This window comes from Anabrus simplex, chromosome 11, assembly GCF_040414725.1.
Source record: "Anabrus simplex isolate iqAnaSimp1 chromosome 11, ASM4041472v1, whole genome shotgun sequence".
In the NCBI taxonomy this organism is placed as follows: domain Eukaryota; kingdom Metazoa; phylum Arthropoda; class Insecta; order Orthoptera; family Tettigoniidae; genus Anabrus; species Anabrus simplex.
In genome coordinates, this window is record NC_090275.1 from 122758067 (window position 1) to 122895813 (window position 137747).

Sequence of the window (137747 nt, forward strand, 5' to 3'; positions counted from 1 at the left end):
CCAATACAAACAAAAAAATGTGTCTATGGTATTTGTTACAGGCGAATGTCCTTTCTCGACAGTGCGTTGCCGTTGTGTTTTATGTTTTGAATTCTTAATTTTCAAACTCTTGTTACATTCCGTGCAAGCGTATGATTTTTTGCTCTGTGTGTATTCTGCGGACCATCGCATGCCCCCGGTGGGATCTTCGTTTAGTTGGGCGATCTGCAGATTGTCGTGCTTAACCTCACATTTGGTTTGGTCTCGCGTGTATCTAGTACACTGCCTGCTCGATCTGCATCCGATGGCTGCTTATACTGCCTGCTCATTAACACATTTTAAAATGGCACTAAATGAAACACTCAGTTTACAAATACCCACAGCAGGTGGCAGCACCAACCGGCTCCTGAACTGTCGGAATGAAATTAGCGGGAAATAGGGAAGTAGGTACTGTATTTGTTTACAGTGAAAATGGTGTACTACTGCGGGACTTTCTGCAAATCAAAGAAAGGGAAACCAGAATGCCGTGGTATTTCATTCCATGACACGGGCTTTTCCAGGAGATCCAGTTGAAGCCATGTTTAGTTCTATAAGAATGGGAGGAGGGTGCAATGACATGACTAACTCCCGGGCTACTCTGAATTCCATAAAGAGAATTCTGAAATCCGGTATTTGAATGTCCACCGATGGTGCTAACGTTATCCACAAGCAAAATTCAACATTTTCTGCCGCAGTACCCTCTCCCGGACTTGATGAAACAGAACCAGTGATGCCCGCTGAGTATGTACTTGATTTACTGGATGATGTTCGTGAGCCCCCTGCTCAGTGTGTGTCACTTTGGAAACTGCTTCCCATGTATTAGTATGTGGTTATTTAGTGCGTGTAATCGAAGAAAAAACAATGCAGCACGTGATTGAGTAACATTTCCACCTCAGTAAATGCATCTCCATTGATGAACTTAATCAGACAGTCGGATAGAGGAGACCTGCGCTATCCCTAGCAACAATTTATTGGCCTAATTATGGGGCTACAGAAATTTGTTGAGGCGGTTCTACCGTACTGCAAGAAATCTGCAAGTCTGCTCCAGACTATAAAAAACTATGTTCTACCCCCTTTATGCCACTGTAAGATTTTAAAGTGTTTTAGTAACAATAAGCACCAGGAACTTCTGTCAGAAGTGTGGTGGCCAAATTCGTGTAACCTCTACTGAGTAATGTAGGGAAGTACCATACAGCAGACAAAGTTTCCAGGTTTTCTAGTTCGTCGAAATCTCTTTCTCGAAAAGTCCTGAAGCTATCACTCTCTAGAGCACCACTTTATGCGTACAATTCTTTAATTTTTCTGTTACTTTCAGATTTTAAATTTTGCTTGTAGGCTTACCTAGCTGTATTCACGCGATAACTGGGTACGTCTGGTGCTGCGATCTAGCGGCAGATTGTTTGTAAGTCGTGTTACACGTTTGAATATGGAATGAGCAGGCAGTACAAGCAGCCATCGGATGCAGATCGAGCAGGCAGTGATCTAGTATCATGAATCTTACTATAGTTAAAACACTTGGTTTTATTTGCTAACATTTCTTCACACATCACACTATTGTATTGCGTGAGTCGTCCAAAACTTACTCTCACACTCGGATTCACTTATATATCACTCGTATACTAACATCTCGTCTCGTTACTCCGATACCTGACAATAACTCGTCACTATTATTATGCAGTTATGTTGTCCGGCTCTATGGCTAAATGGTTAGCGTGCTGGCCTTTGGCCACAGAGGTCCCGGGTTCGAATCCCGGCAGGGTCGGGAATTTTAACCATCATTGGTTAATTTCGCTGACACGGGGGCTGGGTGTATGTGTTGTCTTCATCATCATTTCATCCTCATCACGACGCGCAGGTCACCTACGGGAGTCAAATAGAAAGACCTGTACCTGGCGAGCCGAACATGTCCTCGGACACTCCCGGCACTAAAAGCCATACGCCATTTCATTTTGCAGTTATGTTTATATTAATTGTGGTTCCGAAGAATCTCCAAAAAATATTCACCATTTATGACGTTCTCAAAGACTATAACAACAAACTAAAAGAATCTTGTTTTAAAAAATTTGGAAATTTGTTTGGTACATCCTTGAATTTTCCCACTTCGTCTCGTGGAGTTTCATTAATTTCCGATAGGTGATAGCGCTATAACTAGCCTTCAAATTGGCGTCTGCAATGGAGGTGCATACAAAACAGAGAGCAGTTAGTGAGTTTCTTTTGGTGGAAAACTAGGGTAAGAAAGATAATATAGGCGCTTGTAGTATGTCTACAGGTACTTTTATATACTTACTACGGTGTATGCAACGAGTTAGAAAGAGGACTATAGAGTGGCTAACATGGCTGCTACAGTGCTCTGGGTGGTGCCAAGGGGAAATAGCGACTCCATAGTTTAAGCGCCATTCATATAATTTCTCCGCATACGGTGCGATACTTCTAATAGATTAGATCGAAGAAAATATGCTCTCTACGTGTGTGGCATGCAATTGCATAAATTGTAGAGAAAACACGAAGAATAAATATCATATTTTAGATAAGATTCTTTTTTTACTAAAGTACACAGTTTTGGGCGATTAGCAGAATTACGTTGCCTGTGTAGCACAATCCAGCACGTGTACATTAGGCCTACTTTTATTTTCTTGTATTTGGTATTTGAAGGTGCTCAGACAGGTTACCTTTGTGTCAGTAGATTTACCGGCCCGTAAGGGAACTCCGCCGGGGCAAATCTCCGGCACTTCAGCTTCTCCGAAAACCGTACTAAGTAGTCGGTAGGACGAAAAACCAATACCAGTATTTATTATTACATTGTATCCTACAGAGCACATTTCCCCAGCATTTTGAAAATAAATATAAAGTGAACAACGATGTTACAAGACGCCTGCTGTCCAACGCCACACCTACAATATTTAGAATTTCCTAGTCACCTCATCCCCTTTGCCAACGATACGGAGTAATATGAGGACTTTCAGTCCTACATCACCACTACTACTGAGCGAGTTGGCTACGTGGTTCGCGATATATAGCTCTTAGCTTGCATTCGGGATATAGTGAGTTCTAATCCCACTGCCGACAGCACTGATAGCTGGTTTTCCGTGGTTCCCATTTTCACATCAGGCAAATACGGGGGCTGCTGTGCCTTAATGCCACTGACACTTCCTTCGCAGTCCTAGCCTTTTCCTATCCCATCGTAGCTATAAGGCGTGTCTGAGTGGGTGCTACATAAGGCAAATAAAAAATCGGCGTTACCATAATCTTCTTCCAAAGATAATCGTAGTGAATTATTCAGGAAAGTTAACTTATGTGATTTAAGATCATTATCACAAGAAGAACTGTTCTCTTTTTTAGCAATTATTTCAAATTGTTTATCCTACAAATTCTTGTTCTTATTTTATTATTATTATTATTATTATTAAGGGATACTTTATTACACCATTGTTCACTTCAAACCTTGTACCCCACGGCTCTAGAATACTTATTTTTCGTAAATTATTATTAGTTTTTCGCCCTACTAACTACTTTTTCGGATAAGCCGAGGTGCCGGAATGTTGTCCTGCAGGAGTTCTGAGGGATTTGAGCACCTAAATACTATCGTATTGAGCCAGGATCTAACCTGCCAAGTTGTTTAGTGTCCGGCTTCTTGGCTGAATGATCAGCATGCTGGCCTTTGGTTCAGAGGGCACCAGATTCGACCGGGTTGAGCATTTTAACCGGGTAGTCGACAGTTAATTCCTCTGGATCCGGGACTGGATAACCTTCTACATCTACACACAACAGAACATTCTACAAACCACTACAGAAGCACGCAATAGTAAATACATCACTCCACCTAGGGTTGTCGTCGTCAGGAAGGGCATCCGGTCGTAAAATTAGGCTAAATCCATACAAAATGCCAATTCCAGGTAAATGGAAAAATATCAGGATTTATTATTATTATTACTATTATTATTATTATTATTATTATTAAAGTTATATGAATTATTTCTCGATGTTGTTATATTGCTTTGCTGAAGGTTTTCTGTTCTATATTTTCATTCCCTGTAAGTGGGTCTAAATTTTTGGCAATGTCTTGTGATTTGTTTTGTAATTCGGACTAGTGGAAATGCGCTAATTTTCTTTCTTTATACAATATGTAAGTACGTAGCCTGTATCTTGTATTTTTTAATGTCCTTTTAAACAGACATTGCGCATCTTTGAGTGCTTCCCTAATAAAGAAAACTGTGAAACGGTATTTATTCCCGCAGCCTCTGTACTTGCTTCATCACAAGCCCACTCGATTTGGTCGCTTACAATATGGCGGACGTGGCTTTCAAGTAGATTCAAATATGGCGGTCCAATAGCCACTCTATAGTCCTCTTTCTAGCTCGTTGGGTGTATGCCATAATTAAACTACATCAACGTATCAAGGATAAGCACATGTTGAGTGATGAATAAATGAATCATGAATTGCTAAAAGGGTGTAAGGTTCACATCTTGGCGGTTTTCACTTATATATATGAATCTGTTCATCTGGGTTATACCCATCGTTTAGTGATAAAAGGCATTAAGTCTGGGACAATCTCAAGTTTATTCAGGTTAGTCAGTTCTTTTGTGGAGTGTTAAAATGTAGTAAGTCCTGGATGTGTGGTTGTTTCTCCCTACATTGGAAGTTTTGTGAAACACACATTTAAGCTAATTCAGCAAGGTGTAGGAAACATTATGCTTTCACATAACTTGGCCTACCCTGAGGGTTGTTCCCATGCACACTAGAATGTTGAAGGATATTGAACAGCTTCTACCATACATACGGCAGGATACGGAGGATGATTTTCATAAAGATATCTTAAAATGAAACTATCTGGATGGTTTGGAGGATGAGGGTGATGAAGACTGATTATACTATCCAGAGTAAAGAGGGTAACACTGAAACAACATTGTATATTGATATTAAGGAGGATAGGCTACTGTAAATATTTCTTGATTTCCTTCTGTCTCTTCTGGTGATATTTCAGTATTAGTATGTGATAATGTAAACACTTGTTGGCTTAGATAATCTTCATACTTTCAAAAAATAATTTGTTTTCTTAGTTTTTATAGACTGACTGTGTTTCTATTACTGTAAATGCATTATATAGTACAATATACCAATAAATACTTTGTTTAATATCCCAAATAAAGACTAATTTTTAACCCGCTATATGAGATTTTCTCTCACATTATTTTTTGTTGTAATATTACTTCACAGTGATGAAAGGGAGGTAGCTGTTCCCTCTTCTAGCTGAGTTTATAACTGTCGTGAGTAGAGCGATTCACATTTGAAGGCTAGGCAACCCCTCCCCTAGTCAGAAGAAAGGTTCCTATATGTTCGTGTGCGCTGCGTGAGAGTTTCTCTCATCGCGCGACTAATGACGTTGGTGTTATTTTGAAGTGGAGTGGGAAACTTACTTCTGTTGTACGCATTAGTATTTGTACTATGAGCACTTCTTGTTTTTGAAAATGTTATTGTGTTCAGAAACCTTGCTTTGTATGTAAATATTACTAGATATAATGCATGTGTGAGATTTTATTTTTTACAACTTCAGGACGGAAGTCGTTTTTATGTACATTGCATATGTTATTTTAAGTAGTAATTTGTGTCTTTAATAAACAGCTAATGATGCCCAGCTCCATGGCTAAATGGTTAGCGTGCTGGCCTTTGGTCACAGAAGTCCCGGGTTCGATTCCTGGCGGGGTCGGGAATTTTAACCTTAATTGGTTAAATTCGCTGACACGGAGGTTGGGTGTATGTGTCGTCTTCATCATCATTTCATCCTCGTCATGACACGCAGGTCGCCTATGGGTGTCAAATAAAAAGACCTACATTTGGCGAGCCGAACTTTTCCTCGATCACTCCCGGCGCTGAAAGTCATACGCCATATCTCTCTCTCTCTCTCTCTCTCTCTCTCTCACACACACACAGAGCTAATCATTTCATTTTTATCTAAAATATATAACGTTTCATTTCAGTAGTAATTTCAACCTTACATCCCACAAAACGGTGAAAATGTCATATTTATTTGAATGTGAGAGAAAGTCTCACGCGCGACCACTCACGTTACATTTCGGCTAGCAACCACTCCCGGGTTGAAGAATGGTCCTTTTTAAATGCAAATGCAATAAGCAAAACTGAATGAATCGCTAAAAGGACGTAAGTCAATGCACTTTGAACATAACAAAAAATATAAAGAATGAACCTTATATTCAATTTTTGGAGTTATGTAGGTCGGTCAGAAGTAGCCAAACTTATAACAAGAGGTTTCTGCTTCCGTAATGCAATAACACAGGATCACTGCCTGCTCGATCTGCATCCGATGGCTGCTTATACTGCCTGCTCATTCCATATTCCAATGTGTAACACGACTTACAAACAATCTGCCGCTAGATCGCATCACCAGACGTACCCAGTTATCGCGTGAATACAGCTAGATAAGCATACAAGCAAAATTTAAAATCTGAAAGTAACAGAAAAATTAAAGAATTGTACGCATAAAGTGGTGCTCTAGAGAGTGATAGCTTCAGGACTTTTCGAGAAAGAGATTTCGACGAACAAGAAAACCTGGAAACTTTGTCTGCTGTATGGTACTTCCCTACATTACTAAGTAGAGGTTTCACGAATTTGGCCACCACAGTTTCTGACACAAGTTCCTGGTGCTTATTGTTACCACAACACTTTAAAATCTTACAGTGGCACAAAGAGGGTACGGTAGAACATAGTTTTTTAGTCTGGAGCAGACTTGCAGATTTCTTGCTGTACAACAAATTTCTGTAGCCCCATAATTAGGCCAATAAATCGTTGCTGGGGATAGCGCAGGCCTTCTCTATCGACTGTCTGATTAAGTTCATCAATGGGGGTGCATTAACTGAGGTGGAAACGTTACTCAAGCACGTGCTGCATTGTTTTTTCTTCGATTATGTGCACTAAATAACCACACACACTAATGCATGGGAAGAGGTTTCCAAAGTGACACACACTGACTCAGGGGGCTCACGAACATCTTCCAGTAAATCAAGTACATACTCAGCGGGCATCACTGGTTCTGTTTCATCACATCCGGGAGAGGATACTGAGGCAGAAAATTTTGAATTTTGCTTGTGGATAACGTTAGCACCATCGGTGGACATTCAAATCCTGGATTTCAGAATTCTCTTGATGGAATTCTGAGTTGTCCGGGAGTCAGTCATGTCATTGCACCCTCCTCCCATTCTTATAGAACTAAACATGGCTTCAACTGGATCTCCTGAAAAAGCCTGTGTCATGGAATGAAATACCACGGCATTCTGGTTTCCCTTTCTTTTATTTGCAGAAAGGCATGCAGCAGTACACCATTTTCACCGTAAACAAATACAGTACCTACTTCCCTATTTCCCGCTAATTTCATTCCGACAGTTCAGGAGCCGGTTGGTGCTGCCACCTGCTGTGGGTATTTATAAACGGAGAGTTTCATTTAGTGCCATGATACAAACACTTTTCCTCAGTTTTCTCAGAACTAGGTTCAATGGATGTACGCCATTTTAATCTCTTAACCGGGGAGTTTTCACCGAGAAATGAACATTCGTAGCGGGGAATATATTTTGACTGAAAACAAGTTAATTTGTCATGCCCATTGTAATGATGCAGGTGACGAGTTACCTCATCATGGCGATTATGCTTCCGCGAATGACGAAGGAAATCGTCCTGCCACTATGTGCTTCTGCGAATTACGAAGGAATTCTTCCAACCCATTATGCGAGCATGCCTTCTCGGAACAAGAGTTATCTAGCGTGCCCGTTTTGACATAAATATGTCTTATGGCTGGTGGTCATCTGAAAATTTGTGTTACGGAAGTTAATGTCACAAAAGTAGTGACGGAAGTGTAACCTTTGCAACCGTGCAGGCTGTGATGTATGGTATGGATCGATGGTCATACAGCGTTACCTAACAACTGTGCCGGCTATGTTTTATGGCTGGTGGTTATCTGAAATTATCAGTCGTTCATAGATGGCCATGACCAAGAGACATATTCTTGATAATTTTATTTTCGCAGAGGGAAACGTGGCTTCTTTTGATTTGCATTTGTAACTAAGTAAGAACCAATAAAACGATGTCACTGTTGTAATGAAGTACATTATTATTACACTATATGAATTTGTTTTATAACACTATAGGAATAAACACAGCCAAAAATAAAAGTGAAGGAGTGTACGTAGGCCTACATGATGTTACAAAAAAAGAATTGTAAGACAATAATCTTCAGAATCGTTTCTCTTCAATGAGTTTCCATTTGCAACGGTACGCCTTGAAGCATGGAGCTAAACAAACTCCACCCTTGCAATCTGGGCACCAATACAGACTTTTTTTTCCTAACACCTTAGTCATAACACACTTTGCACCTCCTAGACACACACTTATTTTGGTCACTGGAAGGGATGAAGTCTGGGAAGTGCCTCTCTATACATCGTGTTGGTGCAGGTTTCAATGATGGCCTTCCTACTTGGGTCCTTCTCATTCCGTTGGCTGCTTCTTCAAGATTCTCTTGAACTATCTGTTCACCTAGCTCAGTCATAAAGTGCAACCTGTCTTTGGTTCCTCCATTTTTCTTATACAGCTGGAAAGCATTGAAACAAACAATGTCTAGCAAATGCATGAAGAGTTTGAAGTAGTACTTCTTTAGTCTTTCTCGTGCAATAGGGTGTGTCTCCATTTATCCATCGCTCTTGTCTACTCCACCCATGTTCTTATTGTAGTCCACTGCTAGCTTGGATTTTTGTTCCACTTTGTTCCTTTTCTCTACATTTATGAAGGTCTCATCATGAATCGTACTAATCATAGTAACTTTCCTCTATTCTTTCCAGCTCAGGACCATAATCTTGTCCTTATATCTGGCAATGTGCTCACCTTACCTGAAGCGTTTATTCTTGAAACATCAGGTACCCCCAGGCGGATTATACACATCGTTCCCACCATATCAGTGTCCATGCTACATAAAGTTTCACTAAGTGAACACTGGAATACCAGTTATCTAGATACAATGTGTATTCTTTGTTCAGTAGTGCAGGTGACAGTTCCAGGACTACTCTACTTGATACAGGAGTATTGGGATACAAGTTCCCAAAATCTGTCTCCTTCCCAGTATATACAATAAAATTCCAAATGTACCCTGAACCACTCTCACAAAGAAATAACAGTTTGAAACCAAAGCGACTCCTTTTCGAAGGTATGAGTTGCTTCCACTGCAGCCTTCCTTTCCACAGCACTAGCGATTCATCCACACCAATGTTTTCCTGTGGTGTATACAATTCTTGGCACTTCTTGCAAATTAAATTCAAAACAGTCGTGATTTTGAACAACTTCCCACTCATGTTGGCATCGTAAGTCTTATTGTCAACAAAGTGATAAAATTTCAATAACAATGAAAAACCTTTTCTCACTCGTCACTTTGTTCAAGAATGGTGTCGAGATGGAATCCCTGTGAATAAGCTACAGTTCATAAGTGGGCTTCTTTATTGTGTCTGTTAGGTCATCAGCCCAGAGGCTGGCTGGATCCTCAAATAGCACCACCAAAGTTTATGCAGTTATAAGGAAACCCCAAAAACCAATGGCAGCACCAAAATGAGGTGTACTAGGTAAGATGAGGAGTGAGGTAGTTTGCCATTGCTTTCCTCACTGGGTCAGAAAGTACTATTGCAGCACGACTGACCCTATGAGCAGCACCTTTCATAACACTCAGATACACTAGTCATGCTCTGAATGTCATTACTCAGCACTACTCATACTCCAGCAACTTCCATATTGTCACAGCCATGGATGTAGACAGGGACTTTGGTGGAAGCTACACTTTACTCTGGCCTGTGCCAAGAGATGGATGCAAAAGTATTGTATCCATCAAAAAATGACAGCAGGCAGAGCTATTCCTTGAAAAATGAGAAGGGATAGGAATAACTTTATCTCTCATATGGTAGTTGGAGTCCAATTTCGAGCTCGCGACCGAGGCTTCAGTACTGTATGCACTTTGAAAAATTGTTCTGCCTATATGTCTGCTCACATTTAAGCTTGATTAGATCCTCCTCTGTAAACTGGTTAAAATAGAACAATGGGTTCGCTTTGTTGGAATCACTTACATCAATATTTATTTTACTGTCCGATACAAACGTAAAAGGTACACGAGGATTACCTTGGCTATGCCAGTGCGAAAATGGCTGCATCACTTGTTGTCAGCAAGCTAATATCTTATCCCTCTTGTTCACTTTCAGAAACTAGTTCACTGTCACTTTTACCACTTGTGCTATCGTTGCTATCCAAAGAATTGTCATCTGAATCAATGAGATGAAGAATAGTTTCATCATCCAAACGAGTGTGCTTAGCCATTATGTACGGAAGAAAATACAGTGAAATATTGGTGCGCATTCTATCGCAGCAAGTCTCAAACCTACTGACATCTATAATGCGATTACATAACTACACTATACAACAATAAGAGACGGGATAACATGTCCCGCTCAGCATATAACAATTTTTGAAGGCCCTATATGAGTTAACTCGTCAATACCCGATTGAGTAACAACTATTGGTAGACGAATTTATTCGTCCCGGCTGGCTAAGAGGTTAACAATTATTCATTCAAATATAAAACACTGAGAGCTTTCTCCATGACAACGCAAGACCTCACACAAGTCTGCGCACCTGACAGGAGCTCACAAAACTTCAGTGGACTGTTCTTCCTCATCCATCCTACAGCCTAGATCTCGCACTTTCTGACTTCCATCTCTTTGTCCCAATGAAGGATGCACTAAATGGATAATGGGGAAGTTATGATGCAACAACGTTGGCTCTGTCGTCGACCAGTCGAGTGGTACCATAGAGGAATACAGGCCCTCACATAATGGTGGCGTAAGGTCATAGCATTGTACGGAGATTATGTTGCAAAATAGGGCGTAGTAGCAAAGGGATTGGGGAATAACATGGTCAAGCTGCATTATATATTGAACTCCCTTTGCATTTTTGAGTGTTGGTGTTCAAATCATGGGATACTTTTATGGACGTGCTACGATGTATGTCATCACCATATCAAGAATAGGCACATGTTGAGTGGTAATAAATATTCTGTTCTGTTCGTCTTTACCACCATACACCCTTTCATTACAGTGGACTAGCACTTGTTTAGACGCAGTTGACAGGAACTTTCTGTGGGAGAGTTCTGAATTGCCACCAGTATCATATATATTTTCTCTGTAGAGGTATACGAGAAATTGCAGGCCTTATCTAACTTTAATATTGGAATTATAGCATACCTCAGCTTATCTGCACGTACGTTTAGTATTTAATTCTGACTCTCCACTCACTGTTGAATCTATACTGAGTTTATCACTGCATACCATCTTGCCAACTGTAATTGTCAATTTATCGAAGCAACATTCTCACATGTTACATTATCAGAGTTTATAGTACCCCTTCCAATTCCTCTTCATGATCTAGCAGCACTTCACTGATACTTCCGTAGGGTTAATACTCCACATTGTAAGTATTTCACGTACTGAAGTAGTTAATTTTCAACCTCCTGGAAATTTCCACTATTTAGCCTCATAAATCTTTTCTTGATTTGTTAGTGCTTTCAAGAGTAACTTTCTGTGTTCACCAGTAGTGTACATCAAACCATGATTACTGTGTTTCTCCACAAATTGAATCACTCAAATTTTAAAACTTAATTGCTTCTCCACATTTATTTATTTACTATACGGCTAAAACACACTTTTAACAACAAATGTATACAAATATATACAGTACGTAGTTACAACTAAGAAACTATTAACTCAGCAGGGTTTCTTATGCATCACAACTACATATCCAGTCCCTCAATTCACAGCACAGCCTCCAGAGTTGCCAGCAGGAATTCTTCACTTCCATGATAGGCACTGACAATGTGGAACTCCGCAGTCACAGTCTGGAGTAGACAGCCTGTACACTTGTGTAGTAAATATTTGCACTTGCCATGACCTGTCTGATACTGTTCAGGACAGTCCAGGCCTTGCGCGTAGCTGAGATCCACTTGCAAGTTTTTAGCATCTGAAAAGATGCTTCCTATCAACCTTTCCATTCTTCAAGAGGTTTAAAACAGTGTTCAGTACAAGATGACACCAAGATATTTTGGGTTCCAACTATGATAAAGAACTCTGCCACTGAAACTGACATTCAGTTTCATATCAGCAGCATCACACAGATTATAACCTCTTAAGACAGGCCCCTACATACAGGTAGATTAGGATTCGTGGAGACCTTATGGAATACTCTGATAAGGGCAGAAGATCAGCGCAAATCAGGTGGCATTTTACCCGTCATTATTGATCCGTATTGAAGATACTATATGTAGGATGCTAAATAATTTATTGACAGTGTCCAGCAGCAGAGGTCCATATGAAGTATTGACATTATATTATCAGAAATGCTGGTAACTGTTACTAAAATTTCATTAAGAAACAGTTTTCATTGAGAAAACAATGTTCATTAATAATTGGAGTTTAAAGGGGTTATATTTATAGACACGGTAGTCGGCACCAATGCGTAAAACCACAGGGTATTTTAGCAGTGTCCAGCAGTGGTGCTCTGAAGAATAATTGACGCTACTCTATTAGAAAATATTAGGAAATGATAAAGTTTATATATATATATTTACATGGAAGCAGTTTGGGGATACATTAGAAATTTTAAACATTTAGGAATTTATTATTATTTCCATATGAGACATGTTTCGTCCTTCTCTGAGGGCATCATCAGTCATAGTACTACTTCGATTCATAAATTAGGATAACAGCGTCAAAATGTCAGGGTATATCCTACAAAGGATGACTTAACATTAACATGGGGCAGTTTAAGGGAAAGATAAGTGACTTGCACTAATAGTGCGATAGTCATACTGGAAGCTGTCTGGTTGAAGTCCTGGGTTCGTGAACATGGCTCCATAAGCAACGGTGAATTTGGCTGGCATGGAAGGAAACTTTTGTTTTTTTTCTTTTCGCTAGTTGCTTTACGTCGCACCGACACAGATAGGTCCTGTGGCGATGATGGGACAGAGAAGGGCTAGGAGTGGGAAGGAAGCGGCCGTGGCCTCCATTAATGTACAGCTCCAGCATTTCCCTGGTGTGAAAATGGGAAACCACGGAAAAAGAAACTTGTTTGGGAGTCATAATGTTTAGGCATAAATTCAGTGTAGTCAAAACGAAAGGTCGTTGGGTACATGGTGCATTGTGAATGGCAATAATGACGGCAGTTATTTGTTGATAATTGTATTTTCAGGGAACATGTTGCGGGGTTAGAATCTTTCACTTTTGAGTTTTGTTAAGTTCTTGATAACTACGAATGCTATGTGAAAAGTACCAGTGTGAGAATGTGAAAACCGCTTGGGATGGAGACATCTTGTCAAGGTTGCAACAAGGAAATGATGGAGTTATGAGGTCACGACGCTCAGTAATGAGCACAACGACTAATGATGATGATTGCCTTAAATGAAAACGTGACGAACATCGGGACAAAGGTTTTGTTTTCTGATGCTGGCCTGGTGAAATAGAATGGAGTTGCTTTTGGTATAATCCACAGTGGAGGGATTAAATGAGAAAGTACACTACTACAGAGTCGGAGCGTCATGGCTAGGACGAGACATCTTCATTTCTGTTTGTGAAGTGGAGCTGTAGTGGCACGCCATGTTGGTGCCAGTGCGTGCTGGATTCTAGCGTGTTGTAGAAAGCTGTGGTGGATGGAGTGGAAGTTATTCGATGTGCTGCTGAGAAGCTACTTGTTTTTGAGTGTAGAGTGACGATGAAGGAAGCTCAGCCGGTATTCCTAAACATTACGACACCCAAACAAGTTTCCTTCCACGCCAGCCAAATTCACCACTGCTTATGGAGCCATATTCAAGAACCCGAACCACACAGCTTCCAGTACGACTATTGCCTAATAGAACCTCATTTGGCAATCTTGAAAATACGTTGGAATATTTTTCCTAGCTTTCCACTAATTATGAACTGAAGTCAAACCAAACTGCATATTACTGTGTAGTTGCCTTGTTAATGCTGCAATTGCCAACCAATGGCAGAAATAATGTGATGCACATTGGTGCCAGACATTTTGTATCCTTTCTCCCCAAACTGCTCCCTTTTAAATATGTATTATAAGCTTGTAATTTCCCAACTGTTCAATAGAATAACGTAAATATTACTGTGTAGTTATGCTGTCAAACTGAGATGGAAGTAATTGTTGTTATGAACATTGATGCCAGACACTTTGTACCCTTTCTCCCCAAACTGCTTCCATGTAAATATATATATATATATATGTATATATATATATACTTTATAATTTCCTAAGACTTTCTAATAGAGTAGCGTCAATTATTCTTTGGACCACCACTGCTAAAATACCCTGTGGTTTTACGCATTGGTGCCGACTACTGTATCTGTAAATAAGTTAATATAACCCCTTTAAACTCCAAATTATTAATGAACATTGTTTTCTCAATGAACACTGTTTCTTAATGAAATTTCAGTAACAGTTACCAGCATTTCTGACAATATAACATCAATACTTCATATGGACGACTGCTGCTGGACACTGTCAAATACCCTGTGGTTTTACCTATTAGTACAAGTCACTTATCTTTCCCTTAAACTGCCCCATGTTAATGTTAAGTCATCCTTTGCAGAACATACCCTAACATTTTGACGCTGTTATCCTTCACAACTGATAATTTACAGCCAACGGCTGATATGTTGTTATCTGTATCATCATTGAACATTTTTTCTCTTGACTTTCCCACTGTAATATGTCAATTTTATATCTTAGTATTTACAATTTAATTACAAATCAGGTACCTGATTTATGCCTTGAGGTAGTACTATGACTGATGATGCCCTCAAAGAAGGGCGAAACATGTCTCATATGGAAATAATAGTAAATTCCTAAATGTTTAAAATTTTTAATGTCCATTGTTAAGCATTCTCTCCTTGCTTATGTTCCTTCCAATGATTACCTGGAACTTCCGATCAATCAGCATGTTGTTAGCAAGCTCCGCCATGGTTCTGCAGGGTAAAATTTGTAGAAGTTTGTAGATTAAGCCTTACTTCCAAACAGTGTCGAAGGCAGCATTAACATCAACAAACATCACAGATGGTTTCAACTTCCTTTGGTACAATGCCTCTATGAAAAGTCACAGCAGGTATATCCTGGTCTGAAGCCTGTCTGATCAGTTAGAATATCGTCTAGGATAGTGCTACTTATTCTGTTATAGACCAGCCTTTCAAAAATATTGTAGCAGCAGCTGAGATGGGCTATTGGGTGATAACTTTCTAGTTTGCAGCTTGGTTTGCCAGGATTCCAAAATAGAAATTATCTTCACTTTCCTAAACTCCAATGGGAGGTCACCAGTCAATAGGACATTGGTGAGGAATTCTGCCAGCCATTTCTTAACATTTCCTCCTATATGAATCAGAAATTCAGGATCGATGCCATCAAATTCAGGAGCCTTAAAAGATATGAGATCGTTCGGTGCCGTGTCAAAATCTAAAGGACACGAATAGTCAGATCAGTGAGATGCCATTGTTTTCAGGTTGTGAAGCTGTCATCTAATATATCTAGCATGTTTCTTATCAGGAGGTACTCTTGATTTAGTAATGAAATGTCATATGGCTTTTAGTGCCGGGATATCCCAGGACGGGTTCGGCTCGCCGGGTGCAGGTCTTTCTATTTGACGCCTGTAGGCGACCTGCGCGTCGTGATGAGGATGAAATTATGATGAAGACAACACACACACCCAACCCCCGGGCCATTGGAATTAACCAATTAAGGTTAAAATCCCCGACCCGGCCGGGAATCGAACCCGGGACCCTCTGAACCGAAGGCCAGTACGCTGACCGTTCAGCCAACGAGTCGGGCTCTTGATTTAGTAATGATGTAAGAAGTAATATGGTTTGGTATGACTTCAGAATGTTTTCTGCATACTGGCGCACTTCCTCCAGATCTTCTATGAAGAATCCATACATTTCTGCTCAAGTGGGCTAAGTCCATCTTTTGACTGTTTCAGTCCATATTTGCTCCAGAGACAAGTCCAAACTGGAGAACAGTTCAGTTGCTATCTCAGGGTCTCCATCTTGCTGAAAGTGTTGGTACAATACACTTTCATCATTCCATCCCAGAATATATTCTTTAGCTGTTATTACAACTCGCCAATGAAGAATTGGTAGTTCTTATGTGACGCAGGGACCCAGCAAATGCACTTGTCTAGTTCCACAGAAAACTTAGTCCAGTCAGTATTAGAGTCTAGCTGTTACCAGATTCCATTATTTCAAAGATGATGTTCTGCATGACCAGTGAAAGTCTTTTAGCAATTTAATAAAGAGGAAAAAAAATAGTGCTTGTCAAGTGGTCAAGTGCATTCCATTAACATAGGAAGTTCAGCTAGGAGTTCACTGCAGGGAATAAGGTGAAATTTGGTGAAAATTGGCCGATTTATGGACACAAGACATTAAATGCATCTGATGGAAAAGTTTATTGTATTGAACTGCAGATAATCATGTCAGCAGGTTTATTGGAAGCGCTTTTAACAGCAGCACGAACTGTCTGAAGACTTAATTCGGATCAGGCTGTGATCACAGATTCAATGCATCAGTTTACGCTGCTGTTGCCTGGCTAGGCAGTGTCTCACCCTCACTACCAATTGCATCATTGACTATGCAGATAGCATCACAGCCATTTAGTTGTTGAGCAATAATGGAGCTACGGTAAAACTAAAAATGTGAAAATCCGTTGCTTTGTACACATAATAAAGATTTAATTTTATTTCATCCGAAACTCTACAAAACTGAAAACAGCAATAATGAATTCTAAAATAGTGTGATCTTTCAACCAATCAAGGATAAACATGAATTATTTCAGTTCTGTCTTCCTCTGCAACACGTAAAACAAATACATGTCAGAATCTTCACTTGTTGACATATATAGACTGACTGAAACAAACCTAGGCCATACTAGTTGCTGTCATGGCCACTGAAAGTCACGCTGGTTGTAATATTTGCCTGAAGGCTGCTTGAATCCCCAACAGCTGTCACAGATAGAGGTTTACCAAGGCAATGAGATCAACCAGATGGGATACACACCAACTGACTCTACAAACTCCTCAGTGAGTTTCATCTTATACTGTATACAACAATTAGCACTAACAGCTGCTGTCCTCGGAGGCGCCAGAAATTTAAAAGGTACGTGGAACTCTCCTGCACTATCTCGGTACAGGACGTGGAAGCCAAGAAGACGGAGCCTGTACTATGAGTGCAACAAACTTGTTGTAACAGAGGGGAGAGAAACTGAGGATAATGCGCAAATGAGGTGAAGTAAATACTGACAAAGCAATAGATCATTTGTAGATTCACCAATTAAATCAACAAGAACCAAGTACGGAGCTATGCAGATACCAAGAACCTCGAGATGCCATTGGATTAAACTGGCAGTTACCAGGTATTTCGGCCTCATATGGTAAATGAATTAAGCAAGGGGATAGGGTTGTCTCACACCTTACTTTTCACACCTAGACAGACAAGCCGCCATGGGCTACGTATAATGACAATGATACTAACAAGTTTATTAATATTGAATACATGTCACAAGAAGTCTTCTGGCCCACCCTACACAGCCAGATTACAGTACTTAGAGGCTGCAATGTTCAGTTAACTGTTCCATTATATTTATAAATTTAATAACTCTTCCTTAGCTTGAAGATGCACTCGTCTGACTTTTAGCTATTTCCGTCTTGAACCTGGCGATACCTTCCTTGGCCAGTTTCAGTTTTTCCCTCACATCGTTGATCTCTTGTTGAATTTTACTCTTTGCATTTAAGATGTTCTGGAGAGTCTTCTCTTTCTTCTCTTCAACTAGAACAAGAAATTAACATTTTCTTAGTCATGTTACAGGCTAAATTATGGTAGAAAAAATATGTGTAACTTTAACACATTGGAGATGCTGCCTGTAGAAACTATGGGTCCTTAATTATATAGCTTGTGATACAAATTCTTATAATTTTGTTGAATACCACCCATTCAATACAATAATAACGTAATAAGAACTTACATATTTATTAAATTGTTAATATGGTACATGCTTCACTCCTTTTTATTTTATTTTAAATAAGCATGATTACAATAAGAAAACTGAAGAATTTTTTCAAATGGAGCCTATTCGGTAATACAGAAAGATCCTACAATCAAAATTCAACGGAATCTAAAGAAATTGTTTAAAAACTTGTCTTTCCTTTTTAATGAACTAGAGTGCCAGAAGCTATGCCAAAAGTCCACAAAGTTAATATACCTATGCAACCTAAAATCAACTGCATGAATAGCCCAACGTATAAGACTTCTAAATTTATACATATTTTTAAAAAAAGCACTATAAATTTTACAATAATTCTACAATCAATAACTCAACAGAATTCTGTGATAAGCTTAATAAATTCGAACTACAACCGCATCATAAAATGTGTTCATATGATATAACTAACAAGTACCCTTGCATACCGATTAATGAAACCATTAATACAATCAAACTCAATTTATTCAGTCACAGCAAATTAAGTAGGAGTGAAATTGAAGAATTCATAAATGTATTGAGGTTCATTTTAATAATAATTAATTTACATTTAATCAAAAGATATATCATCAAATGTGCTTGGGAATGGGTGGCCCTGCATCAGGTATACTGGGTAACATTTATATGGATCATTTAGAATATGTTAAAATTTTGAATAACATAAAAGGACTAAATCTTTGGCTGAGATACATGGATGACACGTTTGTTATCATAGACAGTAAACTGAATAATAGTGATAAAATTTTGGATTTTTTAAAATAAATTAGTCAGTAACATAAAATTCACTAAAGAAGATGAAAGCAACAATTCGCTAAGTTTTCAAGATATAAATGTAAAGAGAGCAGGAAATAAATTTGATTTCCAGATTTATAGAAAACCAACGTTTACTCCAAAAACAATTAAGAACGAGTCACTCCACCCCAATTCTAACAAACAGGCGGCATTTTTAAGTTTGGTTTATAGAGCCCTCAAAATTCCACAAACAAATAAGAGTTTAAAGAAAGAAGTTAATTTTATAAAGGACCTGGCAATCAATAATGGTTATAAAATAGAGATGATTAACAAGATCATTAATAAGGTGAAAATAAAATTGGCCACAAATCTCATACCAGATAAAAATAAGAAATCCAAATTTGCAACTTTTACATTTATTAACCCAGCTGTATAGCAAGTCACTAATACCATCAAAAAATGAGATATTAACATTGCCTTCAAAACCCAAAACACAAACCGAAATATATTTTCCAATCACAATAAAGTTAATATAAATAGCAATCAATATCAAGCATCTGGAATATATAGGCTTGCGTGTGCAGAGTGCAATCATTCGTATGTTGGCCAAACTGGCCGTAGCTTTATGATAAGATATCTTGAGCATGTAAATGCAGCGAAACACAAGAAACATTCTGCAATGGGTGCACACATGCAAGAAACTGGACACAGTTTTACAACTATTGAAAGGGATATAAGAATTTTAAGGAGAGTAAAAAAGGGAAAAGAAATGACGGAATTGGAAAATATATACATTCAGTTAGATCAGCAATACAACAAGAATAAAAAGCTAAACGACGAAACTGATATAAAGAACCCCACCTTAGTACAATTCCAGAATTAATACAAATGCTTAAATCTGATATAAATATATTCTATAAACATTTTATTCTAACTAAAGTTAATGGCTTATTGACGCAAACAAACTCAACTCCTCCCCTTACTTCTCCTAGGCAGTCCCCTCCACAATCTACTACAACCATCAATGCACCGCCTAACTTCACTTCCCCTTCCCACTCACCACCAAAATGCAAACTCATCCACACTCACTCATATAATACAAGGAGTGCACACAGAACAACAAATAGTTCTCAAGAGGCTGTGAGTAGCACAAGACAATTATGCAGCAGCAGGAAAAGTAAGTGACAATTCTTTCGATAAGAAATTTATACACAATTATAATCAAAACCATAAACATATTTTTTATCTTTCATTACAGATATACCAACAAGCCCAATTTGGGAACGTATGAGATCCATTCAAATTCTACCTCACATTAGAAAGTTTTCATTTTTTTTTTTTTTGCTACGGGCTTTACGTCGCACCGACACAGATAGGTCTTATGGCGACGAAGTTTTCATTTCACCAACAAGTTTGTTGATAAACAATACTCCCGTATTGACAACATAGGGTCCATACCAATGCATTTTGTACAAAAGTTACTCCAGCAACATCGAGAACAAGTCAAATGTTCATAACGTAGACAATTATCAAATGTAGAAAATTGTTAATATAGTTAACGAAGTTTCAACGACAATCATACAAGTCAAACAACATTGTATCAATACAATTAGCCAGATCTCAAAAGGTTTTAAAATGATTTTAAAGGATGTTCACCGGATGAGTTTTGTTAATAAATTTTAGACAAATATGTTTTAACTTAAAGACATAATTTTATTGTTATGCGACTTGTAAAATATTATAAGATTTGTCAATCAGGTTTACAAAGCATATTTTAACCCAATAGAATAGATTCACGATCTTATATAACCTTAAGTAAATGATAATTGGCTGATGATGCTCACAAAAAGGAGTGAAACATGTACCATATTAACAATTTAATAAATATATAAGTTCTAATTACCTTATTATTGTACTGTATAGGTGGAACTCAACAAAATGATAAGAATTTGTATCACAAGTAGATCTTCAATACGGACAAAAAGTGAAATTTATAACCTGCAAAATAATTGCATAGCTGCCGACAGACCTCACAGAATCTATAGGCTCATGTTTTAACTGTGCCTAGAAATAGAAGCCACCATTTCAGTAAGCTGTGAGTTCACCAGAATACAGGGTTATTCAAAAAGAAGGAACAGATTTCAAACATTAATTTCTTCCAAACTACAAAAGACAGAAACACGATTCCAATGTTCCTGGAAAGTGAAAAAAATTCAATTTTCATTTTTGTAAGGTTTCAAAACGAGCACCGTGTGTTACACGACAAATATCAAAACGGTGGCTCATTTCTTGCCACATACGAATTAGGTGGTCTCTAGTTATCAAATTCACAGCCTTAACAATTCGATGTCACAAACTTTCAACAGTGTCAGGCATAGGGGGAATAACACCCACAGATAAAATTCACAAGGAGTGAGGTCTGGAGATCTGGGAGGCCACATGCGATGAAGGTTATCTTTTGCTCCTCCTCTTCCAATCTAATGTCCTGGAATGGTGTCATTTGGGTAACGTCGAATGTGCTGAGAAAAATGATGTGAAGCACCATCTTGTATGAAGGTGAAGTTATCGGAATCATCTTCCATTTGAAGGAATAGCCAGTTATGAAGCACGTGTAGATAGGTCAGTCCTGTCACAGTTTTTTCCATGAAGAAGAAAGGTCCATAAACTTTCTCTACAGATATGGCACAGAAGACGTTCACCTTCAGCGAATCTCTATGATGTTCAATAACTGCCATAGGATTTTCACCTGCCCAAATTCTAACGTTATGCTGATTAACATCACCGGAAAGATGAAAAGTGCATTCATCTGAAAAAATTAATCATTCAGAAAAATTGTCTTCTTCCATATCTTCTAGCATGCTAATGCAAAAGTCGTAACTTTTGCTGTAGTCGTCTGGGTGCAATTTCTGCAATAACTGCAGTTTGTATGCCTTCAGGTGCAGACGTATTTCAGAACTCGCCATACCATTGGTTGAGGAATGTTAAGTTCCTTGCTTTCTCGTGTTGTGGATTTCTTTGGCCTCCTGTTGTAAACTGCCCAAATACGCTCAACATTTTGATTCAATGTGCATGGATGCCCCATGCTTTTCCCTTTGCAGATGCAACCATTTTCAACAAACGTTCGATGCCACTGGTAAATCTGCTTATGCCGAGGTAGTTGGTTATTAAACTGGTGGTGAAAAGCACGTTGAATTCCAATAATGGACTCTAGTTTTGCTAACTGCAGCACACAAAATGCTTTTGCCCGTTGTGTCGCCATTTGCTTACACTCCAACTTTAACAAGCACCAGCGCACTGCGCACAATGCAGCCGGGATTGGAACTTGCAACAGCGGCGCTTCTACATGGAATGGTCAAATTTTAAACCTTTGTCTGTCCAGGAACGTTGGAGTTGTGGTTCTACTTTTCGTAGTTTGGAAGAAATAAATGTTTGAAATCTGTTCCTCCTTTTTGAATAACCCTGTACTGCTGGATATTTTTAGGAACCATTAAATGTACTAGTTATGAGCCTAAGTCGAGAGGTCTTCTTTCAAGGCACACAGTTGTACGTGGCTGTGTCATCGTTCACCCTTAGCTGTCAAGTGAGCAGGAAAGTATCTACATGCAGACAGGAAGAGAGTGTATTTGTTCAAGAGGCAGGCTTGTCTGCGGCATTCTTGAAAATACAGTGAAACCTCGGCATGCAAGTAACTTGGTCTACGAGTGTTTTGCAAGACGAGCAAACATTTTAAATAGATTGTAACTTGACAAGCAAGTGAGGTTACGCAATACAAGTATCACGTGTGCCTACATTTCCCCCTCCCCTGTGCCTTTGTTTTCCCCTCCCCCTGCCTCTCTCTTTCCTGGGTGAGTGTGTGTAATCATCTCCCGTGCTGGACATCAGTTGGCGAGCCTCGCTCGCATAGTCAACACCGTACAAGTGTACATGTTTTGTTTTATTGATCAGTGTTATAACTGCTCTGCAACGATGGACCTAGTGAATGAACAGAAGGCTAAAAAGGAATTCAGTCAGAAGGAGATGATTACGATGGGAGTTAAGAAGGAAATGATCGAAAAGCATGAACGAGGTATGCGAGTGGCTGATATCGCAAGATTTTATAACAAGTCTATGTCAACGATTTGCACACAATTAAAGAAGAAAGAGAAATAAAAGGGGTAGATGCAGCAAAAAAGGAATCACAAGAGTATCAAAGCAACCTCCACATGTTCTGGAAGATGTAGAAAAGTTGCTTCTTGTTTGGATAAATGATAAGCAGCTAGCAGGCAATACTGTGACCGAGAATTTAATCTACAAGAAGGCAAAGACCTTGTACGCCAACCTCGTAAGTAAATTACCATGTAGTTCACGTACGTCAACAGAAGTCAAAGAAACCTTCAAGGCCAGCAGAGGATGGTTTGATAACTTTAAGAGGAGAAGTAGCATCCATAGTGTTGTTAGGCACGGGGAGTCTTCCAATTTGGATGCTAAGGCAGCTGAGGTATTCACTGCCGAGTTCCAGAAGCTCATTGTTACAGAGGGTTACCTGCGACTGCAAGTTTTTAACTGCGATGAAACGGGACTTTTTTTGGAAAAATGATGCCTAAGATGATCTACATTACAGCAGATGAGAATTCAATGCCCGGTCACAGGCCCATGAAAGACTGTTTAACCCTGTTATTGTGTGGTAATGTGAGCGAGGATAAGTAAAGCTCCTGCTTGTGTATCATTCCGACAATCCATGAGCCTTCAAGAAATGCAAGGTGCAGAAGAGCCAGTTAAATGTTATGGTGGAGGTCCAACACTAAGGCTTGGGTCGCTCTTATTTTCTTCGTTGAATGGATGAACAAGGTCTTTGGTCCTGTAGTGAAGAAATATCTTTCAGAAAATAATCTGACGCTCAAAGTCTTGCTGGTTATGGAATATGCTCCTGCTCATCCTCCAGGCCTTGAGGAGGACCTGCTGGAGGAATTAAAATTCATTAAGGTTAAGTTCCTTCCTGCCAACACTATTCTACTTCTCCAGCCTATGGATCAGCAAGTCATTTCAAACTTCAAGAAGCTATACACCAAAGCACTATTTCAGCGATGCTTTGAAGTGATGCAAAGGAAAATGGCCGCTAGCTGCTAGTCGCGCGCAAACTTTCTCTCGCAAAAATTGTAAATTGCAGGTGATATAGTGCTTGAAGTGATAAAGAATTACATTCGTGCTGAAGTTCAACGTGCTTGAAGTGATAAAGACGTTATTACATTCGTGCTGAAGTTCAACGTGTGCAGCTAACTACAGTAAACTAGCAGTGTTCTACTACTAAGTTGTCATAATGGCTCCTAAGAAGCTTCCCCAAGCCAGCCCGCCGCATGGCGCCAGCATACAAGAACTCGTTAAGCAGGCCGTAGCCGTAGCCGAACAGTTACAGCCCCTAATGTTGCACCTCCAGGAACTAAGAGCGGAATACAAGGAAAGTGTCAAACTATTACAAGATCAGCTTCAGGCTAAGGACAAGGAACTTGTAAAAATCAAAAGCGACTTTAAAAACAAGCAAGATGAACTGGAGCAATACCAGCGCCGGCAAAGTATCCGTATTTTCGGCATTCCGGAAAAGGAAGGAGAAGATCCCGATGTCATCGCAATAAGCATCGCAAGAGATCTTGGTGTCGACCTTGACCTTCGGGACATTGACAGGAGCCATCGCATTGGAAGACGACTGGGTGCGAAGCCACGACCTCTGATAGTGAAATTCGTTTCCTACCGTAAGCGGAGTGAAATCTTCCACAAGAAAAGAGGCCTTAAGGGAACGGCGGTCACAATAAGAGAGGATCTGACTGCAACAAGACTCGCAGTCCTCAAGGAGGCAATTTCGAGGTTCGGTGTACGCCAGGTATGGAGCATTGATGGAGTAATCAATATAAAAATAGGATCAAATAAGTTTAAAGTGTGCACTATGGAACAGTTAAATGAACTAAAGTGATATGCGGGAGAAATGATCATAACATTTTGTTACTTTCTATTGTAGTTTAATTTTAGAGTTAACCTTGTAGTATACCGTAATTTTTAACTTTAACTCTCTATTAGAACGTAATTAGTAATATAGCTTACTTTTGCTTGCCGTAGTGGTAGATTGGTGTTAGTAGCGGTAGACTGGGTTCAGTGCCTTATTTTTGTCGTGTTTATTTCCACTTACATTATTGACACATTGCCATTATCGTATTGATCGCTGTAAATTGTTATTTCCATTTCATTCCCATTATTGTCATAATCATCTCCAATATAATGGAGAACAACGTAATTTACAGTCCCCCTGATAACGAACTTGAGACAAACGAACAGGCTCCCCTCTTCCTTGCAAACATTCCTCAAAACCTTTCACTTACTCCAACCTCCCCCAATGTCGCTGGAACCAGCTGTGCAGGCAACATACACCTATTGTCATCTGAGCTTTCTTGCCATTCCCAGTCGACAAGGGACGTCATTAACCACCAGCTTTCTCCGTACAGTAATGCTTTAAAGATTTGCCATATAAACGCTCAAAGTCTCCTTGCGGAGGCGCGAATGGACGAAATAAAAGCCCTATTTATGCCTCCCAGTTTCCACGCAATATTAATCTCTGAATCTTGGTTAAAACCACATCACGCAATAGAAAGACTGCAGATGGCGGGTTATATATTTCTTAGATCCGACAGATTAAATAAGCCCTCCGGGGGTACCGCTGCGTATATTATGACCAGCTTACGCCCTAAAATAATCTGTAGGTCTCCAGGTCCTTACGAGCGAAAACCTGAGTTCATGTTCCTGGAAATAACTGTGAGTGAAGTTAAATGTCTTCTGGGTGTAGTATATAAGCCACCGAAAGCGGGTTTTTTATGCGATCTAGAGACTCAAATACAAGATTTAGTCACTGATTACTCAAATATAATTATAATGGGCGACTTTAACATAAACCTTCTTGAACCTAACTCTCCTCAGACAACCCAACTTTTAACTTCATTTAAAGCTGGCAATTTAACGTTTCTCCCTCTCAACGCTACACATCACACAGACACATCACACACCTTAATTGATCTCATTGCCACTAACCAACCTGAATTAGTTCTTCATCACGGTCAAATTAGTGTCCCGGGTATATCGCGACATGATGCTATATTTATGGCCTATTCTATTAAAAGTCCCAAGTTCAAATCAAAAATAATTTCATATAGAGATCTACAAAGAATTGATAAGATTAAACTTTTACAAGACGCAGTTGCAGTGCCATGGCATGACATATTTAAACTTAAAGACATAAATGACAAAGTGACTCTCTTCAATCAACATATGACTGAACTGTATGATAGACACGCCCCTGAAAAGAAGGCTCGAGTTACGCGGAAGCCAGCTCCCTGGCTCTCAGATGAGATTAGAGCACTAATGGCTGAACGCGATGCTACTTATAGACAAGTTAAGAAACATTGCACTCCTGACAATCTACTGAACTATAAGAGACTGAGAAACGCTACGACCCAACAGATTAGAAATGCGAAACTACGACACGCTCACAGTTTAATTCAACCAAATGTTTCAACAGCTGTGTTGTGGAAATCCATAAAGAGCTTTGGAATTACCAAAGGACGAGACGATGACGAAATAAATATACCCTTGGAAAAACTGAACGATCATTTTTCATCTAACTGCACATTAAATGCAGCGCTGAAACAGGAAGTTCTAGACGGGAATTATGCAAAGACGCGAACAGATAGAGAAAACTTCTACTTCCGTCCAGCAACCCACTCACAAGTCAGGTTTGCTATAAATCGGATAACATCAACGGCAAAAGGAAATGACAGGATAGGAATAGAGATGATAAAAATTATTCTGGATGTGATATTACCTACACTAATTAACATATTTAACTCTTCCCTTGTAGACAGCACATTTCCTGAAATATGGAAAGCGGGCATTATACGTCCTCTAAAAAAAGTAGTTTCCCCTTCTGAACCATCTGACTACAGAGCCATCTGCATACTTTCTGCTTTATCCAAAGCGCTAGAGTTCATCGCTCATAGACAAATAACAGACTACATGACGACTTACAACTTATTTGACCCACTACAATCTGGTTTTCGTCAAGCATACAGTACTACAACGGCACTACTGAAGGTCACAGAAGACATCCGAGAAGCTATGGACAACAAGGAAGTGACAGTTTTAATACTCCTAGATTTGAGCAAAGCTTTGACTCTGTTGACATTGACATTTTGCTCTCGAAATTGTATTCCCTCCATTTCTCGGACAGCGCCCTCCTTTGGTTGCATTCCTACCTGCATGGCCGTCGGCAGTGTGTTACAGATAGAATAAACAAATCAACTTGGCGGTCTGTGCAGTGTGGTGTGCCCCAAGGGTCAGTGTTAGGACCTCTTCTTTTTTCTATTTACATTAATGATGTCTCCCAAAACCTAACGCATTGCAAATACCATATTTATGCTGATGATGTACAAATGTACCTCCATACATCTCCAAATCTAATACTTTTGGCCATAGACAAAATCAATCAGGATCTAACATCATTTTCTTCTTGGTCTTTGAGATGTGGGCTTAGGTTAAACCCAGCTAAAACGCAAGCCATCATCCTTGGATACCCAAAACTACTCACGAAGGTCAATCGACCAGAGATTCCATCTATAAGGTTGTGTAATACTAACATACCATTCACGTCATCAGTAAAAGTCCTAGGCATTACTTTCGATGATGACATGTCATGGAAAACGCATATCACGAACATCACCCAGAAAATATTCTCTGCATTGCACATGCTGCGCGGTTATAAATACTTATTTCCTGAAAAACTCAAAAAAATGTTGGTAGAAAGTCTGGTTTTCCCTCATTTCGACTATTGTGACGCGATTTATAGAGACGCTCGAGGCAAGTTATTGAGCAGATTACAACGTGGTCAAAATGCTTGTGTGAGATACGTCTGTAACCTACGGTACTATGACCACGTAACTCCTTCATATAACCATCTATCTTGGCCCCGATTAGAGATCCGTCGCACTGTGCATTCCCTATGCCATCTCCATAAAATCCTTCATTCTTCACAACCATTTTACCTTACTTCATATTTCAAATACTTATCCTCTTATCACAGTCTTAACACCAGATCCACTAATAATTCCATCCTTGCTTTACCTACCCACAGAACTGCCATCTATGATAAATCATTCACAGTAATTGCCTGCCATGAGTGGAACCTCCTTCCCGAAAATATCAGGGGGTTAAGCGCTATTCACACTTTCAAGGAAGCACTTTGGAGACATTTTATGCACCAGTAAGGATCATCTGTAAACTTGATGCTGCTACTTACAACCATTCTATTGTTATGGATGTCCTGGTAGAGAGTCTAAAATTTTTATCCGATTTGTCTTTAAAATCAAATGTTATGTACTGCCTTTTTTTTTTACATGTAGGATATTAGTTTTAAGAATTTATCCCTTTTATATCTGATTTATTTAATCTTAATTTATTAATTTAATCTTAATTCATTTCATCTTAATGTAATCTCACCATTCTTGTATTATTATTAATTTAATTTGTATTAGATTTAGTTATTGTATTACAATGCAATATATGTATATTTCAGTTCCTGGTTAGATGGAAGAGAAGGCCTGAAGGCCTTAATCTTGCCAGGTAAAATAAAACATTACTAAACTAAACTAAACTAAGTGACCGAAGGAACAAACCTTACCCTCCGTGAGTTTTGGAGAAATCATTTCCACATCGTGAACTGTCTGAAGATCATCTATGAAGTGTGGGATGGGATCACCAAGAGAACTCTCACTTCCGCCTGGGAAAAGCCGTGGCCTGACTGTGTTCTTGGACGTGACATTGAGGGGATTTCGTAATCTATAATTTTCATTTCCGTATTGACAATTGCACAATTAAAAATAGGAGAGGATTTCCACCAATCAATACTTATCTAAATAAGTATTGATTGGTGGAAATCCTCTCCTATTTTTAATTGAGGGGATTGTCGGTGACAAAGAGCTGCCAATTGTCAATGAAATTGTGTCCTTAGGGAAGACCAAGGGACTGGAAGTGAATGACGTGGACATTCAAGAGCTGGTGGAAGAACATAGCCAGGAATTCACCACCAACAAACTGATGGACCTGCATCGCGAACAATAAGAGGTTATGGAGATCTTGTCCAGGGAAGAAGAGGAGGAAAAGTCAATGGAAACTCGCACTTTAACTGAGATTTGGGAGAAGTGCAAAATGTGGGAAACGGTGCAAAATTTTGTAGATAAACACACCTGAATAAGGCTGTAGCAGTGCAAGCAATGAATCTGTTCGATGACAATGCAATGTCACATTTTCGTGAAATCCTCAAAAGGAGGCAAAAGCAACAGTCATTGGACAGGTTCCTTGTTAAAGTTACGCGAAAAGATAACCATTCCAGTGAGCCAACAGACAGCAGTGATTCCGTTAGTGAAATTCGTGCCACACAGTAACTCTTCTCATGTCACCTCCCTCACATCAACAATGATTCTATTGTAAGGTAAAGTGCAGTTAATTTGTTTTACGTTATATTTTGTTTTAGAAATGTTATGCGAATAAATATTTTTGTGCTGAGGATGAATTATCTGCGTTTCAATTGTTTCTTATGGGAAAATTTGCTTTGATATACAAGCGCTTTGGATTACAAGCACGTTGCCGGAACGAATTATGCTCGCAATCCAACGTTCCACTATATTTAGCATATCTAATTCAAGTGCTTGAAATATAGAGAAAACTAGGTTATGAAATTGAGGATGAGGATGATACTTACACATCAAGTGGATATGACCGTTCTGAAGCTTCATGCAAGTAGCTATTTGCAAACAGTGGGTTCTGTGGTATAGAGTAGTCTCTTGTTAATCCGAAGTAATTGGTAACGGAGTCTGCTCGGATTACAAAATTTTCTGATTAACTGCAATATATTTCCTAATAATAATGTTATTGTTTTTACGTCCCGCTAACTACTTTTATGGTTTCCGGAGACGCCTAGATGCCAGGATTTTCTCACACAGGAGTTCTTTTATGTGCCAGTAAATCTACTTACACAAGGTTGACGTATTTGAGCACCTTCAAATACCACCGGACTGAGCCAGGATCAAACCTGCCAAGTTGGGGTCAGAAGGCCAGCGCCTCAACCGTCTGAGGAAAATAGTTTCTACAATACAGTACAGTGCATACTGTTTTAGCGGTTACATTAACAAAATACCGTATAAAATTACAGTAGGGTAGTTAAGAACCTGTAGGTTAAAACTTGTCTCCTAAAACTGGTAAAATACAGTAACGGGTACACTTTTGCATTGTGCCCGGTATGCAAAGAGCTGCTTGTGATATTTATTTAATAGTTCTGCCGCTCTCTCAGTGGTAGCACTGCAGAACGTGAACACGTGACTCACCGCAGCATGCCACAGTACTGAAGGGCTATACTGTGATAAATTCGAAAAGTTAAGGCTTGAAAATGGCAAGCAAACAAAATCACAGGTCTTGTACTCTCAAAGAAAAACTTGAAGTGCTGAAACGGTTGGATAAGGGAGTTTGGTGTTGGAAAAGCTACGATTTCCGACTGGAAGAGAAACCGTTCTAAAATAGAACAGTTTTTTACAGCATCGTCAACAGGCATCCTTAAAATCTTCCAACCATCAAAAGTGTCCAAATTTGATAAACTTGATGAAGCGCTTTATTTATGGTTTTCACAGGAGAGGCAAAAAGATACTCCATCAAGTGGACCTCTTGTTCAAGAAAAGGTGCGTCATTTAAGTACGGTATTGAAAGGAGATGTTTCGTTCACTACCAATATTGGATGGTTCGATAGATGGAAGAAAAGGCATGGAATACGTCAGTTAACAATAACGGGAGAACAGTTATCAGATGATTATGCCACTGCAGAAGATTACATCAGGGAATTTAAGGACTTGGTAGCATTAGGAAATTATTCACCGCAACAAGTGTATAACGCCAATGAAACGGGTTTAAATTTCAAGGCCTTTCTCAGTAAAAACCTTGCATTTGCGGAGGAGTCTCGTGTACCTGGGTTTAAGATGAGTAAGGAACGTGTTACTGTATTAGCATGTAGTAATGCTGCAGGAACAAATAAATTGCTCCTAATGGTTATCAGCAAACCAAGGGCAGTTACAAACTGTAACATGAACACTCTTCCAGTTTACTACAGAAATCAAAGAAAGGCATGGATGGATGCACAACTTTTCAAGGAATTGTTTGAAAAACAGTTTGTTCCCTCAGTAAAAAGTTTTAGTGTAAAAAGTGGTTTGCCTTCTCGGGCATTGCTCTTAATTGACAATGATCCATCACACCCAGCAGTGACTGAATTAACTTGCGGTGAAATAAGAGCAATTTTTTTTGCCTCCTAATGTTACCAACCACCTAATCGATACTTAATTAATAATACTTTATTACTTTATACTTTATTAATAAATTAATCGATACTTTATTAATAAAGTATCGATTAGGTGGTTATTTTACTAACTTCTTGATCATATTCATTGATACGGTCATGAAATGGACAACTTGTAATCCTAATGTTACGTCGATATTGCAGTCAATGGACCAGGGCGTTCTGCAGAACGTAAAACTTGTGTAGAAATGAAAACTTCTCAGATAGGTGATTGAGAATGACAGTTCACTTATTATTCTTCAAAAACTGAAGAACCTGAATGTAAAGGACAGGGTTTACTGGGCAGCAGAGGCATGGGAGGGTGTTAGTGAGCAATTCATAAGGAAAACGTGGAATAAATTGTGGCCGAGTCTCGCATTCATCGAGAGTCCAGTGGAAGCGTTGCAAATGTCAAACATCTCTTCAACACGTACTGCATGTACGTAACACGACCTAATACGTTGAAAGTCTATTTCTATTACAATGCGGTCGTGAAAATTCAATACTCCTTGAAATCATTCAACAACTTCCTGGGTGTGAGGAAGCCAATGAAAATGACATTAGCGAGTGGATGGAAGCTGACTGTCATCAATTACAAACAGACCAAGAAATTGTAGCTATGGTGGAGAAAGAATCTGGAGTTGACGACGAAGAAGACCAAAATGAACAACTAGTATCACATTCAGATGCTGTGGCTGCCTTAGAACTTGCCAAACACTACGTTGAGCAACACTCTGCTGCTACGCCCACTGATGTGATGTTTATGGGACACTGGTTTAACACTGCATCTTCGAGTAGGTTCCAGTCACTACGGCAAAAGAAACTAACAGACTTTGTAAAGATAAACGACCAGTGATTGATGGTTTATGATGTGTAATTATGTTTACATTAAGTTATTCTAGTAGAATATGACTAATAAAATGCAAGTAAATCTTCATTCTATAATATGTTCTTTCATTTCAATAAGGAGAAGTTTTTTTTAAATTGAATATTTCAATTTGGATTAACCGGACTTTTGGATTAACGGGACTATAGTGTGGTTTCATATAACTCAGTGTTTCCTGCAGTAACTCAATGCAAGTCCATTGTCAAACAACAGCGGGAAAGCAATTTATGCTTATAAACAAGTGCCAACTGACCATTTACGTTAGACTGTGTATTTAATTAGTATGTGTCCTCAATATTTGTCAAATTTCAAAATACAAACCTGAGTGGCTTCCATACTGCATGAGAATTTCTTTGTTCGTTTGTACAAGTATATATATATATATATATATATATATATATATATATATATATATATATATAAAATAAATTGGTGTACTATCCTGATAATAAACTCATTTTTGTGTACAGGAAAGCATGATATTTTTAAATAATTCAAAACTTTTCACAATCATTACTTTCCCTAGCCAAGAAGAAAATTAAAAACCATTCAAATATGGCAATCTCCAATGTGTTAACAGTGAAGAAATAAATACATTTTCTTGTGAAATATATACATAGTCTGCTCAAAAACTAGCCAAACTTTGAAAATAATTCTTTAGAAAGCTTACAGAAGCCGAGCCTATAAACATATCACTGTTTTGACTCACTGAAGATTGATCTCTTCAACTGATGAAATCTCTGTCCTTCCAGTTTAGAGTTAGATCAGGTCACTTCAGTTGTCATGGTGGACGCTGGTCTCCCACAGATAATACCAGACATTCACGGAGCATAACAAAGAGACCATGCGTTGCAGAAATTGATTCCCATAGGAAATCTGAAATACTTGTCCCGAATGAGTGAATTTATTATACCAATATAATTGGTCCATTATTGGACATTATAAATTTTCCAGCTAACTCATTCATGTTGCCAACTGATGAGCTCAAATTAGCACAATGGGCAAAATGCTGACAACAGGAATGAGTTAGCTGGAAAATTTATAATGTCCAATAACGGACCAATTATGCCTTTGCTGGCGGGACCTAGTGTTTACAGTGCACTATGTCTTCTGGTATGGGCTAGAACAATCTTGTTACTTTCATTGATCTGTCTCAGCTTTATCCATGGCTTTGACAAAATGAAAGTGACTGAGGTATGAGTGATGCTAGTAATGCCATTCCTTCTGCAGCCAGTCCCTGCTATGAATGGTGTGAAAATATTGCTCATAGGGTTGGTTGGTGCATGCATTTCAGTGGGCTTGGCAGACTGATATGTAATAGCAACTGGCTCGGTGAGGAAAGCAACGGGAAACTACCTCACTCCTCATTTCCCTCGTACGCCTCTTCAGTGATGCCTAGGCCATCTATGACAGCTGATGGCGGAGCTGTTGAGGATCCAACCAGCCTTCGGGCTGAGGACTAAACATACACACAACGGACCAATTATAGAGGTATTATAAAGAAACCGTGTTCGACCTGACCCACCATGCACAACCTTCTGGCTCCAGTTTGAAATGAAGCTAATGTTGATATGACAATCATAACTCGTACTCTATACAATTTCAAACTAACAGAAGATGAGGGATAACTAACTGCTTTACAAAAGCAATAGTTTTTGAACAGGCCTTGTATTTTAACCTATCGCTACAATTATGAACTACTTACAGTCTGTTTCATGTTTCCATGGTCCAATGGTGAGAGGCCGAGTATTTGTTAATAAATTCTGCATCAGCGGTGAGGGATCTTGAAAGATGATCTCTTCATAATATTCGGTGACGAGAGGCTTTTTGCTAGGGACAGCGTCAATGCCAGTCTGGAAGAGCTTGAGGATGTGATACAACGTTACCTGCAAGAGAGGGTGCAGGATGCACAATACTTATAACACGGAGAAGACTATGGCACAACAGTAAAATGGTAGCTTTTACAGCTCGACATGATGGAGGGTTACAGGTTCCAATAACTTTTCACACAATAAGTCAACAGTCCAACAACACCAAAGAACCAACCACTAACAAGAATCGCAGCATGATTCAACAGCCCCAATTCAACCATCACATCAATATAATATTCTTCAACAATGTAAGTTTCACAATCAACGTTAAAATTTGTCATTTGGATGAAGAAAATAACAACAACTATTCAACAATCTGTTTTAAGATATCAACTCAATTACAAAACATCCAATTTGAGGCAACGAATATCATCACCCTCTTCGCGCCAAATCACACCAACGTAGCGAGTGACGGCCCATTATTATTGCGGCAAACTCACATGGTTGACTCACAACAAATTAGCCCAACTACAAGTATCTGTTGAACACAATCTCGCCGGGCTAAATTATAATCAAACTGTATGAACTGTTGACTAATCTCTTACAAAGGTTTCGAGGAATACACACCAACATCAAATAACGACATTGGCTCAGTAATTAGAATGCTTTTCCTTCCCATTTTATATTTAACACTGAACCTATTTTATACCTTTGCTACTATGTATTAACTTGTCAATTTACTTCTACATCATTGACTACGGCTTCAAGCTATCAATCACGTTACTTCTAATCAAATGACACCTCCTTCTTTAAGTGAAACTACTCAGGAATTTATCATTGTATTAGAGTTTTAATTATAAATGATGAAATATTTCCAAGGTCTGTAATAACATGGTCAGCTCCCAATGTGGATCGTAGTATTCCATGTCGCTTTACTCTGCCATCTAGTAGGCCTAGAGGAAAATGGAACATAAAAACTGATGAGCAGGCAACCAGATGGCGTCAAATTAAAACTGCTGATTGTGTGACTTCCCCTCTCGGAGAACAACCATCAAACGAGAAATGCAACCAAGCAAGCAAAGGGCGCCAATCTTTAAGTTGAGGACTTAAAGATAAAATTTATAATCAAGCTTGGACAGACTCTTATCACAGGGGTGGGGTGATAGTGCACTAATCATTAAGCAGGAGAATTAAAAATCAAAAGGCTAATTAAGGCAGATTGATTAAAATGAACTAGAAAAATACTATTTATTATATTTAATATAAATGACGACGGTTTAACGAGAACTGAATTAAAAATAGAAAATGAATTTAACAAAAAATTGAATGACTCTACTTCGCGAAAACTTGCAATATCTTGCAAAGTCTTGTTCTGCTGGTCCTGGGAAAGCTTCCATCCTTGTAGCGGGAACATCATCGGTCGTCTTTGAGATCTCTTCATCTGCAGCTAAGTACCATTCCTGCCTTGCCAATTGCACCTCCCACTAATTGGAAAATGACTTCAAAACTAACACTCCCTATTATGCTTTATCCCATATATTGGAGATAAGCCCTAAGTCATAGTTAGAAGAACCACCTTGGGTTATATGGAGAGGATACTCAATTAAGAATCCTTCCAACTTTACTGAAAATGTTCTCTGAAGTTTCATTTCTATCTAGATTAAAACTATCTATTGACTTAGACTGGTTCAAACCGGTCTTGTAGCCGTGCTGTACGTAATTCCTGATGAGAGTGGCTCTACACCCCTCATTCAGAATTTCTAAGTATCGAGACGAAGAATCAAGTAGAAGATCAATAAGAAAATCACGTAGAAGATGTAGAATAACTCGTAGAAGTCCAGTAGAAGATCATAAGATCATAAGATGAAGCCACGAGCTCCAACACGCCCTTTTATAACCTTCTCTCGCGCTAATTACAGGTCGCTACACGTGGTCCAATCAGATGACACGTCTCTCCCCACTCCAGATATTAGAGTTGACGGGCCATAACCAAGATATCAACTGTTCTTCTATTCGTCCTTTCACTCAGTATCCATGGCAACATGACGCTCCTTTGAAAATATAGGCGGTGAACAGTTTGAATAATTCTGGTCGAAATACGGTAGCTTACGTTACCACGCTTGAACACGTGCTCGCTTTTCTCAGAACTTGATGTCTAAATTTGTCATTCCTTCTTCCTTGGTGATGTGGCAAGATAGAGGAAATCTACTGCAAGTTAATTTTAACCGACTGTCGCAAGAATCTAAGTGAATATTAGGATATTCAGCCCTCGTTTATAAGTCGTAGTTACAAAGTAATGAAATGATAATGAGCAAATGATTAAACATGAATTATAATACAATTACATACCAAGATAAATATCATGACGTCAAATTCCTGAATTAATTACACATAATAAAATTAATATAATTACACTGTAACGTCTGGAACGTTACATACGCCCCCATGAGTTCTTAACAAATATCATATGAGTTGAGAACTCACACACTTACTCCCACATTGACTTGAAATACCTCTATTACCTGCCCATAACGAGCGACATTATTTTCATACAATTAATTATATCTCACTCTTTCCATATCTCTCTTAGACTGCTTACCATTGCGACTGTCTGTTATTTCAGTTCATCTTGAGGTTTAGATACAAAATTATGCCCAACATAAGCAACTTTCCATTTTGTAAAAAACAAGATTACCCTAGAGAATATAACATAATATATATACAATTCAGATTACAAACTCTGCCGAGTGTCTATTTGTCCTTTTTACTTTCCATCTTTCCGACATTCTTTGCTAGATAGCAGTAACACGTTCTCTTCCAATCTCTTACATTAAAACCATGGAAAACAAATGATACACACAATTTACACTTTTATCACTCTTTCGAATGTTTCAACCTTATCTTGAAGCAGGATGCAATACACTTCACACAAATACACACGTAATTTTAAGCTCACGGTAAAATTATTGCAAGTTAGAAATGCACATATGGGAAAATTAATTATTTGCCGTCGTCAGCTTTAATTAGCCTTCTGTAACATCTCAGAAAACAAATATATATACAATTTCATGGCCTCACATACGGAAAACAGATGATCTATCGTCAATGAACGAGCGTAACTCTACCGCCACACAAACACCTTCCTTGTTTACAAACACAACTAGGAAATACCACCACAATTGAGACGTAAACACATACCGCTCGTAGTCTGACATAACAGGTAGCAACTTCCCCGAGTTACTGACCTATATCTCACAATCCGGTTCAGCCACCTCACACGACAGGTATCTCCGTAAACTACTAATGTTATATGAACCATTCATTACGCTCTCGCCATCCGCTAACTTGTAAACACAGGGTCCTAGTTTTCTATGTACTTTATAAGGGCCTTGATATAAAAGAAAAAATTTCTTTGTTACCTTATCCTCACTATTTGACAACATGGGAACTCTCACCAAAACCATATCACCTACCTCAAAGTTATCAAGTACCTTACGTTTCTGCTGTCTTTTACGTTTATCTCCAGATTTAATCAGGTTCTCCCGTGCCAGTCGGACGTAAAATTCAGCATTACGAGGTGGTTCCTCAGGCAAACCTAACACTCTCACTAGTTCATTCTGAGGCTTACAACCAAAATGAACTTGTGACGGCGTCAATCTAGTGCTTTCATGTTGAACTGCATTGATCCATGTCTCTATGCGGGATAAATGAGCCACCCAGGCTGTATGCTTATCGAACACTAAGCATCTAAACATGCGAGATAACTCTTTCATAACGCGCTCACACATATTACCCTGAGGGTATCTAATGGATGAATGAACCTGTGTAATACCTAGCTCTCTAATTATGGACTTCCATTTTCTCGAAATAAATTGCGGTCCACTGTCTGATAATATTCTAAGAGGAGTACCTAATTCAGGGATATACTTCTCTTTGATTATACGACTACAAGATTTTCCAGTGGCTTTTCTCATACCGTATAATCTGACCAATTTCGAGAAAGCATCAATAATGACTAAAATATATTGGAAGCCAAACTGTCCCTTAACCACAGGTCCAAATAAATCAGTACACACCAAGTCACCAGGTCTTTCTGAGATTACTGCCTGACGAGGTCCTTCTAAATAGCGGTTAGGAACTTTGCTACGCTGACACAGATCGCAAGTGGAAAGAATTTTTCTTATATCTCTTCCCATCTTGTCCCATATAAAATTCTGTCGGATCTCATACAGAACTTTATTAGCTCCAAAATGTCCTAATTCCTTGTGGATAAACCAAATCAATTCCTCACGTAGCGCTTTGGGTACACAAATCCCCCAGAGATCCTCGCCACATTTCCTGGCTAGAAACCCGTTAACCAGTTTGTACGTGTGCCTACCATGCGACACAGTGAGCTGCTCTCCTCCCTGAAGTACAGACAAAGGTTCCCGACATTCTTCGTCTACCGACTGTTCAACCAATAGGTTACGTAGTCTATTTAGAGCAGTTTCATTTTCCTTAGACAGACATGTACATATAATAATGCCCTCACGTGGCTCTAGAAGGCTACCTTCTTCGCACAACTTCGGATCACGTGACAATAAATCAGCAAGGACATTATTCTTTCCCTTAATGTGAGTTACCTTAAAATCATACTCTTGTAGGGCGAGTATCCATCTACTAACTCTGTTAGATGATAATTTACACTTGGATACAAAAGAAAGAGCATGATGATCCGTCCTAATTTCAAATTCGGTACCTAAAACATACATCCTAAATTTACTCAGGGAGTATACGATAGCTAGGAATTCAAGTTCCGTGATAGTATAACGCTTTTCAGCAGCACTTAAACCTCTGGAAGCTAAAGACACAATCCCTAAATTACCATCATCATCTACTTGACATAGTGCACCAGCGATACCACAGTGAGATGCGTCCGTCAGCAACACATACTTCCTATCGGGCATGGGGTATCTCAAAACAACCGCCTGCCTGAATCCTTCTTTTAATTTTAGGAAAGCTCTATCATGATCTTGTGTCCATTCCCACTTACTGCCAGCTTTCAATAGTTCTCTAAATGGCTCTAGTAAGTTACCAAATCTCACTACAAATCGTCTGAAAAAATTACATACACCAATATACGATCTGAGCTCCTTAATATTTCTAGGTGTCGTAGTATTCAATATTTTTTCAATTCTTGTGCTCTCAGGCGTCACTCCCATTGCCGATACACGGTGCCCCAAAAAAGTCACCTCTCGTCTACTGAAAACACATTTGTCAAGTTTCAGAGTAAAACCAGCATACTCTAATTTAGAAAAAACCCTCTCCAAGTGGTCCAAGTGCTCTTCAAAGGTACTAGATCCTATAACCAAATCATCGATATAAATAGTAGCATAATCTCCAGTATCATCTCCCAAGGCAATACTAAGTGCGCGAATAAGAGCTGCCGAACTCATACGGGTCCCAAAAGGAACACGCCTAAATTGGTACAAACTATGCTTATAGCTGAAAGCAGTAAGAGGCCTGTCTTCTGATCTTAAAGGTATCTGCCAAAAACTACTCCTAAGATCTAACGTAGAAAACCAACTCTTACCCTGAAAATTCTGTATCAACTCTTCAATGGTTTGTGATCTCAACTGATCAGCACCAATACGTCTGTTCATCTCCCTGCCATCAATACACAAACGTATTGATCCATCAGACTTAGGCACGACAATTAAGGGATTAACATATTGACTGTTTGATAATTCAATCACATCGTCTGCTAACATAGCTTGAATTTGATCCTCTACGGCTTTTGCATATTTGTGTGGTATCGGATACCGCGGTCCGCTGAATGGAGTCTTATCCAGCACAGAAAAAGAATGTTCATACAGATGGGTAACACCAGGTTTCTCGGAGAAAATCTCCACGTGTTCACATAACACTTCAAATAACTTGTCCTTCTGGATTTCATTTAACTCATTTCTACTTACGGCTTCTTTCAAGCCACATCTTTTATCCTCATTAATCCACAACTGACACAACTTCAGGCCCTCACTAGCCTCTTCATTTACTTTAGAAACCTCTCTCATTCTCCACACTGTACTAACTTCCGTTTTCCTCTGAATTTCCTCCTCAAACTTGACCTTAATATCCTCATTATTCCACCTCAAATTTAGCACTAGATCATTGTAATTTAACTGAGCCAATTTTAACGTTAACCAGTCAGATCCCAAGATAAGATCAAATATCAAATGCGGAATTACCAAACATATCTGAACGCTAATAAAATTATTAATACAGATCGGGACAGCTACTTGTTTACAAATTTGCTTAGACCTCTTTCCAACAGCCGTAATGATGAAAGTAGACTTAACAGGCATTTCCTCCAACTGAATACCCTGTTTCACTAATGACTCATACCACTGAGAACTAATACATGATATTTGGCTACCAGAATCAATCAAAACTTTAACCCACGCCCCCCAAACTTTCAATTTAACAACGGGATTGACTACTTTATTACTTGAATCTCCATTATTCTGCTCGGTTTCATACAACAAATCGTCTCTAACATCTAGGTCATATGGTAACACTTTCATGGCAAGACACTTCGCTACCTTCGTACTAGGCTGGAATTCTGACCTAACATTACAGCCTCTAGTTAGTTTAAAGGTTCCCTTTGTGTATTGACGTTGGACTCATTAGTACATTGCTCTGGCCTCCGTTGGGGATTTCCTGTCCTATATTCAGGTGCTCCGCTCCTGCTGTTCTGCTGAGGTCTGAACTGATTGCGAGCTTCGTGATTCTGTGTTCTACCGTTATGTCTCATTCCGTTGTGATGACTAAAGTTCTGAATATTCTCCATTCTACTCCTAAGGTTACCTAACGCATCAAAACTGCCTAGTAGGTTCTCCATCTCCTGAATAGTACCAACTTTTTGCATGCAGGCCGCTTCTCTCACCCTGTCCGGAAAATGTCTCAAAAGTAGTCTTACTACATCAGACCCCTCGGTTATACCATCTAAGTTCTGACAAATCATGACATGTGCCAGGAAGTACTCGGTCATAGTAACTCCCTCGTGCTGTTTGTACCTCCCAAATACCACCCTTTCTCTCTCCCGAGCTTGTATCGCTTCATTCCAGAATTTCTCTCTAAACTTATTTCTGAATTCTTTCAGGTTCGTCATCGTCTGCCTATATACCATGAACCAAGACCGAGTTTCTCCTACAAAAGCATGGTCAATATTTTCCATAACGTCTTCCCAGTCCATAGACCCTTCCTCTAGACGCTTTTCAAATCGTTTTTCAATCATCTTAAGGAAATCTAGCGGGTTCGTTTGTTTCCCATTAAATTTAGGTAGTTCAATTTCCCTAATGTAGTTATTTCCTAGACATTGCCTTCCCGTGAAAACCTGTTTATCCTTTGCCACCTGTTTTAACTGATTTTCTGCTTTCTCCATCCGGCATTCTACATCTTTGTCTCTCCTATCAATTTCTCTCTCCAAATTAACCTGCTTCTCTTTCAATGTTCTAATTTCAATCTTATTCTCTTCAGCTATCGCAAACCTTTCTTCACTTGCCCGGGTCTCATCTTCTATTCTAAGCTTTACCGTATCAATCTCTTGTTGTACGTGGTCTTTAAATATCCGTATTTCCCCTCTTTGAGTCTCAACTCTCTTATCAATACTAGTGACCTGCCTCATTACTTCCTCCCTAGTAGAGTTGTTTTCCTTCCCTATTAATTCCAGGAATTCACTTCTCTGTTCCGCAAACTTTTCTTCTACCTCTTTCCCTTGTCGTACATATTCACTTTTCTGGTCCTCTAATCGCTTATTAAAATGTTCATTTTTTACCACCAGATCGCGTAACTGCCTACTGTGTTCGTCCATTCTCCGATTCGCTTCCTCCTCATTTTCCCTCATCTCCCTACTTAATTCAGCTTTAGTTTGCTCTAACTGTTCTTTAAGTTCATATTTAATATTCTCAATTTTAGTGTTAGTTTGTTCTAATTCACTTTTAAGCTCAGATTTAGTTTGTTCTAATTCACTTTTTATTTCAGTTTTACTGTCCTCTATCTTACTTAACATTAACTGCATCATTCCCATTAACTGATCATTATTATTACTTTCATTGTTAGTATTTACTTCCGCTTCGCCCCCCATCCTACTATCATCTGACTCCATACTGACTTCTTTCTGCTTGCCTTCACTCTCCATACTACTTACACTTCTATCTTCAATTTCCTCTCCTAGACTACACAACTCTTCCTCTGAACTCAATACATTATTGCCTTTTATCGCCCGTCCACTGCGCAACATCCTCTCCTCTTTCGTCTGATCAGCCATGACCCTTCCCACAATCAAACACTCCTAATGAAACGTGGATATCCAAATTTTGCCCATAATACTAATTCTGATATCGTTACCGTTATTAACTGCTCCGTACTTAATGATTTTCTCGCCACACGTTGGAGCGGCATTTATGTGACTTCCCCTCTCGGAGAACAACCATCAAACGAGAAATGCAACCAAGCAAGCAAAGGGCGCCAATCTTTAAGTTGAGGACTTAAAGATAAAATTTATAATCAAGCTTGGACAGACTCTTATCACAGGGGTGGGGTGATAGTGCACTAATCATTAAGCAGGAGAATTAAAAATCAAAAGGCTAATTAAGGCAGATTGATTAAAATGAACTAGAAAAATACTATTTATTATATTTAATATAAATGACGACGGTTTAACGAGAACTGAATTAAAAATAGAAAATGAATTTAACAAAAAATTGAATGACTCTACTTCGCGAAAACTTGCAATATCTTGCAAAGTCTTGTTCTGCTGGTCCTGGGAAAGCTTCCATCCTTGTAGCGGGAACATCATCGGTCGTCTTTGAGATCTCTTCATCTGCAGCTAAGTACCATTCCTGCCTTGCCAATTGCACCTCCCACTAATTGGAAAATGACTTCAAAACTAACACTCCCTATTATGCTTTATCCCATATATTGGAGATAAGCCCTAAGTCATAGTTAGAAGAACCACCTTGGGTTATATGGAGAGGATACTCAATTAAGAATCCTTCCAACTTTACTGAAAATGTTCTCTGAAGTTTCATTTCTATCTAGATTAAAACTATCTATTGACTTAGACTGGTTCAAACCGGTCTTGTAGCCGTGCTGTACGTAATTCCTGATGAGAGTGGCTCTACACCCCTCATTCAGAATTTCTAAGTATCGAGACGAAGAATCAAGTAGAAGATCAATAAGAAAATCACGTAGAAGATGTAGAATAACTCGTAGAAGTCCAGTAGAAGATCATAAGATCATAAGATGAAGCCACGAGCTCCAACACGCCCTTTTATAACCTTCTCTCGCGCTAATTACAGGTCGCTACACGTGGTCCAATCAGATGACACGTCTCTCCCCACTCCAGATATTAGAGTTGACGGGCCATAACCAAGATATCAACTGTTCTTCTATTCGTCCTTTCACTCAGTATCCATGGCAACATGACGCTCCTTTGAAAATATAGGCGGTGAACAGTTTGAATAATTCTGGTCGAAATACGGTAGCTTACGTTACCACGCTTGAACACGTGCTCGCTTTTCTCAGAACTTGATGTCTAAATTTGTCATTCCTTCTTCCTCGGTGATGTGGCAAGATAGAGGAAATCTACTGCAAGTTAATTTTAACCGACTGTCGCAAGAATCTAAGTGAATATTAGGATATTCAGCCCTCGTTTATAAGTCGTAGTTACAAAGTAATGAAATGATAATGAGCAAATGATTAAACATGAATTATAATACAATTACATACCAAGATAAATATCATGACGTCAAATTCCTGAATTAATTACACATAATAAAATTAATATAATTACACTGTAACGTCTGGAACGTTACAATTGTACGACATAATCCGTATTGATATAGATGTTGATTCCCATAGGGAATCTGAAATATTTGTCCTGAATGAGTAAATTTATAATACCAATATAAATGGTCCGTTATTGGACATTATAAATTTTCCAACTAACTCATTCTTGGTTGCCAGCGTTTCGCCCTCGTGTGCTAGGGTGGGCTCATCAGTTGGTACCTAGCACACCTACCAATACGCTGGATAGTGCATACCGTGGAGGCCACTGCGTAGGCTACTGAAGCCACCGGCAGTGCCAATGCACTAAGAGACTTTGTCTCATTATCAAAAATTGATGCCTGCTTGGCCATCAGATGATATAGATGTTGATTCCCATAGGGAAATATTTCAGATTCCCTATGGGAATCAACATCTATATCATCTGATGGCCAAGCAGGCATCAATTTTTGATAATGAGACAAAGTCTCTTAGTGCATTGGCACTGCCGGTGGCTTCAGTAGCCTACGCAGTGGCCTCCACGGTATGCACTATCCAGCGTATTGGTAGGTGTGCTAGGTACCAACTGATGAGCCCACCCTAGCACACGAGGGCGAAACGCTGGCAACCAAGAATGAGTTAGTTGGAAAATTTATAATGTCCAATAACGGACCATTTATATTACAAATATTTCAGATTCCCTATGGGAATCAACATCTATATCATCTGATGGCCAAGCAGGCATCAATTTTTGATAATGAGACAAAGTCTCTTAGTGCATTGGCACTGCCGGTGGCTTCAGTAGCCTACGCAGTGGCCTCCACGGTATGCACTATCCAGCGTATTGGTAGGTGTGCTAGGTACCAACTGATGAGCCCACCCTAGCACACGAGGGCGAAACGCTGGCAACCAAGAATGAGTTAGTTGGAAAATTTATAATGTCCAATAACGGACCATTTATATTGGTATTATAATCCGTATTGACAAACATTCACGTTAATAAGAAATTAAAATGAAGGTCCACCTTAATTAATCCTTTGAAAATACAGTAAGTTTCTCTCATCGGCTGGCCGGCAGGTGCGCCCGGCTTATCCGCCTCCTGTTGATTCATCACGTCCTGTTACACAGCACAGCGACAGCATGGGAATGCCACACTTCGCAGTTCTGGTCTGTCCTTAGAACGTGCATTAAGTGCTGATCTGTCGCTCCAACTGTTCACGAGTTGTGAAGTGTTACTTCGGGGAAATATTCTCATAATGCTTCCACATGTGAACATGACAGTGGAAAGGGTATTTTCGGTATGTACGATAATTATATGAATGCAGAGTCTTGCAGAGAAGTTGTTAGGCGATTTGTAACACTATTTTCAGTTGTATGTCCTCCACATAGAGAGCCTTCTTATAAATGATTATTTGCCCCAATTTGTCCTCTTGAATTCCAACTTTATCTTCATATTGTGATCTTTCCTACTTTTAAAGACACCACTCAAACTTATTCATCTACTGATAGTACACGAACTGCATCCACGTGATCATGATAACCGGGTACGTTTTTGTAACTGCATGTTGCGAAACGTTCATGATGAAATAACTGACCCACGCTTAATATTTTCTCTGATGGAAGTATGGGTATGTTTCAATGCAGAATAACAGATATTGGAGTACAGAAAACCCCCATCACATATACAAAATTCCTCTACATGACGAACGGATCGGAGTATGGTGCACAGTGAATGGATACAGAATTACAGGACCTATCTTTCTTCAGGGCACAATAATCCCAATATATGCCAAATATCCAATCTGTTTAAAAAACACAACTTCAAAATTTCTTTCTAAACACAAAATACCAATCAAGGCATGTTCCTAAATCACAACAGCATCAACTCCAACAACTATGGATCCAGGATTTATAAACTCACCTGTGTCCAATGCCTTGTTTCATACATCAGGCAAACAGGAAGAAGCTTTTCAACAAGATACTTACAACACTTTAATGCATACAAACACCATCAATTTTCGGTAATGAGCATCCATATGAAAGAAACAGGACATGCCTACACAACCACAGAACAAGATTTAACCATACTAAAGAGAACAAAAGAAAAGGCAGATTGATGAACGAATTTGAAAACATTTACATTTTCATAGACCCATTTTCAACCAAAACCATAATTTAAATGATATCACAGAGGCTGAAAATCCTCTCTATGACCAGATCCCATACTTATTCAAAATACTGACATTAAAGGAAACATGTTCCAAAATATCAACAAATCTACACACATAAAAGTTCCGCCCACAGACAGACCTCCGACAACAGCCAATGCCCCTTCCTCCCACCCCTCCCCGCAACATATACAAATAACACACGAGGCACACGGCATTTGCCACTACCAGTCGGACAGGAAGCATCACAGGAGCAAGCCACCTGCAACAGAAGTGAGGGGGTGAGTAAGTTTAGTTCCCCCATTTCATACTTTATTTCATAAATTTCACAACTAAGACACCTTGTCTCATTACTAGACTCTCCATCCACCACTCTAAACCCTTTAATGAGCAATAAGGTCCAACTACAACAGGAAAAAAAAACAATCTTGAGAAGTCCCCTCTTCCGACCCACATAACAGCAGGCAGACTGGTTTTACTGAATTTAAATCACCACGAGGCCGGGCTGAGTGGCTCAGACGGTATTTGAAGGTGCTCAAATACTTCAGCCTTGCGTCTGTAGATTTACTGGCACGTAGAAGAACTCCTGCGGAACTAAATTCCGGCACCTCTGAAAACCATAAAAGTAGTCAGTGGGACGTAAAGCAAATAACATTATTAATCACCACAAGGCAACAAAGAAGAAAAATAGTCACAGAATGGACCACATCAACTACATCCCATGAAACCACAACTGAATGTTTATCGCAAAACAAACATTAGAAAAAAGGTGACAAGGAATATAATGATTTTTTGATCCCACAACACGCTGGACATTATAGACCGAGCAATTCTTGCAAGCCCAACGTCCTTTAAAGTAACATTGGATTGAACCAGTATATAATTGAATTTTTTAAAGTGTAACAATCATACCAAGGATGTTTCTATTAGATGTGCAGTATGTGTAAGCATAACTTTTAAGACCAAGAGCAATTCATGTTAACCTAACTATTTTCAGTATTTCTATCATAAACAAAGCCTAGGATCCTAGCAAACAATTTTGATCTTAGATATTAGGAACAGCAGCTGAAGACGCCTAAAAAGAAGGTGAAACATGCCTGCTTAAGACAAAGTAATGATATAACAACATTTATGTAAAAAATAAAGTCATATAAGAAACATTCTTTCAGAAAAGCAGGTGGAGGCGGAATCTCTCACTTCCTGCTTCCGAACAGCTGTGGAGGTGGGAGAGGTCATGCCAGATTGACTGGCTGTAGAGGCGCAACTCAATTGTACAGTATACTCTCAGTCTGCGACAGTCCATTGCAGTTCTGGTGTTGGAAGCTGCATGTCTCATGCTAGGTGTGCGGCAGTGATTGCCTCTGTGATCATAGCCTGTGGGTCATTCCATGGCACCTTACACAACGTCATACCCACGGCTGTTCTTTTAAAAGTTGTCCAACACCGATGGGATGCAGGTTAGGGTAAAGTGGAAGCTTCTAGTCTCGACCTGTACATTGCCAACAGATGCCTTCCTGAGACCCAGACCTGCATCTGTGATTGGGCAGGCATATTTACGACTACCACAGCCAACTCTGAATGGGGAAGGCCCTAGAAAACGTGGCCTAAACAACAGTAGTCACTCTAAAACCTGTCTGGGAAACCAGACTCGGAGGGTTACCCCAACTTGCAGTCAAAATCATCAAAGAAATAAATCTATGATCATAACTATTGGTGCATAGAATGTCAGAACATTGCTAAACAATAACAGACCAGAAAAAAGGACAGCTCTCATCAGCCATCAGCTGAACACACTCAACATAGATATTGTCGCCCAGAGTGAAACTAGTTTTGCGGGAGAAGGAAAAGTCATGACGCTTCAACAGACTGCACCATCCTCTGGAAAAGGAAGGAGGAAGATGAATGTTGCATCCATGCTGTTGGTTTTGCAGCAAGGACAAAAGTGGTGAATGATCACCGACTCGCTCGCATCATGACTCGCGACTCTCTGCATACCTCTTGCAGGAGGCAGACACATGCTCCCACTCTTAAGGATGACAAGGATTCTACCAGCAACTGAACACAGTCCTTACCAAAGTGCCTGCTACTGACAAGTTTGTACCACTTCAATGCCTGAGTGGGGAGGGTCAACCTCTTATGGGAAAAATTCATGGGTAAAAATAGAGTTGGGAACTGCAATGCTCTTTATTATCAATACCCAATTACTTCAAGACCAAATGGCTTCACGCAAGCTCCAAACACTGACATAAAACGGATTATGTTAACACTCGACAGTACATAAAGAATGATGTCCTAATCAGGAAAAGAGCCTGGAAGACTGATGACTGCTTTACAGACAATAAACTTCTTATCAGTCGATTCAGGATTTCCATCCATAAAAAGCCACAAACCCATTTCTTGAATCCATCAAAGAACCCGTCTAAGCTTCAAATCTGTATACTGTATATAAATGGAAGCCAGTTTGGAGCGATCTATAATAGTCGTAAATTAAAGAGACACTTCGAGGCATCTTAGAAACTTGAAACAGACTACTAGAGTAGCTGATGACCTCAGGAATCCTAGAAGAATCAAAAATTCCCCAAAGTATCCAAGGGGGCCAGGCAAGGGGGTTTTGAAACTTTGAGCTCAACATAAGAACACAAGAATTTCTTTCACACAGTGAAAGCAATGACCTATAGTTTTCTTAATGTCCTAATTTTTTACCTCCTCACCAAATCAACCTGATGGACACAATCTGCCAGATGAGCTAGAAAACTGAAATTCTACTAGAGGCAATTAGTTTGTAACTGATGGAAGAATTCCAAGGTGTTCAAACATCTGACATTTTACCCCCAAAATATATTGAAATATGGAGGCAATTTTAATGATGGTGCAGACCTCCATTTTGAGGTAAAAGGTGGCTAAACGGTAAGTCATATCACAACGTGTATATAACACAATCGCACCTGGCATAAATTTGTTCCAATGTCTTTTAGTCAAATCTCAATCTCTTATTCATTAGATAGAGCTGCATTTCTTGATTTTAGGTAAATTTTGTACATTTTAAATGTATATTTTATAGTTTGACACATATTTAAGAAAGATAGAATAATCAAATTCGGCAAACATACTGTACTGCCACGACCAGTGGCCATACGCGAGCCACATAACTGTGCAAAAGCTAAAGCAATGTGTAAAAACTGTACCTACATTTCACCCTATTCAAAGTTTCCAACTTAAACAAAGGAGATACAAGAAAATTCCATAGGACCAACCATGCAGACTGCTAAAAAGGCATCTCATGGTGCAATCCGTTTGGCAATATCATGTAACATTTAGGAGCAATGAACTTCGAAATGAAGATCTGCAGTTACAAACATGCATATACTTTTGTATATCTATCTATATTTATTGAAGACAATTTGTAGTGATCTAGAAGGGGGTAGGGTGGGCGGTCTGGCATTATAATCAAAACTCCCCAAATCAATAGCGACTATCGGTAGGAGAGGGGTTTGCAATTCTAATCAAAACTCCTCTCATCGACTGTGACAGAGTAGGAAAGGAAGGCCTGTATATTAGCAGAAATTCCCCAATTCCACTGTAGCTGGCATTAGTTAAAGGGGCCTACTACTGTAATGAAAAATCCCCTTCCTATTTGACTGGCAGTGGGCAAAGTGGCCTGGTATTAAAATTGAAACTCCCCAGCTCAACTGTGATTGGCAATAGGAAAGATGACCTGCTGTTATGAGTACTCCAAACTCGACTGTGACTGGCAGTAAGAAAGTGTACCCCTAATTATAATGAAGACACCCCAACTCGATTGTGACTGGGAATATGCAAGGAATTCTGCCATTACAATCAAAATTCCCAATCTTGATTGTGATTGGCAGTAGGCACGTGTGCCAGCCATTATAATCAAAACTCCCCTACTCGATTGTGCCTGGCATTGGGAGGAGGCTGTCATTAATATGAAAACACCACAACTCTATTCTGACTGGCTGTTATAGTAGAAACTCCAGACTGTATTGCATTATCATCAAAATTCCCCAACTCGCACCTTACATGGGAAACAATGTATGGAGAGCTCCCAGTGGTGTTTCTCAGATAATGCTAAGAGCCATGCAATTTAATAAAATCATACTCACTGGGTGTACAGTAATTTGCATAGAAATCTGTATACATTGTAGAATACCGTATTGAAGCATATGTATATTCGCTAGGTTGTTGCCACAGAATACCAAAACACTGTTCTAAAAGAATTATCTCAAAACCAATCAACACAAAACATCTAGGATGTGAATGCACTATGCTTCAAAATATCATTACAGAATCTAGACAAAAAGTCATTGCCTTTGAGGAAAGGAAGAGTCAGGATGATAACGAACAACGCTAAATGAGATGCTTAACTCAAGACAACAGATGTCAGTCTGAAATCAGGGAAATAAAGAACAACTGGCGGCACCTTTCATGCAGGACTGAAGGAGCTGTCCGCTGCTGATTATACCACCATTCTTACAGATAGCCAGGACATCATGAAACAATGGAAAAAACAATCCTGAACCATAGGTCTGCTGCTGCTGAACACGTTCCCCAACAATGGATGGCCAATTTTCCAAACTTACCACGGCTCTCAGCAGTTTGAAAGCTCCAGGACCAGTGGAGGCTCACCTCTATCCAGTTCCACTAACTTGGGAAACTTAGCTTGTTCCTGCTAATATGAAAAACTCCAGCATTATTACAATCTTCAAGAAAGGCATTCACAGTATCTGTGGCAACTGCAGGCTATATCCCTGCTCTTAATAGCAGAATTTTTTTTTGCTAGGATCTTACTGAATCGACTTCCAAGTAGTTTCTGAGAGTATCTCGGTGTGACTCTTGTGGTACAGTTGACAAGACAACTGCAGGGAAAGTGCACAGACAGCTCTGTGTTCTAAGACCTTGAAACGGCCTCCGATTAGTGATGGGTCGTTCATGAACGAACTGACTCTTTTGAACGACTCTTGTAAGAGTCCCTCCTAGCTCCTCGAGAGCTAGTTATTCAATTACGAGTTGACTCTTGTATGAGCTAACTCCCTCCTTGCTCCTTCAGAGCTAGTATGAGCCGACTCTTATCAACTGCGAATCCAGAAAGAGCTAGCTCGTCACATCGACTCTCGTTCATTTCTGGCCAATACCATGCTTCAGATAATCACGTAACGTACAGAAACCGCTTTCGTCCAGCCTCTTCCCACACTCAGTCAGTCAGTCAGTCAGTCAGTCAGTCAGTCAGTCAGTCAGTCAGTCAGTCAGTCAGTCAGTCCGTCCCTCTTTGAGTCAGTCAGTGCACTGAGTGCAGTGGTTGTGGTGTCTGGTGTGTCTGTTAGGTACGTTATTTGTGCCATACTTCTGGCAACTTGCTGAAACAATAAAATGAAATAAACAATATGTTATAGAGCAATACTTACCAGTTCATTTCCTGTATGCACCCATAATTTATGAAGGATGTACTGTAGATCCAGTAGGTTTAAGAGCAAATAAACTACACCAAGTTCAGGTTAACCATCCTCAACTAAAACACGAACAACAGTCACTATCCAGAATACTGAATATACCACCCGGCAAGTAAAAATGGCGTAGTTTTATTCTGTCTGAAATAATTAAGAAATACTCTGACAAATCCTCACCTGTTTCGTACTTATGAATCAACATATTCCCAAAATTATTCGGTTTTACGGCACAGTGGATAAAATTTTATACCGTAGTTTTAAATCGAATGAAGGGAAATAGAAAATAATGCTAATTTTGGCTTTAAAATATAGGCTAAATAACTCATGACAAAGTGTATACCGCAGTATATTTTCAAATAATTATTTATTTACATGTAGTCGTGTAAGGAGCCCGACTCCTTAACTGGATGGTCAGCATCGAGGCCTTCGGTGCAGAGGGCCCCGGATTTGATTCTTGGCCAAGTTGGGGATCTTTATCTCTCCTGATTAATTCTTCTGGCTCGGGAACGGGTGTTTGTGTTTGTCCCAACAATCTCCTTTTCATATTCAGACAACACACCACACTACCAACCACCACAGAAACACGCAATATTGATTACATCCCTCCGCATAAGGTTAACGTCAGGAAGGGCATCCGGCCGTAAAACAGGGCCAGCCAGGCTGAGTGGCTCAGACGCTTGAGGCGCTGGTCTACTGACCCGAACTTGGCAGGTTCGATCCTGGCTTAGTCCGGTAGTATTTGAAGGTGCTGAAATACGTTAGCCTTGTGTCAGTAGATTTACTGTCACGTAAAAGAACTCCTGCGGGGCTAAATTCCGGCCCCTCAGCGTCCCCGAAAACCGTAAAAGTAGTTATTTGTTATAAAACAGGGCCAAATCCACATGTGCGAAACAGTTCGCAGCCATCACCCCACAAGTGTGGGAAAAGCGGTAGAAGAAATAGTGTAATCATGTAAGGAGTGCTAATATATCGAACATATACTGTGTAATTGTTCTTGAAAAAAAAAATAGAAGAGAGTGTAACATACTGTACACGAAAAAAGGAAAAAAGGTACTGTGCGTACCGTACTAAGAGATTTTATACAGGGTGATATGTACATTTGTGCTGATCGCATTTAATCAGTTATGTTTCCTACGCTGCATTATTGAAAGAAAGAATCTGTTGTTCCAACGCGAGCGAAAAACTTTCTGTAGCTCCAGTCGATAGAGGATCTTCTGATGACATCTGTTGAGTGAAATGTAAACTACGTGAACAGGAATAGAGACTCGTCTTAATAGATTGCCGGGATCGAACGTAAGTAATGCCAATATCTCAACCATACGTCCTATGCGGTGCATTCCATCTTGCAAGACATCATTTTAAGAAGAATGGAACTTAGGCAAAGTAATATTAGGTGTCATCCATTAACACTGTATATTTGTGATACGTTTCTTCGTTACTGTATATAAAGATTTAACATTGGATGAATTGCCAATGTTGCCAGCAGTGTATGTATCATTTGTTTTATTTCCAGAGGAGTAGCGTTCAAAACTGGACATTGTGTTGCCATCTGTTGTGCGAAAAGTGAACTATCTCGCGCTATCTCGTTCCTACAAATAAAAACGGAAGTCATGAGCAATCTAGAAAATGTAAAATAACACTTTTTTGGGTTATCATGAATAAATAACTCAGCCTTAGTATAAACTATAGCAACTTACATCGCATTACATTTTTAAATAATTATTTATTAACGTGTAAGTAGTGCCAATATCTCAAAAATATGTCTCGTTACGGTGCATTCAGTCTTGAAAGACATCATTTTAAGAAGAATGGAACTTAGGTAAAGTGATATTAATGTCATCCATTAACACTGTATATTTGTGATACATTTCTTCGTTACTGTATATAAAGCTTTATCGTTAAATTAATTGCCAATGTTGCCAGTAGTGCATATATTAGTTGTCATTTGTTTTATTTCAAGAGTAGCATTCTAAACTGGACATTGTGTTGCCGTCTGGTGTGGGAAGTGTAAACTATTTGCGCTATCTCGTTCGTTCCCGAAAGTTATACAGAGCGGCCGGAAGTCATGAAGAGCGACTGGAAGTCATAAAGAGCCATCTGCCCTATACCAGAAGAACGAATGAACGAATAAAACTGGAGGCGGAGAGCGCCAACTTCCTCAGCTCGCTCCAACCTACCCGCTCTCAAGAGTCGACTCTTTTGAACGACTCTCAGTTAGAAGTGGGAGCGAATGAGCTAGCTCCCACAAAAGAGCTAGTTCGACCCATCACTACCTCCAATACCGTACCTTGAAATGCTATGCAGGTGCCATAGCAGAATATCTCAGAAGAATTTCCAATCGCAAACAGGCTCAAGCAAGGATATGTACTTGCACCTACACTTTTTTCCCTGTGCCTGACAGCCATGCCGGTATGCAGGACAGGGGTTGAGTGGGTTGGGCATTTCAACCAGGTCAGACCTCACTCTAAAAGATTAACCTGTTCGTGAAATGCTGGCAACTAGGAATGAGTTAGCTGGAAAATTTATAATGTCCAATAATGGACCAACTATATTGGTATTACATACCAAATAGTGGAGCATATATCGGACTCATCTGACTCTATTACATGCCAACCAGGCTAATAAAAACAAGTATCAAAACCTTAAAACTAAAATTAGCAAGATCTCAGGGGATATTCAGTTCCTAAAAGAATGTGTAAGATCCAATTTAGTGCCCAAGTTTTTAAAATCAACTCAAAGGAAAAACAATCCGAAACATAAATCTCAAGACATTCAAAATAAAATCAACAACATTTGGCTCAAAAATGAAATAAAACTACTGTAGCGCGAACATTAGATTATCGCGCAATCGTTATCACCTCTAGAATGGAATTCTCTTCAACAACACATTTCATATCAAATACAGATTACAGAGAACAAGAAACAAGAAACTCTAAATCGCAAATTAACATATTTAAAAGAAGAAAAAGCAAAATCGCTAAATTGGAACAGTAGTATAAAAATATCCCCCTCGACTACAATCAATCTATCTGACATAACTTTTTCAGACAAAGAAACACAATTGTTCAACCAAGGCCCAACCCACACAAAGCAGAAGATACAATCACCACAATAGCTGAAGCTGAAGCAAACATAAATAAACAAATTCCAACAGACAAACAGAATGATGTAAAATATGAAATTAAAAAGAAATTGCCTGCTCTTGTAAAAGAAATTTCTAACAAAAATAACTCTACCTCACAAAAACAGATCCTAGAACTAAGAAAAAAAGTTGACACTAATAACATCATAGTAACTAAAGCCGATAAAGGCAATACTATAGTCTTAATGAAAAAACAGCATTACGTCCGTAAAACAGAGGAGTTCTTGTCTAATGAAACTTACACAATAATCCCAAAGGATCCCACTACAAAAACTCAACGTAACCTAAAAACACTTTTTAAAAACTCTCCATTGTTATTTAATGAACATGAATACCGAAGTCTCATTAATATGAACCCCAAACTACCCACCGTCAGATCATTACCGAAGGTGCAAATAAAGGATGTTCCCATTCGACCGATCATAAACAGCCAAAATAGCCCGACATATAAAACTTCACAACTCCTCCAAAAATTTCTCAAAAACATTTTAAATTCCATAACAAACACCCTAAAAATTCAATAGAATTATGTTAAACCCTTAAAAAATTTAACTTAAAACCTAATCACATAATGTGCTCTTTCGATGTCACTAACATGTATTCAAACATTCCCACTAAAAAAAACTATAGAAATAATAAAAAACAATTTTTCCAAACACAGCAGTTTAAGCAAAATAGAAATAGAAGAACTCTTAAAAGTACTAAACTTTGTCTTACAAAACAACTACTTCACTTTCAACGATAAAATATACAAACAAGAAGGCCCGGCCATGGGAGACCCTTTATTCCGGAATCCTTGCTGAAATTTATATGGATAACCTCGAAAACAACAAAATAATACAAAACATCAGTGGACTAAATCTATGGCTACGCTATGTCAACAACACGCTAGTAATAATTGACAAATATCTCAACAACAGTGAAAACATATTAACTTATTTAAATAAGCTGGACAACATGAAATTCACTAAAGAGGATGAGAACCACAACTCTATTAATTTTCTTGACATCACAATAACAAGAACTTTCAATAAGTTTGATTTTCAAATTTACAGAAAGCCCTCATTCACAACTACAACTATTGAACAAAGTTCCCTACATCCACAATCACACAAACAGTCCTCTTTTTACAGTATGGTGTACAGAGCTCTAAAAATTCCCCTTTCAACCATCAATTTAAAAAAAGAAATAAATACAATAAAAGAAATAGCTTCTTTCAATGGATATAACCCCTCCATCATAGACAAACTCTATCTGGACATTATCCTTGTAACCAAAAACTAAAAATACTTGTTTCTATATTTTGAAGGGAATCCCAAACACCAATATTTAGGTCTGTAATATCTTCAGTTTCTGAGATATAAGTATTCACTCTAAAAGGCATTCAATCCATTTTTCACCCCTTTTCACGCCTGCTATTGGGATTTTCCAAAAACAAAAAAAAAATAAGTGTTTCTTTATTTTTAATGAAGATTCTAAATACCAATTTTTACATCAGTAAACTTTAAAAGTTTTGAGATATAGATGCACTCGTTTTAAAAATTCACCCCCGATTTTACCCTCCAATTAATTGGATTATCTAAAAACAAAAAATACGTGTTTCTTTATTTTTAAAAGCGCTCAATAGTACCAATTTTCAGGTCTGTAATATCTTCAGTTTCTGAGATACAAGTACCGGTATCCTGATAAAAGGCATTCAACCCCTTTTTCGCCCTTTTTCACCCCTCCTATTGGGATTTTCTGAAAACAAAAAAATACGTGTTTCCTTATTTTTAAAGAAGATTCTAAATACCAATTTTCACATCTATAAACGTTTAAAGTTTTGAGATATAGATACACTTAATTTAAAATTTCACCCCCCTTTTCACCCCCTTACCGAAGGAATATCCAAAAATCCTCTCTTAGCGAGCACCTACATCATAATATGAATATATTCCCAAAATTTCATTTCTTTATGTCCAGTAGTTTTGGCTCGGCGATGATGAATCAGTCAGTCAGTCAGTCAGTCAGTCAGTCAGTCAGTCAGTCAGTCAGTCAGGACAAGCTATTTTATATATATATAGATTATAATAAGTTGGGTCCTTACCATTCCTTACCACCCTTAAAGGCACAATCCTTTTTTCGCATTCCTCAACAACTTCTTTAAACCCATACCAGAGTCTGTTTACATTTTTATTTACCGTTTTCCACCGATCATAGTTACTTTTTAGAAACTGCCTCATGCCTGCTTTATCAGCCATATGGTACTGCCTAATAGTCCTACTTTTAAGACCTTCCTTTCTATCACATTTATTTTTAACTACGACAAAAATAGCTTCATGATCACTAATACCATCTATTACTTCAGTTTCCCTATAGAGCTCATCTGGTTTTATCAGCACCACATCCAGGATATTTTTCCCTCTGGTTGGTTCCATCACTTTCTGAATCAGCTATCCTTCCTATATTAACTTATTTGCCATTTGTTGGTCATGCTTCCTGCCGTTCGCATTTCCTTCCCAATTGACATCTGGCAAATTCAGATCTCCCGCTGCAATCACATTTCTTTCCATGTCGTTTCCCACATAGCCGACTATCCTATCAAATAATTCGGAATCTGCGTCAGTGCTACCCTTTCCCGGTCTGTACACTCCAAATATATCAAGTTGCCTATTATCTTTAGAAATGAGCCTTACACCTAGAATTTCATGTGTCTCATCTTTAACTTTTTCGTAGCTTACAAATTCTTCTTTCACCAGAATGAATACTCCCCTTCCCACCATTCCTATCCTATCTCTACGATACACATTCCAGTGATGGTTATGAATTTCATGTTTTTGGTCCGTATTGAACAATATATAAGTAATAATAATAACTTAAATGTTTCCACCTTTTCAATACAATATATTCACAAGATTACAAAATTATACGGTACTAGTTTCGACCCATCTAGGGGTCATCATCAGCCAATGCTCCAATACGGCTGATGATGACCCCTAGATGGGTCGAAACTAGTACCGTATAATTTTGTAATCTTGTGAATATATTGTATTGAAAAGGTGGAAACATTTAAGTTATTATTATTACACATTCCAGTGCCGTGAGAAAATTTCTGCAACCATTATATCATTTCTCAGCCATGATTCAACTCCTATTACAGTATCTGGTAAATATATATCTATTAAATTACTTAATTCTTTTCCTTTCTTTACAATACTTCTACAGTTCAACACTAACAATTTTATGTCATCCCTACTTGATTTCCAGTTCCCTGTTCCCTTATCACCGCTCCCTAGGCCACCCCGTTTCCCTGAATATACCTCCCTATTACCCTTCCAAACAAATTTCCTAACTTATACGTACCACTGCGGTTTAAGTGAAGACCATCTGAGCACAGATCCCTATCTCCTACCCACCCATTAGGATCTAGAAATTTCACTCCCAGTTTCCCACATACCCACTCCATAGTCTCATTTAAATCCTCAATCACCCTCCAGTCAGTATCCCTCCTACACAGTATTCCACTAATAACAATCTCCGCTTTCTTAAACTTCATCCGTGCTGCATTTACCAGATCCCACACATCTCCAACTATGTTGGTACTTATATCAGCTTGCCTTACGTTGTTGGTACCAATGTGAAACACTACCACCTTCTCCTTCCCCTCCTCCCTCTCTTCTACTTTCCTCAACATCTGCCTCAACCTAATCCCTGGATAACATTCTACCCTGGTTCCCTTTCCTCCACACACTTTCCCCACGTGTCTAACGATGGAATCCCCCATGACCAGAGCCTCAACCCTACCCACCTCATTTGATCCCCTCCCCTCCTGGTCAGCCCTATCTTTCCTGATAGTTGTAGAAGCTACTTCCTCCTCCCTTTCCTCCTTCCCATGACCCTGTTCCACCTGTCTTTTCCTATCCTCTACTCTGCATTTCCCTTTCCTACCTTTTCCCTTCCTCCTACTTCCACACATCTCAGCAACAGTTCCCTGTCCCTCATCCTCCCTCTGTTGTTCTACCTGGAGTGACTCGTACCGATTTCGCACAGACACCTGTCCTGAATTCTGATCCTGAATAGAGCCCTTAGCCTGCAATCTCCTTCCCCTTAGAACATTAGACCACTGTCTTCTACAACTCCCCCCTTTCCTTCCCCTCCATCTTGATCACCTACTGTAACCTGTACACTGTTTGAGGGAATCCTATCTTCCTTCCTGTCTTCTGTGAGAATCCTAATAATCTCCCTCAAACTCTCCAACTCCTCCCTCATACCCCTCAATGCCTCGCCACACCCACAGTTTGTACACTCGCGCTCCTTAGCCATTCTTTACGGAAAAAAATGAAAATAAAAATAAAATAACTTATTTGCAAAAAATAAAGGAACGGAGGGATATATTGTCTGGGATAGTACTCAAAGATCACACTACAATAAAGTAATTCATATATGACTACACTACAATACTACTTAGTTGTACACTATTTTTTATCCTACAATTCCTAACAGGATAAAAACTGCTGTTAATTACTGAATATCGAAAGTAATACACAAGAACTACACAATTGCAAACTGCAATTAAGCCTATCCTAATTACAACAGAATTTTTAGTAAGAGTTTCTACGGATACCTCTACTACACCAGTACTACACCAGTACTACACAAATATTTTACAATAATAAAATAAGCACACTAAATTCTAATAGGATATTACTCGTATACTACTGTACAGTACACTACAGTAATTTTCCAACTACTTCAGACGTATCCTAATAACGATACCGGTACCTTATGTCACTATACTAAGCACAAACAGAAATGAAATTTGGAAGAACTACTGTACTCAAAGATTACCAACAAAGCTAAATGCTTAGACAAATTATTATTAATACTATGCTCTAATAGATACACACGTAAGATAACACACGAATATAGCAGGCAAGACACGGCACTATCTAAATGTACTGTATCTATACGACAATGTATCTACACTACAATTTTCAGTTGAAGTGTGGTTATATGAACTTTTACCGCTGGCGGATTAGTATTATTTTCCCTACTACGCGGGACGGAAAATAAAAGTTTCCTTAAATGCTGAAAATAAGAGGTTGTCTACTATAATTTCTGTCAAAACCACACCGGGGGTTTGAAGTGCAATATTATTGGGATATAGGAATTTGATTATTAACTTTTACTCGATGAATAAACGAAGGTGGAAAGTACAAAGTATGCAGGGAACTAAGACTACGAATTATTGGAATAATGAATAGGCTGACTTTGTGTTTATATACACTACTATCATGTGCATGTAGCAACAATCGTCAACAATCCAAAAAACTGTTAAGTACCGTAATTATCCAGTAAAATTACCGTGAATTCTCTTTAACTTCTCTTTAAATCGATGTTAACAGGCTTATCGTGTTATTTATTGTAATCAATTATTACCTTCGTGGTAGTTTGAATGGATATCTGTACGAAATATCGGAAAAGTTGCAGCGGAAATTACGAGTTACAACACCTGCCTTTGTAAGTATAATACCAACGAACCTACAGATATTTAAAAATATTGTTTTAAAAGTTAATATTATTACCTAAACCTAAATTCGAAACAAAGTACACCTAGCTAGCCTACTTAACCTAGAAAATGGAATCTACTAAACACCAAATGAACTACTTGTTATAAAAATTCAAATAAATAACACTACTCCCAATTTCTACCAACAAGCACTAAACACCAATATACAAATAGCACTAAATGGAATGCACACACACAAAATTTAAATTATTTCAATAGGTTTTAACTACTTTTTCACTACAATAATGCAAGAGCTCTCTCAACAGCCAACCGTTCACAAGCGCATCCAACAATGCAAATGATTTAGGGAACAATATAACATCAAAAATAAGATTGTATGCAGATGATATAATTGTTTATAGGGAAATAAATAACACTGAGGATTGTTCAGAATTACAAAGGGACCTTGAAAGTATCCAACAGTGGGTTGAAGAAAATAATATGAAGGTTTAATGGAGGCAAATCAACTGTTACAACATTTACAAACAGGAGCTTTAAAACTGAATTTGAATATACTTTGGATGAGGTAGTTATCCCAAAAGAAGGCAAGTGCAAATACTTAGGTGTGAGATTTGAAAGTAATTTGCACTGGAAGGGTCATGTTGATGACATTGTTGGGAAAGCATACAGATCGTCACATGCCATAATGAGGCTACTTAAAGGATGCAACAAAGAATTAAAAGAAAAAAGTTACTTAAGTACGGTTCGTCCATTATTGGAATATGCAAACAGTGTTTGGGATCCTCACCAAGAATACCTAATAAAAGAAATAGATAGTGTGCAGAGGAAAGCGGCAAGATTTGTAACAGGGGATTTCAGGAGAAAGAGTAGTGTATCAGAAATGTTAGAGGAACTTGGGTGGGAAACTTTAAGTAAGAGAAGGGAGAAAACTAGACTTATAGGATTATATAGAGCCTATACAGGAGAAGAAGCATGGGGAGATATCCGTGAGAGGCTTCAGTTGGAAAATAATTATATCGGCAGGACTGACCACAAATATAAAATTAGAAGGAATTTTAGCCGAAGCGATTGGGGTAAATTTTCATTCATTGGGAAGGGTGTGAAGGAGTGGAACAGTTTACCAGGGGTAGTGTTTGATCCTTTTCCAAAATCTGTACAGATATTCAAAAAGAGAATAAACAGCAACAGAGAAAATAAATGAAATGTTAGAGGGCATTCGACCAGTGCAGGTTAATGTAAATAAAAAATGTGTGTGAATAAATTAATTCCATCCCCTGGTCTAAGGAGTGTGGACAGCCAAAGTAGGGGACTGCCTGTAGGGGTGAAGTACAGTGGGGACTTCGAGGGCCCTGGGACCGCTACGGTAGCTGTGAAGGCCCTTCAGGAACTCTGAAAAGTGGTGGTAAAAGGGGCTCTGGTTAAGATGCAGCAGGTCGTTATGCTACTTAGGTTCCAGAATGGGTATAAAAAAAAAAGTAAATAAATGCAATGTAAATTTTAATCTTATACCAGTTCCATAGTATTATTTGAAGTAATTCCACATACTGTATATGAGTTGACTATGTTTGTAAGTATAGGAGATATTATAAGTAGAATTTTGTAAACAATATAAATTTATTAAGGATGATCTGTTTGTTTAATAGAAAAAAATTGTTAGCATAAATTGTATATTATTGTATTGCAGAAAATTTTTTTTCTTCTCTCGTTAATTTAAAATTTAGTGCTTGACAATAATGTATTTTAGTGTACCATTTGCCACCGAGGTAGACACCTCATTTGCAAATAAAGAGATTTTGATTTTGATCTCATATTTTTAGGGAATACTTTTTTTAGAAGAAAGAACTTCATACTAAAACTTAAAATTCTTACAGGTGCTGATTTGATATTTGCTACAAACTTGAAGAGAATCAGGATTACCATGGTGCTATGAAAAGTGAGAAATTTCAGATGTGGGTGGAAACGCAGTTAATCATATAATTAAGAAATATAGGACCCTGTGTTATTGTAATGGATAATGCACCATATCACTGTAAGCTTGTTGAGCATCAACCAACAACGAAATGGAGGAAGGATCAATTAGTGGTAATTATACTTCATTGAATATTTCCCTCTACTGAATGATATTTAATGATGTTACAGAAATTAATTTTTATTTTTCCTTTAATTTACAGTCATGGTTAAGGCAGAATGGAGTTTCTCCACCCGAAAATGCTACAAAAGATGAGCTGCAAAAGTTGTGTAATATGATACGAAGTCACTTAAAGAGGTACAGAAGCACCTAAACATAAGTTTAGATAATGTTGTTTACACTCATGTAGTTGACTTTCATGTATGCATAACAATATTTCTCCATTTCTTTAAAACCAGGTACATTGTTGACGAGATGATGCACAGTGAAGGCTATACTGTCCTATGACTTCCTCCATACCACTCATTTTTCAATGCCATCGAATTTGTATGGTCTGTGACAAAACAGTATTATAATAAAACAGTGGCTTCAAGACCTGGTCACGGATTGGACAGAGCTACAGCTGTGTGGAAAGAATCTCTTGATCAGGTAGGCCAAGTGGAAATGTTATTTATTGGATATAGGCAAGTGGAGTTTATAATATACTTGTCAGGTTGTGATACTTCAATATATCTTATAGGTGACAGCAGAGATCTGGAAAAATGAAGTGAAACACACTGAGAAGAAGATTGTCGAGTTCTACAATAATGAGGTGAGAGGTCTTCCTGAAGTGGAGGAACTAGTCATTGATCATGGAAGCAGTGAATCAGAGGAGGAAGATGATGATGAAGAAGAAGAAGAAGAAGAAGAAGAAGAAGAAGAAGAAGAAGAAAGAAAGAAAGAAAGAAAGAAAGAAGAGAAGCCGAGGAGTTAGCTGTACCATTGTAAGAGCCATTTCATGAGATTAAGAATGTTATAACTTTGCTGGGAAATAATACATTTCTGATTGCCCTGTCCTTTCAGATTTAACGAAGTTACATTTGAAAATTGTGGGAATTGTGTATCTATGAGTTACAGGGCGGTATAGATGTGCAGGTGGGGATCAGTGTCCAATCAGAGTGAAATTATCTAGAACTGCTGTGGCACAATGTGAGGAGGAGCAGGCGAGGGGGAGAGAGAGGGAGACAGCACTGTGACACCAATACACCATGTGAACATTGTACGCCTGTTAAAATACGTATGCATTTCTTTTAAATCATAACGCAGTAATCACCAAACTTGGAATTAATTTATACTTCTTTTGTCTTACATTTATTTACACCATATATATTTGCACTTTACGTGAATTTAACTTACTGGTTATAAATTCCTGGTGACGGGTCGACTTGAACCACTTAGCTAAAATGTCACTTGAGAGGTAATAGTCTATATAGGCCTATAGACTGTACAGATTAGTGATGGGATATTCGATTCATTTTAATGAATCGATTCATTTTATTCCGTTCACGTTACTGAATCGATACAGTGAGCCGATTCCCGGCTCATTAGAGTCATCGATCCTATTGCATCTTTGTAGTGTAAACTGACAAGACAGCAGCAAGAACATTCAATGCTTGCTGCTGCCATCTGGTCATCATTCTATGAACTGCTTTCCTATACGTCATCTAACTTTCAGATTCAGTACTAGAATTGCTTATTATATTACAGCACAAAACTTACTTAATAATAATAATAATTACTGACATAACTCAAATTTTATACACTATCTAATGGTTTTCCACAGTTCTCTGAAAGTCACAACTCACATATACTGTATATATATAGAGAGAATTACATATAAAATACCTGTGTCCACAATAAGTAGCCCACATATTAAATATAAATCAAATCATTTGCTTTACGTTGCACCAACACAGATAGGTCTTATGGCGAAAAAGAGGATAGAAGAGATAGGAAAGGGGCTAGAAGTGGAAAGGAAGCGGCCGTGGTCTTAATTAAGGTACAGCACAAGCATGTGTCTGGTGTGAAAATGGGAAACTGGCACTGAATTTGTGATTTTCTGCTTGGTGTCGATTGTGAAACTGGGAGGTTTTTTCTTGTGGTATTCTCTTTCCAGGGAATTGCTTGCTGTACTCATGTTTTTGTAATTGTTGTTGTTCTTGGTTAATTAACAATGTTTTTAACTTTATTTTATTATCACTTGTAACCTTAAGCTAGTAATAAGCTCAATCTATAGTTTTGTAAGCCATTGTGTCAAGTATTGGAAATAATTAAAATGTGTATGAAACTGTACATGATGCTGGATTTAGAATGACTAGTAGTATTTCTTGTAATATTTTTTTCCATGGAATTTTTTTTTGTACTTGAGTTGTTGTAGTTGTTGGGTAGTATGTTTTAACTTTATTATCACTTGTAGTGTTAAGCTAGTAGTAAGTTCAATCTATAGTATTGTAATTTGTAGTGTTAAGTACTGGAAATACTTAAGTTGTGTGCTAATATGTATATAATGACACTGGATTTAGAAAGTTAAATTAGTAGTATTTCTTGCTTGTTGTAATGTTGTAGTTGTAGGGTAATTACGGTTTAACTTCACTTTATTATCACTTATAATGTTAAGCTAGTAGTCAGGTCAACCTATAATATTGTAAGCCATATTGTTAAGCACTGTAAATACTTAAGTTGTGTGTGAATTTGTATATGATGTTGCTCGATTTAGAATATTAAACTAGCAGTAATTCTTGTAATATTTTCCTTCCATATATCTGCTTCTTGTACTCTTGTTCTTTGTTTGTTTGTTGTAGTTGGGTAATTATGTTAACTTTATTATTACATTACTGTAAGTGACAGTTGCCACCGGGATATTTCCCATTTATAATAATAATAATAATAATAATAATAATAATAATAATAATAATAATAATAATAATAATAATAATAATAATAATAATAATAATAATAATAATAATAATAATAATAATGAGTGACAGGGATTTAACGTAATTTGGAAGGAATGTTTTGCATATGATAAATGAGTACCAGGTTAACTACTGGGGGGCAAAGGCGGACATGCGTAGAGCTAACCACTCCACCCCACCAAGTGCCCACGTTATGGATAGTGGAAGCCTTCACCTTCCACCCTTCCAATGGCTTTCATGGTTTGTACGGAGATGACTTTGCTTCTTGCTTTTTAAATATTAGTATTCATGTTTATTATGCTTGTTTATTCATACCCCTGCTTTGTAATTCAGTGACCATGGAATGGCTCTAAATGTTGTAAATTATATTTATATTTATTTGTATTTATTTCCTTTTTCCTTATTGCACATGTTTGTTGTTATTATTATTACTACTACATATCGCTTAACATGTAAATAAACTAATATTTAATACAGTAAATAATACTTATCTCTTTGGATTCATTTTTTCGTTGCATATTCTATTTGCTATGACAACATGACTTCTTTATGATATAAATAAATATAAAATAAAAGTATTTCTTCCCAAACATATTTGTTATACATGCACCAACCAGACAACCACCTAGGAAAGTACCTCTTACTAAGGTGCATAATGTTTTTGCATACATGTATAATTGAAGAATTGAAGATCCATATACATGTAAGTGGGTCGCCCATGTGGTAGGCCTATTACGCGTCATAGGAAACTGAGTGAACTAGCTGTGCAGTTTGATCACATTGCTGTGAGCTTGGTTTCAGGAGATGGTGATGGATTCGAACCCCACAGTCGGCAGGTCTGAAGTTTTTTTTTTTCGCCCGTCATTTTCACTTCAGGCTAGTGCTATGTCTGTACACTTATTTACATTTTAAACATTTTAAATCCTAGCCCTCTTTCCTATCCCATTCTTGCCTCACAACCTGTCTTCATGTGATTTAAGCCAATATATATGTAAAAATCTGGTAATGTTGTTTGACTCATAGTGCTCCTGTACATTGGTTTCCGTAACGTTGTAAGCTGAAAATATGTTTAAAATGCCAAATGCCGAAAACCGTAAAAGTACTTAGTGGGATGTAAAGCTGTTAGCATTATTAAAAGGAAGGACATGTCTTATGTGGCAAGTCCTTGAACTTGCAGAAATCGCAATGAATTATACAATCTATATTCCCTCCCCCTTCCTTTAAGAATGCAGTTATAGTAATGCATACATCAGAATAAATGCAGAAAATGTTTAAAATTAATTTAAGCTAGTGAAGGAGAGAATGTATGACTAGCTCAAGTTGGCGGATTCGAGTTTGGCGGTATCTGAAAGTGCTCAAATACGCCAGCCCCATGTCTAGATCTACGGGTACATAAAGAACTCTTGCGGGACGAAATACTGGCACCTCGGCGTATGTGAAAATGATAGAAGTAGATAGTAGAACTAATATTCAATTCTGCAGTAAGCTTGAAAGCTGACCTAATTTCCGTTCACGTAGCTTGGCACATTAGTGTTCCTATATGGTGGGTTCGAGTCCGGCAGTATTTGAAAGTGCTCAAATAAGCTAGTCTCATGTCTAGATCTACCGGTACATGAAATAACTCTTGCGGGACGAAATTTTGGCAGTAGAACTTATTACATTATTATTTTCAAATCCGCAGTGAACTTGAAAGCTGACCTAATTTCCGTTCACGGAGCTTGGCACATTAATATTTCTATATGTTTCCTGATAACCTTGAAGATAAAACCAGCCTGCAGGCTGAAAATATGCCCAATAATCTCTCTCCTTACTGGTTACCGGTATTGAAGAGAGAAGGAAATGTTCGCGCAAAAGAAAGGAAAGTCATTGGATGTCTGGAACTTTCGAAAATCACACTGCAAAGACTTATTAAATAAATTGCATCGTTTAACATGCCCCTCTTTTCAAGAATATGGTTATAGTATGCCTACTATATATAAAAATAAAGACAGATATATGTAACATTAATTTGAGTGAGAAAGGGTGTTTATTTCCTTAATTCCTCATTGAGTGTGGAAACAGACTTAATTATGAATATCTGGATTTGTTTCATCTTAACTTTTATCATTTACTAGGGTAGGGAAACATTCATTATCGGTATTTACATTGAGGTTAGTTTGTTATGGTTATGTCTGGTGATTTTAAAATGTAACCAGGCAGGTTGGCATCAGTGATCAGCCATTACAAAAAAGAGGAAAGAAGAGCATCGGGCGGCGATATTTACTTTCTGGGGTATTTTCTTACGCGGCGATTACTATATTTCATATGCTATTCAATGGACGAATATTACGTTTAAAAATGCTCATCTAGCCATAGCCTTAATAGTTTTGTAACCACACATTTCAAACAAAAAATAGGAAATGCATTGATGATGGAACATTTTTACATAATCACAGCAGGAAAATATCACAAAGGGGAAATTAAGCATGTAAATATGGTAATTATACTTTTACAGAAAGAAAAATATGTTGAGCATTTGAATGAACATCCTGCAACATCAGTGAGGACAACAAGGAGTGGAAAGACAGCACAAGTTCCCATTTGCAGTTGTCTCTTGGGTCACGTTATGAATCACTGTGGTCTGTCTCTCCACCCTACTTGTGTCAGACCTCTCTTGGTCACCTCTTGTTCTTTTCTGACCCCGAAGGGGCCTAGGGAGTCTTTCATTTTCACGCCTTTCATGGCCCTTGTCTTTCTTTGTCCGATACCTTCACTTTTCAAAGTGTAGAACCCCTTCTACTTTTCCCCTCTGATTAGTGTTGATAGAGGAAGGTTGTCTAGTTGTAATTCCTCTTAAAATAATAATCACCACCACCACTGTTTTTCCACCATTTATTCAATATTTCCTCTATGTTTACTCCTCCAAAGGTCTTTGTGTTGGTTTCTCTGGAACTTTGTCTCCTCCCATTTGCATCATGTGTCCATACCATTTCAGCTTGCTTGTTTCTATCCTATCCTCTAATTCTGAAACTCCAGTTCTCTTTGTAATCTCTTTATATCTAATTCTCCATCTTTTCTGCAAGATCTCTCAGTTATATCTCTTTTCTCTGATTACATTCCCAAGTATCTGAAACTTTTCATAACTCCTATTAGTTTTCCATTTACTTTTGTCTCTGTCCTTGCTTCCTTGCCCCATCTTGTCATCACTAGTCTTCTTTCTACACATTAACTTGTCCTTGTACTAAACCGTCTGCAAACACTAGGGACTGTGCTGCTGACCGCCTCTCACCCCCAAGAACTGATGACGATGATGCCAGGTAGGCTGCCTGCATTTCACTATGACCTCTGCACTCTACCACACAAGAATATTGAGCAAACAAGTGGGACACAAACAGTACTCACCGATGGACGTTCGCTGGAGTCATGAAAGAAGATCCTGATAGCAATCTCAAACTCTCCCCAGCCAGTCTCGGTCACCTCGTAGGGAGGTTTCGTCACCACCCGATTCTGGTCTGGGTAGCTGTCATGGAGCTTGAAGTGCACCTTCTTGATGTACGTTGACATGTCTTCGTTTCTGTAGGGCTTCACATAAACCGTCCACTGATGAGTGTGGCCATCTTCCTCACGTTTCTTGCCAAAATAGCGTGCTATATTTCCGTACACCACTGGCTTCACGATGGTTACCCCCTGCAACACACATCCAGCAGACAACTAAAATATACAAGAGTGAATCTCACATCTATAATAAGTAGCAAGCTGGTGATAGGCCAGGTGCAGAGTCCAATTCACTATAAATGTAAGCTGTTCACAGTGAGAACATGTCACTGCTGCCACTCCAGTGGTGCTCCAACGCACCAGGATGGAGCACACATGGAAAATGTAAAACACTTCCATCTGTCCTCTTCAGTTTAAGATCATACTGTGTTTATCCTACTTGAAGCAGCAATTTGCTAAAACATGGGTATCGTTTTTTGATGAGCCTGTATAAGACTTCCTCACAAATATGTGGATGGGTTCGGCAGGATATACCCACAATATTCCAGGGAACCTCAGGGAGTGTGGATTGGCGAGTTGAAGACTCCGACTCTTTGAAAAATGAAAATATTGGCAAAACAAAGGAAAGGGCCATAAATGAAAGACTCCCTAAGGTCTTGCAAATACCATCGGTCAGAAAAATCAAAGGCAGAAGAAACAGCAGACTCAGCTAGGGGAACTGAGGTCACCAACCCAGGCAGAGAGCCCGTGTCCCCCTTTTTAATCCACTCTTATGACAGACCCCTACCCACAGGGGGAGGTATTGGCACAAGGGAAAGACTTAAGCGAAAGTTTCCCAAGGCCTATACTGCCTTCATCGCTGGTGTAAACAAGAGCACGCTACCACGGTTCATTAGCCAGGTCATGTGATCCTACACGCAAAATGTCTAAAATATAATTTTTATGTTTTATCTCTAATCTCTATGACATGACATTCGTTCACCAAGCCTGAACAGAAGCTTTACCTCATGGAGTTGATGTAGAACTTGGTAAAGGGATATGTTGAACATAATAATCATAATAATAGTAAAGCCTTTAAACTCAGTGAAGTCAGGATATTAATGAAGCTCTGGTGAGCTCTGGTGAGCTGAAATGTGATGCACCTTTATTCATCATGTGGTGGCGGAAGAGCTGAGATTCTGGGAATAAGGCAGTCTGTGCGATATCACAGTCGACCGTCTTGTCATTAATCCAAATTATATGAGCAGTAGTCAGAAAGAGGGAAGAGAGAGGGAGGGAGGGAGGGAGGGAGGGAGAGAGAGAGAGAGAGAGAGAGAGAGAGAGAGAGAGAGAGGAATCCAACTTTGAAGTAGTTCATCATTTTTCAGATTCTAAGTAAGCGCTCCTTGCCTTCTCAAAACTGTATTTTCCCTTCAAGATCTTAAGTTTATTAAAATATTAAAAGAGTGAATTTTTTCCTTATGTATGTTGGTATGAATGTTTATTTTAATATATTTATGTTTTGGACATAACTTAAAATCCATCAACCTTCTTTAATTTATAGACATTGGGCTTATGCCGTGTCAAGAAAATAAGGTGAAAATCTTTACGCTTCGTAGAGAACTTTGCTCCGCGTCTTCACGAGGAAGACTTCTCCAATACTGAAGGTTTGAATTTAGCCATTAGTAATAGGAAGTGGTACCTTCACTTGTCACCAGATGGCACAGGACTAGCATCCCAAGTGGCAGCTGACGGCACCATCTAGAGTCGGTCTGGGAGGAAAGGGCATACCAGGTGTACATACGTATGAAAGTATGACACTGACACGAGACTGGAACGAAACATCTGGTGATGACGAACGTACAAATTTGGGAACCATCGAGGTTAAATAATAGTGAAAGGACCCAGAAGGGAACTACCTACGTAAATCCTTAATGGCTGGAAACCACATATTAACTGACAGCCAGTGTCCCTGTTGAAATTGTTAGAATTTCTACGTATTTCCACAGCTTACCGTATAATCCTAGTGTCGGTAAGAGCTTGAACATCTTGGAACATGATATCATTACCCGACGATAGGGCGTGCTCAGCTATGGCCGATTTGTCTGGCTGATTGGGACAAATTTATTTTCTTTCTGAGATGTTAAATATCCAGAAGTGTAATTTGTCTCATAATCCATACCACTGTGGCATTTTATCTACATGTTGACATGAGTGGCATCCAACAACAGTCCAATGTAATCCTGGCAATCAGGTGAGGTGATGACAACCCCACACGGCTCTTGCCATGTGCTTGAGAGTAGCCTAATGATTCTCCAATCAATGCAGACCATGGATGGGTCCCCCATTGTTTACATCACTTTGGCTTCTCTTGATGACGGCACAGCAGAATAGAAAACCAAATACTATAGGGATCATATACATGAACCATGATCAAAAGAGTCTGACAGGAAAGGTGAAGTGGCAAAGGTACTATAAGTGAATCGTGCAATTATCCTCCCAAATCTGTAGTATCTGGGTTACCAGACACCCTGATCTGGCAGACACATGCTAGTTTCCAGATAAAATTTCCGCAACCCTCTTCAAATCTAGGTAGAAGGCAAGGAGTCCTGCATTTAGAAAATTAACTTTGCTTTAATATCTTTGTCATCCCCTGAAATATTTCTTACAATTTTTTTTAGTGTAAATTACATTTTTTGCAATAATGCTCGCTGGAACTTTCATGCAGTCGTGCTCTGCTCTGCATAGTTGAAAGCTGAATAAATTGTGTGCAAGTTCCATATTTCTCCTTATTTCAAGAATATCTATCTTTAATTCTTGATCACTGACAAAAAAAGATGAATATTTTTGCAGGAACTAAACTGATCATTTTTTTTTTTCTAAACATGAACATCTTCAGTTGAAAAATGTTGTGCTTTCCATAACTTATTGTAATACCTCTCCAGGAAGACTATCCAATCTAATGAATGTATGTACTCAGGCCAAAGATTGGTTTGAACCTCCATCATAAGTCACTAGGAGGGAAATGAGGAGGGAGGCTTTCTTTACTGAACCAGAAGCCCCTATCAGTCTGCTGAGCACAGCGACTGGTTGCATAAGGAATAGCATCAGTCACTTTCATATCGTCAATAAATTTGCTCTGTCCCAGTACCAAAGGACATGTAGCTCTGAAAAAACACAAAGTCCTGCCTAGCAAAGTCAGCGATGAATATATGTTTTGTTGAAAGGAAAGAAACAGGTCAAACACAGATACCCTTGAAGTAAGTTGTTGCAAATGTCAATTATAATTTGTCATATCAAAAGGTTCAAGCAAATTTTAAATTCTGTTCTCAAAAGCAAAACTTCACATAACGATTACATACTAAAGTACAAGCTGACAATAGAACAGTGAAATATTCTTGTTTCACGAATGGAAAAGTGTACCTAGTTAAATTGTATAGTAGAACTGAGGATTCATACAAATTTCTATTCATATTCTTTACCTGTCAACGTTCTGCGTACCTGTGTCACTATTCCTTAAGAGTAAGCGTTAATAGACCGAGTGTGCTGGCTATATAGTTTGGGTCAAGCAGCAATCAGCTTGTGTTCGAACCCTACTACACATGGCTTTCTGTGGTTTCCTATTTTTACACCAGGCAAATCCTGGGACTATACATTAATTAAGGCGATGGCGACTTTCTTTTCAGTCCTAGCCCTGCCATTTCTCACGGGCACCGTAAGAACTATCCATGTTGGTGTGATGTAACAAATAGTTCATTCATTCATTCATTCATTTAAAAAACATAGCACAGGGAAGCATGTTTAACAATGATAAGAACATGCAAAACTCATGTGAATTGATAAACAGAGGGACCCACCACCCACTACTTACTTATATAGAAAAATTAAAACAGAGACTATGTCAATCTGTCTAAAACGACAATCTTCTGTGTTCTTATCGGCCGCAGCATTCTGTGTCCCAGGCTACTACGACCTGTGAAAAGAATGAAACCGTGAAGTTTGAAAGTGTCATGGCGTGTGCCAGATGCAACTGACACTAGCCACTGTCTAACCAATCCAGACCAACGATCTTGTCAATAGCCAATAACCTAACCTAACCATTCAACATGAAAAACTTCATATCTGCTCCGTATTGAAAGGAGATAACATACAATAGAGGGAAATTTGATTGATCCACCTTTTTTCAATACATAATATGTTGTTAATATGATCACAACATTTTTTATTCAGTACCAGTTTCGATGTCTATGGACACCATCATCAGCTGATAACCAGTCGATGTTATTGGCTTAATGTCCCGGTAACTACTTTTACGGTTTTCGGAGACGCCAATCTGCAGAATTTAGTCCTGCAGGACTTCTTTTACTTGCCAGTAAATCCACCAAGACGAGGTCAATGTATATGAGCACCTTCAAATGCCACCAGACTGAGCCAGGATCAAACCCACCAAGTTGTGGTCAGAAGGCCAGCGCCACAACCGTCTGAGCCACTCAGCCCAGCTAACCTAACCAGACTAGATATACCTAAGTTGGCAGTGTAATAGAGCGTGCTTATGAAGATGTATGTGCCATGCCATATTAGGTTCCTAATCTCTCTTTTGCAACCCCATTAGTCAAGGAATAAAACACTTAAGTAGTGCATCCCTCTTTAGCAATTCTAAAATCTGGCAACCCTGTATGGTCGAGTGTCAGTAAACTAACTTGCTGAGAAATTGGGAAATGTGCTCCATTTATTAATCAATGAATTCATGAATCAAATGTATTATACTTAGTCATAACTATAAATCATTCAACGTTAAGAAAGCGGTATTGCTCTTATGGTTCTACAAGGAGTGAACGCACCCCCTCTGAGACACCCATAATTCCTTGAAATTATAGGATATTATACTGTAGTTTGTAATGTATTATGAAAGATAGGTAAAAAGGATGAGGCATTTTAGCCCGGGAGCTATTAAATAACTAGATAACATTTTCTTTTTCATAAATACATCTGCAGGGAGGAAACACAATGGTGGGAACAGCCATCGCTTTGTTGCCTTCCTTCATTTTCCTTCTTGATCTGGTACAAGCATCGTGTAGTCCCTCAATCTGTGAACCCCTGGCAGTTCACTGCTGTAGTGAAGTCGTCTACAGTATTTATTTGTTGCGTGTGTGGTTTTAGGCTTTAAATCATTGCGTACTTGTCTTGTGTTGAGTGAAAGTTATGTGATAAGCCTACGTGTGTGATTTCTTTTTTTAACCTTAACACGGTGATATTTTGTAGTCATCTACAACATTTACTTGTTGTGTCGGTTTTCTAGCCTTTATTGCCTGGAGTAATTTATTAAATGCAATTAAATGCATCCCTCACCCCTCGAGTCCATAAAAATTATTTGTCTGTTTTCTCCCCCAATTTGCCTTACACTTCAGTGGTGAGGTAGTTTATGTCCCGTAGTTTTCCCCTTATTCCGTACAAACCAAAAATAGCCCTGTAAACACCCCGTCCCCTCTAGCTCATAAAAATAATTTGTAGGTTAGTTTCTTCCACTTTTGTCTTGAAGCTTAAATATTGAATTTCACAAATTAATGTGCTGCTGTTTTCCTGTTATGCTGTTGAACAGAGCTGTTCGATATAGCAACCCTGCTGTCATAAGAGCAATACTGTTTTCTTAACATGGAATGAACTATGGAACTGGAACTTCTCACAATTTCATGACAAACTATTAATCATTTTATTGACCTAAGGTAGCTGTGAACACCACGGTTATGATCCTGAGATCACATACAGGGTTACAGGGTTATTCACCTAAGATGTTACACGGAAATAACGTCTAAGCCATTAAAGATATTGGTATTCTGTTTTCATATTCGTAAATGATACCTAGGAGCTTATAAAATAATGTGCTACGTATTCCCATAGGGTGATTAATATCCGAGACATTGATAGTAACTCCACATTTTAAAGTGGAATGGGACAAATTCATACAACTGGCCAGAAAGTTCAACTGCGTACAAGTTCAAATATGTAAGTATTTTCAAAATAATTTACTTTTTGAGATATCAATAAGAACAGCATGTGCAGTTTTGCATGCCACATCAGACAGTGTGAAGTCGGGCAAGGACATACTAAAATAACTCCATAACATTTACTTTTTCATAAATACATTTGTAGGGAGGAAGCACAATGGCAGGAACAGCCATCACTTCGTTGCCTTCCTTCATTTTCCTGGGTGTGATTCCAGCCACAGAATGGATACCAGGCATGTAAGCTATCACACACATGTGATGGGTTTGCAAAGTGTGTATGGCAGGCAAACTCATGACAGAACAAGGAGGGCTGATGTTTTTAAAAGGAATAAAATAATAACTATAACTTGAGAACTGAGAAATAAACATAACACAAGACACCTGAAGATCTCCTTCTAGAAAAGCAAATGAATAATGTAGTAGCGTGCATTCGGGTTCGAGTTCTGCCTTGCCCGACCTGAAAGTGATTTTCATGGTATTTCATCTTCAACACCAGGCAAATATCGGATTGCTACCTTTGAGCTAGGCCACGGCCGACGTCCTTTCCAAATCCTTTCCATTCCCATCCGTGTTGAAAGACGCCAAACTGAGCACAACCTGTTACAGATGGATTTCAAAACTAACCAAAGAAACTTTAATCTCCCTTCCCTGTTGTGTATTTGCTAGTCATACAATAACGTTGTTACGGTGCATCACATTATGTATACAATAGTTTACAGTACATACGTGGTATCTGCTCCATGGCTGAAATCAAAGTCAGGAAATAACTTGCGTGCCTATACATCCTTGGCGGATGGCATGCTGTCTTATGAGGCATGTGAAAGCCCAAATGCGGTTTTTATTGATATCTCAAAAAATAACTGTCCGATTTTGAAAATACTTACATATTTGAACTTGTACGTGGTTGTACTTTTAGGCAAGCTGTATGTATTTGTACCATTCCATTTAAAAATGTGGAGTTAGTATCAGTATCTCGATTATTAATCATTCCATGGGAATAAGTAGTACATTATTTTACAAGCCCCTGGGCATCATTAACGAATATGAAAACAGAATACCGATATCTTTACTGCTTTAGACGTTATTTCCGAGTAACATCTTAGGTGAATAAACCTGTATAAAACAGTTCGGAGCTGAAGAGTGAGGTTCCTACATAAGAGGCTTTACCACATACTGTTCAAATACTTTCTGGTCAAATAAGATATGCAAACTGATAACGAGATATGCATAACAATTTCTGACGGAAAAGAACCGAAAACTTTTTATAATTTGATATCACAAGAAAAGGTATAAGTCATGTGGCAACAACAGAATGGTAAACATGTTGTTAATTTTGTTTATTCCAGTTTTTTGAAATCTGGAAACATACAACGAAAATTAATTTAGGAATAACCAGAATGGAAACGCAGTAACGTTATTTTAAAGCCGAAAGACTTGAACTTGAGGACAAGGTTACAAATTCGTCAAAGCTTGGGGTGACATCCAATACCCTGTAACTAGTTCCCCATATAAAAGAAGATCCGTAACTTTGGCAGAAAGATCGTAGTACAGTACTTACCTTCACACGTCCACTGGTTTCCGTGACGGATTCCGAGGATGTCGACATTTGATGACTGTAATGCGATACCCGCAATCAACAAAACATTTCAACTCCCGCGTTCCAAAGTGAAGAACTGAGTGGAAATGAGCACTTGTTATTCACTACTTGACTACGAGCGACTGCGTTGCACCACCGGACAACATGAAGCAGAGTTCAACAGCAAGACACCCACTAACTTACGTCTACATTCCAACATTACGCTCACATTCGGGAACTAAAGTTGACATCGTTTGATTTTAAATGTGGGACCTGAATTTTCGTGGGCTTTAGTAAAATACATGGGCGGTACTGAGGTGCCCGATTAATGACTCCGTAAATTTTCATCCGAATTCAGAAAATAATTCCGCAAGACATGCGACATGGAGGATAGCTCAAGATGGCGGGCAATAAGCAACTATTTATTAGCTGTGTGTGGTTCGTGCATAAAATCAATTACTGCCGAGGACGACTACATCATCTGTGACGGCAAGTGTCATAGAAAACATCACAGAACGTGTGTTAAATTAAATAAACGGGAATTCAAGACACTAATTGAGGACAAATCAAAGAAGTGGTACTTGGGCAAGTGCGATAGTGTGAATGGTGATCTGGCCACAGGGCCGAGTGACCTTAAGCTTGGGGATATGGAATCTGCAGTTAGGGACATCCACAAAAGGCTATGTAAACTAGAAGGAATCGAAGCCGAACAAGCGGAAATTAGAAAGACGGTAACCTGTGCTGAGAGTTTCGACGATATTAAGCGCCAGCTACACAAAATAACTGATGACTTTAAAACGCTATGGCAGAAGTAGCGGCATTGAAGTCTACGGTTGCTGTCCTCGAAAGGGAAAAGACAAGAGCAGATGAAGAAGTCTCTAAGCTTAGAGAAGAAAATCAAGACCTCCAACAGTACGTCCGGAGGAACAACGTACAAATCCATGGATTGCCTAAGCTTGGTGACGGGAATCCAGTCGCAGTTGTGAAAGCACTTGGCTATGCGCTCGGTGTCGAAGTGACCGACGGTGATATTGATGCGCGTCATCGTCTACCCCAAAAGAAGCAGGAACTCCCACCTCCTCTCCTTGTAAAATTTTGTAGCCGGTTAAAAAAGGATCAACTGCTCGCAGCAAGGAAGAACAAATCAACACTATTTTATAAGCTCAAAAGATTTAGGTATCCAAGCAGCTAACCGAGCTGTATATATCAACGAACATCTGACATCGGGGAATAAATATCTCCACAAGATGGCCAGGGATCTACGGTAATATGGATATAAATATATTTGGACAAGGGACTGCAAAATCTACGTAAGAAGGACTGAAAACCATCGATCAGTGCGAATTAGGAGCATTGATGATATTAGAAAGTTGCAGAGCAAAGACACAAGTGTAATGGCACAGCCGAGATATCATACCAACACTCGTTAATGGCAGTACCTAAGTGTTACAACAAATATTCTATTTTTCCATTAGGCTGATATGAAATTTAATGTATGTATGTTCAGTCTTCAGCCCTAAGGCTGGTTGGATCCTCAACAGCTCCGCCGTCAGCTGTCACAGATGGCTTAGGTGTCACTGAAGAGGCGTACTAGGGAAATGAGGAGTGAGGTAGTTTCCCGTTGCTTTCCTCTCCGAGCCAGAAGTTGCTATTACATATCATCTTGCCAAGCCCACTGAAATGCATGTACCAACCGACCCTATGAGCAACATTTTCACACCATTCATAGGAGGGACTGGCTGCAATTGAAAATCAATACGATTGCAAAAATAATTTTGTTTTGCAGAACATCAGTTCATATACAGTTGCTTCTCACCTGGACGGGAACAGCTCCACTGGTCCCTCAAAATCTTACATTGCGGTTAGGTGCTTGTACCTAAACAGCAGGAGTATCCGAAACAAACTTGAGGAAATAGAAACTCTGTTGCACATTATAAGCTAGAGGTGGCTTAGGTATTTACATTTCGCACTGTTGGAAAGTAAATGTGAAAATGAATTGTGAACTGCATCATAGCTTTATATGGGTTGAAATTTATAGGGATAAATTTAGTTGTAGTAAATATAAAAGTATTGATTTAATTGCAGGATATAACCCAAATAGGAATAATACCACACAATTTCTAGCATCCCTCGAAAATTTTCTAAGTAAAACAACTAACAATTTATGCCTATTTTTGGGTGACACGAATATTGATCTCTTAACTAGTGACCTACTAAAAAGAAAATACATGAACCTGCTTTCTTGCTATGATTTCAAGCAATGCAATAATGTATATCCAACATGAATATGTGATACCACAAGCACTTTAATAGATCATGTGTCTATAAATAATTCTGGTATATATTATTATTTATCAAATGTTGGTAGCTATATAAGTGACCACAACATATTAATATTTGATATTCTTTTGCCAAATTCTAAATCTCCATCACAATCGTTTGAACTGAAAAGGCTGAAAGCAACTAATGTAGACTGAAAAGATGGTAGACCTGAAAGTAGTAATATCACTGAACATAACACAAAAGTCATAAACAACACTACTAGTAGGATCAACTACCGCTTAGTACACAAAGACAGAAAGCACAAAGTCATCGAACACAAAGAACCGGTAGCTCGCCATGGATGTCTTCTGAACTTCTCAGCCTTATTAAGCGATGTGACATTTTACATGCAAAACTTAAAAATCCCACCTTAAAGAATAACATCAATCTTGGTCAGGGATATCGCAAGTGTAGAAACAATGTAACAAATTTAAAAAGGAGTTAAAAAAAATATTACTCTGAAAAATTTAGAATTCATAACAAGAACCCGAAGGAAATGTGGAAAATAATCAATGAAATCATACATAACAGAAAAACAACAAAAGGCGATAATTGTACATCGCTAGAAATAGATATCAAGATAATCACAGACAGTCAGGAAATATGTGAATCATTAAATTTATATTTTTCAAATATTGCTAAAACCCTAGCTTCAGCAATTCTTCCCCAGAGCACTGAAACACTTGGGGTTCCTAGTTACATGAACTCATTTTACCTATATCCAACTGATGAAACAGAAGTAAGATCTATAATATAAAATCTAAAAACAAGAGTAGCTGTGGGCAGGATGGTATAACTGCCAACTTTCTAAAAGAATTCCAGGATTCTTTAAGCAGGATGCTAACAGAGATCATTAACGAATCCTTGGCATCTGGTGCATTACCTAGTGAGCTAAAAGTACCTAAAGTAGTTCCTGTCTTCAAGGGTGGGGATGGGAGGAATCCTAGTAACTATAGGCCTATCTGTATTCTCTCCATAATCTCCATAATTTGAAACTATTGTTAAAAAGAGACTTCTCACTTTTTTAAACAAAAATAATTTCTTTTACAATGCACAATATGGCTTTCGTGAGAACACTAACACTGAAATAGCAACCGTAGATCTCATAAATCTGCTGCAAGAATCAATAGATTTGAATAATTTAGCTGATCTAAAGAAGGCCTTTGATACAGTGGACCATGAAAGACTGTTAGCTAAATTACAGAGAGCAGGAGTTCGTGGTGTTGCTTTGAAATGGTTTGATAATTATCTGTCTGACAGAAAACAGTATGTAGTGCTGAATAACTGTAGGAGTTCAGCAATTAGGGTAACCCATGACATTCCACAGGGGTCGGTATTAGGGCCGATACTCTTTCTAGTCTACATCAACGATATTGCAACTTGCCATTTGAAAGGACGTATCACACTATATGCCGACGCCACAAACATGTTCTATACTGGTTGCAATGTAGACTCCATTGTTAAAGATGTGCAGGAAAACCTCAATACTCTGTGCTTTTGATTTCAAGCAAATAAATTAACAATTAGTGTGCAAAATACTAATTATATGATAATGACAAAACAAGGTCAGAATGAAATCCCACACAGTAAAATACATATGCATAATACTGAAATAAAACTAGTTACTACTGTCAAATATCTTGGGTTGGTGATTGATAGGAACTTGAACTGGACAAACCATGTTGAATACATTACTAAAAAGATCACACCTGTTGCAGGAATTTTAAAGAAACTTAGTTATCTTATCCCACAACATCTTCTAAAACAGATATACTACTCTTTAGTTCATAGTCACCTACAAGATTTGAATGTAATCTGGATGCGCTGTAAGAAGTCTGACTTGAATGAGCTAATGGTAGTACAAAATAGAGCTGTTAGAAATATACTTAATCTTCCCTAGTTAACGCCAATAAAATATCTATACCTAAGTGCTAAAATACCACCCCTAAGCATGAGTACAGAATTCAATACAGCTGTACTCATGTATAAAATAGAACATAAATTAATACATCACAACACTACATATACACTGACTGACAGAGCAAATGCAACACCAAGAAGGAGTGGTCGGAACTTTATGCCAATTGCAGGGTAGACTGACGTCACTGAGGTATGCTCATGATGTGAAATGCGCCGCTGTGCTGCGCACATAGCGAACGATAAATGGGACACAGCGCTGGCGAATGGCCCACTTCGTACCGTGATTTCTCAGCCGACAGTCATTGTAGAACGTGTTGTCGTGTGCCACAGGACACGTGTATAGCTAAGAATGCCAGGCCGCCATCAACGGAGGCATTTCCAGCAGACAGACGACTTTACGAGGGGTATGGTGATCGGGCTGAGAAGGGCAGGTTGGTCGCTTCGTCAAATCGCAGCCGATACCCATAGGGATGTGTCCACGGTGCAGCGCCTGTGGCGAAGATGGTTGGCGCAGGGACATGTGGCACGTGCGAGGGGTCCAGGCGCAGCCCGAGTGACGTCAGCAAGCGAGGATCGGCGCATCCGCCGCCAAGCGGTGGCAGCCCCGCACGCCACGTCAACCGCCATTCTTCAGCATGTGCAAGACACCCTGGCTGTTCCAATATCGACCAGAACAATTTCCCGTCGATTGGTTGAAGGAGGCCTGCACTCCCGGCGTCCGCTCAGAAGACTACCATTGACTCCACAGCATAGACGTGCACGCCGGGCTGGAGCGACGTGGATGAGGGAATGGCGGAACGTCGTGTTCTCCGATGAGTCACGCTTCTTTTCTGTCAGTGATAGTCACCGCAGACGAGTGTGGCGTTGGCGTGGAGAAAGGTCAAATCCGGCAGTAACTGTGGAGCGCCCTACCGCTAGACAACGCGGCATCATTGTTTGGGGCGCTGTTGCGTATGATTCCACGTCACCTCTAGTGCGCATTCAAGGCACGTTAAATGCCCACCGCTACGTGCAGCATGTGCTGCGGCCGATGGCACTCCCGTACCTTCAGGGGCTGCCCAATGCTCTGTTTCAGCAGGATAATGCCCGCCCACACACTGCTCGCATCTCCCAACAGGCTCTACGAGGTGTACAGATGCTTCCATGGCCAGCGTACTCTCCGGATCTCTCACCAATCGAACACGTGTGGGATCTCATTGGACGCCGTTTGCAAACTCTGCCCCAGCCTCGTATTACGACCAGCTGTGGCAAATGGTTGACAGAGAATGGAGAACCATCCCTCAGGACACCATCCGCACTCTTATTGACTCTGTACCTCAACGTGTTTCTGCATGCATCGCCGCTCGCGGTGGTCCTACATCCTACTGAGTCGATGCCGTCCGCATTGTGTAACCTGCATATCGGTTTGAAATAAACATCAATTATTCATCCGTGCCGTCTCTGTTTTTTCCCCAACTTTCATCCCTTTCGAACCACTCCTCCTTGGTGTTGCATTGTCACTGTCAGTCAGTGTACTCTGAATTCTGACAACCATTCATATAGTACTAGGCACGCAAATGACTTTGCCTTATACAATGTTCGTTCTTATAAATATGGTATAAACAGCTTGAAGTTCTCTGCGATCCAATTATTTAATAACATCCCTGTGGAGGTAAAAACAGCACCAACTTTGGCAAAATTCAAACAAAGAGTCAATCATTATTTTTGGGAAAGGTGTAGTGCTGTTTAAATCAAAATATCAGTTGACATTTAAGTCATTCTCCCAAACAATCTTGCAAACTGTCTGGAACTATTCTTGTACCTCTGCAACTTTTATATTATATTAATGTAAATACTCTGTAATCAGTTCTTGTACCTCTGCAACTCTGTGTTATGTATATGTACTGTAAATACTCTCTTGGCACAGGCCAGAGTAAAGTGTAGCTTCCACCGAAGTTCCAGTCAATATGGAAGCTGCTGGGGTATGGGTGGTGCTGAGTAATGACATTCAGAGCGTGACTAGTGCATCTGAGTGTTATGAAAAGTGTTGCTCATAGGGTCAATCATGCTACAATAGCACTTTCTGACCCAGTGAGGAAAGCAATGGCAAACTACCTCACTCCTTGTTTTGCCTACTACACCTCATTTTGGTGCTGCCATTGGTTTTTGCAGTTTCCTTATAACCGCATAATCTTTGGTGGTGCTATTTGAGGATCCAACCAGCCTCTGGGCTGATGACCTGACAGACAGACACTGTAAATACTCCGTAATCAATTCTTGTACGTCTGCAACTTTTACATTCTGTAATTGCAAATAATCTGAAATCTATTCTTGTACTTCTGCAACTCTTATGTTATGTAAATGAAAATACTCTGTAATCTATTCTTGTACATTTGCAACTTTCATGTTATGTAAATGTAAATACAGTCAGAAATAATTCTCTGTAATTCTGATGTTGATGATGTACATATTTTATATATTGTATGTGTTTATATGCTCAACTGTATACTATAATCTTATGTAGACAACCTATAATTTTAATATGTAAGTGCCTGCCAGTATGTAATGTCCTGTATAATGCCTATGTATGAGCCTGCAGGCTTGTTGGAATTAATTGAAATGAATGAATGAATGAATGAATGAATGAATGAATGACATACAGTATAATACATAACAACTAATGAATAAGAGGATAAAGGTTATAGAGAGAAGTTTAGCTGTTTACTTGGTTTTGTACATACGAGGGCTGCAAATAATGTGTAGTAGCAATATTGCTAGAACGAAATATTTCATGAACTACCATGTAAAATTACATTACATACATAGTAATAACCTATTGTAATTAGGATATGTCTGAACGTAGTTTAAAATTATTGTTGTATCTTATTAGAAATTAGTGTGCTTATTCTATTACTGTAAAATATTTGTGTAGTACCAGTATAGTAGAAGTATCTGTTGTAACTCTCTTACTAGAATTATGTTGTAGTTATTAGGGTATTGTAGACTTAACTGCAGTTTAGAATTGTTTCATTCTTGTGAGTTCCTTTCAGTACTCAGTAATTAACAGTAGTTTTCACCCTGTCAGAGTGATGTAGGATAAAAATTTAGGATTCTCTCAGAGAACAGGAAGGAAGGTAGGCCTCCCTCAAACAATCTACAGTATAGAGTAGGTATAAAAGAGGAATGGGGAGAATTGTAGAAGACGGATGGTCTAATGTTTTAAGGGGAAAGAAATTGCAGGCTAAGGGCTCTATTGAGGATCAGAATTCAGGACAAGTGTCTGTGAGAAATTGGTAAGAGTCACTGAAGATAGAACAAAAGAGGGATGATGAAGAACAGGGAAAAGAAGTGTGGAAGTAGGAGGAAAAGAAAAGGTAGGGAAGGGAAATGTACAACAGAGGATATGAGAAGACAGGTGGAACAGGGTCATGGGAGGGAGAAAAGGGAGGAGGAAGCAGCTTCTGCAGCAGTGAAGAAGGATAGGGTTGACCAGAAGGGGAAGGGATTGAATGAGATGGGCAGCGTTGAGGCTCAGGTCATGGGTATTTCATTGTTAGACACGTGGGGAAAGTGTGTGGAGGAAAGGGAATCAGGGAAGAGTTTTATCCAGGAATTAGGTTAAGGCAGATATTGATGAAAGTAGAAGAGAAAGAGGAGGGAAAGGAGAAGGTAGTAGTATTTCACGTTGGTACTAACAACGTAAGACAAGTGGGTATAAGTACCAACATTGTGGGGGATGTGTGTGATCTGGTAAATGCAGCACAGGTGAAATTTAAAGAAGCAGAGATTGTTATCAGTGAAATACTGGGGAGGAAGGATACTGACTGAAAGGTGATTGGGGATTTAAATGAGACTATGAAGTGGGTATGTGGGAAACTGGGAGGGAGATTTCTAGATCCTAATGGATGGGCAGGAGATAGGGATCTGTGCTCAGATGTCCGTCACTTAAACTGCAGGGAGAGGTGATAAGGGTACAGGGATCTGGAAGTCAAGTAGGGATGACATTAAAATATTAGTGTTGAACTGTAGAAGTACGATATTGTAAAGAACGGATTAGAATTAAGACATTTAATAGATATATCATGGCTGAGAAATGATATAATGGATACAGAAATATTCTCACGGAACTGCAGTGTGTATGTCTATGGTACACATGGATTAGTATTAGTGATCACGAAGCTGTTTTTGTCGTAGTTAAAAATAAATGCGATAGAAAGGAAGGTATAGTATTCAGATTAGGACTATTATGCTGTACCATATGGCTGATAAAGCAGGCATGAGGGACTTTTTAAAAAGTAACTACAATCGGTGGAAAATGATAAATAAAATTGTCAACAGATTCTGGGATTGGTTTAAAGCAATTGTTGAGGAATGTGAAAACAGGTTTGTACCTTTAAAAGTAGTAAGGAATGGTAAAGACCCACTTTATTATAACAGAGATATAAAGAGACTGAGAAGGAGATGAAGGTTGGAAAGAAATAGGGTTAGGAATAGCCGTGGAAGTAAGGAGAAATTGAAGGAACTTACTAGAAAATTGAATCTAGCAAAGAAGTCAGCTAAGGATAACATGATGGCAAGATAATTGATGGTCATACAAATTCTAGTGAAAAATTGAAGGGTATGTGTAGGTACTTTAAAGCAGAAACAGGTTCGAAGGAGGACATTCCAGGAATCATTAATGAACAGCGGGAGAGTGTATGCGAGGTACTACAAAAGGCAGAGGTATTCAGTCAGCAGTATGTAAAGATTGTTGGTTACAAGGATAATGTCCAGGTGGAGTAGGTGAAATATTAAAATTTACCTATGATAACAATGACATTTACATTAAGATACAAAAATTAAAAGCTAGAAAAGCAGTTGGAATTGATAAGGTTTTGGGGGATATACGGTACTAGATGTAAAAGGTTGGGATATTGTACCATATCTGAAGTACTTATTTGATTATTGTTTGCATGAAGAACCTATACCAAATGAATGGAGAATTGCTATAGTAGCCTCTGTGTATAAAGGAAAGGGTGATAGATATAAACTGAAAATTACAGACCATCAGGTTGACATGCATAGCATGTATGCTTTGGGAAAGTATTCTTTCTGATTATATTAGACATGTTTGCAAAATTAATAACTGGTTCAATAGAAGGCAGTTCGGCTTTAGGGAAGCTCATTCCTCTGAAGCTCAGCTTGTAGGATTCCAGCAGATATCTTTGATTCAGGAGGTCAAATGGACTATATCATGATCAACCTATCCAAGGCATTTGATAGGGTAGATCATGGGAGACTATTGGCAAAAATGAGTGCAATTGGACTAAATAAAGGAGTGACTGGATGGGTGGCTATCTTTCTAGAAAGTAGATCTCATAGAATTAGAGTAGGCGAATCCTTATCTGACCCTGTAAAAATTAAGAGGGGAATTCTTCAAGGCAGTATTATTGGGCCTTTATGTTTCTTTTTTATATAGGCTATATATCAATGATATGAGTAAAGAAGTGGAATCAGATATAAGACTTTTTGCAGATGATGTTATTCTGTACAGAGTAGGTAATAAATAAGTTACAAGATTGTGAGTAACTGCAAAATGACCACGAAAATGTTGTGAAATGGACAGTAGGCAATGGTATGACAATAAACGGGGTTAAAAGTCAGGTTGTGAGTTTCACAAATCGGAAAACACTTTCAGTTTTAATGACTGCATTGATGGGGTGAAAGTTCCTTTTGAGGATCATTGTAAGTACCGTACCTACTGTCGGCGCAGAAAGTATGTGCGATCGAGTTTCAACGCTAATAAAATTTGAACCAGTCCACTGATCTAAAATATGTATATTTGCTGGTACACAGTTAAAAAATAGGGGAACTTGTTTTGTAATGTCTGGTATATGAACGTTAATTTGGTAGATGGGGTTCCAATGGTTGTACAGCATACCTTGAGACCTTGGCTACTCAGGGTACGTCATATCGAAGTTATACTCTACCTGTAGGTGTAACCATGCACTAAACTGTCAGGTGACCCCTCAAAACAAAGTGAATAGCGGTGCGTCCGTGTGTCGTTGTGAAGTACACAGACTACTGCGGTCATTTGAGCACGTTGTACATAAACCAACACATCCCATCAGACATCTTAACAAGGTTCAAGTCACAAGGGCGGTCACTTTGATCCAGAAAGGATGGACTTTTCGTCGTGTTGCTGTGGATCTCAATGTCTTTCCGTCAGTCATTCACGCTTGTGGAATCACTACAACGAGACAGGCCAGTTCACAAGGAGGGTTGGACAAGGTCGTGGACGCTTGACAACCCCACAGGATTACCGATATCTGATCATCTGTGCGTTGCGGCGTCGTTCAGCAACTGCCAGAGAACTGCAACAAGACCTCGGGAGGGTCACTGGAATCGCGGTGTATGACCAGACAGTAAGGAACAGGTTAAGGGAAATGCCCTTACGACCCAGACGTCCTGTTCGAGTGCCTCGTTTAATGCAGCAACATCACGCAGCTCGTCTTCTGTTTGCCCTTACCCACGTCAACTTGCAACTTCGCCAATGGAGTCCAGATTTTCCCTGGCACAGCGTGATGCACGTCAACGTGTACGGAAATGCCGTGTTGAGCAATACATGCCAAATCTTGTGCAGGAAGGTGACCGATTCGGACAAGGTTCTGTGATTGTGTGGGATGGCATCAGTATTGATAGCCGTATGGATCTTGTCGTCGTCTCTGGTAATCTTACCGCTGCGGGGTACATCGAGCAGATACTGCTACAGCATGTGTTGGTTGCTGCATACGGTGTTGATCCTGAATTCGTACTCATGCACGACAATGCTAGGGCTCATGTAGCGCGCATCACCAGAGCTGGCAGGTGAACATCGAACACGTTCTCATTGAAGAATATGACCTGATACCGCAACGTGACCTCCGTCTACGTATATGGAGCATGCCACGTAGGTGCCAAGCTAAGATAAATGCTCGTGGAGGACATACCCCATACTGAAGCTCTCCAACTGTGATTAAAAGTCCACCCTGGATGACTGTTATCACTTTGTTTTCGCCCCCTGTTTGGACATTTCTGTTTGTGTTCTGAAAATGAACGCGAATCCATCGATGTTCTTTTGTATACAGCGCTTCAACGGTAAATAATAAAGGTTTAGTTGGTAATATATCTGGGTGAGTGGTATTGTTTCGTGGAGCATGGCATACGTTCAAAAACTTGATCTGTGCATTTGCATATTTTTATTATGTTTCTTGTGAAAGTGATATTAGTCGGAATGCAAAACGTACCTGTTTTCTTGCCCGTTTTTTGTAAACAACAATTTTGTAGTAGTATTACATGAAAACCCACTGTCCAATTTTCATGACATTTAGATGGATAATGGAATGTACTATTGTAAATATATTTCTGAAGTTTAATTACTTTACACACTTTGCTAAAAAAAAAGTTGGTATTGTTTTTGTAAAAGGCTGTTTGATAATGGGTGATCTTCCGAAATCGAGATTGAGTTAATCAGAAATGTCTGAAGTTTATTGTTTCCATAGAGTTAGTAAATGAAACACTAGAGGTGGCATTGGCGCCACCGTCTACGAGAGAAACAGTGTAGCGAGCGGAGCATGTTGATATCGCAGCTGTTTGGCAAAAAGCTCATTCCGCCGTACTCATCAATGTAAATCGGGGCCTTTTAAAACTGCGTGGATATGCATAACGTTTAAAATTCTTACATGTAAATATTCTCAGACATTACAGTGTACTTGTGATGCTTCTCTCCAGTAAAAAAGAAAGCCCAAAAAGCATGAATACAGGATTAAATGCGTAATTTAAGAGGTGCCGTTAATTAACACAAAATCAATTTACTGTTCATATTAAGTCTTGTTAACAACATACGTTTAGAAGGAGGGCTCGTATATTTCGCTATTTTTTGTGTAAATGACCAGAAATTTGATATAATTCTGCCCAACGACCGAAAATGTCCTCTCTCTCGTACGAAGCGCATGAGCGAGATTTTAGGCCTAGGGGTAAAGTAGACAAAATATTATCATCGCCGGTTTAGACCCTAGCTTTCTGAGCTCAAATTGGCAGGTTCGAGCGTGGCTCAGTCCGGTACTCAAATAAGTCAGCCTCTTGTAAATAGATAGATTTAGCGGCACAAAAGGAACTCCCGTAGGAAAAAATTCTGACACCCCAGCGTCTCCGAAAACCGTGCAAGTACGTAGTGGGACGTAAAGCCATTTGTATTATTTTTATCACCACCATCACCACCACCATTATTATTATTATTATTATTATTATTATTATTATTATTATTGATGTTTTCTAAACGTGATTAAAAGTGAAAATATGTCGCTCGGTTGTGGTTTCGGCCTATTATGGAGTTTTTATTTAGCTTTTCCTGAAATGTATGATTTGCTTTAAGATTTAACTCGTAAAATGATTTCCGTTAGAGGAAAGGGTGAGTGGTAAATTATACGATTGAAGAGAATTGAAAAAAATACTTACAATATTTTTTTACAATTTGATTTACATCGCACCGACACAGATAGGCCTTACGGTGATGGTGGGTTGGGAAAGGGAAGGAAGCGCCCGTGGGCTTAATTAAGGTACAGCCCCAGCATTTGCCTGGTGTGAAAATGGGAAACCACGGAAAATCATCTTCGGGGCTGCCGACAGTGGGGTTTGAACCCACTGTTTCACGAAAGTAAGCTTACAGCTGCGTGGCCCAAACCGCACCGCCAACTCGTTCAGTCAACAATACACTATGCTTGTATATAGTCCTATGTGACATTTAAAGGAATAATAATATTGACAAAAGTAAAGGACTCAGATGTTCATACGGTGTGGCACGTCTAGTCTCTACATTGTAAAATGTGGTAAGCTATGAATGGGGATTGCTACACTTATTGTATGAAGGGAGAGCAACAGACTGTATATACAGAGCTTTTAATAGGCCTACTATAAATACGCACAAAAAGTGAAAAACGGACCACAATTCCAGGCTATCATGCACATCTTTCCTTATTTTCTTTTTTGTACCAATTTGCTTTACGTCGCACCGACACACATAGGTCTTACGATGACTATAGGACAGGAAAGGGCTAGGAGTGGAAAGAAAACGACTGTGGCCTTGATTAAGGTACAGCTCCAGTATTTGCCTGGTGTGAGAATTGGAAACCATCTTCAGGGCTGCCGACAGTGGGGTTCAAACCCACTATGTCCTGAATGTAAACTGACAGCTACGTGACCTAAAGCCTGTAGCCACACGCTCGGTATCAAGCACATGGCCATTCAGAGAAAGGAAAATATCATCCCTTATATTTCGTAAAACATTAATTTCAGTCTTCAAGGTAAGATCCAAAGAATCTCATTCACGCCCACAGGGGAATCAGTCGCGAAGTTAGCCCAAATAGGCCAATTCACATGACAATGAGTGTCATGCAATGTATTATTTTATACGTACGGAAATGAATTTCAAGGAAATACCTGTGAAATGATATGCTATGGCCCTTTGTGAACCTCTCTACGCAACCATAAGCTGCACAGGAGACTGACATTTTTCTTCAAAGAAGTATATACTTCAATTTATCGGGAAGCTCCAGTAGTGACAGTGCCAAACAATCCAGCTTTTGCCAAACAGCGTGCTCCTTCAACTTCGCACGCGACTGCAGCGCCAATGCTACCTCTAGTGTTTCATTTACTAACTCTATGGTTGTTTCTAACACCGCCGTCTCGATCCTCCTATACTGCCTGCTCTATGCGAGCCTTTTTGCGACTACGCTGTGACAAAATTTCTCCGCTAGATGGCAGACATAGACGCACAATATTCTAAACTTGTTCTAATGACGACAGCCTACAAAACACTATGCAGTATGGTCATATGTTCACTGAAGCTCGTAAAATACATCAGCAATATTACCTGTATGAAGTCGCACTTGGCCTCTTCATGCGCAATTTAAAGATTTTCCTGGACGAAGGCTTGGAGTGGTACCGTACTTTTTGTGTTCTTGCCAACGCAATATCAAATAATAGAGGTCTTAAAAACTTGGTTAGGACAATATCACTAACAGTTTGCTGATGTTCTTTGACCTTACACTGTAACAAAACACATTCTGAATTTTTTCTTTTTGCTATTTGTGTTACGTCGCACCGACACAGATAGGTCTTATGGCGACGATGGGGTAAGAAAGGCCTAGGAATGGGAAGGAAGCGGCCGTGGCCTTAATTAAGGTGTGCCCCAGCATTTTCCTGGTGTGAAAACGGGAAACCACGGAAAACCATCTTCAGGGCTGCCGACAGTGGGGTTCGAACCCACTATCTCCCGGATGCAAGCTCACAGCTACGCGCTCCTAACCGCACGGCCAACTCGCCCGGTATTCTGAAAGGGAAGACGTCGGAAGTCCTCGTATTACGCTCATACGTTTGAAGGACTTCGACAATAGGGCACAGCAGCTTAAACGAACCCCTGCAGATGCTTCACCAGAGCAACAAAACAAGGGTTTGGGTGTCGAACTCCTCCTCCGTCCTGATGCATAATTCGTTCCATTTAGCGGTGTCAAAGCTTTAGGCAGTGAGATGTTGCTGACACAAATGTCACACTCCATCTTCTCTTCAACAACACGAACTTAGTACCGGTACCCGAAAATAAGGATTTGATTTCCTGTTTTTAGTTTGATTGGAATATTATCGTCTGGATATCTGAGGTTGTCCAAAATGTCTAAACATGAAGATGTTTTGTTTTGTGATTGTCCGTCACCATTCTTATCACAAGGAATCCACTATCCTCCACGGCTTTAATCACCTTCTGGAAAAAGTCCGCAGCCTGTTTCCTGTCATTCGACCGGGTCAGGAATGGACTGAATGAAGCCCCCATATAGCAGCGAGGATAGGAATTGTGCCGGCTGCCGAAGCCTGTCGCACTCCTTCGGGGCAATGATTAATGAATGACACATGAAATTAAATTATATTGGAGATTGTTAGTGGAATGAGAGATAGCAGGGAAAACCGGGGTATCCGGAGAAAAACCTGGCCCGCCTCCGCTTTGTCCAGCACAAATCTCACATGGAGTGACCGGGATTTAAACCACAGAACCCAGCGGTGAGAGGCCGGAGTGCTGCCGCCTGAGCCGCGGAGGCTCCACCATCTTCTGAAATAATGTGTAAAGGCACAGATGCGAGAGTAATCTGAGGATATCCAATTCCTTCCTTTATTAGGTCCTTGCCTAGATAAAGCCGACAGCCGCATTTCTTTTAATTCCCTTCCAGACGGTATTTCATTGAGTCATATCTCTTCTGGCTGCGAACCACCTTGTCGAGATTGTCAAAATGGTGCACAAAAGTTGAATATTTCTAGGAAATAATCTGAAGTTTCAGTTCTACGAAAAATATACCTTGCACGAACGGAAAGAAACAAGTACCAACACCTTAAAAACACTTTTGAAATATCTATAAGCATAGCATGATTAATTAATTTCACAGTTCTTTGCAAAATATCTCTTGTACGAACGGAAATGACCGGACACGTTTACTCATTGTGCGAAATAACTTGGGTTTTCACACACATTCATGCACCAATAACACAGTGCCCACACTAACAGCGAAGATTGTGCGTCTGCTGCTGCACTCTTACGGCAACTTGGAGAAATATTGGTAGTCGCGCCTTCCTGTGTTTTTTTTTTTTTTTAAATTAATTTATTGGCTTTAGGTGCCAGACCAAACAGCCAGCTAGATATACATTAGATAACAAAGCATATACATTAAATATACATTTAGAATACATATACACCTATGAATCTTCCATAGTATTATAATGGTATTACGTTCCGAGCCCGTACAGAATGCGCGCACACACATACGAAGAGAGGGAAAAAAAAGAACAAATTGGGACACTGCAACTGTAGTATGTTTGCGTAGCTTTTCTGAAGTAGTATCACATCAAACTTTATAATCTTAAATCGGTGTCTTTTAAGAATAAGGCGATTGCATTATACGCTTCTGGTTGTTGGGATGATAAAATGCACTGGATGTTGAGTGGTAGTTGGAAGTTCAATGAAAGTAAAGTTGTTATAAATTTTTCCTGCTGTACATTATAAAGATGGCACGAGAAGAAGATGTGGTTGAGGTCAGCGATTGCTTGGCGGTCACAGGAACAGTAGGGCGAGTTTAGGACTCCTATCCGATAGAGATGATTTGCAAAACTGCCGTGGTTGAACCTCATGCGAATAAGAGAAGTGATATATCGGCGACAAGCATTCCATTTGGAGAACCAAGGTGAGTGAGGAGGGTATGGTTGGACTGCAGCGTATTGTTTTCCCCGTTGCCCTTTTGTAATATACCATTCTTCTTCAATTTGCGTCCAGGAACGCTGCTTGATACGTGGCACGTAGTCTCGAATAGACACTGGTGAATCTAACCGTTCGCCCAAATGCGTTGCTGCTCTAGCGAGCCGGTCAACATACTCGTTGTGTTTGATACCTTTATGACTAGGTATCCAAAGAAAGTGTACAGCAATATTGAGGCGAGTAAGTTGTCGAATTCTCTGAATGATCTGAATTTGATGAACCGTTAGTTTGTATGTAGCAGGTGACTGTAAAGTCTTCAAGACACTGAGAGAGTCAGTAATTATGAGAACTGCAGAAGGTTTAACTCTTAAACTGTATGCTAGAGCTTCGGAAATAGCGACAGCTTCTGCTGTAAAAATAGACCAGTCATTTGGTAAAGTGAATAAACGAGATTCTTCAGTTGCGGGACAGTAAAAAGCGCATCCCACTGCAGGTGGTGAGGGTATTTTTGAGCCATCAGTGAAGATTTGAAGAGCATTGGGCCACTGACTTTGAGTATATTCCACAAAGTAAGACTGAACTGTGGTTAGAGGAAGTAAGTCTGTTGTAAAAAGATGTATTGGAACAGAAAACAATAAGTAGGAGTACGGAATCTCAAAAGCAAGGCAAGACTTGTGGGGTGTTGACGATGGAAGTATGGGGCGTAGAAACTGAAGACTGTTCAGAAGGCATATATTTTTCATCCATTTTCGGTGTCCGTGTTCTCTCATAACTGTTTCTAAATCATCCAGACTGCTGCAGATTGGTGGTTCATTGTTGTACATCCTGGATAATACAAATTTGTCTGCTAAATATTGTCGCCGGACAGCAAGAGGAGGTTCGACGCACTCTAGTAACAACGCATTTGTTGGGGTCGAAGCCATTGCTCCAATGCAGGTTCTGACACAGCTATATTGTATTCTGTCCAGCTTGCGCAAAGCGATTTTGCTTCCGTTATGATAAAACATACTCCCATAATCCATTTTGGATCGGATCAAACTGCGATATAGGAGAAGGAGAACACAGGGATCAGCCCCCCACCATGTTCGGGTGAGAGCACGAAGAATATTCATAGATCTTTCCAGTTTTGGTGTAAGCTCAGATATATGTGGCGACCATGTCAGTCGAGTGTCATATGTGAGACCTAAAAACCTTGCCTGAGGTTTGACTCTGATGTTGTATGGACCCAAGTTCAAGGTTAAGGGTAGGACTCTCAGGTATTTTCGCGTAAATATCACTACTTGAGACTTGGAAGGCGATAGGGATAAATTATTTTCAAGGAGCCAATGGTCTAATTGATATACAGCTAAAGCCATGTGGGCTTCTACAGTCTGGAGAGAGCTTGCACTAGTATATACACACACATCGTCAGCATATTGTAATATTTTAATCCTGGGTGAAAATATGGTCTCTAGATCACTGGTGTAAATGGTGTAGAGCAGGGGACTAAGCACAGCACCTTGAGGCAGACCTTGTGAGACTTTCCGTGGGCCAAGTAGTTTGTCATGATAACGCACATATATCCATCTGGTGTGTAGAAGATTGTAAATGCCCTTGATGAGCGGATGAGGAAGGCCGAGGTCCATCAATTTAGATAATAATCTTGAGATATCAACATTGTCGTATGCAGCAGAAATATCCAGAAAAAGGGCAAGCATATAACTGTTCGAAGCAAATGTCTTATATATGTCCGTAGTGAGCAGTGCATGACTATCATAGGTACTTCTTCCTTTTCGAAAACCATTCTGAGTTCGTGGTAGAAGATTGTGAAATTCTAGCCACCATTCGAGTCGAAGTTTAATCATACGCTCGAGGGTTTTCAGTATACATGAAGACAAGGCGATAGGACGGTAAGCGTTCGGATCTTCTGGTTCCTTTCCGAATTTGAAGATGGGTATCACAATCTGTGTTAGCCAGGATAATGGAAATTCTCCTTGAGACCATATTTCGTTTATGATCCGAAGCAGCCACTGTAGAGCATGGATTGATAAATGGGCCAGCATCGGGTAACAAATATTATCAAAACCTGGTGCAGTACTGGAGGACTGTTTTATTGCATTTTGCAGCTCAGCCAATGTGAAGGGTGAGCATAAAAAATGAGTACTCGGGTTCGTGTTGAACTGAAGGGGTTGAGAATCAACAAACGGTGGAGCTATTTTGTCAAAGAATCCCTCTATACAGGCTGGTGAGATCGTATGGGATCGTGGACTATGATCTTTGTGGCGGAAGGCTTTGATTTTGTTCCAGACGTCGGAGATGTTGGCATTCCTATCTAATGATGCACAGAATTCCTTCCAGCTGTGTCTTTTCCTTTCTTTCAAAAATCTCCTTACTTGAGCTGTAGTGTGCAGACATTGCTGGTACCTCTCAAAAGTGGGTTGTTCCCGGTATTGCCGAAGCGCTGTCCGTCGTCGTGCAACAGCTCGAGAGCAGTCTGGAGTCCACCAGACAGCTGGTTTTCCCGTGTGTATAGATCCAACTTTCTTCAGGGGGATCGAATCGGATGCAGCCTTCTCCATAGCGGAGATATAGAGGTTGTAGCTGACACCACTAGGATTTTGCAGTGGAAGGCGTAATATCTCTTCATCCATATTGGCTGTAAATACTGGCCAATTTGCTTTAGAGCAGTTCCATTTTCCTGTTGACACTTTCTGCTGATGAGGTGGAGGAGAAGTCTCTATTGTGATCAAAATGGGAAAGTGGTTGGAACCCCCAGAATCAGTAAGGACGGACCAGTTGGTGGACAAGGATAAAGAGGGGTTGGCAATAGTGAGGTCAACTGCCGATTTCTGCCGATTCGGTGAAGGAACCAATGTAGGGGAATGATCATTCAGGATGACTAAATTATAATGTTCGACCATATTGACTATATCATTGCCGTAGCGATCGGTGGTTGGACAACCCCATGCTGTGGAGTGAGCGTTGAAGTCTCCACAGATGATCTGTGGGGAAGGAAGTTGCGACATGATTTCTTGCCAAATATCCAAGGTGACTGCTGTTCTCGGTGGGCAATATCCAGATGCTATCGTAAGAGTTCTAGAAGGTAGTTGTATACTAGCTGCAATCAGTTGAAATGGCGATGGTACACTACGTTGGATAGTTAGCTGTCTGTAAGATAATGTCGTGTGTACCAGAATAGCAACGCCACCATATCCATCATCACGGTCTTCCCTTAAAATGGTATAGTTGCGAAAATGTATATATCTTTGAGGTTTGAACCATGTTTCTGACAGGACAACAACGTGAGGGTTTATATTGTGAAGTGTATTATCTAGACTCTCTTTGTTTGAAATAGCCGATCGTGCATTCCATTGAAGAATTTTAAATGCCATTATGAACTTGGAAAATCTGTCGCAGAATATACTTGATCGCCATGGGTTGTAGAGTCAGATGGTTGAGACGAAAATAGTTGGACCAGTAAAGTAAGTAGCCATGTCCCAGATAGTGCGATTATGGATGCATTTTGGCTTTGAATCTCACGCTGTAGAACACCTCTGTTCGAGATCACCGACCGGCCGTTCCACTGTAAGATTTTAAAGGCCATTTTCAGAGGCGAAAATATTGGTAATCATGTCGCGGATTGTTGTTGGATGAATGTTGCTGGATGCTGAAGATTGGAGCTGACCTACGATGAGCATAATAATATTGAATATATGCTCAATGAGTTGTTCGTTGTTTTGAGCAGGATTTGATGTTACGCGATGGGGTTGGGGAGGGTAGGGATTGTGAGTAATCGGAGTAACAGGTAAATGTGGAGGAATATAGGCCAGTTGAGAAATTGGTGGGAAATGGGGTTTGAAAGGTTGTACCGGACGTCTTGACGAGTTTACAGGAACTGAAATTTTACGCTGAGAGGCGAGTGGATGGTCGAGTTGTTGGTTAAATGTTGAATGGGGAGAGATCTGTTGTGTGATATTCCATGGGGTATCTTCCTTCATTGGTGGCTCTGCTGTAAAACTTGGTGTCAAGGGCTCATGTTGTTTTGGAAAGTTTCTTGCTGTTGACATATTAGAGGTTGCAGAAATATTAGGTAGCGGGGGAAATTCCACCTGATTTTGATAATTAACTGGTGGGCGTGCCGTTGAGTCAGCGTACGCTCTGTTGTTATAAATATCAAGCGCAGCCACTTGAGAGATATTGTTAAATGCCATAAGTTCCCGAACAGAAATCCACTTTTTATATTCTGTGCAGTTTTTATCAGTGGAGAGATGAGCTCCTTTACAGTGAACACAACAGGGAGTAATTAAATCTGAACACTGACTAATATCGTGAGGCCCTGAGCAACGGCTACAGCGTTGAGCACTTCGGCATTGCAGGCTAGAGTGATTGAATCTGAGGCATCGTTCACATAATCGTACAGACATCACAAATGGTTGCACTGGGCACCTAGTTCCGAGTAAGTGTATATATGCTGGCAGCTGTTGTGCACGAAAAGTTAACAGACAAACTGGGATAGGCCTTCTCTCCCCGCGAATAACCTTACTGAAGCGCTTTACACGAACAACTGGTAACGGGGTTTGTATCTCCCGTAATATTTCATCTTCACTAAGTGAGGGGTCGACATTTTTAATTAAACCTTGTCTTTGAATAACACTAGACGGAATGTAAGTTTCTAGTTTTTGTTTACGAAAAAATTCTGTTTCCACTAGTTGATTCGCCACTGCTCCTGAAGTGGTTTCAACTCGAAGTCTGTTTCGCCCTATGGGTTTTATGTCCAGGATGTTTTGACGGCTAACGACCTGCTCGTTAAATAAAAGCCTACCAAGCGCCATTGGATGGAGACTACCTACGTCTTTGTTTACACTTTCAACGATAACAACGAAAGGGCCATGATCATTGGGATTGTATCTATTTTCGCTACTATTGCGATAAATAACTCTTTGATTAGTGTTGGGCTGATTTACAGATGAGGATAAAGTATTTATTTCTCCCACATCTGCACCATTAGAACTATTCGTGGTATGAGTTGAACCGGAACTGTTTGTGACATCAAGGATCATGTCAGACTCCTCAGTAGGACGGGGGTCACTTCCACTAGGACGCATTTTTTTGCACTGGGGATTGAATTCACTTAAAAATTCAGAGTCAGAATTACCTGATTTGTTGGCTGGTTGTGTTGATGCAATGGATACTGGTACCTGACCTCTTTGAAGTAATGCGGCAGATGCTCCTTGCATCTCTGTTGAGTAGGTGTTGACAGGTTGTTGAGTCGACAGAAGTTGATGTGGATTCGGAGGAATTTTAGCATTTAAAGTAAAGTCTGGAATCATCGATGGAGAGTTGCTGTAGCATGCTTGTAAGGCAGCGTTAATTACCTGACCCGTGTCAGGAGGATCGTTCATGATGCACTCACATAAACACACACAAAGGGAATTTTCAAGCTGCTGTTATTCTATCTACTGCAGTTGAGATGATAGTAATTCCTCAAATTCGCGTAACTTCTACTTTCCCGTGAAAATGGATTAATATTCTTCAAGCTTTCTATTATTTCGTTTGCAGAAAATGAAACTTCTCTCTTCTACAACTCCAAGGAACAAATGGTGCTTGGCGCATAGCATTGATCAACAACGCTTCCTGTGTTAAACCGTTGCCTACGTGATCAGTAAAAGGCCTCCGCATGGCAGCTTACACAGCGTGAAATACATTCTAGTTCCAGAGTCGCCGCTAGACTTCGTGTTAGTCCTCCACTGTTTAACACTGACGTATATAGAAATTGTGCAGCAAAATGTTAAGTTAGTGAGTTTTTAGATCAGGTAGACCTCAAAAATAATTATGTAAGGTGTTGATTTGTGTATTCAGCTTGTAGGGAGTATATACTTTCTATATAAATGTAAGTTTAAAATAAAGTAATAGTTATAAATATATACGAGGTTTTGTACTTACCGCCGAGGGAGTATTTATTGTAAACGTCCGATTCCTTGGCTGAATTGTCAGAGTTGAGGCATTCGGTTCAGAGGGTCCCGAGTTCGATTCCCATGTGAGTCGGGGATTTTAATCGCGCATTTCATGTTAAATTCTTCTGGTTCGGCGTCTGGGTGTTTATGTTTGTCCCAACACTTTCCTCTTCATACAACATACTACACTAAAAACCATCACAGAAACACGTAATAGTAATCACATACCTCCATACAAGGTTGGCGATAAGAAGGGAATCCGGCCGTAAAACAAGGTCGGATCCACATGTGCGATACAATTGGCACCCGCGTCCCCACAACTGTGGGAAAAAGCGGTAGAAAAAGAAGAAAGAAAAGAAGAATATTTATTGTGAACATTCTATTCACAGGATGTCTATTGCGCGTCCTCAACAATTGTTTTTTGCTATGAACCATTCTGCAAAAGTAAATTTCACAAAGGTAGCGGAATTTCTTTCCACAAGTTCCCAGCAAATACAGAATGACGAGAAAAATGGGTCAAAATTATATCACGTCGGTGTGACGAGAAAAATAGCATGTGGCAACCTTCCTCGAAAAGTATAGTATGTAGTGGCCATTTTGAAAGCACGTGCTTTAGCGTTTCTGCTAAAACCAGACGCTTTCTTCCAAATTCAATTCCAACACTTCTTTCAGGGTATTCATCGTATTTCATAATAAAACGCGTAAGCTGCCCAAGAAAAGAAGCTATGGAAATGCATTCTCGCAGGCAAATACAAATGTTTCAAACGACGTACAAGTGGAGCGAAGAGAGTGGTGATGGTGATTGTTTTAAGAGGAAGTACAACTGGGCAACCATCCTCTATATAACACTAATCAGAGTGAAAAATGGAACGGATCCGTCACTTCGAAAAATAAAGGTGTCGGTCTAAGAAAGACAAGGGTCACGAAGGTCGTGAAAATGAAAGACGCCCTAGGTCTCGAATACTCTAATACAGTCGAGGACAAAAAGAACAAGAGTTGATCAAGGGAGGTCGAATACGCGTAGGATACCGGTGGACGAAAGTGACGAGGTGGCATAAGTGAGTGGAAGCAATGCCAGGACTCAGCTAAAATCCTCGTGGTCGCCAACCCACGCTCTCAAGTTTAGAGCCCCTGGGGCCACTTTTAGTCGCCTCTTATTACAGGCAGGGGCTACCATGGCCGATATTCTACCGCCCCACCCACAGGGTTAACTACCCGAGGCAGTGAGGTAGGCTAGACAGTAAGAAGAATTAAATTTAAGAAGGTGAGAATAGAAAGGTAGATACAGACATGAAGAAAAAAAACACAGACACCTCTCAGGTCACCTTGCTAGTATGGCCCTACTTTCCAGTCGCAACTGTACGATCTGACTAGTATGAGCTCTTCTTGAATTACTGTGTGATACATTTATTTTTCGTTACTAAACGTCGTATCACTTTTCTAGTCAAAACGCAAAGTGTTTTCTTTATAATGTGCTTCTATGTGTAAGTTATTCTCGAAAATGCCAATTCGAACCGTGGTGAGGAATGGAGGGCTAACCTGACATCTGGCGGCTCTATTTGAACTACTGCTACTCTGCCAATTTAGTACTTGAAAAGACCGCGCATGCAGAGGCCTTTACTTATCTCGTAGGCAACGGTTAAACTAGTGGCATAGAGCAGGTAGTATAAGAGGATCGAGACGGCGGTGGTTTCTAATCGTTATGTATCAAAAACGTGCAACGATCTCTGTATTTTATATCGATTTTTACTTAAAAGCGAGCGATAGGCGCTCCGACATGAAATCAGCTTGCTTTCACCAGAGGTAGTACAACTAACATATAAGGCCAGTTAGTGCAAGCCTGAACGTGTTGAACCACACGTCGTAACCTGCTTGTCTTGATTTCATATTCTTCAGATACCGCATTTTGTGCGATGTCTTATGTCTGTCTGTCATAGTTGCTTGGCATCATGAATACCGAGCCCGATGTGTAATTTATCCTTATTTAGACAGATGACAGCTCATGCCATGAGGATCGCCAAGGCATTTCTTTCTATCAAACCTGCATGTTGTGTGATCTTTGACAGTCTGACGTTGAAAAAATAAGATGGAGACGGTGTTTTTTGATGTAGTTTCCGTCTCTTACCGAAGGTATTTTAAACGTTTTAAAACATTATTCTGAACGATTCTCAGCGTTTGGAGTCCAAACTAAGAATACTTCTTCTTGAGGTAATGTTCGTTCCTATCATTCACGGTTTGAAATGTTTTTACCTATCATTCTTGCTTTGCCATAGGTAGTAACTCTGTTTATAAGGAAGTCTCTCGTTTTATGTATTATTCCCTTTATGTCTTGTTGCAGACTTATTTTCCGTTACCTCATTTTCCGTGGCATTGGCCCGATTGTTCTTGTGCGTGGTGGGTTTGCTTGTTGTGTTTTGTTGGAGACCTTTAATTTTTCTTTATCTTCGATGTCTATGCTCGAGATCGTGCTCTACATTGTGTTTTGTCGCTGATACTATATGATTCATGTTCGTCTTTCTGCACGATATAAATACGTGTTATGCAGCGAGTAGTTGTTTACGTTGTGTGTTTGGACTGGGTATGCCATGCCCCTTTTTGCGGCACTCTAGGTATCTGATCTGTGCTTTCAGATCAAACTCATGAACCGTTGACCAAAGCATTTTATGCTGCACGATTCTTGTCGTTGTGTGTCCTGGTACTCTTGTACTTTATTTCTCGGTCTCTATGTGTGTGTACGTGAATGCGGTGTAATTACCGGGCATATGCTACTTTTCAGTATCTGGTTATTATTTGTTATTGTCATTGATCCCGTTTTGTCTTACTTTCATTTCTGGCCTTCCTAGCCAATTTATCTGCTGGTTTTGGATTTTAACTTTCTGCCGCGGGTTTATTTCTGGTAGCTATGGAAACGCTTTTCTTTACTCATTTATGCTCCATAAAAGTTCTTTTCAGCCTGTCTTGATTTCGCTGGCATCTTTGATTTTATTGGGGTTTAAATTTCCGTGGGAATTGTTAAAATAATGAAGTTAGTTGAGATTCTGATGCTGTATCTCGGGAGGATTATTTTTCCTAGTTCGAGAGGGAAATGTTTTGAATCTGATCTTAAGCGCTGTGCTCGCTGTGTGGTGAGGGAAATATTATATTACTAAATTGATTCCTCTACCGTGCTTTCTTGAACCGTATAAAAGAAATATGTGATTGTGTAACACATCCTTTCAATGGACCGTTGTACATCATGTATGTGAGTAACTGACTTCACATATCCCTATTTATTTATTCTTTTATGCCAGTCTTGGACTGATTTCTTCCCTGCTTATATTAATAAATGTGTTTCATTTAATTTACCCTAGGTACACGTTAATTTATTTTTATTTTTGGGACGTACCTCTATCTTTCTGTTTATAAGTTTAAGGGGACCCGATTCAGCTCCTGGCGATTTCTTACCCAGTTTTGATCGATCTAGTGAAAAGAGGTAGTAGTGTGTAAGTTTGTTGAGTGTTCACTTATAGTCTGGAGCTCACGTGTACATTAGCTTTTCACATGAGGACTTTGGACCTCCAACGGCAGCTTTAAAAATGTTTTTATTTTATGTTAATACTCTTTTTTCGTGTTTTGTAAATTTAGACTATTGTGTACAACGTATACACAGTACAGTATAATGTTTATTATTTACAATGTAAGCATTTGTTTGCGTAAGTTATTTATTCATCTACATCTGAAATATCATCACTGAGGTGGAAATTATTACCGTCACTTTCGGAATCCGAGTCCTCAAGATCAATAATTAGTCTGCGTCATTAACGTATTTTTATGACAAATTATATTTCTCCCTATAATAATTCTCAATTTGCTGTACGTGCATTACACTCTTTTTCCTAAGTTCAGGTATCACGGAATGTAAGTTTTCCTCGCACAGATCTCTAATTACATTTTCACGGTTTCCTTTTTTCTTGTGCATTTGCCATATTAACACTTGCAATTTTATTTTTCACGTAAACCCAAATGAGTTCTGTGGCATTTAACTCGCAATGCACGACAGGCAGCCACACCAATTCAGCATCTTGGCGCAATTTTTTCGTAATTTGGCCTATCTCTAATGAGAAATTCCAAAATGAGGCTTAGCTTTTGTTAATATATTGAAGTTAGAGGCATCGGAATGCAGAGACATGTTCCTTTCCTCTATCCAGGAAATAATATTAGTATTCAGCTAAGCCATCGTTTGGTTTTTTGTTTCCGGGTCAAGCATCGTATGGTAAGGCGCCTGATCAATCACAATAGCCGACTTTGATGGGAGTTTCATTAAAATCTTTTGACACCATTTCTCAAAATGCCGAGAATTCATCTCCTTGTGATAGTTTCCAGTCCCTTTCTTTCCTGCAAAGCAGAGTTCCACCCCTTCCAAGAAGCCATTTTCACTACCTATATGTACTATAATTACACGTTTTCCGGCACCAGTAGGATTCTTAAGCCCCCTCTCCATCCAAAAATCTCCTGTAAATGACCACGATGGTAGTCGTAGCTTGCGGAATTACAATTCAACGCTTCTATTACGTTTTCTTGTCAGGCATATTTAACCATGTGATTTTGACTACACCAATTCTCATCTGTGTAATGCACTTTATACCCACTCTCTCTGAATCGTATTTTTTTTAAACGAATGCCGTGAAGCAGCAACAGACACTGATTCCATAAGGACAGGCTTTTGTTTAATTTTTCAAACCTAAAACCCATGCCTTTAATCAGTTGACATGACATAATTGGAAAGTCTGGCAATTTTTCAAGTTTATCCTTCAGTTGTTTCAAAATTTCGAAACAGTTTCGCCAGAAAGAACTCGTGAATAAACCTGCGAATTACTCCAATAATGAACTAATCCACTTGAATACTCGGCCGTCCGCTCTTAGACGGGGTCGATAAATAAGCACACGAATTTTTCGCATTTTCCGCTTTCACTTTCTGCATTGATGGGAGCGAAATACCGAGACAATCTGTCACTCGTTGGCATAGAGGATATCGGTTTTCACGTAGGCTTTCTCCCTCTAGCGCGAAAAAGCAAATTGCACTTACAATCGTACTATTTCACCTTCCGTAAGTCCGGCTCCATGGCTAAATAGTAAGCGTGCTGGCCTTTGGTCACAGAGGTCCCGGGCTTGAATCCCGGCAGTGTCGAAGAATTTTAACCATCATTGGTTAATTCGCTGGCACGGGGCTGGGTGTATGTGTCGTCTTCATCATCATTTCATCCTCATTACGACGCGCAGGTCGTCTACGGGCGTCAAATCAAAAGACCTGCACTTGGCGAGCCGAACATGTCCTCGGACACTCCCGCCACTAAAAGCCATATGCCATTTCATACATTCCGTAAAACATTACCTCGGAGGCATTTTTAACTCTGTGATATAGAAAGCCCAGATGAATGCAAATAACTACACCACAAATAAGTCTGAAAATACCATGATTCACCTGGTTGTCATCTTATCGTGAAAGAGAGCTTACGCAACGGCGTTCGCCCGCCAACTGGACAACGCTTTGCTCAAGCTGCTTCACACGCCTGAGTGCATATCGCTCGCTGGCTTTCGAATAAAATCGGTATAAGATACAGAAATCATTATACGTTTTTGGTATACAACGATTTGAACAAAAACTTCAGACCTTTCTGATGAACTCAATCTCGATTTTGAAAGACCACAGCCTTTTACAAAAACATTAAACACCTATTTTGCCAAAGTTGGTAAAATAATTAAACTTCAGAAATATATTTACAATAGTGCATTCCACAATCCACCTAAATTTCATGAAAATCGGACAGTGCGTTTTCATGTAATGGTATTACAAAGTTGTTGTTTACAGAAAAGGGCAAGAAAATAGGTACTTTTTGCATTCCACCTAATATAACTTTCACAAAAAATACAATAAAAATATACAAATACCACCAAAGAACGCAGCATAAAACAAGCTTTACGATGTTCTGATTATTTTTTAGATTTGTCTAATTCAAATTTTATTTGCGTTGAAACTCGACCGCATATACTTTCTACGCCGACAGTGGGTGTTAATATAAGGAAAGATCTTCTTTGGGGTAATCGCATAGATATGATTGCAAATAAAGGGTACAGATCACTGCACATTGTTATGAGGTTATTTAGAGGTTGTAATATAGATGTAAACGAGAGGGCATATAAGTCTCTGGTAAGACCCCAAATAGAGTATTGTTCCGGTATATGGGATCCTCACCAGTATTACTTGATTCAAGGACTGGAAAAAAACCAAAGAAAAGCAGCTCGATTCGTTCTGGGTGATTTCCGACAAGAGAGTAGCGTTAAAAATTATTGAAAGTTCGGGCTGGGAAGACTTGGGAGAACGGAGTCGAGCTGCTCGACTAAGTGGTATGTTCCGAGCTGACAGTGGAGAGATGCCATGGAATGACGTTTGTAGACGAATAAGTTTGAGTGGTGTCTATAAGTAGGAAAGATCATAATATAAATATAAAGCTGGAATTTAAGAGGACAAATTGTGGCGATGTTAGATAAATGTACAATTTCTTTGCATTATTTAAGAAAAGGCTAGGAAAACAACAGATAGGGAATCTGTCACCTGGACGACTACCCTAAAAGCAGATCACTAGTGATTGATTGATTCCTTCCATGTAGTCACCCACAGAATCAAATTGCCAAATTTTGGGGACTGTTGTCAAGGCGTTCTCTGTTGATGACAGCGACGGAGCGCCCTACTGCGTGGAGTAGGGCCTCAGAGGGGTTCCTTCAACTTCGGAAACAGGTCGTACTCAGAAGGTCTCATATCCGGTGAGTACGGACGGCGTTCCAAAACCTCCCAGTGCCACTGTTACAATACGAGCTTGGCATTATTTGCGTCATGACAACATGTAACACGATAGGGTGATCGTCTCGCAATAAACATGGATGTTTGCCACGCATAGCCGGATGCAGATGCCGGTCCAGAAATCGACAATATAGGCTAATCATTGTTGACAGTCTGTCCCTTAGACACAGCATGCGTAAGAATAACACTTTCAGCATAAGCTTCACCCGACTGGCGAACCTGGGTGACGCTTTAATTCAGCCTCGTAGGTTCATGCCCACGTCTTATCAATGGCGACAATACACTGCAGAAATGTCCAGGTAGATGCCAACATACCGGTGCCAGTTCTGTACGTTGAAGAGCTGATGTGGAACCCAACGGGACGCTACTTTCCTCAGTTTATCCTCTGCTCCATATTAGACGTGTTTTTGGTATGGAAGCAAGTTGACTGCGTTGAGTTTTGTTTTGTCTTAATTCGGTAATGTACTATGCAAACTTGTAATCCATATAATGTTAACTCTATTTTACTTACCTCAATGTAATTTTAAATTGCCATTGTCTGTAACGGTTTTTATATCTTTAGATGTCATTGGTATGAACTTTGTGTCTCCTGGCACATTAATTTCTTTAATTTTCATTTACTGTTTAACTTGTTTATTTTGTTTTCAATTATTTTGTAACTTTTCTTCAGTTTGTTAATTCAGTAAATTTAGAGTTTGAGCTGATTATAGTGTACCTCTCATTTACCACAACGAATACGTACACAAGGAACCTCGTAGGGTTTCCACGCCACTTCTACATCCTATGCGTACTTGTCATGTTGGTTAACCTGATAATTTTTTAAAATGCAGTATCCAAGGATCATATACGAGAAATAGATCCGTCACTCCTGTATAATAAAGTTGGCTGAGAAAACAGGTCATGGAAGCTACAGTGGCCACTTTCTCTCTGCCAACATAAGGAAATAAATCCCACGATAGTACCTCGTAGTAAACACGATGGTGATAGTTGTTACTTTGTTAAAATTTTAATTGTGATAGAGATAATGATTGTATTTCGGTAGGAAAGTTGTATCTAAAGCTTCTCTCGTGTCTTTTACTTGAAAAATAAATTGCAATTACCGTTTTTGTATGTTGGCAATACTGTTATAACGCTAGCTTGTATCGTTGTTTCACCGTTCGCATTTTAATGTAAATTTACATCTATTAAGTGATAAATGCAACATTGATTACTGAAAATGTTAATGCAATTCATATAAAACCCCAAAACGCCCATACTTGCCTAAATCACGATCTAACATAACCTCATTCTTTCGTTCGTTCGTTGAACCCTTCCCACGACTTTTATGTATGGGAATGCAAAACACGAGAAGGAGAGGATGAAAGTAAAACACAGCATAATGCACACAGTTTATATTTTGAATTTATTTATTCCAAACAGCAGGTAAGAAGCACAATCACACAGACGTTTACTCGCAACAGCTAGGTAGTTCAATGTGAAGTACGTTCATGATCATGATACTATTTCTTCACATTAAGAACGCGCATAATTATAATTTCACACCATACTCTCAAAAAACTGGATAAAAAATCTCGTTCAATGCGAAAGAATCTCAACAAATTTTCGTCTAACAAGCACTATTACATATCGTACGACCAAGGTCCCTTAGCGCGCAACGATAAGGGTGTTGTGTTTTGAATTTGTTATACCACGCAACTGAATGTGTAATGCCAACCTCTGCCTTCTAAATTAACCCTCTAGAAGAGAATTCTAGTTTTCATTAGTTGGCGGAGATCGATTGGCCCATCTCAGAACTGCTTCAGACGCTCCCTATGAAGTGTCACCCCCCTGGCAGTATCTTGTCTATGAACTTTGTGTACCGGTACGTTTTATTTCCTTTGAAGGTGTTTAATATTCACTAAGTTCATTATTATTATTCTTGTTTATGATGTGTTGTGTGACTGGCGAAGGAAACAATTTCGTCACTAAAATGCATTTATACTTATTTTATTCCAACAGACGTTTGCCTTAACGGAGCTTGAAATACACATTGTCAACGAAACACATGAACTACCGCGGTTTATACAGAGAGATAACTAGTCATTGCGGCAGCATATGAAAATGGGTTCGTCGACACAGACTACTTCATCTCAATGATCCCCAGCAAACTGCAAATCATCAAGTTAGTTTTCGGCTATGACTTGTATATAAAAACGGTGATGGAAAATAAGGCTTCTAACATTCACCAGGCATCAAAGCAAGTGATAACAGTCCTACAAACATTGATCCTAACAAATACAGTAGAGACAATACGCGACACTGAGCGAGATATCGAGGGACAGCTATTGGAGCTCTCTCTAGCGGATAGACCTGAACAGTACTGATTTTCTCATAAGAGCACGTGTATTTTTGTGTGAAGTTTTTGGTGTTATTTATGCGTTTTCAGTGAGTTGACATAATTAAATAGTAGCGTGTGTCCTTCCTTGATATCTCCTCTCAACATGAGGGGAAAGGTATGTGCTGTGTTTGGGTGCAGTAATTACGAAGTAGAGAAAAATGCGCGGTCGTTCTTCAGGTTCCCTCGTGACAAGAACATGTAAGTAATATTGTGTTTGCATATATATTCTTCCAGTGACAGAGATTGTTATAGTACTTCATAATCTCCTGACCTGCTCGACCCATATTTTAACTGGCATAAAATGTAATACGCATATTTTATTGTATAGTGCAGCAGTTAACCTTCAATATCGATGTGTTGTTGTAGGTGTGATCTGTGGGGTTTGAAATGTCACAGAAGTGATTTGGATAAGGTGTACAAGAAAGAAGGGACGTTACGCTTATATAAGAATTATAAGATCTGTTCAGATCATTTCCAGGCCAGCGACTTTAAAAATCCTCGACTATACAGCCAAGGGTATGTTGCATTTTTACTCTAATTGTACATAAATATTCCTCAAAGCATCACTATCGACAACATTTTCATACTTTTCTTTCTTTTATCCCTCTTCTCAGATTAAAGCCGGAAATATATAGATTTTCTTTCTGTTAGTAGGTTTCATGTTAAGAGGAAAATTGTCCAGCTTTTAAATGTTAATTCATTGCATCATGTGTGTAAGGAATGTGCCGATATTTTTATTGACAAGTGTCTTAATGTGATCATACAATGTTTTTTAAATGGAAAAAAAATCCAACCGTAAAAGTTCAGGCAAGAATGCTAAAACTAAAAAAGTAATGCATAAATGAAAGATCAAGCCATTTCACAGCAGCCCATTTCATATCTTGTTTATGTGTCTAATTTCAGTCTTTGAATAATAACCTTTTAAATAATTTTTCATTCATTTATCCAGAATTGCTTTAGCAACTTCGAAGTTAATATCTCAATACCACTTTCTTTCTAGACGTAATTTATTTATCCATTTCCGTATATACATTTCCATTGATATTTGAATTTAGCGCGATTTGTTCAGGTCAAGTCACTAGGAGCGCCACCGCCGAATTGTCTCCCATTTTAGCAAGGCGAAATCCGTAAGTGTCGCGTATTGTCTCCACTGTATTTGGTCCTACAGTATCTTGTGAGAAATTAGGCAGGATATCCCCAGCTGTGAGCTCTTTGGGAAGAGAATACAGAATGCAGCTGTTACAACGCCGTGTAATCCAATGAGACGTATGTGAAAGAACTAAGGATTTCAATAAAATAACAGCGGCAAGTATTCACAAATTTAGTTTAATAAATATTTCATAACCCTGTATGCTGATGTCGTACTGGCTGGTGAGCAGCGTCAACAGATTCAAGAGGAGGCTCAGGTGGACTTCGACTGAATACCTCCATTTGACTTGTGAGTGCAGTCGTGTTCGAGCTCTCATTGAGTGCGGTCGTTCACAGCGAAGACAAGTGTTATTCATCTTAGCGTGTGCAAGTTGCTGCCTTGGTAGCATAGTGACTTAGCATTAAATATACTGTGCTATATTCTGAGTCCTATTGTGTTTTTCATGTAATTTATTCACTATGGCATTTGACAGTGGGAGAGGAGGAACTAACCGTAGTCCGAACCTCCTAGAGGGTGGCGATTTATTGGTAGATGGTCCAGTTGATACGGCTGATTCAATTATTCTCAATTCAGATAATGGGGAAGATGACTCTATGGATTCTCTTGAGGATAGACCTCCTAACCCAACACAAACACCAAGCACCTCCATTCAACAGTCTGACAACCCACCAATTGGGGATGAACAGAATACTAATTCACATACAATTCCCAGAAGTAAAATTCCACCAGTGACAAGATACCCTGGCAATCATATGGGCCCCTATCTTATGTTTGTTGAAGCAAATGACACCAAAAATGTGGGCAACTTACACCCAATGGCATTGGGTAGGCTCTTCTATGAGCGGAAAATTCCGGGTATCAAAGCTATTCATAGAAAATAGAAAAATCGGATCCAATTAACTTGTTTCACAGCTGACGCTGCTAATCATTTTATGCAACACCCCATTCTCAGTGAGAAAAACCTGAAAGCTTATATACCTTCCTCCAATGCCTACAGGGTCGGTTTAGTAAGGGGAGTAGATTTGACGTTATCTGAAGATGAAATTAAGCAATTTATAGATTCACCTGTGCCGGTTAAAGGTGGCCAGCGCCTTAAACGAAGGAAATCTAACGGTGATTCATTCGAGCATGTTCCGACTGGAACTGTGAAGATCACTTTTGAAACTCAAGCTCTCCCTCAGCAGATTTCTATTTTTAGCGTCATTTTGGACGTTCAGATTTTCATCTTTAATCCTATTATTTGAAAACATTGTCAACGTTACGGACATACAGCTCTCAATTGGCGGGGGGAAAACCTCTCGTTGTGGCCGATGCATCAATTACCATGTCACGAAGAACTGCCAGCAAACGCTTGTCAAATGCCTACACTGTGATCAGAATCACCAGGTAGGATCCTCTCGATGTGTTGTACACCAACAACAGACGGCTATTAAGAACCATATGTGTACTGAAAACGTTTCCTTTGAAGAAGCCAAAAATAGACAAATATATTCCTACCATACTACCCCATCATTTTCCGTCCTTAGCTGAAACTCTGGTAACCAGACCTGGCAATTTCAACCCGCGTAAACGCAAAATCACTACTTATGTACACAGAGAAACTCGTCCACCCCAAACGTCCGGGTTATGATAGGGAGACCTATCTCAATATAATACGAAATCCCCCTAACGGAAAAATCACCAGCTACCCAAACTCCGACCACCCATACTATTACACCGGCTGTCCCTACTAATCTTACTAGCGAAAACGATCAGGGAATAACCCCTTCCACATCACAAGTAACCCCTGTTAAAGACTTACGCGTACGTAAAGAGATCCAGGACGACTTTGCTAATCTGATTGAACTAATGTGTCCAAATGTCTAATGGAGACACTTATTAAAGTTGATACTTGATAAAATCCTCCCCATTTTAGATACTAACCATGCAGATACTGCAATAGAACTGTAGGAGTGTGGTAAACAAGCGACATGAGTTAATCTTACTCATTAACGAATTCCAACCAGATATTATCTTCTGACAAGAAACATGGTTTCAAAATTATATTTACTTTAGCATCAAGGGATATACTATCGAACGATTACATGGTCCAGGATATGGTGGAATTGCAATTTTAATTAAGAATTGCATACCCTATCATCTTCTACAATCGGAACAGGCTATAGCAGGCACTTACTTTCAGCGCATACAAATAAAAGATTTTATCTTTTCTAACTTTTACTGTCCTCCCGATATACATGGTTCCTACCATAATTGGTCCAATTTTTAAAACCAATTTACCGGTGCGAAGCAAAATATTATATTTGTGACTTCAATGCTCATCACATAATCTGGGGTAGCAAGAGCAATAGCCCCAAAGGAACCTCTTCTCTTCAAGTCAACCTCACCATACTTAATGATGGATCACCCACCCGGCTAACAGCCCCTACAAATCCTCCGAGTCCGGTGGACCTTACTATATGTACCACGGATATAGAGCATAAATTATCTTGGCATACTATTAAGGATATTTCAAAAGTAGTAGCTAAAGATAGCAGCACGGTGCTCTGTTGATTAAAGATAGTTGCTGTCAAAAAAAATGTGAAATTTTTCAAATATTGTCCGCCACCACATTTCAAAGGTAAGTAGCTAAAGAGGGCAGCACTAAGGTTAGCGATGCAAGATGGCAGATGACAGCTGTTACGTGGAAATTGTCCACTACTACGATAAATATAGCAGCACGGTGCTCTCTTGATTAAAGATGACAGCTTGTCAAAAAGAACGTAGCTTTGAAGAGCACGTGGAATTTCATATTGCCCTCTAGCGCATGCATAACAGCAGCCGCCATCTTGCGCAGTAGCCTCTAAGCTAGCTTTCTTCATAAGAACCGCCGCCATCTTGTGCGAGCAACTCTAGGCCATCTCATAAGGAGCTGTGTATAGCCGCCATCTTGCGCAAGCACCCCTTAAGCAGTCTCATAAGAAGATATGTATAGCCGCCATCTTGCGCAAGCATCCCTAGGGGGTCTCATCAAAGCAGCAGCCATCTTGTACAAGCACCCTTAAGCAGTCTCATAAGAAGCTATGTATAGCCGTCATCTTGTAGAATTAGATATCTGTCAATGCCAAAGGGCCTAAGTAGGAACCGAACCGTTGATCTCATCATTAGATTACTTTTTTCTTATGCTATCATGTTCCTTATACTGCGAACCCAAATATGAGACAAAAACTTTGTCCGTTTTGCTCTACGACGCACCGTTTTCGAGATATTTAAAATTTTGCATTTAAGCCCCAAATTTAGTGAATCGAACCAGCACGGTACGTTAGCCTCTAAGCTAGCTTTCTTGATAAGAGAAGCAGTCATCTTGCGCAAACACCCTTAAGATGTCTGATAAGGAGCCGTGTATAGCCGCCATCTTGTGTCAGTCATCGTGCGCAACCATCCTTAGGGTGTCTCAAGCCAACTTGTACAGGCACCCTTAAGCCGTCTTATAAAAGCAGCCGCCATCTTGCGCAAGCGCCCTTAAGCGTCTCATAAACGAGCCATGTATAGCCGCCATCTTGCGCAAGCATCCCAAAGGCGTCTCATAAGAGCCTATGTATAGCAGCCATCTTGCAGCCACCATCTTGCGCAAGCACCCTTGAGGTGTCTCATAAGGTGTAATGTATAGCCGACATCTTGTGCAATTGCAATAAGGTTAGGCTTGCTGTCTTGTGCGTCAAAAGTTAGGTTAAACCGCTCCAAGATAGCAGATGTAAGGTTAAGCTCACTCCCTTAGGCGTCAGGAAGGGCAGCCGGCCTTAAAACCGAGGTTAAGCCCCCATGAGGTTAGGATAGCGCTCTTACGCATAAAAAGTTAGGTTAAGCCCCTTCAAGGTAGCGCATGTGAGGTTAGGGTTGCGCTCTTAGGAGTCAGGGAGAGCATCCGGCTGTAAAACTGAGGTTAGTCCCTTCCATGAGGATAGGTTAAGCCCCTCCAAGATGGCGGATGTGAGGTTAGGGTCGTGCTCTTAGTTAGCGTGGGGAGGAGGCCTCTCCCGAGAACGTGTGGAGGAGGCCTCTGCGGAGGGCCTGTGGAGGTGGAGGCGCCAGAACCCGTGACTTTATATACTCCTCTTAAGTTGTTCACACACATCTCATACATATCAAACTTTGATGAATCCTATTACACATCAGGATATGTCGCCGTACATTAAATGTGGACTTGACCTCTAGCTTCGATATGTTGATGATACCTATGCCATAATTAATAAGGAAATCAATGACAGTCACAGTATCCTAAATACTTTGAATAATTTAGACCCAAACATAAAATTTACAGCTGAAGAAGAAGAGAAAGGCATAAGTACTCAATTTTCTAGATATCCAAACAATTCGGAAAGACAACCATTTCCAATTTAAAATATACAGGAAACCCACTTTTACTCCGATCACAATCAAAAGTGATTCTTTACATCCCATCTCACAAAAGAAATCTGCTTATTATAGCTACGTCAACAGAGCCTTTGAAATTCCGCTAACAGAAACAGACAGAAAGAAGGAACTATCTTTCATTCGTCAACAAGCTCTACATAACGGTTTCAGTTTGAAATTCATCAATAAAATCATTACTAAATGCAAACACCAACAACAAATTAAACAAACAGCATTCAGAAAAAGGATATGTCAAATTCACCTTTAATAACCCGAAGATTTACGAAATCACCAATTTATTCAAGAAACGCTACACCAAAGTAGCCTTCTCAACAAACAACAACACGAAACATAGGTTCTTTAGTCACAATAAAGCTAATAAACTTAAAGATGACGAATTCCAGGAATCTGGTATTTATAAGCTAACTTGTACTCGGTGTAAAAAACTTACGTGGGACAATCTGGAAGGAACTTCTTAATTAGATATCAAGAACACGTCAATGCTGAAAAATACAAAAGATTCTCTGCCATGGGATCCCACCTCAAATTCACCAATATCAGACAGGACCTTCAAATTATCTGTATGATAAATAAAGGAAATCTAATGAACAACCTGGAAAACATCCACATCGTTCTTGATAAATTAGAAAACGGTGAAGAGAATCTTAACGAAAACAATGAGCAAAAAAAATCTTATACGAGAATATTAGTAAATACTTGGAATGGGTAGACATGAAACAGACAAGACGAACAAGAGATATAATCAAACACGACATCGCAGAAGCACAGCCCAATCTCCCTCCTCCCTCATATGATATTTTAGATGACGACAAAACTCTACTTCCCTTCTCTCCAGAGCTTTGCATAAACTGTCAGACTGTGTCACATCGTTACTTCACCAGGTCGCGCTCAAAGACAGACCCTCTAGACAGCGCAGAATAAACATCTTTTCCAAACAAGAACGAGAGGCAAGATGTCCTGTTCTGATGACCTCCATTTTTTGACAAAGGAGTCTCCAAAGAACGTTTATTTGTGCTTATTGTCCTAACGTTTTTTCTTATCAACTTTTTCTTTATACAGCTGAAGAGGACCACTAAGTGGTCGAAACATATCCTGTAAGTGTTAATTTATATTCAATTTTGCCTGAGGCAATAATAAAGTATCGATTAGGTAGTTATTTATACTTACTTCTTGATCATTCCAATACATAAACCAGGCAGGGATCCCTTACAACTCAAAATTACAGAGGTATAATATTAGGGTTCTGTCTACGTAAAACCTTTCAACGCATCCTTCTCCGCAGATTAACTTGTTTAACTTGTGTAATTATTGAAACAAAATGTGAAGTTTAGAGTATCATAATGATTTACTGAAATGTCAATTTGCTTTCATAAAAGGACGAAGTACCACAGACGCCTTAAATATTTTTCTAACGGACCTCTTATTAGCACGGTGCCGAAAACATGATATTATAGCGGATTTTCTCATTGTCAAAGTAGCTTACGCTAATGTTGATCTTCACATTTTGTTTCAATAATTACACAAGTTAAACTTCCCACTATCCCTTATTCATATATTTAAAAACCTTTTACTAAATCGAACATTAAATTTGAAGAATTATAGACTTAACGCTTGTGCACGAAAGGCTAATGTCGGTATTCCGCTGAGGGATATATTAAGGGGCATACTTGTTACTTTATATACCAAGTGATTTGGAACGAGTAGTAACTCCTCATGCACGTATATTGCAATTTACAGACGACATACTGATCTATAACACACAAAATAACGTCGACCAATGTCGTCACTCCGTCTCCCAAGCCCTCTCCCATATACATACGTGGATGGAACACCGCAGTTTAGAAATCACGCACTCCAAAAGTGCCACGGTTATATTTACCCAAAAACGAACATATGACAAATCTGCACTACCATATGCCAACCACCATATTGCTATTCAACTCTATACCAAATATTTGGGAATTTTCATAGATAATAAGTTAAATTGGAAGACATATTTTGTCCGACTGAAGTATAAACTTGAAAATACAATCCAAATCCGTAAGTCCTTAACTCGTAGAAACTGGGGATCGGATCCGGCTACGTTACTACTTTTATATAAAAATTCAATCCGGGCAAGAATAGATTATGGCTGCCATTTCTTCGATACGGCTTCAACGACTAACCTAAAAAGATTAGACACGTTACAGTTCACCTCTCTACGAATCATATTAGGTGCATTACGGACAACACCCAGCAATGCCTTACTGGTTGAAGCAGCAGAACTACCCTTGGCTATGCGACGGGAATATCTAGCGTCCAAATATTTACTTAAAAAGATAGCTCTGAATCGTCATCCCATATTACCTAAAATGCAGCTTTTAAATTAGTACCAAATCTGTCAAAAATTGAAAGCCAGCAACATACCGGCGCTTCTACTGGCATATGAAGTACTTTTTCCCTTAAGGAATAATGTTTTACAATCAAGATCATTACCGGCATACTCTCACGAATAAAACTTATCAACATACCACCCTTCCATCATTACTACTACTTTCGAACACCTTCCGGGTAGTCTGAAGAATAATCCCACTCTAGTTAATTAAACTTTACAGGCATTCTCAATCCGCATTAACAATACACAAATTGCTTTACAGACGGATATAAGACTTCAAAGGGAACTGGAGCTGCCAATTACATCCCCCAGCTTAACATCCAGCAACAATTTACTTTACCATCTAACGCTTCCATATACACTGCTGAAACCTTTGCTATTCGACAAACTCTTGTATGTTTACGGCAATATAATATTCCCAATGTCATCATCTGTACCGATTCTTTAAGTGTCCTCCAACGTATCAAAACCCCGCAGGAATCTACTAGTTGGTATATATGGAACATCCGTAAGTTGTTATACAACCTTTCCTTAAATCAGCACGATATAATATTAATTTGGATACCAAGTCATTGCAGCATACCCGGTAATATTCAGGTTGATCGCTTAGCTAAAGCAGTAGCCGAAGGTCAAGGTCTTCCCTATCACATCGCCATTCCACACACGGATTATTACCCTACTATCAAACATAACGTACTTCAGAAATGGTCTTCTCTCTGGAAAAATTCAGCAAAAACGAAGGGTAAAGCTTATTATCAACTACAACCGGAACTGCAAAGAACGCCCTAGTTTACTATGGGCACTTACTCTCGGAGACATATAACTACACTAATCCGCTTAAGATTCAATCATGCGCATACACCTGAATATTTTCATATCAGTGACACAAATATTTGCTCCTGTCAGCAAGCTAGTGGCACGATTCATCACATAGTATTCCAATGTTGTAACTATTCTAACCAACGAAAAACGTTTTTCCAAGCACTAATAAATCATAACGTTCCTCTACCGACAAGTGTCACTTGTCTCATTCATACTCCTACGGAGCCATTAGTTAATATGCTCCACCGCCGTCTCGATCCTCTTATACTGCCTGCTCTATGCCATTAGTTTAACACAGGAAGGCGCGACTACCAATATTTCCCCAAGTCGCCGTAAGAGTCCAGCAGTAGACGCACAAGCTTGGCTGTCAGTGTGGGGTGTAGCACTGCGTTATTGGAATATGTGAGGGGTGTAGATGCAAAACTCACATTCTCCACTTTTCCAAACTTTTGGAAAAAGGCAAAAAACTGTTTAATGTTGAAGGCCATGGTATTGTACTTTAATTTTTTTTTTGTTACATGTTTGTTTCAATATGAACTGTTTGCCCACACTGCAAAGCTTTGTTTAAAGAGGGCTCTTTTGTAATTTTAAAGTAAAATTCAGACAGTGTGAGTTTTGAACAAAACTGTGGTCAACTGTGAGTTTTGCAACAAACTTTTATGGATAATGTTAGTTATGAAGCAAAACGGTTTAACATTGAAAACGAACCAAGTAAAATATCGTGGGTTGGTATGCTGTTATAGGTTGTGTTAGCAAAATAGAAACAAAAAGCATTAAGAAATGAACAAATTTTAATATCTAAAATGTTAGAAACTTTAGTAGACTACAGGTTTTACACATTAATGACACTGACTTCTTCAGTCGGCTCACAAACAGGTTCCTCTTCTTCAGTGTCATCAGCTCCATCAATAATGTTTTTGTAAAATAGTAACTCCTCGTTATCTCTCCAGTGGTCTCCGTAATGTTTCGTCAACAAGTTGTTGACATCAACCTTCTTGGTTTCTTTTGTTGTGTTTGACGCAGGAATAACATTAGGAGTCATGTTAGAAAGCAGTTTCCCTGGCTTGGTTAGAGATTTGGACACTCCAAGGTCTGAGTTGTATGTGTACTCTCCCCTAACACGTACGTCCTTCGCTTTAGTTCTTGTCAGAACAATCCTCCTGCAGGCCCCAAGTTGAAAGTGAAATTGCGCCGGTTTCTTCATAAATGTCTCTTTTTCTTTTTTCCAGTCAAACACTTGACAGTCAATGCCAACTTTAACTACTTTAGCATGTTCACTAATAATATCAATGTACTCTGATGGTTTGTAAATCACTTCTTTTTTCCTTATAGACTTTTCTATTACCCCAAACACTCGGTCTGGTGGCAGAAAACTGTGGCCTGTTATAGGAAAATAAAGCTCCACTGTTCTTACATTTTTCGGCGCAAGTTTGGAAAGCCAGTGGCAAGCCATGGCCAGGACAATAGAATTTTTGTTTTGGCCTCCACATCCGTCACACACTAATCGCACAGTAGTAATAGGGCTTTCCATTTCTGTTGCTATGAGTGTATCAAAAACCAAAGAAGCAATTTCGTTTGATCCTTTGCCAAACTCGTTTTCTGTCCAAATGTAGGCTGTCACATTTTCTGGAGTCAGTTGACTTTTTGAATCTCCTTTAACCACGGTGAAGTTATGAAGGTAAATTTGCCTACTGTAGTACGCGGCTTGATCAGGTACTTTTGGCAGGGGTAAGTTCTTTTGGCAATCATAACTAAAAGTCACAATTTTTGGGTCAGTGCATTTGAGTGATGTATAAAATGCCTTAGCACGTAACTTATGCACACGTTTTTCAGTGATAATCTGTTGCTTTTCCTCACCTGGACCTGCATGTTTTAATCGTTCATCTAACTGTAGGCAAGTAGAGCAAACGTCCACCCTTGGTGAGCCAAAGCCAAGATTGTATGTTTTGTTAAAAATAGATCTAAAGTACCACTGTGTTACTTTCAAACCACTCTGACCTTCTGTGAGTGAACGGTTATACATTTTCCACATTTTTTTAATGTTCAACTCAGCAGAAAGATATTTCCTGCCCGTGTGTTTGGCACAGTAGTGAGGCTCTGAACATTTGAATTTATTTATAAAATTCATTACATTCTCTTTCTTCGGCAAATTTTTAGTAGAAACCCTGTCACCTCCTCTGTTTTCTTTGCTAAGCTGCCCGGTTTCTCGGAAACGATTCAAAACACCATTTATTCGAAATCGTGAAACATTGAGAACACGTATGAATGTGTTAAGACATACAGGAACCATGGATTTGTCTTTCGAGCCTATGAAGTATTTGGTCCTCACGGGTTGTCTTTTGTAGCGTCCAGAAGTTGGTCTTCTTCTTTTAACTTCCACTGATGAGGTAAACTTCAGAATAAAGTTATCTTGGTACACTTATCTTTTTGGGAGTAGAAGTTTTGATGAAACCGTCGAATGTCTTGTAAAGGAACTGTTGTGCACTTAAATTTTCCCCCATTGTGGTTACAAGTTGGGAATCCCGGCAAACCTTTCGCTGAATGCCTAAAAAAGAAAAATATTATTAGCATTTTCATATTCAAAAGCTGACAATGTTTTTCTTGGTTCTGGTTTATTAAAAAGGTATACAAGGCCACAAATCTAACCTCGCTACAGCTACAAAACTAACCTTGCTAATTGGGATTTCTTTCGTGTCCACTTCTCAGGAGTCTTTTTCTTCTTCCTTGTATGACCAGTTGATGGCTGAACTACTTCCTCCATTGTGCAGTAAATTAGTTCATGAACTAGTAAGCACCAATGAGCCGTAAGATTAATTAATTAAAAACTTGCTGCGTAAACTGAGAGGTTAATGCTAAGAGTGAGGTGAACAAAACATCAACAGAGTGAAGACAATCCCATGATGCCCTGGGCGCACCACACGCTCTCTGATTGGTTGGAATGGAGAGTGTGAATTTTGCTGCAAATCATCTGTTGGATAATGTGACTTATGTTTCAAAACTCCATTTTCAGTATTTTTTTTCAGTCTTATAATGTGCGTTTTGGTTCAAACTACCATCACAGTTCGATGCGCCTTTACAAGACGAACATGGTGATATGCATAACTCAATACCTTAAAAAATTGGAGAATGTGAGTTTTGCATCTACACCCCTCATGTATATGTGTGAAAACCTGAGTTATTTCGTACAATGAGTAAACGTGTCTGATCACTTCCGTTCGTACATGAGATATTTTGTATAGAACTGTGAAATGAATTAATCATGTTATGCTTATAGATATTTTAAAAGCAATTTTAAGGTGTTGGTACTTGTTTCGTACCGTTCATGCAAGGTATATTTTTCGTAGAACTGAAACTTCGGATTCTTTGCCCGAAATATTCAACTCGTGTGTACCATTTTGCCAATCTCGGCAAAGTGGTTCGCAGCCAGAAAAGGTACGACTCCATGAAATACCGTCTAGAAGGGAAAGAAAAGCGGTTGTCAGCTTTATCTAGGTAAGGACCGAATAAAGGAAGAAATTGGATATCCTCAGATTAGTCTCGTGTCTGTGCCTTTACACCGTATTTCAGAAGGTGATGGAGCCTCCGCGGCTCAGGCGGCATCGCGCCGGCCTCTCACCGTTGGGTTCTGTGGTTCAAATCCCGGTCACTCCATGTGAGATTTGTGCTGGAAAAAGCGGAGGCGGGACAGGATTTTCTTCGGATACTCCGGTTTTCCGTCATATTTAATTCCAGCAACACTCGCGAATATCATTTCATTTGCCATTCATTAATCATTGCCCCGGAGGAGTGCGATAGGCTTCGACAGCCGACACAATGCCTATCCTCGCTGTTAGATGGGGGCTTCATTCATTTCATTATTGACCCGGTCGAATGACTGGAAACAGGCTGTGGGTTTTTTCCAGAAGGTGAATAAAGCCGTGGAGAATAGTGGATTCCTTGTGATAAGAATTGTGACGGACAATCACAAAACAAACTCTTCATGTTTAGACATTTTGGACAACCTCAGATATGCAGACGATAATATTCCAATCAAACTAGGAACAGGAAATAAAATTCCAATTTGCGTGTACTAGGTTCGTGTTGTTGAAGAGAGGATGGAGTGTGACATTTGTTTCAGCAACATCTCACTGCCTAAAGCTTCGACACCGCTAAATGGAACTAATTATGCATCAGGACAGAGGAGGAGTTCGATACCCAAAACCTTGTTTTGTTGCTCTGGTGAAACATCTGCAGGAGTTCGTTTAAGCTGCTGTGCCCTATTGTCGAAGTCCTTCAAACGTATGAGCGTAATACGAGGACTTGCGACGTCTTCCCTTTCAGAATACCGGGCGAGTTGGCCGTGCGGTTAGGAACGCGCAGCTGTGAGCTTGCATTCGGGAGATAGTGGGTTCGAACACCACTGTCGGCAGCCCTGAAGATGGTTTTCCATGGTTTCCCATTTTCACACCAGGAAAATGCTGGGGCTGTACCTTAATTAAGGCCACGGCCGCTTCCTTCGCATTCCTAGGCCTTTCCTATCCCATCGTCGCCATAGGACCTATCTGTATTGGTGCGACGTAAAACAAATAGCAAAAAACACCTTTCAGAATGTGTTTTGTTACAGTTTGAAGTCAAAGAGCATCCGCAAACTGTAAGTGATATTATCCTAACGAAGTTCGTAAGACCTCTATTATTTGATATTGCGTTGGCAAGAACATAAAAAGTATGGTGCCACTCCAAGCCTTCCTCCAGGAAAATCTTTAAATTGTGCATGAAGAGGCCAATTGCGACTTCATACAGGTAATATGGCCGATATTTAATATTACTGACGTAATTTACGAGCTTCAGTGAACATACGACCATACTCCATAGTTTTTTGTAGGCTGTCGTCATTAGAATAAGTTTAGAACATTGTGCGTCTATGTCTGCCATCTAGCGGAGAAATTTTGTTACAGCGTAGTCGCAAAAAGGCTCGCATAGAGCAGGCAGTATAGGAGAATCGAGACGACGGTGATATGCTCATTAATTTCCTTGATGAATGTAAAATCGCCTTATAGGTCACTCATTTATTTGCCCATAAATGTCACTAACATTCTCACACTTACAATACATAACTTGACTATTCCTTTAAAGGCCGGCCTCCACTGATTAACATTTAACACCAACATGTTAAATTTAACATGTTACTATTGACATGTATATTGTGATTGTGTCTTCCAATTGACTTTGCATGTTAACTCAGAATGTTGAGGTTAACACTTTTAACATGTTGGCGTGTTTTCCGCTCCACGTGGAAAACACGTCAAGTCAATTCGTTGTTCGTGAGATGTTGGCACAGCTTCGGCAACTTCTTTGCCGTTTCCATGTCAACAGATAGCCAAACGACGCAAACTATGTGCTTCTCAAGAAGTAGGTTTATAGCACCGCCGTCTCGATCCTCTTATACTGCCTGCTCTATGCCACTAGTTTAACACAGGAAGGCGCGACTACCGACATTTCTCCAAGTCGCCGTAAGAGTGCAGCAGTAGACACACAATCTTCGCTGTCAGTGTGGGTGTAGCACTGTGTTATTGGTGCATGAATGTGTGTGAAAATCTGAATTATTTCGTACAATGAGTAAACGTGTCTGGTCACTTTCGTTCGTACAAGAGATATTTTGTATAGAACTCTGAAATGAATTAATCATGTTATGCTTTTAGATATTTCAAAAGTGATTTGAAGGTGCTGGTACTTGTTTCTTTCCGTTTGTGAAAGTTATATTTTTCGTAGAACTGAAACTTCAGATTCTTTCTCCAAAATATTCAACTGTTGTGTACCATTTTGCCAATCTCGGCAAGGTGGTTCGCAGGCGAAAAAGATACGACTCCATGAAATACCGTCTAGAAGAGAATTGAGAGAAAAGCGGCTGTCGGCTTTATCTAGGCAAGGACCTAATAAAGGAAGTAATTGGATATCCTCAGATTACTCTCGCATCTGTGCCTTTACACCTTATTTCAGAACGTGATGGAGCCTCCGCGGCTCAGACGGCAGTGCGCCGGCGTCTCACCGCTGGGTTCTGTGGTTCAAATCCCGGTCACTCCATGTGAGATTTGTGCTGGACAAAGCAGAGGCGGGGCAGGTTTTTCTCCGGATACTCTGGTTTTCCCTGACATATTTCATTCCAGCACAACTCTCGAATATCATTTCATTTCATCTGTAATCCATTAATCATTGCCCCGGAGGAGTGCGACGGGCTTCGGCAGCCAGTACAATTCCTATCCTCGCTGCTAGATGGGGACTTTATTCATTCCATTCCTGACCCGGTCAAATGACTGGAAACAGGCTGCGGATTTTTTTTTTCAGAAGGTGATTGAAGCCGTGGAGAATAGTGGATTCCTTGTGATAAGAATTGTGATGGACAATCACAAAACAAACGTCTTCAATTTTAGACATTTTGGACAACCTCAGATATCCAGTCGATAATATTCCAATCAAACTAGAAGCAGGACATCAAATCCTAATTTGCGGGTACTAGGCTCGTGTCGTTGAAGAGAGGATGGAGTGTGACATTTGTGTCAGCAACATCTCACTGCCTAGAGCTTCGACACCGCTAAATAGAACTGATTATGCATCAGGACAGAGGAGGAATTCGATACCCAAAACCTGGTTTTGTTGCTCTAGCGAAGCATCTTCAGGAGTTCGCTAAGTTGTTGTGCCCTATTGTCGACGTCCTTCAAACGTACGAGCGTAATACGAGGACTTGCGACGTCTTCCCTTTCAGAATACCGGGCGAGTTGGCCGTGCGATTAGGAATGCGCAGCTGTGAGCCTTCGTCCGGGAGAAAGTGGGTTCGAATCCCACTGTCGGCAGTCCTGAAGATGGTTTCCCGTGGTTTCCCATTTTCACACCAGGCAAATTCTGGGCTGTACATTAATTGAGGCCACGGCCGCTTCCTTCCCATTCCTAGGCCTTTCCTATCCCATCGCCGCCATAAGACCTATCTGTGTCGGTGCGACGTAAAACAACCAGCAAAAAAACCTTTCAGAATGTGTTTTGTTACAGTGTGAGGTCAAAAAATATCAGCAAACTGTTAGTGATATTATCCTAGACCTCTATTTTTTTTTATATTGCGTTGGCAAGAACACAAAGAGTACGGTGCCACTCCAAGCCTTCGTCCAGGAAAATCTTTAAATTGTGCATGAAGAGGACAACTGCGACTTCATACAAGTAATTTTGCCGATATTTAATATTACTGATGTAATTTACGAACTCCAGTGAACATATGACCATACTGCATAGTGTTTTGTAGGCTGTCGTCATTAGAATAAGTGTAAAACATTGTGCGTCTATGTCTGCCATCTAGCGGAGAAATTATGTCGCAGCGTAGTCGCAAAAAGGCTCGCATAGAGCAGGCAGTATAGGAGGATCGAGACGGCGGTGGTTTATAGTTACAACCGTTGCCTACGTTATAATACAAGGCCTGGAAATAGAGCCCGTAAAACGCTATGGAAGTGGTTACACTGAAGTTCAATGCCGGGCCACTAGGATCGCTATCTTGCCCCCTGTCTCGCGCCTTTAAACGTATTCATTAACTGAGTTGGTTGTGAATATATTATGTATTTGTCTGATGTTAAGCATTCGCAGTTCCAGTCATGGTTTATTCACGAGAAATTAAAGGTAGTGGAATTTCGCTTCACAAGTTTCCAGTGAATGTTCAATGTTCGAAACATTATACAGAGGAAGTATTACGCATGAGATACGACTTCAAGCTGATCGAATTAGGCCCCTGTTCCTAAGTTTTGATCCGAGTTACGTCATAAGAATCGGGCGATCCCAAAATTTGTCACTGGACTTTTTTAAAACTATGCTACCGTGACCGACAATCATTTGAGAGGCATCTTCAAACTCAGAAATCTTAAATTAGGAAACCAACGAGGAAAATAATTTGCCAAACAAATTTCACGAAAATGAATGTAGCAAGAGCTAAAAATATTGTATTTTCCCCTGAAACAATCTCTGTTTTGTAAAGTATGGAGGTGGTTTTGTGCCGAATAAGCCATTTGTTTTATGGAGCATTTTATTAAATTGTTGAATGCGCATAACGTCTGCAAATTCTCACATGGGACATATTCAGGAACGAGAACAATCGAGCATCCTTTAAACGGGCGAGTTGGTCGTACGGTTAGGGGCGCGTGGCTGTGAACTTGCATCCCGGAGATAGTGGGTTCGAATCCCACTGTCGGCAGCCCTGAAGATGGTTTTCCGTGGTTTCCCATTTTGACACCAGGTAAATGCTGGGGCTGTACCTTAATTAAGGCCACGGCCGCTTCCTTCCAACTCCTAGGCCTTTCCTATCCCATCGTCGCCATAATACCTATCTGTGTCGGTGCGATGTAAAGTCACTAGCAAAAAAAAAGCATCTTTTAGTACTGAAGTTGAACTCCTCAGTTGGTTAATTAATGTTTTCCTGTCATATATTAAGAAAGTTAAAATGCATTTAGAGAAAGTAAAAAAAGAATCATGAGAGAAATGTATCAGGCATAGATCTTGACTACCCAGTCCACTGTGGCCTGCGTAAAATACCTCATAAGTATACATTTGCATTATGCATTGACGAGGAACCTAACGAGCTATGACATCGAGCTCTTCTTCAGCTACCTAAGACGCCAAGCGGAATACAATGACATTATGGTTCGTGTGGAAAAAGAAAAAACAGACTATAAAGGCTGTTTAGAACATATCTGTTCTCCATCTACTCAAAGTCCAACATTATGTCTTATTCGTTTTCAAGATCGAGGAGCCCTTAGATACCGAAAATCATCGTCTGTGGCACTTCTGCAGCGAACGACGGAATTTGTCACTTCCGCTACGCAGTACTTGTCCCGAAGAGAGTGACTAAAAGGTGTACGTTTATTTTTTCGAAAGACATGTTCAACAGTGAAATTAAGTGTGGAAAGTGTAAAGGCGACAAACCACCTCTTTTTCTACTATGAAAATTTCTGAGACCTCTGTTAGACAACATTGCTTTGAGCCACTCAAGTAGAAGAGAGAAAATTTTGAAACTTGATAAGAAGCCTCTCAGAAGGAAAGTTTTGAAACTTCAATGACATATCCAAGCCAATGCAGCACCGCTCTATAAATAAAGTACTGTCAATACTCGCAAAAACATTGTTCTTTTTATTTAGGATATACTTTACTTATTGACATATACGGCCATGCGAATACAAGGGGGCAACACCGCGATCCTAGCGGCTGAATGGTGAACTAGGAAGTAACCCGTTTCCACGAGTGCATTTCAAGGCCTTGTATTATAGCGTAGGGAACGGTTACAACACTCCGCAACACTCATTCTCTTTCATTCTCTTTGTTACAAGCTACAAATATAGTACCGGTACGCGCACGCGTGTCGTTCTCTCTGCACTATACTAAAATTTATAGTCAGAAATGGAGTCGAGCAAGATTACTTTGGACTTAATTAATGGAGGCCTTGTTTGTGGGATGTCTCATCAAAGGAATACAGAGATAAAGCGAAGAAAGCCGACAGTTTCCACGAACTCTAAATTGTCTATAATTATTCTCGCGAGTGCATCGGAAAAAAACTAGCGTCCCTCCGCTCTCTGTACAGTCGAGTATTGTAACAAAATCAGAAAAGTCGGAAGTCGGGGGGCGGTAGCGGACGAAGTTTATTCTTCAAAGAGGTTTGCTTTTGAAGCAATGAGCGGGATGAGAGGAGGAAATGTGTATAATAAAACTGCATTTCTAAATCGTAACAAGAAGCAACAGTGGCAATAACAAAGGCAAAATCCTCTTCATCTGAGTCCATTGTCCTTGTTTGAAAATACTAGACAGCACCTAATTTGTTACCGCAAATTGATATGATGAACTACCTATATACAAAGAAAGACAAGTTTAACATGTTTATTAAGCGCGGACACAATGTTAAATGAAACAGTATTCAACATTTAACAGTTAACATGTTGATGGTGTCACCAGTTAACATGTAACACTTTTAACATTTAACATGTTGTTGTTAAATGTTAATCAGTGGAGACCGGCCTTTATGTACGCCTCTAACCTGCAAAGAAAAGAAAAATACCGTATTAGAAATGTTTTCAAAATGCTATTTGTACTTAAATAATTCAATCTTAACAAAAACGCTAAAAGAAGGAGTTGCTTACTTTAATTCTTACCTTTCAATCAACTCTTGCTTTCTTCCGGATATTTTTCCGCCCCTTTTCTTCAATTCTGTTTCCAAATCCGCAATCGCTATTGCACCTATAGGCCTACCATTTTCCGTCTTGTTAAAAACATTAGAAGAATATGATGATCATAAATGTAGGAATACTCCATATAAGTCTCCTGTAAAACAATCAAGCAGCGGAAAGCGCATACCGGGTATTACCATTACGCTGCCTAGCGGACAAGTTTTGCATAATACATCCCTATTGCATTACCAAACGGTGTGGTTATTGGGTTTGGAGTTAAACTAAGTCCAACAACATACAAGAAGAAGAAGACTGAATACCATGAAAACTGAGTACACTGAGCGCAGCCCACAGATGAATGGAACCATTCAGATAGAAGCCCAAGATCTCAATAAAGTAAAACAGTTTAAGTAAGTTCGTTCTTTCGTCAACGCTGAGTGCAAAAGTAAATGCGGCGGCAAACTACTCTGCGATCATTGGATACCAATCTTCCCGAAGTCCATGGTTTACAGGGTTGTTGTTCGCCCAGTCGCTCTGAATGCTGGCCACCTGGCCAGTAACAGTGCAGTATGAACAAGCGCCTTATGTCATGGAGATGCGCATGCTTCACTGGTCACCTGACTTGACCCGGCCAGATCATGCCACGCAGATAGAAATCCAGAAAATCATGGGAGCTACCGCGATTGTAGACACGACTTCCGTGGTGTGGCCAAGTAATGTGAAGGGAAAGTACACCATCTGGGGATCGGCTTTGGTCAGCCCAAGAAATGCTGGCTTAATCACCTTCAAGAAGATGTGAGCTATATTCATTATGCACTCATAACCAAGTGGACATTAGCTTACAAAACAGCAGAGCCTGCTCCACTGCAGGATAAACTCCATGAGGATAATGAATATATTGTGCATCTATTCTGATGATGATGCTTGTTATTTAAAGGAGCCTAACATCGAGGTCACTGGCCCCTAATGATATGAAATGAGACAAAATGGTATGACATATTAAAAATCCAAAATCCTCCACTGACCAGAATTCAAAGCGTGAGGGCAAAGAATGAATGGATGGATGGATATGAATTTAAAACAATCAGTGGAAACGACCCACAGTGCCTCACATGCACAGAAGCTGGCACAAAACAATAGTATTACTGACCAAGGGACTGCTTCTATAGCACAATGCTGAATTGATTATGCTTGTAGTCGAAACGGGTCCAAAATCCAAGTCATCGGGCTCTCATAATGGGACTTATCGCTAGGAAAGTAGAACCATGCTATTTGTCATTTGGTGGTACTAATCAAAAGTAGCGAAAACTAGCAGTAATCCACACATTATGGTACTATTCACAGGTGGTGTAATGAGCACATGTAACACAGACCTATGGTGTTTCGCATATTGCGGCGCTATTTACAGGCAACGCAAACCTATGGCGTTCCTCACATAAGTGGACTAACCACAAGAACTCGTACTATCCCATGGAATTACTCACGTAGTGGAAACTAAGCATAGGCACACATAGGGGTACCAATCACAGGTACTGTAAGACTCTCATCCTGGTTCACACACTGTCGCTACTAATCATAAACCTATTGCGTACCAAACATAGTGGTACTACGTGCAAGTAAATGCGATCCATGGTGTTCCCTGTGTGATGGTACTAATTACAAATAGTCTCATGGTTCCAATTTCATCATCCCTTGGTCGCCCCTTACAACAGGCAGGGGATACCGCGGGTGTATTCTACATGTGCGTCCCCCACCCGCAGGGGGTCATCTATTCTAGAAGTGTTTGTGTTCATCATTTACATTATTACATTAACATAATGAAGAGAAAAACAGAAATCCTCATGTCTGTACTTATTATTGGACAAATGTTTTATGGTACTTTAGGAGAAACATGGGGCACTGAGAGGACTGTCATGCAGCATACATGTATCATGCGAAATTACAGCCCTGATGCACTTTGGCCTATCAGCTGCACGTTACAAAGTGATGCATCTTAGACCGCCAGGCTGAGAACAGCACAAACCAGTCCTCTGATCTCTGATCAGGCCATAGGTCGAAGAAGTTCAAAAACCTTAAGTGATAAGAGAATGTGCCATGGGCCGAGTCTCCCAGGTGAGGTTTAGCAGCGTTCTGGGTACTTTCTTTGATCACAAAGCCTACGGAATCTCTCATTTTTCATGCCCCTTTGCTTCCTTCAGACTCATTCTTCAAATGTTATGTTTCCTTTTCCTCATTTTCATGGTCCTCCTCCTCTTTTTTTTTTTCATGAATACCTTTCATGGTTGAAATTAAGTTTTGCTAGTAATGCTGATGATTTAAGAAAGAATTTATTGCAGCCAAATAGCCATATTGGTACATACACGACATGTATTACATTTCCTTGGGAGCTTATCCAATTTAATAGTATCTAATTTTAATATTCAAACAGCTTTATCCATCCTCATTTCTTCTTCTTCTTGTTTGTCCCGCCTGGTGGCAGGGTCCGCTGTGTGGATTTGTTGTCTCCATTTAATTTGGTCTCGGGCCATGTCAGGATGTAGTCTTACAGCTTTCAGGTCGTTGTGCACTGTATCGGTCCATCGCTGTCTTGGTCGTCCCTTGGGCCTCTTTCCAGCGACTTTCAATGTATCCGCTGACTTTGCCAGTGTATTGTCTTCTGCACACAACACATGTCCAAACCAGCGCAGACGGTTTTCCTGCATTTTCTTCTGGATCAGTGCAATGCCAAAGTGTTTCCTAATATTGGCATTTGAAATATGATCCAGTCTAGTGATGCCAGCTGTCCACCTAAGCATCTTTGTCTCCATGACACTTAGTCGATGTTCTACCTCCTTCATAGCAGGCCAACACTCAGTGCCGTAGAGAGCGACGGGACGGATAACAGTCTGGTAAATCTTATATTTCAGATGGTCCTTCATCTGACGGTCACAGGTGACGCCCTTTGTCATTCGCCACTTCAGCCAGGCAGCATGTATCCTTGTGTTGACCTCATCAGTAAGTCTGCCATCGTCAGAGTGTAGAGCCAAGATATTTAAATTTCTCTACTCATGGTCCTCATTTCTCCCTATTATATTCATTTAACTGTGTGGTTCCTTTTAAGTGTGCATGGTTATGTTTTACTATACTCAACAATAGATTTTTGCCTCTTATTACACATGGTTAAGTGGTACCTGTCACAGAGCTGGTTACACAGTAACACATACACAGTTTTTGGATGGTTCGTGGTATTTCTTGTTCTGGCAGATTTTATGGTGAAATCCATGGATTGCCAGTCTGGTGAGTACGTTCCTTAGTTTCTGGTTTTCGTTCACCCATCTCCTGTCTATCATAGCGTCTGTTGCATAGAAGTCTAGCGGTATTTCTCGTCGTTTCTTCTCTCTGATCTCGATAAGTGTCTTCACTGGCTTGGTGTATGGCAGGGATAACTGGAGTTGTAGGTCCTCTATATGGATGTCTCTTTTGCTAGTTCGTAAACAAGTCTGGATGAGGCCGTTTTCGCTACTCCTAGTGCTCTTTTTTAAATATCAGGCTTTCACTTTCTCTATGGTCTTTAAGTCTGTCAGGGATAATTTTTCCCATATTACTTCCAGACCGTATGTTAGAACTGGGTTTATTTTCGCGTCGAAAAGGGTTATGGCTGTTTGTAGTGATAGGGGGAGGTAATATTCTTTACGCTGTAGATTCCCCTGATTGCAGCAGTTGCTCTTTCTTTTACGTGTTTCCTGAATGAGTTGCATGTTGTCTGTAGGGTGATTCCAAGGTATTTGTATGAGTTTACTAGTTCTATTTCTTCCTCGTCCAGTGTCATTCTATCTGTGGCTGCAGCTTTTCCTACTTTTGTGAATACTACGTATACCGTCTTGTTCTGGTTAATTTTGAGTTTGTTTTCCTTTGCCCAAGTATGTACGTTGTTCAGCATTTCCTGTGGTTCGACCTTGTTTGGTGAGCTGATGACCATGTCATCTGCATATAAGTACAGTGAGACCGAGGTGGTTTTCCCTAATATTTTCGCGATGTCTGCCATAGCAATATTGAATAGGATAGGGCTCATCGGGTCTCCTTGTAGTACTCCGTTTGTTTGTACTATTTCTCTTGATGTTGAGACTCCATCCTTCATTTCTATTTTGTTGTAGGCCAGAATGTTAATTGTTTCTGTAATGACATGGTTTCCTCCCATCACGTAACTCAAGAGTAAGAGGCAAGATCTATGACCTTCAGTTATGTGCTGAAGTTCCTCATACACCAAAAATGTTTTTAATGTGAGAGATATATTTTGATCCTTACTGTATAAGAATTCCTTCACAAATGTCTGTCTACATGAAAAGAAGAGAAGAAGGCTAGAAGAAGATAACTAACTATACATGGCAACTTTAAGACGATGTTTGCATATGTAATGGAGATGGGATTATTCTGAAGAGATGCCACATAGTGCTGTTCATTGCGTTGTTCATTCAAAGGAAGTAAAATACGTCAGCAGAAATAAGTGTAGGATGATCGGACACACAAAAACTTATAAAATCGCTGAAGGGGAATCATCACAGAACCTCCAGCCCAGCCTGCATCACAAGAAGCTATCCTATCAAGATGGCGCCGATTGAGACGGTAGAGTAAAGTTGCTCTTGCTATACCCTGTTTAAATTGCAAGTTAATCAGCTGAAAGTGCTAATCCCTGTTAAAAAAGTGATATATTTAAGTGCCTTCTTCTTAAAAAATTAATCATCATGTCGGTAAAGGAAGTAGCTAAGAAGATATCGGCTTTCGAAGATAGCATGAAAGACTTTCAAGCTCGCCTAGACTCAGCAGTCAGTGCCGCTAACCCACCGAACGTGCTCCAAGCGCTTGGTGCCGAGTTCCAGGAATTCAAGAAACAGGCCAGCGAAGACATCTCCATGCTTAAAAGGGAGTTGAAGGCTCTTGAAGATCGGCTCCAGAAACAAGACGACGCGTTGGACGAGGCCGAACAGTACAGCCGCCGGAACTGCCTTTTATTGCATGGTGTCCCGGAACAGCCGTCCGAGGACGTCTACATTAAAATGCTGGACACACTGAAAAATAAACTTTCGGTTGAACTTTCAATTCTTGATGTGGATCGCTGCCACAGGCTAGGCCGCCGAAATAGAACATCTGCTGAAGTGGTCTCACAGGGAAATCGGCCTATCATTATAAAGTTCCTACGATACCATGATCGTGATCGAGTGTGGCGTGCGAAGCGAGCTTTGAAGGGCAGTGGGCTCATGTTAACTGAGTCCCTCACAAGTGCGAGAAAACATATACTTAATAAGGCAAGGGATTTATGGGGACTGCAGAAATGCTGGACTCAAGATGGACGCATTTGTGTATTAAGAGAAGATGGAACCAAATCTCAAATATCCACGATGGCACAGTTAAAAAACACTGGAGGGAGTAGGATGAACTCGTGAAATTAAGAGAAAGAAATTATGTGTGTAGTACCGATAATTAATTTATATTTGTGTGTGTGTATGTGTGTGCTTGTGAAAGTCAGTGAATCTACTCACCAGGTTGCTGGGGTAAGCTTATTTTACATCTTACTTAACTTTTGTTTTTCATACTGCTTACTTTCATATGATTGTTGAACAATATAACGGTAATACTATTGACCTGCATTCCTCTCCACAGCCTTCACCCTCCCCTTCTCTTTCGTCCGTTCCACCTTCAACAGGACTTGTGTTGCAAGAGCAGCTCAGTAGCCACCCGCGATCGTTACATTGTTGTCACCTAAATGGCCAGTCATTATTAGCTCATATAGAAGAGGTTCAGGCTATTTTTGATGTGAACAACGTACATATTATTGGAATCGGTGAAAGCTGGATGCGTACAGACATGCCGTCATCGACAGCTAACCTTGACAGATATCTCGGTATACGATGACATAATCATGGGCGACTTTAACACTGACCTTTTGAAGCAGACTAGTGACGCGAACAATCTACTGAATTTATCGCTACAAACATGACAATTTTACCCCTCAACGTTACTAACCATGTTCATTACTCTGACCTCACAAGTCATACCTTATTGATCTTCTTGTGACAAATCAACCTCAAAAAGTAATTAAGCACGGACAGATCCCTGCTCCTGGCATCTCTTCACATGACCTACTGTACGTGTGTTATTCTACTCGAATACCTAAGTACAAACCACGCTACATTACAATACGGGACTTACGACATACGGACCTGAATAAACTACGCTACAATGCATATAACTTGCCTTGGGATAGTATACGTGATTTTCAGAACATTAACTCTAAAGTAAACAAATTCAATTCACTAGTACTGGAAATATTTGACAAGCACGCACCAAAGAAACAGGTAAGAATCACCCGCCATTCTTCCGCTTGGCTAACGGCCGAGATAAGATCTGCTATGGCCAGTCGTGACAAACTGTACAGACAATACAGACAGACGCATGACACAGATGATTTCCAGCGATACAAGATTCTGAGAAACAGAACCAAGCAGTTAATTAGGAATGCTAAATATAAATATTTTCAGGAACTGATGAACAATAACAGTCCGAGACAAAAATGGAATAAATTACGCACGTTAGGTATAGGTAAAGCCGTAGAGCAACATGTGCCAAGCATATCGCTAGATGTTTTAAATGATCATTTCGCACGGCCACGAATAGCCTCTACCTCCTTCCCAGAAAATTCACTACCCTTGTTACAAGAGCAGCCTGTGTATGAGCAATTCTCTTTTAGGAAATGTCAGCTCGAATGAAGTTAACGAGTGATATACGCTTATTAGGCAATTCGGAAGGTATAGATGCTGTTTAGACGGTGTGTAAAAAATCTATGTAACTAATATTAAAAATAATCCTAAAAAAAAAAAATGAAAATTAAAATAAATTAAAAAAACTAAAAAAAATGATAAAAATTAATGCCACAGGTAATGATGACATTCCTATATCGCTTATTAAGGATATCTTAGGAGCTGTTATGCCAATACTAACTCATATATTTAACTACTGCCTGACAAACTGAGTTTTCCCAGATGTTTGGAAAGATGCACTAATTAGACCCATCCCGAAGAGCTCCAAGTTGGATTCTCCTTCAGATTATCGTCCAGTATCCATTCTACCACCCTTATCCAAGGTGCTTGAACGTCTAGTTCATACACAAGTTACTGAATACCTTACCAAGCATTCCCTCTTTAATCCCTTTCAATCCGGCTTCAGGAAAGGACATAGCACTGCGACAGCTTTACTACGAGTGACAGATGATATCAGACGAGCAATGGACCAACGGGACATGACTGTATTGACTTTATTAGATCTCAGTAGTGCCTTCGACACTGTTAATCCTCAGTTACTACTGCAGAAACTTCGAGAGCTAAATTTTAATAGTGTATCACTTCGTTTCTTTTTATCTTATCTTGAAAATCGCCGGCAACGTGTAACAGTTGGAAATTTGAGTTCAGGATGGCAAAGGAATACCCTTGGCGTCCCTCAGGGGTCGGTTCTCGGACCACTGCTATTTATCATCCAAATTAATGATATATCAAAAGCTCTTAAATTCTGCAAATTGCAAGTGTACGCGGATGATATACAGATGTACTATCATTCAAAACCGAGTGATATTGATACTGCAATTACTAAAATAAATTCTGACCTTCAACATCTTAGTGACTATGCAAATAAAAACAGTTTATTAATGAATCCAAATAAGACTCAAGTTGTTATTATCGGTACCAGTAAAAACCTTTATTCCCTCAAGCAACAGAACATCCCCCCAATAATTTTAAACAATAAAATCATACCCTACTCTACTTCAGTGACCAACTTAGGAATTATCATGACTGAGACTCTAAACTGGACTCAACAGGTGATAAGCACATGCAATAAAGTACATAAATGCTTATATCCCCTGAAACGGTTCGCTAATATATTCTCTGTTCGACTTAAAGTACAAATAATTTGATCTCTTATATTACCTATATTTGACTACTGTGACACTGTGTTGACTGGAATAACCTGGGACAGTAACAAGAAACTGGACCGGAGCCTGAACAGCTGCATAAGATATATCTTTAATCTGTGATATGATGCTCATATATCACCTTATTATAAGGAGCTGTCGTGGCTTCGAGTGCACCAGCGCCGTGAACTTCACATGCTATCGCTTCTGCACAAAGTTCTTTCCACTAATACTCCCGACTATCTGTCTTCATCTTTTTCTTACCCCTCGTCCTATCATGTACACAATACAAGATCTGGTTCCTCTCTTGCCATACCTATAAACCGCACTGCTGTGTACAACCGCTCCTTCATAATCTCTGTGTCTAGGTCATGGAATTCGCTACCTGCGAACATTAGAGAAAATCCTTCTCATCGCAAGTTTAAAGTGGCTTGCCGGGAGCATTTGCTGGGTAGATCCCGCTAACTTGCTGGATAATTGTTGAGTGAATGAAGGAATGAATGGATTACTGCAGTTACATAATTTAAGTGTAAGTTATTTTGTGTATTTTAAAATTAAGGATTCTTTCATTATTATTATTATTATTATTATTGCTATTAGTATTATTTGTTTTATTTGTATTCGAAATTATAAGTTATGTATATGTATACTCATCTAGTGGTTAAGTGTAAGAGAGGGCCTTGAGCCCTAACTTCGCCACCAATAAAGGCATTATCTATCTATCTATCTATCTATCTATCTATCTATCTATCAATAACAATTGCGAGGTATCCAGATAGGTGTACATCCTATCTACAGTTATTCACAAATAATCCCCGGGGACCGATTCCCCTCACTGGATCAGAGGACATCGGTGACCCAGCCACAGCGTCTCCGTTGCTGTGGACCTATCTCTCGTCTGGTGCCCTATCCGGACACCAACTGCGGAGCCTATGCCACTTGCAACATTCGGGCTGGTGTCTTACCTGCCTCGCCCGCGAGACGTGCCTACCATCTACTGCCCAACGAGGCCTTCCGACTTGATGGATCAAGCCATCGCCGATCTCCTAAAATCCCAGATCCTCAAGGAGGAGGGGTGTGTGTTGGCTTTCCCCTTTTTTCTAGTCCCCAAGGAGTCGCAGGCTGCTCGGATCGTTTAAGACCTCAGCTCCTGGACTCGTTACATTTATCACCCCAACTTCTCTCTTCGCAGCCCAGCGCAGGCGCTTCATTCGATGATGATGACGATTGATGATTTTTTCTTTTTTCGCTAGTTGTTTTACGTCGCACCGACACAGATAGGTCTTACGGCGACGATGGGACAGGAAAGGGCTAGGAGTGGGAAGGAAGTGGCCGTGCCTTAATTAAGGTACAGCCCCAGCATTTGCCTGGTGTGAAAATGGGAAACCACGGAAAACCATTTTCAGGTCTGGCGATGGTGATGCTTGATGTTTAAAGGGACCTAACACCTACGTCATCGGTCCCTAATGGTACGAATGAGAAGAACTGTAATGACAATTTAAAAATTCAAGATCATCTACTGACCAGAAACAAATGTGATGATGATGTATGAATGGATGAATATGAATTTAAAGCAATCAGTGGATCCAACTCAGAAACTTACATAAACAACAGTATTACTGACCAAGGGACTGCTTCTAAAGCACAATACTGAATCGAGGACGTTTGTTGTCTACAGGGGTCCAAAATCTAGGTCAACGGCCCCTCATAATGGTACTTGTTGCTAGTAAAGCAGAATCATGGTATTTGTCTTGTTGTGATACTAATCAAAAGTAGCGTAGACTCACGGTGTTCCACACATTATGGTACTACTCACAAGTATTGTACGTCGCACAGATAACGCAGACCTACGGTGTTATATAATGGCACCACTCATAGGCAATGGTGTTCCTCATATAGTGGGTACTAATCACAGGCAATGCAGACCCATGGTGTTGCTTATATAGTGGTACTAATCACAGGCAATGCCCAGACCCCGGGTGTTTCTCACAATGGTACAAATCACGGGTACTGTGAAACCCATACTGATTCACCCTCTGTTGCTACTAATCACAAATCAATTGTGTACCAAGCATAGTGGTACTACTTGTAAGTAAAGGCGACCCATGGTGTTCCCCGCGATGCTTCTAATCATAAGTAGTTTCATAGTTCTAATACAATCATCCCTTGGTCGCCCCCTTTAGTCACCTCTTACGACAGGCAGGAGATACAGTCGTGTATTCTTCATCTGTATCCTCCACCCACAGGGGGTCACTTCATTTCATCCCTCCTCATCACTTAGCTTACAAACTCAACCTTAAGTCTGGGTTTTTCCAGATCCCCTTTAGTCCACATACTCGTCACTAATAGGGTATCCTCTACCATGGGAGACTGTATCACTGGACTCGCCTGGCCCCATGCATCATGCAATGCTAGGCCATGCAGGAACTTCTAGCAGATGAGTTTGGTGTCCAAATGATCCCACATCTGGACGACTGGATCATCCACGCCCCCGACCTCCCTCTTGAGACAGTCAAACAGATTGAACTTTACATCACTGTCATCCTGGGCATCATTCTTAATTATTCCAAGTTGGTCCTGCACCCGATCCCCATACTCACCTACCTTGGCGTCACCATAGATATCCCTAGTCCAGGAGATCACTCTTCATCGTGCGCGCGTGCTGCCGCAGTTGACGCCCCACCAGCTCCAGCAGTCCACTGTCTATTTCTTATGGCTAGTGTTCCCAGCAAAACATATCTTTTCAGACAAGTTTTTCTGGGTTCGTCGGCTCCTCACCTTCGACTTCGTCTGGACGCCATGATCAATGTGCCCAGGAGATGGGCCATTCACTGTCTACGCGAATGCCACACCACATTCCATCGCAGCTGTTGCCCCCGCCGCCAACCAGGCGTGGGCCCAAGCCTTCACCGTCCTGAAAACCGTCAATGCTGCGGAGACAGCAGCAGCAGTCATCGCCGCTCACTGGACCATCAGGGACCTCCAGCCTCTGTACAATTTTAATCACCTTGTTGTATTCATGGACAGCTCCGTTGCCCGGTACACTCTTCAGTCTAGGCGCAGAACTGTCCGCCACCATCACCTTCATCTCGTCACTCTGTACTGTTTGTTAATAAAGTCAGCAGTTGAGAGGGGTGTCTCCCTCTCGTGGCAATTCGTCACCTCTACCGCAAACCCGGCTGACGGCCCCTCTCGGGAAGTGCTGGTGACAGTTCATGCAGAGCCTCAACACTATATTAGGAAGCTCGCCTGAGAGGGTATGTCAGTCCGCAAGCAGCAGTGGCCATGGGTGGCCTTTGCACGACCAATTTACACTTCATCTGAATCAAACCATTGAC

General features: G+C 39.7%; 1 protein-coding gene across 1 annotated transcript; it reads right to left on the reverse strand.

Annotated features, from left to right (window-relative positions):
* Window positions 1–16531: 16531 nt before the first annotated feature.
* Gas41 (YEATS domain-containing protein 4 Gas41) lies at window positions 16532–76939 on the reverse strand. Its single transcript, XM_067155897.2, has 4 exons — window positions 75912–76939; window positions 68277–68561; window positions 33836–34016; window positions 16532–17913 (listed from the first exon to the last, which is right to left on the reverse strand). Exons 1-4 carry the CDS (start codon window positions 75957–75959, stop codon window positions 17750–17752), a joined length of 678 nt encoding a protein of 225 aa, XP_067011998.1. The 5' UTR covers window positions 75960–76939; the 3' UTR covers window positions 16532–17749.
* Window positions 76940–137747: the final 60808 nt, after the last annotated feature.

What these genes read in the sequence shown, in the direction of transcription:
- Gas41 (XM_067155897.2), bottom strand. Translation starts at nt 75,959, where the DNA reads ATGTCGACATCCTCGGAATCCGTCACGGAAACCAGTGGACGTGTGAAG. An exon ending in AAACCAGTGGACGTGTGAAG is followed by an intron (nt 68,562 to 75,911) that starts GTAAGTACTGTA and finishes TGTGTGTTGCAG; the next exon opens with GGGGTAACCATCGTGAAGCC. An exon ending in ACTCCAGCGAACGTCCATCG is followed by an intron (nt 34,017 to 68,276) that starts GTGAGTACTGTT and finishes CCTCTCTTGCAG; the next exon opens with GTAACGTTGTATCACATCCT.